The following is a 144179-nucleotide window of genomic DNA, read 5'->3' as shown; positions in this document are numbered from 1 at the left end:
CATAGCCTTCCTGGCATTTTCTTAGTTATTGTGTTAAGACATTTACATTCTACATTTACTAAGTTTCACATATACCCTTGTAAGATGCACCGCACTTGTAATCCCACCAATCACCCTCTCTCCACCCACCTCCCCCTCCCTCCCCTCTCTTTCCCCTTCCTCCTATTCTTAGGTTGTAACTGGGTTACAGCTTTCATGTGAAAGCCATAAATTAGTTTCATAGTAGGGCTGAGTACACTGGATACTTTTTCTTCCATTCTTGAGATACTTTACTGAGAAGAATATGTTCCAGCTCCATCCATATAAACATGAAAGAGATAAACGCCCCATTTCTGCATCAGTGATGCCTTTAAAATATTGTCCTTAGAAAGTTGCTCCTCACCCATTTCCTCCATCTTTCTTTAAGGCTGCATAAGGATATTTAACTTCCATGTTTTTGTATGAGTGCGCAGATTTCTGTTGTTACTGATCTCAACTTTTATTCCATGGTGGTCCGAGAAGATGCAAGGAATAATTTCTATTCCTTTAAATTTACTGAGGTTAGACTGTGACCTAAGATGGATCAATTTTGGAGTATGTTCCATGGGCTGATGAGAAGTATGTGTATTCAGTTTTGTTGGGATGAAATGTTCTGTAGATGTCTGCTAAATCCAAATGTTGGATGGTTGGGTTTAAATCTAAAATTTCTTTGCTTAGCTTCTTATTGGAGGATTGATCCAACACAGCCAAAGGAGTGTTGAAATCTCTGACTATTATGGAGCTGGAGGAAATCAAGTTGCTCATGTCTGTTAGAGTTTCTCCTATAAATTGAGGTGCATTCTGGTTGGGTGCATAGATATTAATAATTGAGATCTCATCATATTGAGTATTACCCTTAACAAATATGAAGTGACCATTCTTGTCCTTCCTTACCTTTGTTGGTTTAAAGCCTATTGTACCTGCAAATAAAATTGCAACACCTGCTTTTGTCTGATTACCATTTGCCTGAAATATGGATGACCATCCTTTCACCCTGAGTCTATATTTGTCTTTTAAGGGAAGATGTGACTCTTGTATGCAGCAAATATCTGGCCTGAGTTTTTGTATCCAGTCAGTTAACTTATGCCTCTTTAGAGGACAGTTTAAGCCATTCACATTAATGGAGAATATTGATAAGTCTAGTAAAATTTTGGGTATCGAGTTTTTCAAAAGTCCAGTGGACATTTTTAATCCTTTCGCCAGTGTGGAAGTTGGATTTTGATCAAAAGTTTCTGAGTGAGTTTACTTTTGTGGTAGAAGATTGGGTTGGTCGTTATGGAGGATAGGTCTGATAATTTCCTGAAGAGCTGGTTTGGTTATGGCAAATTTCTTCAACATATGAGAATTAAAGTATTTAAATTCTCCATCATAAATGAAACTCAGTTTAGGTGGATACAGGATCTGGGGTTGAAAGTTATTTTGCTTTGGGAGATCAAAAGTTGATGACCACCCTCTTCTGGCTTGAAAAATTTCAGCAGAGAGATCTGCAGTCATTCTAATATTCTTCCCTTTGTAGGTAATGGATTTCTTACATCTGGCTGCTTTCAGAATTTTCTCCTTCATATTAACTTTACTGAAGTTAATTATGATATGCCTGGGTGATGTCTTTTATGGATTGAGTCAAGCTGGGATTCTGACACTGTCTGCTATCTGAATTTCAGAATCTCTTGGCATGTCTGGAAAATTCTCTTTCATAATTTCATGGAGAAGGGCCTCTGTGCCCAGCAAGGTCACTTCATCACTTTCAGGGATTCCAATGAGGTGGATATTAGCCTTCTTTGAATTATCCCAGAGATCTCTGAGAGAATGATCTGTTTTTGCTCTCCATTTCTCTTCCTCTTTGAGAGTTTGGGAGCATTCAAAGGCTTTTTCTTCAATGTCAGAAATCCTTTCTTCTGCTTGCTCTACTCTGTTACTGAGGGATTCTACTGTAGTTTTCAGATCTTTGAGGGCTGCAAATTGTTGCTTCAGTGTGTCAAAATCTTTAGTGGTTTTGTCTTTAAATTTGTTAAATTCTTGAGACAACTTTTGAATTTCTCCTCGAATTTCTAATTCTGACTTTTGAATTGCTGTTCGAATTTCTAATTCCAAATTTTCCTCCATTCTATTAATCTTGTTTGCAATGCAAATTCTGAATTTGATTTCTGACACCTCGGCCGGCTGTTTATGAATAGGATCTTCAGTTACATCTGCCATATCTTTCCTTGGGAGGGTTGATCTATTCTTTATTCATGTTACCAGAGTTTTTCCACTGATTCCACCCCATGATTGTTTTACACCATTTGATTTTTTTCCCTGGAGCTTTGTTGAGGACCTGTACAGTGCTATGGCCTGAGAAACTGGGGCCTTATTTGGTGTGGTGGGACTAAGTGGTTCTGTCTTGCTTTCAGCTGATTTCTGTTCAACCCTAGTGAAACAGTTACTCTGGGTTGAAGTGTCAGCTGTGGAGAAATACCAGCAATTAAGTCACCCTGCCTCCCCGGACAAACAATTGGAAAAGGAAAATCAAACCTTCCTACAACCACACACCCAGGGCACTACTTGAATAGTCCTTGGGTGATTGGCTCAGTTCAAAAGTTCCAAATCAATTGTTTCAATCAGCACCTGTCTCAGGTGGGAGAGTTTAAAAGGTCTCTGGCAACTGGATCACAGTGGTCTGGTGACTACTCTGATATGGCTTGCTCCAGTGCTGCGTGGAGTCAGGAGGAGCCACCAGCAAATAGATCAGTCTGGGAAGGTTGGTGCCTCCGTCCCCACCTTGCACCTCTGTCACACCCAGTCACTGATAGTCCCACAGGGCTTTGACCCAGTTACCTGTAGTGAACAGATACTCCCAGGGGTTTGCACCTGCCTGAATCACAAGGACATCTATTTCTGCCTAGCCAGGCCTCTGCACTCTGCCTCGATCTTGCAGGGGGAGGTGAAGCCTGCCAACCTCGGGTGCTGGATGGAGGCTGGGGTATGTTCACTCAGTTCCAGCCCCGCCCCTGATTGATGTTACTGACAGAACAGAGCAGAACAACTTTGCAGGAATTTGTTTCTGTCCCTGCTAAATTCCCCCAGAGAAGAGAAGCTGTTTTGAGTTCCCAGAGCCTGCGCCTCAAGCCCTGTCTTTGCTCCTACAGGTTTGTTTTCGGTTACCTGTCTGTTCTAGCCTCCTGTCTTCCTTTGTCTATAGGCTGACGATCCCCTGAGGGCCAGGTGTGTCTTAGGCTCAGTAAAGCCGTCCTCTGGGTCAGCCCCACCCTGGGAACTTCCCGTGTCTGTGAGTGCGTTTCTAGTCCCTGCACTCCACCCAGTCCAGTACCGCTTCAGGCAAACCCTTTACTCATGGGGCCTGTGTTTTCATCCCAGATCTGTTTTGTGGTGGTTGGCCCCTGAGTAGATGCCCGGCCTCCTCTGGTTGTCCAGGGAGACAGGGGGTTTGGCTTAAGAATATCCGGGAGTGAGCCCTATTGTTGCTGAAAGATGGCTGCTGCTCTGCGCCTCAGGGCACCGCGTACCGGTGTGGTTCCCGCTCAGCCGACCATCCTCTCCTCACTCCTGTGCCCCAGAGTCAGCACTGACCAGCTGCAGTTTAGGCCCTGTCCACACCCCTTGAGAAATCACCCAAGAATCTGGACTCCTGGGGGACAGGCCTCCAGACCTCAGAGTGAGAGTGGAGGGGAGTGCTGGGAGCTCAGAGTTGCTGGTAGAGAATATATACAGTTTTATACAGTTTTATGCCTGGCAGGAGAACGCCGTGGCACCCTTGTGGGGGAGGTAAGTCCAGTTTTTAGAGGGTCTCTCCTGTGGAGTGTAGTGGGAGGACCTTTGAACACTGCTCATTTGTTTGTGGGGCACTCTGAGCCGTTCTCGTGGGGGAGGGGACTCCTGTCTGCTTGGTGATGGATTTTGTACCTTTTGTTTGTATCCTTGGGGTCGCAGCTCACCTCAGCGGGGTTGATGTGCATTCTTCAACCTTTTCTCTTGGTGCAGCTCAAACCCACCAGGTTACTTGCTAAATTTCTGTCCTTTAACTCTCCTTCTGGAAGGGAGCCTCTGTGGAAAGCTGGCTTCAGTTAGCCATCTTCAGTCAGCCCCCCTAAACACTCTTTTTATTTAAACACTTTCAGAGTCCTTCTTTTGGAACTGAATAGTTTAGATCATCTTGATGATTAATATCATTAGTGCACATTCTTTCCCCCTCAATGACCTTACTGGCAAAGGAGCAAAAAATAAAATTAGGTTTATTAGGCTCAGTATATTTTATTGATATTAATGTTACTAATTTAAATTAACATTGATGTCAATGGTACTAGAGCATTAAGCAAAAATATATATAAAAATGAAATTTATTTTGCCAAGATAATGGTATTCTATAATTTCAGTAGCATTTCTATGATTTGCAAAATTGACAGTGACTGGTGTATTTGAACATCCCTGGTCCAATTTTTGATGTCAAAGGTACCGTCTCTGCTTTCCAAAGTACTTTGCTAAAAACTCTATTAATTTATGTTACATTTGTACATAATTTCTAACACTCTATAGATGCATTTCCTGATAAATGTCACTTTTAGAGTAACTTTTAAAATAACTTGTCAAATACTGACCTCTTTTTTCTTAGGTTAGAATTTTTGTGTCTTTAAATAGCTGAATAATTATTAAGTCTATTTCCACTGTTTATGGGGGAAAAAACCCTAATGCTTAGAAGTTAAGAATGGTGGTAATATTGTTATTGATATCATTGTTAGAACAGAAGTATGGTGCATAATAATTTCAGAAGCACACTGACACTAATTCGTGATTTTTGTTTGTACTTTCAGAGTCTGAGAAATAGCATGGCATGAACCATGGCTCAGTTCTACTACAAAAGAAACGTCAACGTCCCCTACAGAGATCGCATCCCTCTGAGGATAGTCCGAGCAGAATCCGAACTCTCCCCGTCAGAAAAAGCCTACTTAAATGCCGTGGAGAAGGGAGACTATGCAAGTGTCAAGAAATCCCTGGAGGAAGCCGAGATTTATTTTAAAATCAGTATCAACTGCATTGACCCTCTCGGGAGAACTGCTCTCCTCATTGCCATTGAGAACGAGAACTTGGAGCTCATCGAGCTGCTGCTCAGCTTTAACGTGTACGTGGGGGACGCGCTGCTGCACGCCATCCGGAAAGAGGTGGTGGGCGCCGTGGAGCTGCTGCTGAACCACAAGAAGCCCAGCGGGGAAAAACAGGTACCTGCAAAACACGATTTTCAATTCGTTTGCCTGCAAAAGCTTTCTTTATATGTTCACATTCCCTGAAATTTTAGGAAATACAAGCATCAACATCAGAACTGTTATAACAAACTCTGTGGCGTGGCCTTTGATGCGCTCCAGCAGCCACCTGCTGAGCTCCCGAGCAGCGTGAGGACCGCGGAGCGCAGAGCCCGGTGCAGGCCCCGCAGGCCGGGAACGTGTCTGTGCGGGGCTCAGTGCACGCTGTTTGCTGCTCAGTGTGAATGTGAGGGTGTTTCCTCTCGTCTGTCGTTTTCTGACACTCTACACAACCACAGTGAATAGTTTTCTTGTTCTCCTACGACACCTGCTTGCACGTTCTGGTTTCTGCCTCTTATGCACCAGTGAGTTGCGTTGTCTATTTTGATGTTGCCCTTAAACTCCAGTAGAGTTTTTGTTTTTATTTGAAACAGAAGAAACAAACGTATAGGAAATACTAGGAAATAGCTGACCTCTGACTGTAGGCTTAACTATATCAAATTTACTAGCAGTAAAAATTTAGCTAGATCTTATTATCATCAGTAGAAAATAAAGTGAAGTGACACGCAATAATATTAAATAAATACAATGCATTTTTTTCTATCACCCCATCTTTCACCAGCAAGTGGAAACAGGAGTGACTGAGGAGTCTGGGTCTGTCTGTGGGCTCCTGCCCTCTGTTAGTGCTCTGGATCTGAATTCCCTTTGACCCTTTCCTTTTCCCACTGAACTCTTCACTTTCCCGCATCAGGACAGTTCACTAATTGTAAAGACACTGCAGATTCTGCAGAGGCTCTAAAATGTCTTTGAAAGTAAAAATCTTATAAAATGTGTGTTATCACAGCTCCAACAATTTCTGCCCTGTTTGATAAGACTCACCTCTCTCTACAAGGGACAGTCTGTTAGGAGGTGTGACATTCTTTTAAAGCAATCGGCTGTGTCTACCATTATCTTTGCTCTCCTGGAGGACTTTAATCTAAATCTTTGGGTGGCCGTCTCCCTGTCGCCTCAGAGGCCGGTGTTCCATGGTCCCTTCTCCCCCGTGTTCTCCTGTTCCCCTGACCTGAGCCAAAACTCTCCTAACCAGCTCTCCACAACAACACCCCCTCCCCCCGCCCGGCTCAGCTGGCTGCTTTCTCAGCGTTCTGCTGTTTCATGCACAGCTGTTTGCAGTTGGTCTATCACCTCATCAGACGTGGTATTGGTGAAATTTTGCCCATGAAGAAAATTTGCTTGTTTCATGAACACTTTGAAACTTGAACAAATCTTAATTAGGGTAGATGGGTAATAATAATGTTACGGGAATTTTTTTTTTTTTTTTTTATTGTTGGGGATTCATTGAGGGTACAATAAGCCAGTTACACTGATTACAATTGTTAGGTAAAGTCCCTCTTGCAATCATGTCTTGCCCCCATAAAGTGTGACACACACTAAGGCCCCACCCCCCTCCCTCCCTCCCTCTTTCTGCTTCCCCCCCATAACCTTAATTGTCAGTAGGTCCTTGGTCTTGGGGATTGGAAGAATAAACTCCCGGACCTCAGATCAGTGGTAATACAGGATTTTATTAGAGCGAAAGGAATAGAGAAAGGGTCGAAAGCCCCAGAGCTTCTGGCAGAGGAAAGATCCAAATGGGGAGACTCCACCCTGGGTCCTTTATCTAGGGGCGTAAGGACTGCAGAATTACACTTGGCTAGGACTTGGCAGAGAAAGACTTTTTCAATGTTAATGAGTGTTATTGACAGACAAATGAATGGAGTCCCTCCAGCTCCCGGAAAAAGGTCACAACATTCCCTTCATGAAATTGCCCAGGCCTGGGAAAACTGGGGTCCCCTGTCTACACTTGAATGGGGGAACCCTGTACCAATAATGCCTAAAGGTATATTTTCTCCTTGCTAGAGAGGTACAGCATGGAAACAGGGGTCAGTAAGAACGTTTTTATCTGTGTAAGTTTAAGTGCTGCAACCTTAGCTACTTCGTGATTTTGAAATTCCTTCCACAATCATATTCCTAAGACATTTACCTTTTTTAATACTAATAATATTATAATTTACACCCTCTTTTTTATGTCTTGTTTTATATAGGCAACCACAGACAGTTTTTGTGCCTGTGGTATAAATTGTTCTAGGTTGAAGCAAATCTATAGAATAAAACTGCCATTGCGTGTGTGTTTTCTGTTTATTACTAAAGAACCTTCTCACTTCTACTTTCTAGAGCACAGTGACCACATGTTTCAATGTCTCTTTAGTCAGTGACATTTGTACTGACTAGAATAATTTGGTGTCTGGAGACACTGGCTATTATGAGAGTGTTTGTTGGAAGATGTTCAACTTCTGAGCCAAACTCTAGCCTCACAAGTAGGTCCTGGCCCCTTAGCCGCACTTGATCTGGACCCTGGTTATTAATAAAAGGCAGTAACGGCTTGCGGTCTGCCAGGAGTCTGAAATATCCCAGGCCATGGTTTCTGGAAGATTTCTCTGGTATCAGTCTGCTGGCCAAGAATTCCGTTTCTACTTGTACATTCCAGAATTCCACTTCAGGGAAGGCAGCAGAATAAACAAAAACTGTATCTTTCTGTTTGAACTTTGTAATGTGAAAGACCAATCTAAGAGTTCTTTGTATCTTAGACAATGACAATGAGGTTTTAGCAACGTGGAGTGTCCCGCAGAAGTTGTCCTTAGGACTTGGGCCGTACCAAACCCCATTACAGCTTGGCTGTTTATCTGTGATTTTCTTTGGTAATTCATCTCCTATGCCTGGCCAATGTCTTTTGGGATGATAGTTTCCGTAAATCAATGTACTGCAGGTAGCAAATATGTTCATGACAAGATTTTTTTTCTTTCATGAAGTTGAATTCCTTTGGTTATTCTTGTGATCTTTGAAAGGCATTTTGTATATTTTATAATTCACTTAATTTTCAGTCTGATGGGTAACCCTGAAGACTCTGGAACACATTGTTATTCATTTTTGGGGGGGATCACTGAAAGCAAATGTTAAAACCTGAAGACAATAATAACCAACTGGACAAAATGAATGTCGTATCTTAGAATGAGCAAAGAAAGAGATTCTAACAAAAAAAATTATACAATATGGTTTTGAGGACACCTACTAAGATTCTAAAGTGTGATGAGTGTGTGTGAGAAATCCCTTCTCCTTTAATAAAGTGGTCACACACAGGTATTAATTTCTTTCTCTGAAAAAAGGTTTAGTGCTGCTTCCTCAAACCCCGGGGCAATGAGATTTCAGATGAACATGTGTTTTCTGCAAACACAGTCACCAGGGAACACTTTTTATTTATTTGTTTTATTTATTTATTTATTGGCATTACACTTATTGATTTATTTTTTCTCTTAACAATTTTTTTTATTAAATTATAGCTGTGTACATTAATGCATTTATGGGTACAATGTGTTGATTATATATCCAATTTGGAATGCTTATATCAAACTGGTTACCATAGCCTTCACCTCACTTACTTAATTGTTGTGTTAAAACATTTATACTCTACTCTTAATAGATTTGACGTGTACTCTTGCAATATGCACCACAGGTGAGGTCCCACCGATTACCCTCCCTCCCCGTCCTCCCCCTTCCCCTCCCCTCCCCCTCTTCTTTCCTCCTACACCCTGGGCTATACTTGTGTTTTATCTTTCGAATGACAGTGTGGGTGATTATATACTAGTTTCATAATAGATGAAATAGTATCCATACAATGGATACTTTCTCTTCCTTTCTTTTTTTTTTTTTTTTTTTTTTTTGTAGAGACAGAGTCTCACTTTATGGCCCTCGGTAGAGTGCCGTGGCCTCACACAGCTCACAGCAACCTCCAACTCCTGGGCTTCAGCGATTCTCTTGCCTCAGCCTCCCGAGTAGCTGGGACTACAGGCGCCCGCCACAACGCCCGGCTACTTTTTGGTTGCAGTTTGGCCGGGGCCGGGTTTGAACCCACCACCCTCGGTATATGGGGCCGGCGCCTTACCGACTGAGCCACACTTTACTAGGAAGAATGTGTTCCAGCTCCATCCATGTAAACATAAAAAAGGTAATGCTTCCATCTTTTTATGGCTGCATAATATTCCATGATATACATATAACGCAATTTGTAAATCCATTCATGGATTGATGGGCACTTGGGCTTCTTCCATGACTTGGCAATTATGAATTGGGCTGCAGTAAACATTCTGGTGCAGATACGTTTGTTGTAAAATGATTTTTGGTCTTCTGGATATATCCGTAGTAGAGGAATTGCAGGATCAAACGGCAGGTTTACTTTTAGTTCCCTAAGTGTTCTCCAAACTTCTTTCCAAAAGGAACATATTAGCTTGCATTCCCACCAGCAGTGCAGAAGTGTTCCCTTGTCTCCACATCCACACCAGCATCTGTAGTTTGGGGATGTTGTGATGTGCAGGCTACTCTTACTGGAGTTGGATGACATCTCAAAGTGGTTTTGATTTGCATTTCTCTGATGATTAACACTTTTTAGATGCTTACCCTGCCAGGCCAGTGCTGGGCTCTGAGGAGGAGGCCTTGCTCCTGTTCTCTTGAGTCGTAAGGTCTAGTTGTAAAGACAGAAAGGGAAAGGATCAGGGGAATATGAATAAAGGTTGTCACCACTGACCAGATGAAAAGAAAGATGAATTCTCAGATGATTATTAGGTTAAATTGACTGAATTTGGCATCTACAGAATGTTAGTTGGTGGAGGTCAGGGGAGCAGAAGAAAGGTGTGCAGGGAAAAGAGGCTGCATGTTGGAAAACTGGACCCCATCGGCGGAGGTAAGACTGTGACCAAAGGCTTATGGAATTAGATGGGTGCGCTGTTTGATTTATTGATCCTGATACCTAGTAGTTAATTAGAACTTTTAGATTTCTGAATGGGATCAGGGATTTGTGTATAGATGAGAGGAATTACCCTGAACAAATAAAATCATCTGTGTTCCTACAGTTCTAACATTGATTTTTCACTTCTTGCTTTTATACATTGTTTAAATGGTTATATTTTTGAGTATGTTAAATTATTTTAACAATGAAACATTTAATGTAAAGATGCATATTTGCCAGATAAAAAGATGGGCATAGATCATTAAGTGCCTCCTTCTATAATTACAGTAGACTTTTGTAAGTCTGGGTATGGAGTTGTTAGTGTTTAAAAATATTTTTTGATGTACAAAACTAAAAAAAGGAATACTTAGGATATTTCTCGCATATAACAAAAACCACAAGGAACCTGTAGTTCACTAAGCAAGAATCATTTCACTGATAGTCTCTGGTGATTTTGCTGCACTTCTCTTTAAACTTCTTAGTCCTTCATTTCTGTAGAAGGAACAATCCAGAAGGATTTCTTAGCCTTATTTTTCAGTCAATTGATTTGTTACTTGACTCTTAATTATTTCTAGCAGACCTTTGTCTTAGATGTCTCCTAAGGCCAGATTCAATTTTAGTTTCAGCTGACTCAGCAAGTGTTTATCAGAAGCAGAATCTGTGTTTCCTATTTTTCTTTCTTTCTTTATTATTTTTTACTTACTGTTTTAGGTTCATTGAGGGTACCTTGTATTTTTTTTTTTTTTTTTTTTGCTTATATCAGTGGTTGTCAATCTTCACATCATAACTGTGCCTCCCCTCCAGCCCCCACCCCCACCCCCACTGCAGAATTGCTAACAAATCAGGTCTGGATCAAGGACCTGCTATTGGTCCAGACACACTGGACTGCTGACTTTTGAGAACCACTGAGTTACTTGATGTTGAAAAATAAAGAAGACCACAGTTGTGTATTTTATGTTAAAGGCATGGGCTACACTGTGCTAATGTAGTTTTCAGAAAATTTCAATTAATTCCCTAAAATATTAACAAGTGGTATTTAATATATGAGCATTTCCCAATTTGTGTAACATTTTTATTGTTATTTCCCCTCTTTGGAAAAAAAGATTTTGATGTATATTATTTATTAGTTCAAAAGTTAACATCCCACTGTATTTAGTTGAAGAAATTCTGACTTTAAAATTCTACAATACAGAATCCAGGATTTTGTAATTGGGAGGGATCTTGGAGATCATCAAATCAATCACCTGATAAAATGGGTGGAAGGAAAGAAAAGAGGATCCCGCTGGTGTTGTCTGTGTGGGCCAGACTGAAAGGGCCTATGAATGAATAGCTGGCAACCAGCCTTGGTACAGTCTGGATGACGACAATCAGATTATGATAAAAAATGAGAACAACAAAAATTATACCACCTAATGTTCATGGAGACTGTCACTGTGCCCGTAACTGTTGATGTCACTCCCATTATCTCCTTAACATTTACATTACCCAGGAGGGTAAGGGCGATTGTCATCCCCAATCAGAGCAGGGGGAACAAGGCAGAAAAAGGCTTTAGTGCCGTTTCCCAGATCACAAAGAAAGGAGACAGCTGTGCCGAAAGTGAAGAGTCCCTAAAGATGATAGTCACTGTGCTGGGCTGGCTGTAGTCCCAGTGCCGATCTGAACTTGGGAGTCGTTTAAATCATTAGTCCATTATGCTAATTTAGGGTATGAGTTAGATCAATTTACATGTGTCTTTAGATCTACATATTTAGACTATGTCACTATATTGAATAAGGACATTTGTAATTATGTTGCTCAATAAATATTAATCAAGGCCCTACACGCTCCTGGCCCAGCACCTCACTAAGGAATAACAGGGAGATGGGTTAGAAATGCTAGCTTCTAGTGCTGTGGCCACCTGTTAATTGAACCAGTCTCTGAATCTCCTTGAGGCTTGGTTTTCTTGGCTGTTAATCAGAGTTGTTGTGTAATCTTATCTGCCTCTTAGAATCCAGTGATGTTCCAATTCTGCAGAAGTGTTATGGGAAGGTAACAGATAATAACAGATAATACTACCCAGTTATTAGCATTATTACTGGGTTATGCCAATACCTCTGTCTTCCTGTTGACAACTGTCTACGCTAATAACAAAATGTTCTGAAAAGATTAAGTTAAGCATCAGCAATTTACCCTCTTGAGTATAGGACTTCTTTTTTCAATTGAAAAATGCAGTCATTAGAACCAGAATCCTAGTTCGGGAGCACAAGAGAGAATTTAATTCAGTTTACTTTTTCGCTTCCCAACTCAGTGCATGTAGGAGATCTTTTTATAGTCTCAATGAATCTGTTACTATACTCTGTGGCTTTAGAAACATTGCCTGTTACATGGTCAGAAAATCAGTCTGAAATAGGAAATTTGTATTAGCATGTTAATGCAAACATCTATCTAACCAAAAATATATACTGCTAATAATATAGAACATTTTATGGTTAAATATGGAGGGTAATAAATACATCCCTGGATACTGGGGTAGAACTATGTCCTGTGAACAAATCTAAATTTTTCAAATTGAATCCATGTACTTTCTTCTTAAAGATCCAGATATTCAAAAAGGTGCACTTTTTGCCCTGAGATTCATTGGAGTTTTCCACATGGGGCTTTGGAACTAGTCTCCCCGCTAGTGAGTCTGTGCAGTGATTTTTAAATGCTGCTGAAGACCAACATGGTCTATAAGCTCCACCTTATAGACTCCCTGTGGAGTGAAATCGTTTTGACTTTTCTCAGTGGTCAACACATTTGAGGTTATTCCTTTCTATTTCTATTTGTTTTTATTATATCCTGTCTTAGGCCAAATCCTAAATGTTGAAAATAATTAACCTTCCATCTATGTGTAACCACAACTTATTTACCATCAAAATTCAGAGAGAGCAAGAACGAGAGAAAGAGAGAGAGGGCTGGCAAGAGAAAAGAGTTACAGTAAAACGTGAAAGAAGCTCATTTCTCCCCCTAAATACCAAGAGACATAGCAATATTATCAATTATATTTCTTTATGTTCTAATGTAAACTATCAATAGGAAAGCTGTTTACAACATTTTCTTAATGTACCATTAACATGGCAAAGATGAAAATTATTCCCCAATTTGATCTTCATAATGTTGTTAATATTAACAAGTACTTTGAAAGTCTAAAAAATAAATTGAATCTTTATTATTTCACAGCAGGGAGCTTAAAAGCTGTTACAAGATAAAGCATAGACTGTTTAGTCAGCTGGCAAAAGGCCCTCAGGAGAAAACTGAGTAATTGTGTCCTAAAAGAAAGAACTTTTAAAAGATGGACTGGGTTATGCTGTTAATATGATAAAGTGGTTTGGGCTATCTGGTTCTTCTAACTCATGAAATAATGCAACAGTTAAAGTCTTTAGTTATGTCAACATCTTTTTTTCCCCCAGTCCTGAAATCCAGCAAGTCATAGACAAATAAGCCCTGTGAACACAGCCTCTTGCTCTTTACTCTCAGCATAACACACTTACTGTCATAGCAGAAAAACATTAAACATGTTTGGAGCACACAGAGCCAAGGGCTTTTATCCCCTTTCTGAAAAGAATCAGATAAAACAAAACAAAGAAAACAGCCTCAAGCAATAAAACAAACCTCCAGGCATTTAAGGATTATTTCCCCCCACAATGTGAAATTACAAGACGGGCTCTTTTTCTTTGTTTCCAGGCAGAGAAACTGAGTCATGCAGCTCCCTTAGGTTGGAGGGAATAAGATAGAATGAAGAGAGTTTAGAGAGAGAAAGATTTGGCATCATCTTGTTTTATACTCTCAGCCTAACTATTTAGGCATTTGATCTTGACTTTCTCATGAATAGGGAGGGGACCGCGGCTCCTGCTGCCAGGTTGCTATGCCTGGCCTGGGAAGAACATGGCAAGTAAGTCCCTTCACCTTGACGCCATTTTAAATCTATTATGTTCTGACTCCCAAAGCACTCTATACTTTCACATTTAATTGATTATGAATGCATGTGTGCATTTGAGAAGGCTGCATATTTATTCCTCAAAGCAAACGCCCTGTGAAGTGTTAGTTCTGGCAGGAGGAGCGAATGTGTGTTCAAATATGAAAGGGCGAGGTGCATGGTTCAACTGTGGGCTTTGGGGAAAAGCTTTGTGAGGGCATTTTCATTAAATCCCTCTCCCTAATCCATTACAAATGTTGTGACTAAATATAAATACAATAGCATTATGTTTCAGTAGGAATATATTAACTGAATTTATTCATGAATCATAATACTCTAAACATCCATCAGAGTAATAGTAAGTTATTTAACAATTATAATTAATTGACTACATGACTTTTTAATGTAATTGGGAATTAAGAAAATACATATTATGATGAGAATACTCTGGAACTGTTTTCAACATGCCCTTTCTTTCATTCAGCTACATTTACTTACTCTCTGATTAGAGGCAACGTGAATACAGTTTTATGGCTTTGCTACCAGAAATGCAAGCAAAGGAGGATTGAGGTGTATGGAATTTTAAACTCTTTTTCAAGAATCAGTTCTTTAAGCTCTTAGAAAGAACACTCTTATTTCATCATCACAATTTATGTTTTATGCACTCACTTTCTTGGATCAATTAATTTCTGGGTAGGTCAACGTTCTAAGTCACTAGTGTTTGAATCATTTATTGGAAACAATTGATAAAAATTTCACACTGTGAGCTTTGAGCACGTGAGAGCTGACCTATAGAACACAGCCATGTGAGAAAAATGCTAAACCCAGCCAGAAGGAGTGGGTGGTTTGGGAGGGTTAGAGAAATTGAAAGTTACAAATGTATGAAATTGACTCACATGTTTTCTTCCCTTTTAGGCTATTATAGGTAAGAGGAGTGGGTTTAATTTTTCCCGATAGTTACCCCCTCTCATATGTACCCTAATTGTAACATCCTTTCTTGGTTTCTGGAATCTCTGAGGAAAAGTATATAGAGTTGTCAGACCTGAAGGTCTAAGTTTAATCATTAACCAATGCTGGTAACATCATGTATGAATGTGAATGTTTTTAGCATGTTACATGCAGGGTTTATTTATTTTTCTCAGATTAATTTGAGAGTCCAAATGATTAAGTTACATTTTTTGTATTACTGGGGTAAAGTTCAAGTTGTAGCCGAGCTCTGCAGCCAGCGGGGTCTGCTGTATGTACCCTTACATCGTTTGTCTACCTTAGGTGAGAGCTTACCAATCACCCTCCCTCCTCCCGTCTTCCCTTTCCCTGCTTCTCTCTCCCCCAACTTGAATTTATTGTGGTTTTCTTTTGTGTGAGTGCACCGTTACTCATCTGTTGATTCTGATTGACTTAGTGTTGAGTCCATTGGATACTTGATTTTCCATTCTTGTGATACTTTACTAAGAAGAATGTGCTTCAACTCCATCCAGGTTAATACAAAAAGACGTAAAGTCTCCATCTTTTATGGCTAAAAAATATTCCATGTATACACACACCACAGTTTGTTAATCCATTCATGGGTTGATGAGCTCTTGGGTTGGTTCCACGTCTTGGTGACTGTGAATTGACCTGCAATAAACATTCTAGTGCAAATGATCTTGTGGTAAAATACGTTTTTCTTCTGATTAGATGCCAAGTCATGGGATTGTGAGATCAAATGAAAAGTCTACTTTTAGCTCTTTGAAGATGCTCCACACTTTTCCCATGGAGACTATACTAGTTTGCAGCCCCAGCAGCAGTGTAGAAGTGTTCCCTTCTCTCCACATCCACTCCAGCATGTGCAGCTTTGGGACTTTGCGATGTGGGCTATTCTCACTGGGGTTACATGTTATCTCAAGATGGTTTTGATTTGCATTTCTCTGATGACTAGGGATGATGAGCATTTGTTCATGTGTTTGTTGGCTATTCATCTGTCTTCTTCAGAGAAGGTTCTGTTCAAGTCTCCTGCCCACTTACAAATGAGATCATTTGCTCTTTTCTTGTTGATTAGTTTGAGTCTCTGTAGATTGGTAGCAAATACCTTCTCCCATTCTGAAGGCTGACTGTTGGCTTTAGTTTTTGTACCCTTAGCTGTGCAGAAGCTTAAATTGCAACAACATCGAAAGTAAATAAATGGGATATGATCAAGCTAAAAGTGAATTTTGAGGCCATAGCATGATGAGTAAAGTATAAATTAGAAATAACTAAGCACCTATTTAGACTTTATATTCTGGTTATTTCCTATTCTCCAAAATATCAGACAATTCTCACTTAGCCATATATTGAATAATTTTTTCAAAAAGCAGTACATAATTTTAAAAAGGAAGCAATTTGAGGTGGATTATACTTTAATATTTTACCACAGTCATCATAGGTCAAGTGATAGTAATAAAAATTGTTAACAATAATTGAGCATTACACTATATCAAGCATTTTTAAGGCCATTGTAAATTGTTACCTCATTTACATTTCATAACATTTTTTGTTAAGTTATTTTATTATTAATATTTTAAAACTACTTAAAACTATTTAACTGCCATGGGAGTTGCATATAGTTTTGAGCTAGCACCTTGTGAACCACATATAACTCACATATCTCTCGACCTTTCTTGACCTTATAAAATACCATGACCCCAGGGAAATGTTTTTATTCTATTACAGCAGTAAGTGGGTTAAATGGAGAGGTTAACTTGCCTAAAATCACCTTTGGTAAACAAGGACTTTGTCATTCCTCCCTCCCCCACCCCCTGCATCTAGGAGACTCCACTAAGGAGCTGTAGAGTTTATTCTTGTTGACCCGAGCATAGGAGCCTTGGAATCGTTGTCTTTGTTGAACATTTGTGTAAACAGTCACTGCTAAATAATGGAGTTAAAAAAGTGAGGAATAAATGCACGGACGCAAGGAAGGAATACAGAAACTTTTGTTTCACTATTTGGTGTATAATTTCACACTTAGTTAATTGATTTCTTCTACCTATCCTGAACTGTTACAGATAAGGAAATTGAGGCTCAGAGAGATTGGGTAACTTGCCCAAGTGAGATTTAAGCACGTATATTTTTTGGTTTTCATTTGTTCTTCCTTAGCCAAATTACCTGGTTACTTTAGCCATCACATGTCCAGCAATCCAAGCCCGTCAGAAAGTACCTACAAATAAACCTTGTTCCTTGAGCAGCCTAGAAAGGTCCTCTCGATTCTGATGCAGCAGAAGCATCCTGAAATTCTTTCAGTCAGAGGCTCCTAATGGAATCCTAAGTGCATTTCACAAAACTGGTAATCTGATGTCTTCTGTTCCTCTTAGATAGTTGTAGAAAAGACTGGCAGTGATAAGGGAGTCACTGCTGGCACACTGAGAAACTGCTGGGAAGAGGGAGCTGAGAACAGCACATTCACAAGACTGAGGAGACTTCATGTCAAGCAAGGATACTTCAGTGTATTGGGGGTGGGGTGGGGCTGGTGCAGCAGGCTGGGGGACGCTGGGCGGGGCTCCTTTCGGAACTGGAACCTGAAGGCTGAGACTCTGCACAGACAGACCCCACCATGCAAGCTGGAGGCAGTTAGTGATCAGACCAAACAAGCCTGTCTTGATACATAAAACATCAAGCTTAATAAGTAATGATATAAACTGTGAAATACTGATGGAGTTTAACCTCCCTCTTCTTTACTACCATCAAGTCCTGTGTACCTCCCCAAACCTCTTAAAATACGATGTGGGAGGTATGTTTCACTTTGCTTCACTCTGTCAGCTTCACAACACCAGAAGGTGCACACACACGTGTGCACACACACATATACACACATATAAGCACATACATGTGAATGTGTATGCATCCTACTGATACATAAATCTGTGCTGGCAGAGACTGGACTTCCAGTTACACTTCAACCATGCCCTTCCTCTTCTTATCCTCTCTTTACAATCTATTTATTGGAGTTGTCTTATCTAAGCCCTGTTTGGACGTATTTTCCCCTCACTCTTAGACTCTTAGGTAATAAGCATAGCAGCCCCATTCCAAGTTTATGCTTTACTTCAGTGTACTACCACTCTCTCTCTCAAAGATTCCTTCCTGGAACCATCATCATTTATGGATACGAGGAAAGTGAAGCATTATAACATGTTTTAAAGCATTATAACATCACAAGTTTCTGTGAAATTTGTCCATTTTTCTATACTTTTATTAAGTGGTATAAATGCATCTTTTGCATGATAGTTCACCCAATTCCTACTAGAAAATTTTAAAAAGCAAAAAAGAATTATGACCACCATGATCATCTCTCAGAAAGAGAGAGAGAGAGAGAGATTTGGGAAGTAGAGCAAAGGGAGTGAGAGGATTGGGGAAGAGCACAGTCATATCAAGCATGGAGATACCAACTGCCCTGGAAGCTTTCTGGAAGGCAGTGGACCCCATGCTGGGTCTGAGGTGCCTGGGAGGACAGTGACCTCTGACTTCCCCTTGGGAACACAGGTGGCTTCTGGTCCAATTTCAGTTGTCTACCAAAAAAATCCCCCTCATGAATGAACCCCTACCTACTGTGTCCATCCTTTATACTCTTGATGTGGACGAGAGACCCTAAATCAGGAGTCCCAGGCCTGTGAACTCTGCAGTCTCAGAGCTACTGCACCTGGGAGCTGCGGAAATGGCGACTTTAATACCCTGTGACCTGTATAAGGAACCCTCACCTCTACACTTCCCTTTCCTTGTGTATAAACCTAACGGAGTTCCTGATATATGGCATGTATCAATAAATGTTGAATATAAGAATCATCTATAATTTAAAAAAAGTAGCTTCAGTTTTCATTACTTTTATCATGAAGGTGCGTGCATATGTGTCATTTAGAAACAAAGCTGATATAAAAAAGCCTAACATCAATAAAAGAAGGTAAAGACCAGTATGGTGGTGTTCTGTAAGGACTGCAAAAATACATAAAGGAAAACTATGCAGTGGTCAGAGGAAATGTAATATTTTAGCATGCATAGTGTATGGCTATTTGTTTGTGGAATAATGTGATATAATCTACATCCTGCATGAAATGAATATGAAATATTTTTGTTATGTACACATACAATTACTAGCTCTATCAATAAAATGCTTAAACTTTAAAAATTTGTGTTGGCTAAATTAAATGTATGTTAAATGTTGCTAATTTGTGTTTCTCTTGCATATCATTAACTGTTTACCAGCTAAGGAACTTTAGATTCTCCTGGACTGCCCTTAAATTACCAGCCTTAGTAAAGAACATACCAAGTGTATTCCATTTGGTTTTTTTAGCCTGAGTTTAATGTCTGACTTGGGGGTAGAGTGCATTAAATCATTGGTTCCAGAAGCACCTGTTTTAGTTGGAATTTCCTTTTACTGTGCCATGGGCTATTTCATCCCAGCCTAATCTGCCTGATTCTCTCAACCAAAAAGCAGAGTGTCCATGTCTATCCTTGAAGTCACAGAGAACTAACAAGCATTTTGATATGACCCTCACTTCCGCAGCCCTCGAACCACTTACCCCTTCCTGGAACCATCATTGTCTATAGATATGAGGAAAGTGAATCATTATAGCATTAGAAGTTTCTATGAAATTTGTGCATTTTTGTATACTTCTATTAAGTGGTATAAATGAATCTCTGGTGTAACAGTTCACCCAATTCCTATTAGAAAATTTAAAAAAGCAAAAAGAAAATTTATGAACACCATGATCATTGTTTTACAGTTTCTTTTTTCATAATTGTCCAGCAAAATGGCTAATGCTGAAATTTTCTATTTATTGTAAATCTTATACAAAAAACACAAAGCAGGCAAAGGTCAGTTCTGAATGGGCCAGTGCTTTAGAGTCTTTGCGTTTGATGAAGAAGGAAATAAACCCTCTTCTTCCCCTTTACATGTGTGTTTCTCCACATCAAGTCAAAACTCCCTGCTATATATTCTCCAGTTGTGGAAAAATGAATCCACCATTGTATAAGGAGGAGTAAGGGTGCCTCAGCTCCTGCTGATTCTTGCCTAGACAGCCCTGTGGCACGGTGACAAACTGTGTCTCTATTCATTAGCTTCACACGGTCAATTCCCAGAATTTTCAAGTGTTATTTCAATTATTTTTGTGCAGTCTCAGAAGCAGTTTTTAAAAAACAACTTATTTTGGTAGCACTTCTTAGTTTTACAGGTGTATTTTTAACCCTGAAGACTTATTTTGGGGGTCTCACTTTTCCTGAGTTGCTTACCAATCAATACGTCATGTGATATTGATAGATCATATTATTTTTTTTCTTTTTTTTTTTTTATTAAATCATAACTGTATACAATGATATGATTATGGGGCATCATACACTCACTTCATAAACCATTTGACACATTTTTATCACAGTGGTTAACATTGCCTTTCCGGCGTTATCTCAGTTACTGTGCCAAAACATTTACATTCTACATTTACCAAGTTTCGCAAATACCCCTGTAATATGCACCACAGGTGTGATCCCACCGATTCCCCTCCCTCTACCCACCCCCCCCTTTCCCACTTCCCCCTATTGTTAAGTTGTAGCTGGGTTATAGCTTTCATGTGAGAGTCCCAAATTAGTTTCATAGTAGGGCTGTGTACATTGGGTATTTTTTCTTCCATTCTTGGGATACTTTACTAAGAAGAATATGTTCCAGCTCCATCCATGTAAACATGAAAGAGGTAAAGTCTCCATCTTTCTTTAAGGCTGCATAGTATTCCATGGTATACATATACCACAATTTATTAATCCATTCGTGGATCGATGGGCACTTGGGCTTTTTCCATGACTTAGCTATTATGAATTGGGCTGCAATAAACATTCTGGTACAAATATCTTTGTTATGTTGTGATTTTTGGTCTTCTGGGTATATGCCCAGCAGAGGAATTACAGGATTGAATGGCAGATCTATTTTTAGATCTCTGAGTGTTCTCCATATATCTTTCCAAAAGGAATGTATTAATTTGCATTCCCACCAACAGTGCAGAAGTGTTCCCTTTTCTCCGCATCCACGCCAACATCTCTGGTCTTGAGATTTTGTGATATAGGCTAGTCTCATTGGAGTTAGATGATATCTCAAAGTAGTTTTGATTTGCATTTCTCTGATGATTAAAGATGATGAGCATTTTTTCATATGTCTGAAGGCCGTGCTCCTGTCTTCTTCAGAGAAGTTTCTCTTCAAATCCCTTGCCCAGCCTGTGATGGGATCCCTTGTTTTTTTCTTGCTGATGCGTTTGAGTTCTCTGTGGATTCTGGTTATTAAACCTTTGTCAGAGATATACCCTGCAAATATCTTCTCCCATTCTGAGGGCTGTCTGCTTGCTCTGCTTACTGTGTTCTTAGCTGTGCAGAAGCTTTTTAGTTTGATCAAGTCCCAGTAGTGTATTTTTGAAGCTGCTTCAATTGCCCGGGGGGTTCTCCTCATGAAATACTCACCCAGACCAATTTCTTCAAGGGTTTTCCCTGCATTCTCCTCTAGTATTTTTATAGTTTCATGTCTTAAGTTTAAATCTTTAATCCAATGAGAGTCTATCTTAGTTAATGGTGAAAGGTGTGGGTCCAATTTCAGTCTTCTGCAGGTTGCCAGCCAGTTCACCCAGCACCATTTGTTAAATAGGGAATCTTTTCCCCACTGAATGTTTTTAATTGGCTTGTCAAAAATCAAATAGCGGTAAGTAGCTGGATTCATCTCTTGGTTCTCTATTCTGTTCCAGACATCTACTTCTCTGTTTTTGTGCCAATACCATGCTGTTTTGATCACTATCGATTTGTAGTAAAGTCTGAGGTCTGGTAGTGTGATTCCTCCTGTTTTGTTTTTATTTCTGAGTAATGTCTTGGCTATTCGAGGTTTTTTCTGATTCCATATAAAACGAAGTAATGTTTTTTCAAGATCTTTAAAATATGACAGTGGAGCTTTAATAGGGAGTGCGTTGAAATTATATATTGCTTTGGGTAGTATGGACATTTTGATAATGTTGATTCTTCCTAGCCATGAGCATGGTATGTTTTTCCATTTGTTAACATTTTCAGCTATTTCTTTTCTTAGAGTTTCATAGTTCTCTTTATAGAGATCTTTCACGTCTTTTGTTAGGTAAATTCCCAAATATTTCATCTTCTTTGGCACTACTGTGAATGGGATAGAGTCCTTAACTGCTTTTTCAATTTGACTGTTGTTGGTGTATATAAAGGCTACCAATTTATGAATGTTGATTTTGTAACCTGAGACGCTGCTGTATTCCTTGATCACTTCTAGGAGTTTTGTAGTAGAGTCCCTAGTGTTTTCCAGATACACAATCATATCATCTGCGAAGAGCGAGAGTTTGATCTCTTCTGACCCTATATGGATACCCTTGATCGCCTTTTCTTCCCTAATTGCAGTGGCTAAAACTTCCATTACAATGTTGAAAAGCAATGGAGACAATGGGCAGCCTTGTCTGGTTCCTGATCTGAGTGGAAATGATTCCAATTTAACTCCATTGAATATGATATTGGCTGTGGGTTTGCTGTAGATAGCCTCTATCAGTTTAAGAAAAGTCCCTTCTAGACCAATTTTCTTGAGTGTTCTGATCATGAAGGGATGCTGGATATTATCAAAAGCTTTTTCTGCATCAATTGAGAGAATCATATGGTCTTTGTTTTTTAATTTGTTTATGTGCTGAATTACATTTATAGATTTACGTATATTGAACCAGCCTTGAGACCCTGGGATAAAACCAACTTGGTCATGATGTATAATTTGTTTGATGTGTTGCTGGATTCTGTTTGTTAGGATCTTGTTGAATATTTTTGCATCTATATTCATTAGTGATATTGGTCTATAATTTTCTTTTCTTGTTGGGTCTTTTCCTGGTTTGGGGATCAGGGTGATGTTTGCTTCATAGAACGTGTTGGGTAGTCTTCTTTCTTTTTCTACCTTTTGGAACAGGTTGAGTAATATAGGTACTAATTCCTCTTTACAGGTTTGGTAGAATTCTGACGTGAAACCATCTGGTCCCGGGCTTTTCTTTTTAGGGAGGTTTTGTATAGTTGATACTATTTCTGAACTTGATATGGGTCTGTTCAACATTTCCACTTGATTCTGGTTAAGTCTTGGAAGGTGGCGTGCTTCCAAGTATCGGTCTATTTCCTTCAGATTTTCATATTTCTGAGAATAAAGTTTCTTGTAATATTCATTAAGGATTTTTTGGATTTCTGATGAGTCTGTGGTTATTTTGTCTTTGTTGTTTCTGATTGATGATATTAGAGATTTCACTCTTTTTTTCCTGATTAGGTTGGCCAGAGGTTTATCTATTTTATTGACCTTTTCAAAAAACCAGCTTTTTGATTTATTGATCTGTTGTATTATTCTTTTGTTTTCAATTTCATTTAATTCTGCTCTAATTTTGGTTATTTCTTTTCTTCTACTGGGTTTGGGGTTGGAATGTTCTTCCTTTTCCAGTTGCGTGAGATGTCCCATTAAGTTGTTAACTTCCTCTCTTTCCGTTCTCTTGAGGAAGGCTTGCAGTGCTATAAATTTCCCTCTTAGAACTGCCTTTGCAGTGTCCCAGAGGTTCTGATAGTTTGTGTCTTCATTGTCGTTTTGTTCCAAAAAATTGGTGATTTCTTTCTTAATCTCATCTCTGACCCAGCTATCATTCAGGATAAGGTTATTTAACTTCCATGTTTTTGTATGGGTATGCAGATTCCTGTTGTTACTCAATTCAAGTTTTATTCCATGATGGTCCGAGAAGATGCATGGAATAATTTCTATTCCTTTAAATTTACTGAGGTTAGACTTGTGACCTAAAATGTGATCAATTTTGGAGTAAGTTCCGTGGGCTGATGAGAAGTATGTGTATTCAGTTTTGTTGGGATGAAATGTTCTGTAGATGTCTGCTAAATCTAAATATTGGATGGTTAGGTTTAAATCTAAGATTTCTTTGCTCAGCTTCTTTCTGGAGGATCGATCCAACACTGCCAAGGGAGTGTTGAAATCTCCAACGATTATGGAGCTGGAGGAAATCAAGTTACTCATGTCTGTTAGAGTTTCTCTTATAAATTGAGGTGCATTCTGGTTGGGTGCATAGATATTAATAATTGAGATCTCGTCATATTGAGTATTACCCTTAACAAATATGAAGTGACCATTCTTGTCCTTCCTTACTTTTGATGGTTTAAAGCCTACTGTATCTGCAAATAAAATTGCAACACCTGCTTTTTTCTGATTACCATTTGCCTGAAATATGGATGACCATCCTTTCACCCTGAGTCTGTATTTGTCTTTTAAGTTGAGATGTGACTCTTGTATGCAACAAATATCTGGCTTGAGTTTTTGTATCCAGTCAGCTAACCTATGCCTCTTTAGAGGACAGTTTAAGCCATTCACATTGATGGAGAGTATTGATAAGTCTGGTGGAATTTTGGGTATCGAATTTTTCAAAGGTCCAGTGGACATTTTTAATCCTTTCGCCAGTGTGGAAGTTGGAGTTTGATCCGAAGTTTCTGAGTGAGTTTACTTTTGTGGTATAGGATTGGGTTGGTCATTGTGGAGGATAGGTCTGAGAACATCCTGAAGAGCTGGTTTACTTAGGGCAAATTTTTTCAACATATGAATGTCATTGAAGTATTTAATTTCTCCATCATAGATGAAACTCAGTTTAGCTGGATACAAGATCCTGGGTTGAAAGTTTTTTTGCTTTAGGAGATTAAAAGTTGATGACCAGCCTCTTCTTGCTTGAAAAGTTTCAGCAGAGAGATCTGCAGTTATTCTAATATTCTTACCTTTGTACGTTATAGTTTTCTTTCGCCGGGCTGCTTTGAGAATCTTCTCTTTCATGTTAACTTTAGTGAAGCTAATTATGATATGTCTGGGAGATGGCTTATTGGGGTTGAATCGTGCTGGGCTTCTGAAGCTGTCTGCTATCTGAATTTCAGATTCTCTAGGCATGTCTGGAAAATTTTCTTTCATAATTTCATGTAGAAGGGCCTCTGTGCCCTTGGCAGCCACTTCATCGTTCTCCGAAATTCCTATAACGCTTATGTTGTTTTTTTTCGAATTATCTGAGAGTTCTCTGAGTGAGTGATCCGTTTTTGCTCTCCATTTCTCTTCCTCTTTGAGAGATTGGGAGCGTTCGAAGACTTTATCTTCAATGTCAGAAATCCTTTCTTCTGCTTGCTCCATTCTGTTACTGAGGGATTCTACTGTATTTTTCATATCTTTGAGGGCTGTAAGTTCTTGTTTCAGTGTGTCTAAGTCTTTGGTGGTTTTGTCTTTAAATTCGTTAAATTCTTGAGACAATTTTTGAATTTCTCCTCGAATTCCTAATTCCATTTTATTAATCTTGTCTGCAAACCAAATTCTGAATTCGACTTCTGACATCTCAGCCAGTTGTTTATGAATGGGATCTTCAATCACATCTGCTGTATCTTTTCTTGGGGGGGTTGATCTATTCTGGTTATTCATGTTACCAGAGTTTTTCCACTGATTCCGCCCCATGGTTTACTCCCTTTGGTTTTTCCCCTGGGGTTTTATCGAGGGCCCGTACATTGTTGTGGCCTGAGAAACTGGGGCCCTGTCTGGTGTGGTGGAGCAAAGTGGTTCTGTCTTGTTTTCAGCTGGTTTCTGTTCGATCCTATTGCAACTTCTACTCTGGCTTGAAGTCTCAGCTGTGTGGAAAAATCAGCAATTGAGTCACCCCGCCTGCCCACCTCTGGCCCTAGTTGGAAAAGGAGAATCAAACCTTCCTACAATCGCACACCCAGGGCACTGCCTGAAAAGTCCTCAGTCTATTAGCCCAGTTCAAAAGGTCCGAATCAACTGTCTCAATCGGCACTTGTCTCGGGTGGAAGGGTTCAAGAGGTCTCTGGGAACTGGATCACAGGGGCCTGGTGACTCCTCTGACACAGCTCACCCCAGTGCAGCGTGGAGTCAGGAGGAGCCACCCAGCAAACAGAGCAGTCTGGGAAGGTTGACGTCTCCTTCCCCACTTTGCCCCTCCGTCGGACCCAGTCACTGGTATCTCTGCAGATGGCTAACCCAGTTGCCTGCAGTGAACAGACACTCCAGGGGTTTGCACCTGCCTGAATCGCAAGGAAGTCTGCCAGGCCCCCGCAGACTGCCGCTATCTGGCAGGAGGAGATGGGGCCTGACATCTTTGAGTATTTGATGCAGGTGATGGGAAGGAGGTGTTCACTCAGGCTTAGCCCCGTCCCTGATGGATGCTGCTAACAGAACAGAACAGAACAGACAACTTTGTGAGGTTCTGTCTCTGTTCTTGTCGTCGCCTATAGAAGACGGGCTGTTTTGAGTTCAAACGTCTTTGCTGCTGGAGAATTGCGTCTGAACACCTCTCTGGGTCGGCCCCGCCCTGGAAGCTTCCGGGTTTGTGAGCCGTGTGACTGGTGGCCTCCTCTGGTTGCCCAGGGAGACAGGGGGTGTGGCCTCAGAATATCCAGAAGTGAGCGTTCTGCCGTTAAAGAAAAAAAACGGCTGGGCGGCGCCTGTGGCTCAGCGGGTAGGGCGCCGGTCCCATATGCCGGAGGTGGCGGGTTCAAACCCAGCCCCGGCCAAAAAAAAAAAAAAAAAAAAAAAAAAAAAAGAAAAAAACGGCTGTTGATCTACCTCCAGGGAACTGCTGCTCTGGTGTGGGCACTCAGGCGACTCTTTTCTCCTCTGTCCCGCGCCCCAGAGTCAGCACTGAGCGGCCGCAGTTTGTGCTGGGTCCACACCCCTTAAGAGATTCCCCCAAGAATCAGAACTCTTGGGGGATGGGCCCCCAGACCCCGATTGGGAGTGGGGGGGGGAAGCTAGAGTTTCATTCAGTTTTACGCAATACTATGGTCTGGGGAGGGCTCCTGCACTGCACCGCAGGGAAGTGCCGCCAAGGCTTGATTTCCCCTCAGCAGAGTGCCCTCTCCTCGCTCACATATCCCAGAGTCAGCGCTGCCCTGACGCAGCTCAGGCACTGTGCACTCCCCTCGAGAAATCACCCAAGGAGCCGAACTCCTGGGGGATAGGCCCTCAGACCCCGAGTGAGAGTAGGGGTTCTCAGCTCTCAGCGGGGAAGCCAGAGTCTTATTCAGTCTTGGGCCCCGTATGCCTGGGGAGGGTTGGTGCACTGCACTGCAGGGAAGTGCCGCGAGGCGTGACTCCCCCTCAGCCCGGTGCCCTCTCCTCACTCGGCGCGCCTCAGAGTCAATGCTGACCAGTCGCAACTCGGGGACTGTCCACTCCCCTTGAGAAATCACCCAAGGATCCGAAGTCCTGGGGGACAGGCCTCCAGACCTCAGTGGGCGGGAGGGGAGCGCCGGGACGGTTGCCGGCGAAGGATTCCCAAAGTTTTATTCAGCCCTATGTCCGGCAGGAGAACGCCACGGCACCCCAGTAGGGGAGGTAGGTCCAGTTTTTAGAAGGTCTCTCCCGTGGAGTGTAGTGGGAGGGCCTTTAATTTCTGCCCGCTTGTTAAATTGTGGGGCTCTTGAGCCGGTCTCATGGGGGAGGGGGACTCCCGTCCGCTTGGTGGTGGATTTTGTACCTTTTGTTTGCGTCCTTGTGATCACAACTTGCCTCAGCGGTGTTGATGTGCCTTCTTCAGCCTTCTCTCTTGGTGAGGCTCAAGTCCACCAGGATACTTACTAAATTCCTGTCCCTTAACTCTCCTTCTGGATGGGAGCCTTTGTTGAAAGCTGGCTTCAGTCCGCCATCTTGTCCCCCCCCCCCCATAGATCATATTATTAATCCTCATTTACTTGGTTATTTTTTCTTAATGTAGCTTTCCTCACTTTAATTTGTTCCCTCTTGTAATTACTTACATATAAATATAAATCTTTATTAGCTGTTGACTTTGTATTTGGATCTTTTAAAATGAAACCATTTTTCAGTCTGTTGTACTGGGAAGGTCTTTGTAGGTTCACTTTCTTCCCAAATTCATGAATGTCAATCTACTCACTAGACAGAAATTACACTCCTCACCAACTCTTAGTGTCTTCAGTGTTATTCTGTGTTTTATTCGGTGGACAGCCTGGGTGTTAAGTGCTGGTTTCACAGGTGGGTAGGTAGTGGACGGATGTGGCAGATTAAACCAACCTCATCATCATTCATGAAAATAAAATCAGGCCAAGGACACTCTGGCAACATAAAGTCAGACATCAGGGGTCTTTTGGTTTAGTTTAGGCTTTATGCTTTAGTTAAGGTAACAGTTCTGATTTAGGACATTTTCATAATAAAAACAAGATTAACACTTTCATTAAGAAATTATCTGGGAATATATTTTCTTTGCAACTTGGCCTCTGAGTTATGAGGCTGCCAGGGTTATAAGTGGACTGTAATATTCTGTGGTGGTTGTCACACCTTGAAAAGTCTCGGTCCCACATAAAACATGCAGTCTTCTTCACAGAAATTGCAATATTTCCATTCCCATGTATTTGATTGAAATATATAAGATACACCTCAAAAACCTATGTAAAATATATAATAGATATGTTTATATGTGCTGAATGTGTATCTCAAGGCAGTAGATTTTAGGGTGAATTTTATTTTTTTCTTTTTTGTTTTTGACATTTTAAAAAATCTTTGCCAAATTGGACATATAGCTTTTGTAATAGGATACTCAGTGGTGTCTTAAGGGCCCTAATGTTTCAGCACACCAGAAAAACGAAAGGCAATAGATGTGAAAGTAATTGCTAAATATATTGGTAGATTAGGCATAAAAAAAAGTTGTTTCTTCAAAAATCTTTAACCATACTATTGCTGTCATCAATGAAAGGAACATAACATATAGGAATTTTATACTCACTCAATAGGCCAATTCCTTTACTATTCATAAATCTAAAATGTTATTTGATGTTCTTAAATTTAATTTCTCATTACTAATAAAAATTTAAAACCATGGCTCGGTGCCCATAACTCAGTGGTTAGGACACCAGCCACATACACTGGGGCTGGCAGGTTCAAACCCGGCCTCGGCCTGCTAAACAACAATGACAACTATAACAACAACAACAAAAAAAAATAGCCAGCCGTTATGGTGGATACCTGGAGTCCCAGCTGCTTGGGAGGCTGAAGCAAGAGAATCGCTTAAGACCAAGAGTTTGAGGTTGCTTTGAGCTGTGACGCCACAGCCCTCTAAGAGAGTGACATAGTGAGACTGTCTTAAAAAAAATTAAAAACCAAAATTGCAATAGTTTTCTGTATCCTCATTTTTACTATGCTAAGAAGGAAGCTTACTTTCTCTTCCTTACACACTTATAAGTCACTCCAACACTGTTTAAGCAATTTCATCCTATTTAGGGTCTGGGCCCCGTGAGGAGACAGGCAGAAGCAGGGCTGGCCAGTGATGTGCTCAGGGCCACGTGGCCAGTCAGTGGATGAGCCAAGATCACCGGCCTCCTCGGCTGTCTCTCCTCAAGTCCGAGCACAGGTCCACCTGTAGCCAAGCACGGTAGCCAGGCCGCCAGCCCTCCTGCCCTGCGTGTGTCTCTGCTAACTCTGCTGCTTCTCATTCCTGGACCGTTCTGGTTCTCACCGTAAGCAGAGTGGAGCAGCAGGTTTCATCACCGGGATGTGTCGTCGACTTAATTCTGGGGAAGAGCTCTCTGCCCCCAAAGGAACATGTGAAGTTTTTTATTATCTTCTCTGCTTAGTGGATGCTGTGACCAAGAAAATCTGATCAAATTCTCTGCATTTAGCACAGATTTAAGAAGTTGAACTGTCAGGTACAGTGTGCACCAGTGTACTGCCCGTTAGATCTCCAACGCCACATTCTCTGTACCCCGCCTTCTCTATGTTTCGGGTGTTCTTCCATAAGTGTGGGCTAAGATCTGAAGATTAAAGCCATTTTCTCGAGCTTCCTGGTTTATCCAATTTAGAGGATAATCTTACCCTATGTTTACCACAATTCTAGGAGTCTCAAGTCACTTGAAAATTATAGGTAAGCTTGATAGTATTTATTTAAATTTTACTTCATGAAGCTTTCATTGGAACTTCCAATCGCAGGACTTGACATAAGTCTATCAACTTACATCATTAGTATAAATCTACATTAATTCATGTACAGCACATTTAAAAAAATCTAATGAAGAAAAATATAAAATGGAAAAATTGAAGATTAGCCCGGGTATGATTTTTAAATTCTAAAAGATTTGTTTTACTTCAATATAAACTATCTTTATAGTAATTTCATAGTCTCTCCCTCTGTGTATTTAAAATAAAATCATAAAATTAAAAATATTTGAAAAAGAGGAATTTATGAAACACAGGACAAAATTGATCAAAATCATTCTATTTAAAACTGGATGATAAATCTTTAGGAGATAAGGAGGCAATTAAGCATTTTTTATGTTTATTACACCATCAGTATAGGAGCATAAATACCCTCCTTTTATATCAGAATAGAAGGATCTTTTTGGAAAAGCTATTTAGCAATGTATAGTGAAAGCAAAACCAAAAAAAAGTATTCATATTTATATGCTCATTCCTTCATGTGTTCAGAATGGAAGTATATTAATGTATTAATATATACTCTAAAAATACAACTAGTGATTAAATTACTATGCATTTTAATTCACATGTTGTATAAACCATCACAATAATGTCAAAAAGACTTTAAATCAGTCAGGGATAAATACATTTTAAATAACAACTGATTCCACACGATTAAAAAGATAATATTGTAATCCATTTAAAACATCAGTGAACACTGAATCTCCTGCAAGGGCTGGGAGTTTGTTTTCACACGGACACTCTATAAAGCTTAGAGTAGGTAGATGTTTAGCCTACACTAAACCCCAAGGCTTGCCTTTAAAGCTGGCCTTCATTCTTATTTCCTGCGTCCAGATGCTCTCCCACCTTCCGACACTAGTAGTTTATTTTTTCTCTCTTTCCTCCAGCACCCATCAAGTCCACAAATCTCTCCTCCCCTTTCTCAGGTGATACCCTTGTTTTCTATTTTACTAAGAAAATAGAATCAATCATGAGAAAAATGATGCTTCCCCCACCATCCCTACCACCGACCTCAGCATGTGCCTAAGTGCTCCAGGATTTCACATTTTCCTTGTTTCCTTCCTATTTTCCTGTCTACTTTCTCAGTAGCTTTTACTGCTCCTTCCTCATTTTCTCTGCTTCTAAATTCTGACGTCCAAATCTCTAACTTCTTTTTCTATCTACATTCCCTTCTCACTTGCTAAGTGACATTCAGGCTGGACGTACTATTTTTATGCTGATGACAGTCAAATGTACGTATTCAGATTTTTAACACTGTGTAGAATTTAACATGCAAAAACTGATATTACTCTTCCCTGTGTCCCCAAACCTCTCCTCTCAGAGTGGTCTCAGGAAGCTGCTGCCCCATCTGTCCAGGCTGGGATGTGAAGTTGTCCTTGATCTCCCTTTCTGATCTTAATTTTCACATCCAATATTCAGTCCATGAGCAAATTCTATTGGCTTTACTGTCATAATACACCCAATGTGGGACCACTTCTCAAACTATCCACTGCAATTTCTCTCAATCACCCGGAAATCTCGCCTTTATTATTGCAATAATTCCCACTAGTTTGTCCTGCTTTCCAAGAATGGAAAAGCAAGCATCCAATGTCCTCAATACTAATACAAAAGCCAGCAGTGAAACTAATACACACCCACACAAGAGAAAAACAGAACTACATTCAAATGGGGGGGGGGATTTGGCGTGCCCTCACCTAACAAGCACAAAGTAGGGGTACAGGGCGCACCTCCACAACTTGGTCTTTATCTATCAAATGCAACGACATAACCTAATCATTTGTACCCTTAGATCAATCTCAAAAAAAAAAGTTCTCCTCTTCATACAATTTGGGAACTAACATATGTAAAATTGGGAGCCTCCTATAAACATAGGTCAAATGTCTAAAATGGTACATATGTCTCCAAGGTGGTGAGGCAGAAGAGAGTGTATATAATATGCTCAGCTCACCATCTGGTGCCGGGTAAGTGCTCAAAGAATTTCAGTTATTACTAGTCAGAACTAGTTTACGGGTTAATAAAGTATTAAGACAAGCATGGACTTGCACGTGTTTGTGTAAGTAGTTCTCAGCCTAAAATAAAGCAGAGTTGGCTCTTCCTCCTTCTGGCTCCTGCAACACTGGCTTTCTACTTCTTTGCACCATGTCACCTTCCGTTTCAATTACTCATTTGCGCAAGTCTCTTTCTCACCTCCAATGTCTTTGACAAAAGGAATTGTATCGTGTTATCTTTGTTCCTCAATATACAGGGCTGTACGCAGCACAAATTCGAGCTGGATACTTTTTATGCAAGAAAAAAACCTCATGACATGTTCAAAACGAATATGCAAAGGAAGAGCTCACAGGGTTAGTGGTTCCCAGGCCAGTGAGGTTTTTATACATCTATTATATGTAAAAAGCTGGAGAGAGAGTATAGAGAGAAACAATTAAACTTTTGAAATGGTTGAGAGGAAGAACTTTGTTGGGGAGGGAATAAAAGAATTATATTAGTTTTTAAAAAGGAAATCTAACATTATTTTTGTATTCTGCTTTACGCTTTATAGAACGTGTTCACAGGAATGCTGCTGCATGAGAATTAGTAATTTTTCCTATCTTGTGCATATAGGAAACTAAATCTTAATAACAAATGTTTGATTTAAGCTCATGTAACCAGAAATAGCAGAGCTGGGAATTAACTCCAGGCCTTATAATTTCAAGACCAATGGTCTTCAACAAGACGTGGAACACACCAGGCATTACGGAATGCTTGTTAGTTACTAAAGGGTGATCGTGGCTTGAAATAATTAGGGGTGGACTGTATCCAGAAAATTCTAAGACAACTTAGATGATCCTTACATGAGATGAAATTATGGTGGAGTTTCATGTGATGAAGGGTTGTGTGTGCTGTTTGTATCCTAGTGTGTTTTGTTTTAATATCCTACTGCTGAGATAAATCATGGATACAGTCACTCTGGAATTCCAAGTAGGAAGACAGAAAGGAGCTGCAGTTCCTTATTCCTTCAGGGGGAGTGTGGCGATTTTACTAACTGGCAAATAAAACACCAAGAAGTGGCTTTCAGCTTTAACTGACAGACCAGTTTGTATGTATGAAAGCTGTCAAGAGCTCATTTAAAAGAGCAAAGCTTTATTATTCAAGCACATACCCAAAGCTCAGATCTAGAAGAAAGTTTAATTATTTATCCCTAGATAATTCAAGTAAAATTAAATGTAAGTAAATGCTAACTGTTCTTTAATCTAAGTTGCATAGTTGCACTACACATTTAACAAAGGCAGAGCTGTCCTTAAACACCATCAGGGCTCCAGATTTCTCACCCACTCTCTCTAATTATGCTCAGTCTTTTAACACTGGGATTTCCACGGGTCTCCATTTCGTGTACTCAGTAGATTGTATCTTTGCAGACCATTTAAGAGTTTTCTGATTGACAAAATAAAGTAGGCTGGCAGTTTAAAAGAAAAGTCATGTCTGCCTTCTGACAGAATTTCAGCTTTAGAAGTCTCTACCAGGTTTGTATAAATGCCAGCCCTCAAAAAGCCATTCAACCTTTTTTTCTTTCTTTCCTTCAAGACAAGCCACGACTATATAAAGTATGGCAGGGGGAGGAAAAAGCTCAAATTACACACAAAAACATTAAGGGTCTACTTTTACCAACATCAGCCAAGGGTGTGTGTTGACATGAAAATGTAATCTAATAGAAATTACGAGCAAAAAAATCCAACAAACAAACAAGAAAAAAACAAACACACAAAACCCCAAAAACAAAAGTGATGGTACCAGTAGCTCCTCACAGCCAGCCTCCCTGACCTCATTTCTAACTTTCACAATCCCTGCACCATATAAATTAGAGGATTCTGCCTCATGGATGACAGTAGATATGCTCATTGCTAGATTTGCAAGGGCATCTTTTGATAGAACTCGTTAGGGTGCATTCATCGCTCTTCATCTGTCCTAAATTGTTCATTAAAGCACTTAAGCTACAGAGGAACTCTAAACATTGTCCCAATAACCGGCAGAGATGCTTAACCCTGAACAGGTTAGGAGCACTGTAAGGAAGAAATGTTGTCAGACGGGGAAATGACTGTCGTTGTAATTCAAATGCTAGTTTGCCTTATTTTAGTTCAATAGTTCACAATGTATATTTAGCTGTTTGCTCATAACAATTTCCAGCGCCTGCTCAACATGCATTTTTTCATGATCAATAGTTATCGGATAAACAGTAAAAGGTAATAATCAGAAAAATCTCAGTGCCCCCTGCATCTCCTCACAATCGTGTAAGAGTTCAGCCCTGGGTGCACACACTTAGGCTTTGGGAAATTTTCCACAGGTGTGCTGATTAAATGATTCCCACTGTCACATCCTCATAAAAACGCACCCCCAGCGCAAAGGATACATAATCATTTCCTCCCAGGACTGATGAACACGGCTGCTTCAGCTCTAGTAAGGGAATGAAAACAACTCTTCAAAAGGTTAAGAATCAACAAGTCCATTAACTATATCAAGGATTTAGCTATCTTTGAATCATCAATTTCCTCCTCCCACGTGAGGACCTAGCCCCGCCCTCCCGCGACTCCACCCCTCGCGCTACTAGAGCCTGAGCGGGGTCCCCGGGAGGAGGCAGCTAGGGTTGGGGCGCATGCGCGCTAGGATCCGCACGTGCGGGTTCAGGGGCGCAGGCGCACAAGATCAAGGGGCGCACGCGCACGAAGGCGGTTCGGCTGATCTGGCGGTCGCTGCGTTAAGACCCAGGGCTGCCGGGAATTGGTGTCAGTGTGGCCTCCGGGACGGCCAGCGGCCTCAGGAATGGGATAGGCGGGACTTCGACGCCATCCAACAACCCATTGTCCCACAGGCTGCATAAGATCCTGGCGACGAGGCGGGACAACCACAGGGTAACCGGGCCGCGCGGCTGCGTCCATCTGGCGGCGCTGTCAGCAGGGGCGGAGCGGGTGAGAAGCGGGAGCTCGGGAGCCCCCGGAAAGGCGAAGAGGTTTCTCAGGTGCTCTCCCTGCTTAGAAAGGTTCCTTGAAGACTCTTTGGATGGGGTCAGTGGACCGTGGCGCCGGTCCACCGCCGGAGGTTCCGGGGAGGGGGTCTGAGAGCACCGGGCAGGTTCCAAGATGAGGCAGCCGAGTGGGGAGTGGCAGGAACCTGAGAACAGTGGTCCGGGGTGAGAAAGCATTTCCATGACAAGTGACAGTAGCCACAGCCGGAAAGAACTTTTAACACTTCTGCCCATGGCTCACGTGAAGTCATAAGTACCAGTTTTGCTCATAGCTAAACGCAGTGCAGGGTTTATGGGGTCAGGGTGTATTTCTTTCCAAGATATGTTGTCCACGTGCTCTCCCAAGGACCTCCAGAAACTTGAGCTGAACTTTCCAGCCACCCAGTTATCTCTTCTGTGTCCCTGAGTGGCTAGGTTCATTGGCCATGCCAATGTCACATAAAAAAAAAAAAGGTATGTGGAAATGAGAGCGTTGCAGAGAATCTAGAGGTAACTGAAAATAAGATGTCAGTAAGACTTTGCTTCCCGTGTGTAAAGAAACAAAACAAAACATTACAGTGTAATGAATAAGAAAGAAGGGCCTTGGCCACTAACTACAAGATGTAGCCCCTAAATAAGTGCACTATGACTTGAATAAGTCTCTTAAGTTCTCTGAGCTTCTGTTTAGGAATTGAGAACACAGCTAGTAACTTCTCATGGTGGTTGTGAGGACTCTGAGAGAATCTCTTAGCACAGTGCCCAGCACTTACTGTTGCATAACAAATGTTAATTTTATCATGCATTTTATTTAATGTCTTATGTATTATCTCATTTAATGCAGCTACTATATGTAACATCATCTCTTTCTTAATCCTGAGCAAAATCAGGTATGGAGAGTGCAGCTGGGTTAAGTTCCAAAAGAACTTAACTGGTTCTTAAGTTAAGAACAACTTGGGCAGGAGTTCCGTGGGCAGGAGTGTTACAAGTTCTTTCCAGCTTTTAACTTTTGGTACTTGTTTAAGTACCAAAAAGCATTATGACTCTCTAGTTTATAACTCTGTTCCTGACATCCTATGTAACTCCAGGATTTGTAGAATCAGCTATTTATACCTCCACTAGATACTGGTTGACATCACAGACATATAACATGGGCAGAACTGGGGACTTTTCCCTAAACTGGTTTCACCCTCAGTTAGTAAAGAACATCATTTTTCTACAAGAAAAAACAAGAAGCATGTAAGTAATTTTGGTTCCTGTCATTTCTGACATTTCTAATCCATTAACACATCCTCTAGGTCTGACCTTGAAAAACATGTTTTTGGAATATCATTTTCTTTTCTTTTTTTTTTGCAGTTTTTGGCTGGGGCTGGGTTTGAACCTGCCACCTCCGGCATATGGGGCTGGTGTCCTACTCCTTTGAGCCACAGGCGCTGCCCGGAATATCTTTTTCATCTGCATTGCTGCCATCTTGGTCTAAGCCACTATCACATCTTGCTTGGATTTTAATTTTCTCCTACCTGCTTTCTTTCTTGGACCTCTTAACCATTCATTCTCCTTACAAAGCTGAAATAAACTTTTAAACATATAGTGTGTACTGCTGCTTAGCACCTTAATAGTTTCCCATGCCTTTAGTCACACTGGCCTTTCTACTGCTTTAGGGTCTTCGTACTCACTTCCTCTGTTTGGGGAAGGCTTGGTCCCCATGACTGGCTGTTGTCTACCACTCAGGCTTCAGTTCAGAAGTCCCTTCAGAGAGGCTTTTCTTTGTGAGTTCTGTTTCCAGTTTCTCAGGTCCTTGTCTAGAGGCTGCCAGTGGTGCTTATTCTTATGTAGATCCTTCCAAATATGCACGTGTGTGCTCCTTTTTATGTTGTAATAGCTAGTATTATAAATTTACCTTGGTGTTTCACTTACCATATCTCAAAACTCATACCATGTAACTACATAGAGAAATTTCTCTTTTTAGTAAATGGATATATCATTCCATGGACATTTATATGATTTGCAATCTGTGCAATTCCAAGTAATTTTGCAGTGAATGACCACACACATACGTATGTGTTATGCACAATAAGTATACCTTACTTACTGTCTTCTGGAGATAAACTTTACCATTCAGTAATTTGAAGGTTAGCCCATTTTTTTTGTATTGTTTTAATGGAAATACATTACTTGAAAATGACCTCAAAAAAAAAAAAAAAGAAAAGGAAATGATCTCATTACATTTTAGCTTAAGATTAGGAAACATTTAAAAGTCAGTTTCAATGATTTTTTTCCTGTTACCTGTTGTGTAGAAAATGTTGGAAGCTCTCAAGGCACTTTCGACCTTTTTTGTTGAAAATAGTTTGTGGACTCGAAGAAATTTACGTGGAGACACTGAACGTAGTTTAGCCATCAATGAAGAATTTGTAGGCATTTTTATGGAAGTAAAGGAGGTATGCAAACTGTTTTCACATAGCATTTGTTGAGAACGTACTGTATGCCTGGCTCTGTGCTAAATATTTATTAATCTGGTTGATATGTTTGCTGTTCATATACTATGTCCAGATAAAAGGCTTAGCTACTCATGCTATATCTTGGTCTCTATTTTTACCACACATTATTGTGATTCAGAATCAGATCTCCACTAATGCTGGTTGTCAGAAAGTTGTGTTATTGTTCTAGGAGATTATCTTAGGAATTTTATCTTCTTAAACAAAAAATAACATTTCTTTGAATGGTTTTCCAAAAGAACTGTCTCCTTGATAACACCTTCTCCATTGGAGATTAGTTAGAATTGAGTTACTTTTTATTTCATCTTAATTTATGAACTTTTCAGATTAAGATCAGTTATTTCAATATATAAATAATGATTTATCATACTTGAGAGTATAATCTCATTATAGAATGAAAATACATTTTATTATGTATTTTTCATTATGTAATATTTTATTATGCCAGTATATTGTAAGATTTTATGTGAGTTATGGAATTGTCACACATGATTTCAATGAGTGCTTAATAAAACTTTTTTTTTTAACAATTTGGTAGGATTTCATTGCCTGAGAACTAACAGTCTGAAAGGTTAGAGGAAGAAAGTGATATTAGATTTGCATATCTACATTGTGGTCTTTTAAACACCATTTGTTACTCAAAGGAACAATCTTGTAAATATTAGAAAGCAAGGATGTTGCCTAAGACCTGCTGGCTCAGTGTCAGAAGGACTCTGGAGCTAATTTGAAGAGTCTTCCACTGGCCACAGATAAAGTAATTTGACTGTCAATAAAAATAACTACAGTGGACTGAAACATATCAACACGAAGTCTGTGAAGTCACAGTGGTATTGAGACAGAATGTTCATTGGTTATCTGTGGTGGGTATAAAGGAATCAGCTTCTTATTTTGAAAAGTGCTAAGTAAAAGGGCGGAGGCACTTTCTGGTCTTTTATACCACCTTCATACAATTGTTCAGGAGAGGTGTCTCTTTATAGAAATAGTCCAGCTAATAAATGAAGAGGAAATGGTAGAATTAGAAGATCTGCAGCCACTGTTGAATTTATGGGTCTAGCTCAAGAACCCCTCAGCCTTGGCACTATTAACATTTGGGCCAGTTTCTTGTCGGGACTGTCTTTGTGCTGTAGGGTGTTAGCAACATCCCTGGCCTCTACCCACTAGATGTTGGTAGGACTGACTTTTGCAGTTGTGACAACCAAGAATGTGTCCAGACATTGTCAGATGCTTCCCAGGGGCAAAATCGCTGGGGTTGAGAACCCCTGATCTAGCCATTGATTACCACTAGGTGCTGACCTCACAGAAAGAGAAACAAGCAGGTATATGACTCCTGATGAAACATCACGCAAGAAGAATTCTTGCCAGAAAATTGAACTGGAATATAATCCAACTTCTAGATCTAACTGCCAGTTCATAGGCAACAGTGGAGACAGGGAGGTATGTTAACACCATGAAGATGTCAGGAAAACCCGGAGTGCTGGGAACTGCATAAGCAAATTAACAAGTGTTTTTGAGAGGGGATACCCGGGAAGGGTGAGTTCTAGGAGAACAGAGGTCTTCTCAAGGAGACCCCATGGATACACCTGCAAAGTCCTCCCCATGGTGACTCAGCTCTTCGCAATTTGTGGACTTAACTTTCTGGGACCTGGAAATTTCTGTTTCTGTGAAATCCTGTAGTTCTGTGGGGGGCTGGAGCAGGTTCTCTGGCTTGCTTCACACTGACCAATGAGAAAGGTACCCATGGGATAGAACTTTTTGGAGATAAAAAGGGAGAGACCAAGCCAGTCGGGGAGCGTGGCCATTTTGAGATTGTTAGATTTGCTGTAGCTCCACCGGCTGAGTAAAGCCTTTCTCCTCTTAAATACGGTAATTGGGTATTTATTTGTTCTCTCCATTGGGCCTCATCTTCCCACGACATTTCCTTCAACAAATAAATTGTAATAAAGGGAATAGGGAGAAGTAAGAATCTATAGAAATAAGAAAAATATCAGCAAATTGATTTTGAGTCTTATTTGGTTTCTGAGTTGAATAAATTATTTTAAAAAAAGGCTACTGAGGAAAATTGAACAATGAGTAGATATTTGATATTAAGAGATTATTGTTAAATGTTTAGATGTGAAAAGGTATTTTCTAATTCTAGAACATGCTGATAGGTTTATGAATAAAGTTATATATCTGGATTTTTTTTTTAAGGCGGAGTTTCACTGTCACCCTGTTGCATTGGATAGAGTGCAGTGGTGTCATGGCTCACAGCAACCTCAGACTCTTAGCTCAGTCTTCCAAGTAGCTAGGACAAGAGGTGCCTGTCACATCACCCAGCTAGCTTTTCTATTTTTAGTAGAAAAGGAGTCTTGCTTTTATCAGGCTGGTCTCAGGCTTTTTTCAGGCTTCCTGAACTCAAGCAGTCCACTCCCCTCAGACTCCCCAAATGCTAGGATTACAGGTGTCAGCCACCACACCCAGCTTGGAATTTCTTGTAAAAAATTTAGTTTTTAGGGGAGAGAGAAACTGGATGGGGAGAGAACTAGAAGGTGAATAAATGAGAGATGAAACAAGAGTATCCTGGAATTGATAACTCTTGAAGCTGGGTGATGGGTAGATAAGTCTTCATATTCTCTCAACTTTTAGATTTTATTTTTTATTTTATTTTATTTTTTTTGCAGTTTTGCCTGGGGCTGGATTTGAACCTGCCACCTCCGCGTATGGGGCAGCACCTCACTCCTTTGAGCCACAGGCGCCACCCAACTTTTAGATTTTTTTTTTGAATGTTTTATAATGTTTTTTAAAAAAATTATCTCACACTGATTGGGTTTTACAGCCTATAATTTTATTTAATTATGGGGGAAAATTCAATATAAATTCAGATAAAGATTTTTTGAGAAATGTAAGGGTTCTTGGATTATAATTTAGCCAAGCCCTGTGTTTAAGTCACATACTAAGAGGGGTAATCTGTTTTATAACTCAGATCCATTCAGTGTGTTACGGTAGCTACAGTGTTCTATGTAGAAGTAACTGTTCTTGATCTAACTGGCAGACAGTGCCATAGCCTGTTAGTTTGCTTGGATATCTGGCTGCTGCTATTAACTGATGTCTTGAAATCATGCACCTTTTACTGTTTATCTCAAAACAGTTTAGGACTTAATGTAATAATTTGATGTGTGTCTTATTTATAGTACGATGTAGAGTCATATTTGAAAATACTTAGTGGTATGCTTTTTATAGTTCAAAATTACTTTGCTGAGAAAAGGGAAACAAACTCTTAATTCTAGAACTAAGATTTGTGCTCATGTTCTCATAAATGACTTCCTAATCATACTTTGTCCTCACATTTTGTTTATAGCTCTCTTGAGTGCTTTTGTATCTATTGACCTGATTGGCCCTTTATAAAACTGCCATGTTTCTTGAAGGGCTGAGCTCTGCGTTGATAGGGACAGCAGAAAGACCCTGTCTACCCCTGAAACTTCCCTACCTTACAAATGTCTCTGCTATGTGGCATTAAATTGAAGTGGGTAAAAGTAGATAGTAGTGCAATGTGAAGCCAGTTGTCATTTTGTGATATGATCATATTTTTATATTAAAGCATTAATTTTAGTAAAGAGTAGAGGATGGTTTAGAGAGGCTGGAGGTAGAGGCTGGGAGACCTATTGGAAGACTTTTTTATTAATCCATGTAAGAGATAACAGTTGCCCTAAATGAAAGTAGTGGTTGGTTGGGTGGTGAAAAACGAAGTGGATAAGACGTATCCATTACATAATAGAATATAGGGACCAGTGAAATTCATGTGTTGGTGTAGGGAACTGGAGGTGGAAATGTGTAGGGAAAGAATGTTACTGAGAAAACTATCAGATTTTTGGCACGATGTAACGTACGAGTTACTTTTTCAACAAGGTATAACACTATTGTTTAGTTTTCACATTTGATTGTTTTTATTGATCAAAATTTACAAATAATTCATTATAGACAAGGTAGAAAATAATGTCAGAAATAAAAAGCATAATAATTTCTGATCTATCACCTGGAAATAAGTATTTTATTGTATGGCCTTATGTTTTTCTATACTTAAATATATTTTTGGGGGAAGTAGTATATATATTCTTATTATGACTTTTTAAACCTTATGTGGCCATATTTCCATAAACATGTAAAGGTGTCCTTAAAGTTCGCATGGGCACTCTGTATAATTATTGTATGCACAGATTTTCTTGCGTGATTAGAAACTTTTCACATTTTCTATTTGCTTTAGGTTGTTCTGTTGATCATCCTCATATATATTGTTGCACATTTACCTGATTTATTCCGTAGGGCAAATTTTTATTAGAATTACTGAAAAAATAAGTATTATTTTCAAAACATTTGCATTTATCTATTGTCGTACCCTCTAGAAGAAATGGTCTACTTTCTTTACATTTTTTTCTAAAGCTAGATGTTACTGTTTTTAATCATTTTTGATTTTCAGTGTGAGATCTCTTGTCATGCTTTGACAAAAATAATCATTGTACTAAAATAAGGATTTTCTGAAGTGAAAGTTCATCTTATGATGTCTATACTACTTGATGTTATTTTTTTCTTTTTAGGAACTTGAAAGCATAAATGAAGTTGATCTTAAAGCAATGACCAACCGTTGACAAGATATGACAACTTGGCTGCAGGTATAATGGCTAGATTTCAACATAGTTTCTACTATAGTTTGTAAATGCCAACTCTTAAACTTTTATCTCTATCTCAGGCATTTCTGTTGAGGTCAGACTGGCATTTTCAGTGCCCTAACGTACTACCCTTTCGAGTGTTTCAGTTCAGCACATTCATAACTGAAGTCACATTCATTGTCCTTAGCCTACTCTTTCGTTGCTTGTGTTGCACTAAAAGGCATCATGAGCTATTCAGTTCTTCAGTCAGCACCTGGATCCCTTTTCCTTTCTTGTAAGCCTTAGCATTATGTGGGTACTGAGAACTTTGAGCGGTTCCTACTAAGAAACCTGAGTGAGTTCCTCTTATTAAAGTAGTGTGTGAGCCTTGAAACATCTATCTATTGCATTTACTTGAGCCGTTTTAAAACTTTTGAGTTCTGCAGATTGAACTCATTTGCTTTGAACTTCAGCAAGTGCTACTGTTTGTTTTCTGAAATATAACAAAATTGGAATGTGCTGATGTTAGATAATTTTAGGCAGCAAAGGAACAGACTCAAGATTTTTTTTTTTTTTTTTTTTTTTTGAGACAGAGTCTTGTGATGTCGCCCTCGGTAGAGTGCCATGGAGTCACAACTCACAGCAACCTCAAACCCTTGGGCTTAAGCGGTTCTTTTGCCTCAGTCTACCAAGTAGCTGGGACTACAGGCACCCACCACAACGTCCGACTACTGTTTGGTTGTAGTTGTCATTGGTTAGCTGGCCCAGGCTGGGTTCGAACTCGCCAGCCTCGGTGTATGTCGCTGGCACCATAACCACTGTGCTACGGGCACTGAGCCCAGACTCAGGATTTAATTGTAAAAACACTAGGCTTCAATCTGAAAGGTAAGTTTTTCTTCATGGTCACCTCTTCAATAATTTGGAGATGAAGTAGAAAGAAAATTATAGATTGCTTAGAATAAGAAACATAGTTCAAAATTGCATTTGTCTATTGTCCTGCCCTCTAAAAGGTGTATGACACCTTTCCTTTGTGCTTAATATATTCATTCTAAAGACACATAAATTAAAAAAAATACATAAGACATAAGGTCCTAAGCTGCTGTCCAATAGTAACTTAAACATGAGACAGTAGTTCAGGGGTATTCAAGCTAACAGTGAGGTGGAGAGCGTATTCTTCCTTTGGAATAGAGGTGATGATGTGTTATTTACTGTTTGCTGTGGAGTTCAGAAACGATTACTTTTTAAAATGTAAATGTTTTCAGATTATTAGTAATTTTATTATTACAAATTTTTTCACAATTGCTGTCTTTCATTTTTGAACTATGATTAATCCCTTCTGGCATAAAACTATAAATTGTTCCTATAGTTTACATAAGTAGTTATCCTATCTATTGATTGAATGAATGAAGGTAAGTATAATATGGATGAGGGTAAGTACTGTGTTAAATATTGCAAAAAGTCATTAACCATAAAGTAAAACTTATTAACAGTGCATCTCTTATGTCCAGAGTAATGTAGGGAAGGATTGGCATTGTACAGTGAGGCAGTGTACCTGCATACTCTCAAGTAGTTGGGTACATCATGCAAATGTTTGAGTAGGTGTTATATCAATAATGTGCAGTTATTACTGCTGTAAGTGCTCATTGTAGAGTAGCTCAGTATACCGTAGGCCAGAGGTTAGTAATCCAGACTGCGGCGTCAGACCATCCAGCATACCACTTGTTTTGTAAATAAAGTTTTATAGGGATACAGTTATGCTTGTGTGTTTGTATAGTGTCCGTGGCTGCTTTTACCCCGCTGTTGTAGAATAGTGTGTTTACAACAGAGACCATATGTGGCCTACAAAAACTAAAGTATTTTACTACCAAGACTTTTATAGAAAATGATTGTCATTCCTGATAAAATTAGTGTTTTTCAAATTACAGATGAAGACCAGTGGGTCATAAAATTTTACTTAAGCAGATCATAACTAGCTTTAAAAAGGATTAGGATTTTGAATTAGGATAAATTAAAAAAAATAGTTTGGCTAAATATTATTATGTGAAACCGTTGTTTCAATTTCTAGAGACAGAAACTGAAAGTTCTTTTTTTTCTTTGAGACAGTCTCTTACTATGTTAGCCTAGGCTAATGCCAGGCTACAGTGCCGTGCCATTAGGCTAGCTCACTCTCCAGGCTCAAACTCCGGGGCTCAAGTGATCCCTTGCCTCACCCTCACAAGTAGCTAGAATGCAGGTGCTGGCCACGAAGCCTGGCTAATGTCTCTTCCTTTCTTTTCCCTTTCCCTCTCCCTCCCTGCCCCTCCTCCTTTCCCCTCTCTACGACCCCTCTCACCACCCCTTTACCCCTCCCTTATATGATGTTATTTTTCTACTTTTTAGGAACTCTAAAGCATAAGTGAAGTTGGACTTATAGGAACTCTCTCCCCTCCCCCTCTCCCTCTACCCCTCTTCCTTCACTACCCCCCTCCTCCCCCCTACTCCCCTCTGCTCTGATCCTTCCCCCTCCACTAACCTTCTCCTCCCCCTTCCCCACTTTCTCTCCCCTTTCCCTTTTTCCTTTCTTTTTAGTAGAGATGAGGTCTTACTTTTGCTCAGGGTGGTCTCAAATTCCTGACCTCAAGGGGTCCTCCTACCTTCGGCTCCCACAGTGCTGGGATCATAGGTCTGAGCCATAATACATGGCCTAAAAATGCTTTTATACCATCTTTTTTGTAAATATAGAACCTGTGGTTCAGTCTTTATCTTATGAATTCAGATCTAGGCAGTCCTATTATTTGGAATGAATTATAATGATTAAGGGCTTTGATCAAAGCGTATAATACTGTTTTGGCTAGAGCAAGATAAAATTCTAAACTAAAGAGACTTATTTTCCTTTGTGCTTAATAAATTCATTCTAAAGATACATACAAAAAAACAAACTCCATGAAAGGGAAGTGGTTAATTTGTATAATCTCCAGGAATTTTATGAAATTTAATAATTACTTTAAATCTTACACAACATTTGGAGCTTTATCTAAGAGTATAACTATAAAATACAACCTGTTAAGATAACTTTTAACTTTTTTGCATTAATTTTTTTATTTATAATGGACACGTAATAATTGTAACATTTATTGGGTACAACATGATGTTTCATTGCATGTGTACTATAATGATTTGGGGTAATTACCATATCTATCACTTTATTTTTTTTTATTTTGTATAGAGAAAAATTTAAGTTTTTTTAAGTGTGTTAGAAACAGGGAGCTATCTATAAGCAGAATCAGAAAGCAGAGTAAAATTCCCAAATTAACAGAAGAAAAGGGGAAGGAAATAGAATTGTGACCAATCCAGTGAAAATATGGAACATGCTAAAAAATAAAATAAAATTAAAATTTATATATGTACAATACGGTATTAGATGCTTATTTATTATAATGAAAATTTTTGACCACTAATGACCCACAGATTTTTGGGGAACAACCCTGTGGACCATAAACACACCCTGCTTCCCAATGGACTTTCCTTTCTTGCTTTAACATTTAATGAAGATTCCTGCCCAAACCTATTAATTGTAGAAAATGACAATTACAAATCTTCCAACTCTACCACTCCTTCCAGTGTGTTATTTTTTTGTATTTTCATAGGAGGGGAAAAAATTCCCTGCTCTTAATAATAATACAGTGTTGAAAGCAGACCCTCTGGTACTGCAGCAGCTGCAGCCATGGGCATTGGGCCTGCAGGGCACAGGGTGCAGGAGGAACCACTCCTGGGACTGGCCCTGGATGGAGTGCTGCAGTGGAGTCCCTGCTGGTACTGCCAGGGCACGTGAGCATGACCAGGTCAGCTGGGCAGCCACCGGCCACTCTAGGAGGGACTGCCTGGCTATCCAGTAGGTTGAGGGGATGTTGTAGGAATATCTGCCAGTGTGGTGACCCCACTTGGCACGTTTTGGAAATGGGCATGTTTGTTTCAGGGACTCTCAGCACTGCTTCTGTAGACCCCCAGCACACTCCTGAGTAGCTGAGCTGTCTTCTTCCTGGCTGCCGCAGTGGCTGAGCTCACTGGGATTGTTGGGCCACCTTCGCCAGCCCCTGCATACCTGGTGTCCAGGTTGAGGCCCACCTGGACACACTGGGCCCGCTGGTTCCCTACGTGCCACCACCGCTGCTGCCCACTTTGTTCTACATGGGCCTGTTTTCTTTTCTCTTCTTCCTTCCTCTTTCACCGCTTTATTTATTGGGTAAAAATGACTGCTGCCATGTTCTGATGGTTTTTAAAGAATCATGTCTGGCATTCATAAATGTTTGGATTTTCAATATTTTTATTTTATAAACAATAAAAGAAAATTAAGGCATCAAAAATACAAATGTGGCCTAACGGTTAACATAGGAACAATTATAAAATATTTTAAATACAACACATACTTTGTATCATAGTCAAGCATCAAGAGAATTAATATACTCTGCTCATTAATCATATTCAGCTAAATTCTCATTACTTTTAGTTCTCATTCTAGCTCTTATGAAGAGACAAGTTACATAGGTTTGTCTGTGCCAATGTGTCTACACCTCTACCTCTATAGACATACAGCTCATGATGAGACAAGTTATCTATACATGTATCTGCATATCTGCATTTACATCTGCATAAAGATATGGGGGGCTAAGAATCTAGCCCTCTGTGTATTTCATGCAATCAATAACTTTTTGATGAGCACAAAGAGATAATACTTCATATATACGTTTTGTTTTCTTTATGCTATAATTTTTACGTCTCACAGATAACCCTCGTGCCAGTTAAATCATCTCAAATTCAACGTTCACACAGAAAACCCAGCATTTAAAATTTTGTAAGTAGAAATTTATTAAATCATATTTCTTAAAAAATTTCAGGTTAATCTGAGGGTACCAGCAGCTAGGTTACATTGTGTCCCTTACCCAAGAGGTGGGTATTGTGCCTTCCTCATGGAGTACCTCGTGGAGTACATCATCCTCAACGTGGGACCCGTCTTTCTGCTGGAGAACAGGGACCAGGAGTTCATGGACCTTGACATGCTCTCCAGCCCCACTCAGGCCTCTACGTGCTGACTCAGAACTCGACATCTTCAGTGTGTATTTGGAGTAGGTTCTTAACTGTAATACCTAGCTCTCATCTACAAGCTGCAATCCTCAGGGCTCTTCCCTCTGATTTGGGGCACCTCTGGATGGGGATGGGACCCCAGGATGAAGCCTTCTCCTGCTTCTGAGGGTTGTAAGTGCTCCAGATGAAGGTGGCTTGAGTCATTGGCAAGGAGGAGGGAGGCACCCCCAGGCTGGACACACATTCTGCTCCTAGGTTTGGGATTTCCCTGTGCTACTACTCCGGGTCTACCTGGGTGTCAAGAAAGAATGGACCTTTCTTAGACCCTCAGTTGGGGCTGGAAAGCTTCCCTCTACCAAGGAGACCGTGGGTGAAGCGGGAGAAGATCCAGGGCCTAAGTTATGCTTGGGGCAGTCATGGGACTTACCCACAGGTTGTAGAAAAAGTCTTGGCACTGAAATCCGTTTGAAGCAGAGGCATCAGCTCCTCCCCTATCCTCATCCTGGCTTGGCGATGGCCTTGGCTTTTGGGGGATTCTCATTAGTCCTGGAAGTATAAAGACTCAGGGGTGTCAGAAGTGGTAGGGAGCCAGGCACTAAACACTCCAGCACCGTCTGTCCTTGGGGGATGAGCCAAGGAGTTCCTGCCTCTCCTGTGAACCTTCGCCAGCTTGATAGCTGCCAACAACTCTGTAGCCCCTTTGGGGACTGAGTGAGGATTGAGTGCAGGGGCCTCAGGCCAAGGCTGTGGAAGGAGACACCTTTTAGCAAAGACGTCTGTACTTTTGGCTTTGGGCTTATTGCTGTTTTGGAGTCAGGTTACAGGATGTCACAGCTCACCAGTTTTGCAGCTCAGATCTCAAGGGACTGCCAGTTTTGTAGTTTACTTCACAGAAGAGGCAAGCTGGGGTGTTGATGCTCAGGTTGGTTTTGTCTGCAGTGTTTGCAAGACCTCAAAACCTCCTCTGGGGTCAGAAGGAGAGAGGACCAAAGGATCATTGCACTGAGGTATTATTAAGTCCTGTCTCTGGGCTTTGACCAAGGAGCTTGCTTCCAGCCCACCTTGAGTGTTTGAGGTAGGGAAATGAAAGGCGTAAGACTTGGTCAAAGTCACCTAGCAAAGAAGAGAGGCAGCTGGACAAGAAGAGAGAGAGCATGCATGCCAGATGGGCTGTTGTCAGGGCAGGCAGGAACTCCTTGGCTCATCCTTCAAGGCTAGATGGTGCTGGATTATGGCTGGCTTGGGGCCTGCATGGCAAAGAAGGATGGATATGAGGAGGTGGATTGGGCCTCCTTTTAGAAAATGGACACCCATGTCTTTCACCCCAAACAGTCTTGAGTTTACACCTCTCCTGTGTTGCATGTTTTTGCCAAGATGACTGTAGTCAAAGGGTGTCCTTAGTTTTGGATGGTGTAACAGAATGCTATGGACTGGGTAGTTCAAACAGAAATAATTTCTTACAGTTCTTACAATCCTATTCATAAGGACTAAGCCACCCTGTTGGGTGGAGTCCTCCCTAAGGCCGCATCTCCTTATACCATCATGTTAGGATTAGAGTTTCAACATAGCAATTTTGAGGGGACACAGTCTGTTGCAGAGGATGATGCAGGGTGTGGGCAGGGCCAGTGCTAGGTCTGTCTTGCTCACTGTGTTCATTCACTACCTGTAATACTGAACAGATACTCATTTGTTCAATACAAGAATGAATAGAAAGCAGCAGGCTGGGTAGGTATGCAGAGCAGCTGGCATACACTCCCCCTGACACTAGGCTCTTGCTAAGATCTTACTGAGCTTGACAAAGTTTTCTTCAGAGGAATTTTTGTTGACCCCTTGGGGAGTTCTGTGCCCCAGCTTGGTGCAATGCTAATTACTGAAATCTCTTCATACGGAGTGCTTCCCTTGACAAGTATATAGTGTCCATCCTTGTCTTTCCTTATTTTTGTTGGTTTAAAACCAATTGTATATGAAAATAAGATTGCAACCCCAGCTTTTTCCTGCTTTCCATTTGCCTGGATTACTGTTTTCCATCCTTTCACTCTTGAGTTTTGTTTTCTCCTTTGAGGTAACGTGAGTATTTTGGCAGCGCATATCTGGCTAGAGTTTTTTGTATCCAGTCAGCCAGCCAGCCTGTGCCTCTTTAGAGGACAAGTCAAGCCATTAACATTAATTGAGAGAATTGATAGATATGATGGAGTTATGGTCATCTCGTTTTTTGGAGGTCCAGAGATCCAAGGCTTATTTTTATCCCTTTCACCATTGTGCAAGCTAGGCTTTGTTCTTAAATTTCTGGGTGAATTTACTTTGGTGGTGGACCATTGCGCTGGTCATTATGAAGAATGGGTCTGAGTACTTCCTATAGAGCTGGTCTAGTTACGGCAGATGTCCTCAACATATGGATGTCACTAAAGTATTTCATTTCTCCATCACAAATGAAACTCAATTTAGCAGAATATAGACTAAAATTGGTTTAAGAAAGTTGAAGATAGGTGACTATCCTCTTCTGGCTTGAAAAGTTTCAGCTGAAAGGTCTGCAGTCATCCTGACATTTTTCTTTTTGCAAGTAAAATTTTTCTTACACCTGGCTGCTTGCAGGATTTTCTTCATATTAACATTGTCAAAATTAACTACAGTATGTCTAGGAACTGCTTTGTTTGGATTGAGTCATGCTGGGGTTCTCAAACTCTCTACTATCTGAATTTCTGTGTCTCTTGCAATACTTGGGAAGTTCTTCACCATAATGTCTTGGAGTAGAGCATTTGTGCCCTTGCAACCATCCTCTTCTCATTCAGGAATCCCTGTGATTCAGGTGTTTGATTTTCTGGATGATCCCATACCTCTCTCAGGGAATATTCTGTTGTTCTCCTTTTTTCTCCCTCTTTGAATGCTTGGGATAGTTCAAAAGTCTTGTCTTCAGTTCCTGAGATGCTTTCTTCTCCCTATTCAACTCTGTTACTGAGGGTCTCAACTGCATTTCAAAGTCCACAAATGCCTTTTTTAGTTCTTTAAAAAAAAATTTTTTTTTTTTAATTTTGCCGTTTTTGGCCGGGACTGGGTTTGAACCAGCCACCTCCGGCATATGCGGCCAGCGCCCTACTCCTTTGAGCCACAGGCACCGCCCCCATTTTTAGTTCTTTAAGCTCTGCTATATCTTTACTCATTATGTCCATATCCTTGCTGACTTGTCTGTGAATTCGTTAATTTCTTGAGACAAGTTCCGAACTAATTTTTAGATTTCTATTTCCAGCTTTTCTTTCAATCCAATAATCTTATTTGCCGTCCAAATTCTGAATTCAGTTTCTGCCATTTCAGCAGTTTCTCTATGGATGGTATTTTCTGTTTTATCTCCTTTGAAATCCCTTGGGGGAGTTGATCTGCTCTAGTTTTTCATGTTTCAGAGTTCTGCTGATTCCTCCCTATGAATATTTTCAGCTTCTTTAATTTTAATATGTTAATTATACTTTTTTAGTTGAATTGTATGGTTGTCTCTGAATATTGATTGAGATATAATCTAATAGGGGAGCCTTAGGAAGCACATTACTAACCTGTTTGGTAATTAAATCTGGTGGTGTGAAACTGGCTCAGGAGACCCCAGAAACTGGAAGTAAACACCTTTCTCCACTGAGCTGGATCTTGTGGCTTCTCCCTTGCAACATCGCAGAGGTCACTTTCAGGGCTATAGTCAGAGATTCTGAGGGCCAGCTTGGTGAGATAGCACAACCTGACTCTGTCTTGATGTCAGCCTGTCTTCTATCCAGTTCTAAGGAGTTGTGGTGTTGTGGTGGAACCTCTGCTGGGAAAAAATATACAAACTTGAGTCCCCACCCACTGTTGTGCTCAGGAGTTCCACAAAGGCCACACTGCCAAAGAAGCCGAATGTAGAGCAGAGTCCTTTTATTGAAGAGCTGGCCGGCAGCTGCCTCAGTGTCCCAACATGGTATTTCTGAGAGCAGCCCTGAGTGCTTAAGGGGTTGGGTTTTTAAGGCTAGGTCTGCATTCTGGTTGGCACGCAGGCTGTCCAGGTGCAATTGGGTGGGGTAGCAAGCAAGCATTGTACAGAAGCGGAATTTTGCAGTTATTTAGCTACATGTCATACATCTTTGTTTTAGTATTTCTCTAGGCACCTTAGTTTCAGTTCTTTTCCTCCATACATCACGGTCTGACCTGGTATTGTCTAAAGGTCAGTGTAGGGACAGTTGGTTCATTTCCCAGGGAGTTAGCCCAGCAAGAAACTGGGAGTGAACTAGAAGCAAGAAATCAATTAGTACTTTTTCATTGGGGGTGAACTAGACTTATTTCATTTCTTTTTCTTAAAGCTTGCAGTCCAGAAATTTGCCAGGAGTTAACTGGTATTTTTCCATTATAGCCTAAGCCTGACCCTTTTCTGCTTTAGCTGCAGGGATAGCTAAAGGAGGGCAATCCCGCTGCAGACAGGTCTGCTGAATCCACCCCTCACTGTTGCAATGCCACCATCTCCCTAACAAAGGCGGAGAAGTGGCAGATCAGCAGCCCAAGACAGCAGCTCCAGGGGGACAAGAATCAGTGACAGCACTGGTCTAGAGTTCCCGTCAGTGCTGCTTTGCAGTGCAGGCCCTGCCCACCTGTGGACAGCACTGGTCTAGAGTTCCCGTCAGTGCTGCTTTGCAGTGCAGGCTCTGCCCACCTGTGGACAGCACTGGCCTAGAGTTCCCGTCAGTGCTGCTTTGCAGTGCAGGCCCTGCCCACCTGTGGACAGCACTGGCCTAGAGTTCCCGTCAGTGCTGCTTTGCAGTGCAGGCCCTGCCCACCTGTGGACAGCACTGGCCTAGAGTTCCCGTCAGTGCTGCTTTGCAGTGCAGGCTCTGCCCACCTGTGGACAGCGCTGGCCTAGAGTTCCCGTCAGTGCTGCTTTGCAGTGCAGGCCCTGCCCACCTGTGGACAGCACTGGCCTAGAGTTCCCGTCAGTGCTGCTTTGCAGTGCAGGCCCTGCCCACCTGTGGACAGCACTGGCCTAGAGTTCCCGTCAGTGCTGCTTTGCAGTGCAGGCCCTGCCCACCTGTGGACAGCACTGGCCTAGAGTTCCCGTCAGTGCTGCTTTGCAGTGCAGGCTCTGCCCACCTGTGGACAGCACTGGTCTAGAGTTCCCGTCAGTGCTGCTTTGCAGTGCAGGCTCTGCCCACCTGTGGACAGCACTGGTCTAGAGTTCCCGTCAGTGCTGCTTTGCAGTGCAGGCTCTGCCCACCTGTGGACAGCACTGGCCTAGAGTTCCCGTCAGTGCTGCTTTGCAGTGCAGGCTCTGCCCACCTGTGGACAGCACTGGCCTAGAGTTCCCGTCAGTGCTGCTTTGCAGTGCAGGCCCTGCCCACCTGTGGACAGCACTGGCCTAGAGTTCCCGTCAGTGCTGCTTTGCAGTGCAGGCTCTGCCCACCTGTGGACAGCACTGGTCTAGAGTTCCCGTCAGTGCTGCTTTGCAGTGCAGGCTCTGCCCACCTGTGGACAGCACTGGCCTAGAGTTCCCGTCAGTGCTGCTTTGCAGTGCAGGCTCTGCCCACCTGTGGACAGCACTGGCCTAGAGTTCCCGTCAGTGCTGCTTTGCAGTGCAGGCTCTGCCCACCTGTGGACAGCACTGGCCTAGAGTTCCCGTCAGTGCTGCTTTGCAGTGCAGGCTCTGCCCACCTGTGGACAGCACTGGCCTAGAGTTCCCGTCAGTGCTGCTTTGCAGTGCAGGCTCTGCCCACCTGTGGACAGCACTGGCCTAGAGTTCCCGTCAGTGCTGCTTTGCAGTGCAGGCTCTGCCCACCTGTGGACAGCACTGGTCTAGAGTTCCCGTCAGTGCTGCTTTGCAGTGCAGGCTCTGCCCACCTGTGGACAGCACTGGTCTAGAGTTCCCGTCAGTGCTGCTTTGCAGTGCAGGCTCTGCCCACCTGTGGACAGCACTGGTCTAGAGTTCCCGTCAGTGCTGCTTTGCAGTGCAGGCTCTGCCCACCTGTGGACAGCACTGGTCTAGAGTTCCCGTCAGTGCTGCTTTGCAGTGCAGGCTCTGCCCACCTGTGGACAGCGCTGGCCTAGAGTTCCCGTCAGTGCTGCTTTGCAGTGCAGGCTCTGCCCACCTGTGGACAGCACTGGCCTAGAGTTCCCGTCAGTGCTGCTTTGCAGTGCAGGCTCTGCCCACCTGTGGACAGCACTGGTCTAGAGTTCCCGTCAGTGCTGCTTTGCAGTGCAGGCTCTGCCCACCTGTGGACAGCACTGGTCTAGAGTTCCCGTCAGTGCTGCTTTGCAGTGCAGGCTCTGCCCACCTGTGGACAGCGCTGGCCTAGAGTTCCCGTCAGTGCTGCTTTGCAGTGCAGGCTCTGCCCACCTGTGGACAGCACTGGCCTAGAGTTCCCGTCAGTGCTGCTTTGCAGTGCAGGCTCTGCCCACCTGTGGACAGCACTGGCCTAGAGGTCCCGTCAGTGCTGCTTTGCAGTGCAGGCTCTGCCCACCTGTGGACAGCACTGGCCTAGAGTTCCCGTCAGTGCTGCTTTGCAGTGCAGGCTCTGCCCACCTGTGGACAGCACTGGCCTAGAGTTCCCGTCAGTGCTGCTTTGCAGTGCAGGCTCTGCCCACCTGTGGACAGCACTGGCCTAGAGTTCCCGTCAGTGCTGCTTTGCAGTGCAGGCTCTGCCCACCTGTGGACAGCACTGGTCTAGAGTTCCCGTCAGTGCTGCTTTGCAGTGCAGGCTCTGCCCACCTGTGGACAGCACTGGCCTAGAGTTCCCGTCAGTGCTGCTTTGCAGTGCAGGCTCTGCCCACCTGTGGACAGCACTGGTCTAGAGTTCCCGTCAGTGCTGCTTTGCAGTGCAGGCTCTGCCCACCTGTGGACAGCACTGGCCTAGAGTTCCCGTCAGTGTTGCTTTGCAGTGCAGGCTCTGCCCACCTGTGGACAGCACTGGTCTAGAGTTCCCGTCAGTGTTGCTTTGCAGTGCAGGCTCTGCCCACCTGTGGACAGCACTGGCCTAGAGTTCCCGTCAGTGCTGCTTTGCAGTGCAGGCTCTGCCCACCTGTGGACAGCACTGGCCTAGAGTTCCCGTCAGTGCTGCTTTGCAGTGCAGGCTCTGCCCACCTGTGGACAGCACTGGCCTAGAGTTCCCGTCAGTGCTGCTTTGCAGTGCAGGCTCTGCCCACCTGTGGACAGCACTGGTCTAGAGTTCCCGTCAGTGCTGCTTTGCAGTGCAGGCTCTGCCCACCTGTGGACAGCACTGGCCTAGAGTTCCCGTCAGTGTTGCTTTGCAGTGCAGGCTCTGCCCACCTGTGGACAGCACTGGTCTAGAGTTCCCGTCAGTGTTGCTTTGCAGTGCAGGCTCTGCCCACCTGTGGACAGCACTGGCCTAGAGTTCCCGTCAGTGCTGCTTTGCAGTGCAGGCTCTGCCCACCTGTGGACAGCACTGGCCTAGAGTTCCCGTCAGTGCTGCTTTGCAGTGCAGGCTCTGCCCACCTGTGGACAGCACTGGTCTAGAGTTCCCGTCAGTGCTGCTTTGCAGTGCAGGCTCTGCCCACCTGTGGACAGCACTGGCCTAGAGTTCCCGTCAGTGCTGCTTTGCAGTGCAGGCTCTGCCCACCTGTGGACAGCACTGGTCTAGAGTTCCCGTCAGTGCTGCTTTGCAGTGCAGGCTCTGCCCACCTGTGGACAGCACTGGCCTAGAGTTCCCGTCAGTGCTGCTTTGCAGTGCAGGCTCTGCCCACCTGTGGACAGCACTGGTCTAGAGTTCCCGTCAGTGCTGCTTTGCAGTGCAGGCTCTGCCCACCTGTGGACAGCACTGGCCTAGAGTTCCCGTCAGTGCTGCTTTGCAGTGCAGGCTCTGCCCACCTGTGGACAGCACTGGTCTAGAGTTCCCGTCAGTGTTGCTTTGCAGTGCAGGCTCTGCCCACCTGTGGACAGCACTGGTCTAGAGTTCCCGTCAGTGCTGCTTTGCAGTGCAGGCTCTGCCCACCTGTGGACAGCACTGGCCTAGAGTTCCCGTCAGTGCTGCTTTGCAGTGCAGGCTCTGCCCACCTGTGGACAGCACTGGTCTAGAGTTCCCGTCAGTGCTGCTTTGCAGTGCAGGCTCTGCCCACCTGTGGACAGCACTGGTCTAGAGTTCCCGTCAGTGCTGCTTTGCAGTGCAGGCTCTGCCCACCTGTGGACAGCACTGGTCTAGAGTTCCCGTCAGTGCTGCTTTGCAGTGCAGGCTCTGCCCACCTGTGGACAGCACTGGTCTAGAGTTCCCGTCAGTGCTGCTTTGCAGTGCAGGCTCTGCCCACCTGTGGACAGCACTGGTCTAGAGTTCCCGTCAGTGCTGCTTTGCAGTGCAGGCTCTGCCCACCTGTGGACAGCACTGGCCTAGAGTTCCCGTCAGTGTTGCTTTGCAGTGCAGGCTCTGCCCACCTGTGGACAGCACTGGTCTAGAGTTCCCGTCAGTGCTGCTTTGCAGTGCAGGCCCTGCCCACCTGTGGACAGCACTGGCCTAGAGTTCCCGTCAGTGCTGCTTTGCAGTGCAGGCTCTGCCCACCTGTGGACAGCACTGGCCTAGAGTTCCCGTCAGTGCTGCTTTGCAGTGCAGGCTCTGCCCACCTGTGGACAGCACTGGCCTAGAGTTCCCGTCAGTGCTGCTTTGCAGTGCAGGCTCTGCCCACCTGTGGACAGCACTGGCCTAGAGTTCCCGTCAGTGCTGCTTTGCAGTGCAGGCTCTGCCCACCTGTGGACAGCACTGGCCTAGAGTTCCCGTCAGTGCTGCTTTGCAGTGCAGGCTCTGCCCACCTGTGGACAGCACTGGCCTAGAGTTCCCGTCAGTGCTGCTTTGCAGTGCAGGCTCTGCCCACCTGTGGACAGCACTGGCCTAGAGTTCCCGTCAGTGCTGCTTTGCAGTGCAGGCTCTGCCCACCTGTGGACAGCACTGGCCTAGAGTTCCCGTCAGTGCTGCTTTGCAGTGCAGGCTCTGCCCACCTGTGGACAGCACTGGCCTAGAGTTCCCGTCAGTGCTGCTTTGCAGTGCAGGCTCTGCCCACCTGTGGACAGCACTGGCCTAGAGTTCCCGTCAGTGCTGCTTTGCAGTGCAGGCTCTGCCCACCTGTGGACAGCACTGGCCTAGAGTTCCCGTCAGTGCTGCTTTGCAGTGCAGGCTCTGCCCACCTGTGGACAGCACTGGCCTAGAGTTCCAGTTAAAGTCACTTAAACAGTGCAGGCACTGCCCACCCCATCAAGCTCAGATGTGCCTGAGAATTCCTGAGGAGCTGGAGAAGAGTCTTTTCTAGTGGGAAGAAGATGGGAAAGTTTACCCCTTTTCTTACCAAAATTAGGACTGTGGCACTGTTTTTTTGCACTTCAGGTCCGTGGCCCTTCTCAGTGAACTTGCTATCCACTCCTGTCTCTGCAGGGGGCAGTCCCTCAGGCAACTAGGATGGAGGAAGGATGAGCTGTGTGCTTAGTATTGTGGGAAAATATTTGGCTACTTTTGTGCTGGGCAAGATGGAGCCTAGAGTCAGTGGTCAGGACCTCTCTGGCAAGGAGGACTGGGAGATAGCATAACTCTCCCATTGGGTAAAATGAGAAGACTTTTGATCCCTGCTTCCTCATAGGAAAGCCCGCCGTGGAGGTCTCATTTGGGGAGGGAGTTTCCCATCCTCCTGGTGCTGGGCTGTGTACTTTATCTTACTGTCTTTCTTACGCTTTCTTATTCCTGCCGCTTGACTCAGCCTGGATGAGTCAAGGTCGCTTTCTTCTGTCTGTGCTCAGCTCTCTGCTTTCAGCTTCTCTGAGTCCACTTCAGTCCAATATCTCTCCCTCTGAACAGGAGCCTCTGGTGAAAGCTGCTTCTATTCAGCCATCTTGACCCCTCCCGCAAGTGCCATATTTGAAAAAATTCCATTTATATGCAAATAAATGTTCTTTTAGCTTTAAAATAAAGCAGAAGAAATCTTTATTATATTGAAGGCACTGCATGGCTGATTTTTACTTAATAGGGTAAGATGGAAGGTGAAAGAAGTTATCATTATAAGAGAAGCAGAACAGAAATACTGGAAACATTTGCAGCGTGCCCATGTAAACAGTGAAAAGACATGTTGAGGAAAGCAGACCAAGTGTACGGGCAAGAGACTGTTGGCTAAGATTAGCACAGATAGGTGGTAGGATAGGAATCAAGTGCTATTTATCAAGACAATAGGAGAATGGCCCCCCAAAACATTTCAGAGATCTTTGAGGCTGCCTCTCCCATCATAGGTCCAGAATTCTAAGAGGACTGAAGGGATTCATGGCACAGGCCTGGGGTTCTGTCTGTGGGCTGCCTCAGGTACACTCCAATACGGCGCTCTCACTGACCGAGTCATGGCTCAGCTTCCCTTACCTACTGTGGAGAAGTCAAATGGTGGGCTTTGGTGGCATCCACATGGTGCTGACTAGCAGATGTGCAGAATGGAAGCACTGGGTGCCAAGGCAACCACCACCTTAGTTTCATGGGATATTGTGGACATTCAGAGGCCCAGGCACAGACTTGTCATGAGATGGAGCCTAGACAGAGTTTCCACCAGTGGAGATGTGGAAGTGGGCAGCCCCAAGACAACAGATCATAGGGCTGCCAGTGTGCAACTGATGGGGTTCTAACTTGTGAGAGCTGCTGGGTTGGCTGAGCACAGAAAAACCATGGAGTGGAGCTGCCTGAGGCTTTGGCACCCTAATCTCTGACTTAGGGTGCCAGAATGGGAGATAGGGAGCTGAAGGAGATTACTCTCTAGCTTTAAGACTTAATGTGGGGTGGTACCTGTGGCTCAGTGGGTAGGGCACTGACCCCATATACCGAGGGTGGCGGGTTTGAACCCAGCCCTGGCCAGCTAAAACAGCAGTGGCAACTGCAGCACAAAAATAGCCGGGCATTGTGGCAGGCACCTGTAGTCCAAGTAACGGGAGGCTGAGGCGAGAGAATCACTTAAGCCCAAGAGTTGGAGGTGGTTGTGAGCTGTGATGCCATGGCTCTCTACAGAGGGTGACAGAGTGAGACTCTGTCTCCAAAAAAAAAAAAAAAAAAAAAAAGACTTAATGTGGATTTCTCTGTTAGGCTTTGGACTTGGAACAAGATACTTTTGTCTTACTATTTTTCCGTCTTGAAATGGGAATGTCTGTCTGATGCCCCTCCCATCATTGAATTTTAGACACATGTTATTTCATACACATGTCGTTAATTTCACATGCTTAGAGGTAGAGAGGAATTTGCCTCAGGATGCTTGGAGTCTTGCCCAAATCTGACTTGGATAAGACTGGACTTTGAAGTCGATGGTAGAATAAGTTAAGACTTTGGGGATACTGGGATGGAATGAATGCATTTTGCATGTATTTGGGAGAATGCCTGGGGAGAATGCTGGGGTTTGAATGTGTTTCCCAAATTTCATGAATGGGGAACTTAATACCCTCTGCAACAATATTAGGACATGAGGCCCTGCCATCATGAATAGATTAGTGCCATTTTTGTTGGAGTAGGTAATTTGTGTAGAAGGGTGTCCTTATAAGGGATCACTGTGGCTCCCTTCCCTCTTGGTGTTGTGGTCTCTTGCCCTTCTGCCTTCCATGGTAGGATGGGAGCATGAAGCGTTCTTGAGATGGAGGCCTCAGGCTATTGGACTTCCCAGCCTTTAGCACATGGACCAGACATTTCTTCTCCTTATGGATTACCCAGTCTGTGGTATTCTGTTAGGACAATGCAAAACTGACTAAGACCAAAACTAAACATGGAGGTGTGATAAGGAGTTAATGAGGGTCAGAAAGGTCTTTCTGTGGCCAAGGACATTTTAAATCATGTATTATAGTCAGGACAAAAACTGTTAGCTTGCTTGTTTACAATATTTCAACCATCTTTGCTTACTAACTTGTTTTCCTTTCTACTGCTGATGACCAGGAACTAGCCCTTAATAGTGATATATTGTTTGAGCATTTGCTTTCTTTTCTGTACCCTTTCAGAAGCTATGACCTGTATCCAACTTCCCATCCTTGTACTCCCAGGTCTTGTTTGCATTTTCTAATTGATTCTAGAGTGATCTGAATGGTAAATAAAATGAAGAAAAAGAAAAGAACTGTGATCATGAGTGTTATGCTTAACTTCCTCGCCACCTCTCCCCCTCCCCTCACCTGCTCCCTCCTTCCCTTTTGCCCTCCCCACTTGTCCTCCCCCTCCATCCCCCGCCCCTCCCCTTCCCTCCCCCTCCCCTTCTCCTGTCCTCCTCCTGTCCCCTCCCCCTCCCCTGCCCTCTCCCTTTCCCCATAATGCACATGCACTGCTCAGACAGCCCTCCCCCCTCCTCTCCTCTTCCCTCTCCCCTTCCTCTCTCTCCCCTTCTTACCTTTCCCCCTCCTCCTCCTTCCCCTCCTCCCTCTCCCCCTCCTCTCTCTCCCCTTCTCTCTCTCCCCCTCCTCCCTCTCCTCTTCCCTCTCCCCTCCTCTTCCTCCCTGTCCCCCTCTTTATCCTCTCTCCTCCCTGGCACACACACACATGCACTGCTCAGACTGCCTTGATGTCTCAATGCTGAAACTGTTTCTTTAATTCCCATCACAGTTTCTCATAATTTTTTTTGTGTCATCAAATGCTATCAAGAAGAAAATCCCAATTGCCTTCCAAAATATCTGACTTTATTTTCTCTGTATATTTTTTAATCTTTGGTAGTCTTACAGAAGTTGTCAAACCTCTCCAATGAGTCGTGGCAATAATGATAATAGGTGAGTTGACTGAAATGTGTGTTACAAGATATTAAGAGTATCCATGGCAATCCCAGGTTTTCTTCACAACTATAAGCGTATCTATGTACCTTTCTTTTTGGAGCAAAGGAGAAAAAATAAGATCAGGTCAGAAGAGGGACACATGTTACTCATAAACTATTTGTGACCATTATTCACTAGCAGCCCAAACCCTGAGAGGTCTATCACATGAATGCCTATGTAGGAGCCAAACCCCTTAGAAACCTATCAGAATGCCTATGTGGGAGCCAAGAGAGGAGAAAATGGTATTTGGAAGCAACGATGTGGTGGCAGAGGACAGGGAGTGGAGAAGCCCTGAGAGCACAGAAAGGACCTGACAGACTGTATTTGTCACACGCTAGAATTCTCTGCCACCATATGAGGCTGGTGCCCTGAACTCAAACCCACCATCATATTGGTGGGAGCTCCTGCCTCAAGCTTGGACTTGATCTTATTTGAGTAGTAGGAAAAATGTCTATTACTCATGAAGAGCTCAAGGGTGAGGGGAGGGACTTGAGAATTAGGAAATTAAATGGGAAAGAGAGATGGTTATCTACAAACTGAACTTGAATTTGAAGAACAGTTAAGTTCAAAATTCTCTTACACATGATGATTAGGTTCAAAATTTTTTTAATAGCTGGTTTGAACCAAAATCAAATCTAGGAGATTTCATAAGACACTTGTATACATTGTTCCTGCACTAGCACTGCCTTCCATGAAATGACAACAGTAACTCAGGAAGGCACCACCCACGAAATGTGAGACCTAAACAAACAAGTAGAGATAAATAGATGTAGCCATGTAAACACACGCACACTCACTAGCTTACACATTAATACAGAAAAGAGCAAGATTTGAAGAATTTATTGTCAGAGCATCCATGAGAATACAGAGTGTTTTAGGCACTGTTTTCTAAAGTCATCTTTTGTGTTAATAGTATCTGCGGGTACCTTTCTATCTTTTTTTGGATCTAGTTGGACAAAAAGGGGACAGGTCATAAAAAGAATCATTATTATTCATAAATTTGGTCATCCTCCATCATTAGCAGCCAATAACCTTGGGAAAGTATCAGAATATGTGTCTGACACCCTAAGAGAGGGGATCAAGATAGGAGAGAGTCATACGTGTTGCAAGGAGAAGAGAGCGGTGTACAGGGAGCAGAGGGGACCTCAGCAGACAAAAATGAAGCTAGTAGACGCTGGAACTGTCCCTCTGCTACCATGTGAGGCTGCTGCCCCAAAGGCAAACCCACCATCACATCAGGTGGAGCTCCTGTCTCAGGTCTGTGGTTACTGGGCCCTATCTGAGGGACAGAGAAGACACCCACCATGGGTGAGGGACTGATTAGTAGCAGGTAGTGTTGGGATGTGGGAAGGAAAACAGAGGGCAAGCAAGATGAGTTCCCACAAAGTGAAGATGAATTAAATGTAAATTTTATCATAAATGATGTTATATGTGGGGTTAGGGTCAAGAGTAAAGACATGTATGTCAACTTAAATCATTAAGTTTTCTTCAGAGGCCTGAGATTTCATCACAATTACATAAAGCTTCACTTCTAGGGAAAATTAAATATCAGGTTTCAAATAGCTAATCTTTAAGGCAACTAAATTATAAATTATAGGGTAGTTACAGCTACTTTTTATTAGAAAAATAAGTCTAGGAAGACATGTGGAGTCTATGTTCATTTTTAACCCTTTAATTATGACCCAAGTAGAGTCATCAGTGATGGGTGAGATACCCGTGTATATAGGGAAAGGAAGGGGAGATACTGAGGTTTGTAAAATTTATTCGCATATGACATGATAATTAACTGCAGTAAGAAAGAACTGTAATTCAATTCATTAGGCTTTTTTGTAAGGCCCAAGATAATCATTGTGTCATATGTATGAGGGTTAATTTTAGATAAAAATTATATGCCAGTTTCTCAATAATTAAGTGACACGTGTTTAGAGTTCAATCAGTTTGTAAATTATAGAGAAGTAGGTCCTTGAAGGTGCTTGGATCTGACCTGTACTTTTTCCCCCCTTTTATCTTTTTTTCTTTCATTCTTTTCTTGCTTTTCTCTTCTTTAATTTCTTTCTTTCTTTTCTTTTCTTTCTTTTTTGCAGAGTCTTGGCTCTGTTGCCTGGGCTAGACTGTCATGGTATCACCATACCTCACTGTAACTTCAAACTTCTGATTCAAGCATTCCTACTCCTCCAGCTTTATGAATAGGTGGGACTACATGCCTGGACCACCATAGTCAACCGATCTCCTCCTCCTCCTCTTTCCCCCGTATTTCCCCTTCCTCCCACCTCCTTTCCCTCCTCCTTCAAAATTTTTCTTGGATAATATACATAAATCAAGTACTTCAAAAGAATACAAAATCATTAAACTTGTAAATATAGCAATAAAATTATGTTTTAATATTTTGAAGCACAGGAAAATATAAAGAAATTAAACAGAATTTTCGTGATCTTTGGTCAGTCAGCAGTCAACCAGTCTAATATTTGTGCAGTTGGGAGTTATAATGTAAAAGCAATCTATGAAAGTAGACAGAAATGGATGAAATAAATGATGGCTGAAAATGTTCATCATCTGACTAAAAGTTATAAATGTAAATTAAAATAAGTTTGATAATCCCCAAGCTAGGTAAATCAAACAATAAACAGAAATACATTAGGAGATATCATAAATTACTTAAAACTACTCATAAAGAGAAACTCTTAAAGGCAAGCACAGTGAGGAAAAGGTATATGACATGCAGGTATAAGGAGACCTGAGATTTCCCATTAGGAACAGACAATAGCAAGACGATACCTTTAAGGTGCTGAAAGCAAAAAAATACGGTTAACTAGAAACCTTTTAAACATGAATCTAAAACTAAACATTGTTTTTCAGAAAAACAAGAGAAACCCTGCATTTTAAAAAATATAAAAGGAAGGTTCTTACCTTTTTTAGTTTCACGTTAATTCTAGGGTACATATTCCTGGGTTCAAGCAATCCTCCTTTTTGCATTGTTTGCATTTCTTACATAAAGTTCAAGTTGTAGTTGAACCCTTTACCCAGGGGGTGTGCTAAGATACCCTTACAATGTGCACCTTAGGTGAAAGTATACCAAAGCCCCACTCTTCTCTTCTCTCCTCTTTCTTTCCTCTCTCTACCCCACCATTTGAAGTCAGTGGTGTTTTTCTCTTGTGTGGGAATGTAGTTGTTTACCTTTTGGTTTCACATTAGTATTGAGTACATTGGAAAATTGCTTTTCCATTCTTATGATACCTTGCTAAGAAGAATGTGCTTCAACTCCAGGTAAATTCAAAAGATGTAAAGTCTGCATGACTGAATAGTATTCCATGCTGTACATACCCTACAGTTGATTAATCCATTCATGGGTTGATGGGTACTTGGTTTGATTCGATGCCTTGGTGATTATGAATTGAGCTGAAATTAACATTATAGTGCAAATGTCCTTATGATAAAATGATTTTTTTTTTCTTCTGGGAGGATACCTGGTAATGGGATTGCAGGGTCAAATGGAAGGTGTACTTTTAGCTCTTTGAGGATTCTCCATACTTCTTTCCATAGAAGCTATAGTTTCAATCCCACCAGCACTGTTAAAGTGTTCCCTTTTCTCCACATCCATGCCAGCATCTTCAGTTTTTATTATAATTAATAATACAAGTAAAATAACATGTAAATAAAGTGTTTGAAAATCACCCAAATTTAGTGTTTGAGTCACATATATTCTAGATAGTGAAGTAAAAGAACCTCATGAAGCAGGTGAAAATTTTAGTTATCAGTAAAAAGCATTTTAAATACATTTTTGGAGAATTTTATTTTAAAATTATATTTGTAAAGGCCTTTGTGTTCTAGTTAAATTCATAACGTGTGTTAAAGGAAATCTGTGATTAACTTTATTTTTTACTTCTTACAGTGGGAAGATGAAAATTGTTTGATTTTCTCATCCTTTGCATTTGGGTATATGACATTCTATGAAAGGGCATGTATTAGACATATATGACATTTAAAATCAATATATTTAGTGAGAAAGGGTTTGAAAAAAAATAAAGCAAAAAGTATTTCCACTGTCAATATGTTACCAAATGGCCCATGTGCTCCATTTAAGGTAATCTCATTTATCTTGGAATTTTGGTTTAAGTGGAACGTTAAGACTTGCAAAGAAATAGCATTGGCCTAGACTAATGTTCACATATTAATATGTTTTTTCACCTGTTAAAGTAAAATTAATGAAGGATGCATGTAAAAATTCTGTTTTATTAAATACTTTATACATCTGGAATCACTCCTTAATCCTAGAAACATTTTACTTAAGCTTCTTCTTTACATAAGAGTAAGATTTCATACTATGGTATATATTTACACGATATAATTCCTTTCATTTGAGTTAATAGTATGTTAATTTCCATTGCAATTGTAAAAGTACTTTGAAGACTCACCTTTATAGATTATGCAAATAATATAGATTATGCAAATAATTTATGAGTAATATGTTTAGATTGTATAAGAGAAATGCTTAGGGAGAACTTTAGAGTTTAATAATGTAAATAGTTAAGTTATTGAATTCTTATGTGCCCATGACTGTGCTAGAAGCACCCATGAATTTGGTCATATACTTGTTGAAAATCTCACTGATGGAAAGATCTTTCTGGTAAAAGTGGTCTTTGAAGGGATTATGTTAGTCGTGCATTTATTTGTTTCTTGTTACTAAATTCTTAAGAATTATCTATATTGGCATACAGCAAAAGCATTCCTGAGAGGAAAATTTATCATTTTAGATGCCTATATCCAAAAACAGAGTGCAACAACCAACTCAAACTATCATATGGAATTGGAAAAAGAAGAACAATCTAAACCTAAAACCCAGTAGAAGAAAAGAAATAAATCACAGATTAATGAAATTGAAAACAAAAGAATCATTCAGAAAATGAATGAAACAGGGAGTTGGTTTTCTGAAAAAATAAATAAAACAGATAAACCTTTGGCTAGACCATCTAGAAATAGAAAATTAAAACATTTAGTAACCTCAATCAGAAATGATAAAGGGGAAATAATAACAGATGCCACAGAGATACGAGAGATTATCTCTGAATACTACAAGAAACTTAATGCCCAGAAATTTGACAATGGATCAATTGGAAGGAAATGGATCAATATTTGGAATCACACCCTCCCTAGACTTAGCCAGGAAGAAATAGATCACCTAAAACAGACCAATTTCAAACACTGAGATCAAAGAAACAATAAAAAAACTCCCAACGATAAAAATGCCCCAGTCCAGTTGGTTTCACACCAGAATTCTATCAAACCTTCAAAGAAGGGCTTATTCCCATACTGCAGAAGTTATTCCAAAAAATTGAGGAGGAAAGAATCTTTCCAAACATGTTCTATGAAGTAGATATCACCCTGATACCAAAACCAGGAAAAGATCCAACTAAAAAGAATTTCAGACCAATTTCACTAATAAATATAGATGCAAAAACTCTCAACAAAATCCCAGCCAATAGAATACAGCTTCTCATCAAAAAAAAAAAAACCATATACCATGATCAAATATGTTTCATCCCAGGGATGCAAGGATGTTTTAACATACGCAAGTTCATAATTGTAATCCACCATATCAACAGAAGCAAAAACAAAGACCATATGATCTTCTCAATAGATGCAGAAAAAGCATTCGATAAAATCTATCATCCATTTCTAATTAGAACATTGAAGAGTACAGGCATAGGTGGCACATTTCTTAAAATGATTGATGCCACCTATGACAAACCCACAGCTAATATTTTACCTGAATGGAGTAAAACTGAAAGCTTTTCCACTTAGAACTGGAACAAGACAAGGTTGTCCTCCATCACTACTACTATTCAACATAGTGCTGGAAGTTCTAGCCAAGACAATCAGCCAAGACAAGGAAATAAAGGGTATCCAAATAGGAGCAGAAGAGCTCAAACTCTCCCTCTTTGCTGATGATATGATCTTATAGTTAGAGAACCCCAAAGACTCAACCACAGGACTCCTGGAAGAGATCCAAAAACCCCCCAGTAATGTCTCAGGATATAAAATCAACGTCCACAAATCAATACCCTTTGTATACACCAATAACAACGAAGACAAGAAGCTAATCAAGGACACAATTTCCTTCACAGTAGCCTCAAAGAAAATGAAATACCTAGGGAAATACTGAACAAAAAAAGTGAAGGACCTCTATAAAGAAAATTATGAAGCCCTAAGAAAACAAATAACAGAGCACATTAACAAATGGAAGAACATACCATGCTCATGGCCAGGAATAATCAACATTGTTAAAACGTCTATACTTTCCAAAGAAATCTATAGATTCAGTGCCATCCCTATTAAAATACCAACATCATACTTTCAAGACTTGGAAAAAGTAATTCTTCATTTTGTATGGAATCAGACAAAACCCCGTATAGCTAAGGTAGTTCTTAGCAATAAAAACAAAGCTGATCATCAGCCTACCAGACTTTTAGGCTGTACTACATGGCCATAGTGATCAAAACATCATGGTATTGGCACAAAAATTGAGACATAGACATCTGGAAATGAAAAGAAAACCAGGAGATGAAACTAACCTCATATAGCCACCTGAACTTTGATAAACCAAACAAGAATGTGCACTGGAGGAAAGAATCCCTATTCAATAAATGGTGCTGGGAGAATTGGATATCCACATGTAAATGACTGAAACTGGACCTGCACCTTTCTTTACTCAAAAAAATTGATTCAAGATGGATAAAAGACCTAAATTTAAGGCACAAAACAATAAAAAATCCTCAAGGAAAGCATGGGAAAAACACTTGAAGATATCAGCCTGGGGAAAGACTTTATGAAGAAGACTTCTGCGGCAATTGCAACAATAAAAAAATAAACAAATGGGACTTAATTAGAGTAAAAAGCTTCTCTACAGCTAAAGAGACAACAACCAAATCTAGCAAACAACCTACACAATGGAAAAGGATATTGGCATATTTTGAATCAGACAAAAGCTTCATAACTAGGATCTACAAAGAACTCAAATTAATCCACATGAAAAAAGGCAAAAATCCCTTATATCACTGGGCAAGTGAGATGAATAGAACCTTCTCTAAAGAATACAGATGACTGGCTAACATATGAAAAAATGCACACTGTCCCTAAATATTAGAGAAATGGAAATCAAAACTACCCTAAGATATCATTAACCCCTGTGAGAATGGCCCACATCACAAAAATCTCAAAACTGCAGATGCTGGGATGGATGTGGAGAGAAGAGACACTTTTACAATGATGATGGGACTGCAAACTAACACAACCTTTTGGAAGAAAGTATAGAGAACCCTCAAAGAGCTCAAACTTGCCCTCCCATTTGATCCTGCAATCCCATTACTGGGCATCTACCCAGAAGAAAAAAAAATCCTTTTACCATAAGGACACTTGCACTAAACTATTTATGGAAGCTCAATTACAATTGGCAAAATGTGGAAACAGCCTAAATGCCCACCAACCCAGAGATGGATTAAGAAGCTGTGGTATATGTACACCATGGAATACTATTCAGCCATTAAAAAAGATGAAGACTTTACATCTTTTGTAATAATCTGAATTGAAGTGAAACACATTAATAAAGCATCACAAGAATGGAGAAACAAGAATCATATGTACTTATTTCTAATATTAGGACAATGAATGACCTAGTACCGGATGGAGGGTGGGAGAAGGAGAGCACAGAGAGAGGAAGGAGGGAGGGGGCTGGGGGATCATGTTGTGTGACATACCTTTTTGGGGCAAGACACAATTATAAGAGGGACTGTACCTAACAAATGCAGTCAATGTAACCTAGTTCAAAAAGCAAAACAAAACAAAAAGCAAAAATAATAGGTTACCCTATCAAATACTGTATCACAGGACTCCTGACATTTTAAGAAATTTACCAGGGACTCTGAGAGAACTGGAAGAAACAAAATTTACTAAGTTACTCAACAACTAATGTCACTAGGAAAAATAATGTAAAAAGGATTTTAGAATGGGTGAATGATAGATACCCTGTTAATCACCCTCAGTCCATCCCCACTCTCCAGGTAACCAGGTGTGGATTAAAGATTAGAGCCTGAACCCCCTGAAACCATGGTGTAAAGAACTCTACTTGGTGATCCTGTCCACACCAACAGCAGCGAAGGTGAATGGCATCCCTGCCTGGATACATCAATCACGTGTGTAACCAGCCAGCATTAGGGAGTAGGCAGTCCAGTGACACCCAGAGCATCCCCACTGCTATTGTGTGACCGGAGACGCGAACAAACAGCAGCTTTGCCGTGGGTGTAAACTCGCTCCTGTAATTATTAAATCAAGAAACGGTCTACACAAGATGGGATGTTGTGTAGCAAAAATCTTTATTCCAGGTTTTGACTTTATACTTTCCTAGTCACGTACACACTTAATCTGTTACCTATTAGTTTCATCATTATCTTATTTTACCTATCTGAAATTAACTTGAAAGGAAATATTTTGTTATCATATCAATACAATCACCTTTGTAGTAAACCTCTTCTTCTAAACATTGACTAATTTCTGAGCCGGTATCTAAAGAAAGATCACAAAGAAGAAAGTAGCCACAGGGGAACAGAGTCAAGCATTCACTCAGTTTACTCAGTATAAAGTAATGACTGTGTCTTTCCCTCAGGGCAGAGTACCTATAGACCTCTGACAATATGTTGTTAACATACGTCAACCCTCTGGCCCGTATCTCTGAGGAAGGGTGGCGTGCCCTTTGATCTCAGGCTTCACGGGGTGCACAGCTTCAGAGAAATGGCTTAAGGAATTTACAACTCCAAGGAAGCCAACTCTGTGTGTAACACAGGGGGGTCCAAGTCCCTTAAGCCTCTGGAAGAAAAGTCATTTTAACTCACACTGAATTTACTTTGTGTCTTGATGTAGGATTTATTTATTTCTAAATATTATCCTACAACTGTCTTACCATGAAAAAAACAGATTACAGCCCTGCTCCAGTCACATAGCAGGAGCTGACTTGTCTACGCATGGCAGAAGCTTGAGGATGAGCAGCAGCGGCGTGGGACTGATCACTGATTCTTTGCTTTGGACTTTTTCACCTCCCTTCTTTAATCTTAGGTGTGAGACATAATGGAGGTTGTGAAAAATGTATCCAAAAGGTAACCCAAACTAGACAAACTGTCAAAATTGTGTTATTGGTTTACTCTTATTATGAATATATAGAAAAGCCTGAAGGTACTTGCATATATAATACAACCAGTATCAGATATGTGTGCGCCCCCCCCCAGTGGGCCAGCTGTTTGCTACAATCCTTCTGAACCCCAAGAGTAAACTGAATTTGCTAGGTAGTATGCTGATACCCCTAGAAATACAATAACTCAAGTTATAACAGAAAGAATACCTAAACAAATTTTAAAAAATCATTAATAACAATTTTGCAATATTTACAGGCATGTGTCATTTTATATTTTCAATAATAATCAGAAGGTTTCCATGTGGAAATGCTATATATTTCTCTTTTTTATTATTTATTTATTTATTGTTGAGGATTCATTGAGATTACAAGAAACCAGGTTACACTGATTGCATTTGTTAGGTAAAGTCCCTCTTACAATCATTTCTGAAGAATTATTTCTATGTGTTTCATAGCTTGTGTTGTCATGTTAACTTTAATTTTCTAATTATTAATGGTATACAATGGATATTTGTGCATTGAACTTAAAAAAATAACAAAATAATGGCAAACATTATAAAAAAGAATTATCTAGATTAATGTGGTTTTCTTTATTATGAGAAATTGGTATATATTTCTATAATTCTCATATTTTAAAAAGGATTTACAAATAGGAATATGTTATTTTAATTCAAATTTCCTATTCTATCTTGAAGGTTAGTTTGATGTCTACTATAAAAGAGTATGGTAACATTTTTTGAAGTGGTTTGGTGGGAATTTTATTTTCTAACAACTGCTTCTGTTGGGTGAAAACTGAATAATTTTTCTCTGATTCTAAGGCAATGGAGTTTTTCCTACCACTGGACAGTTTAAAGCTAAATGACATATTGGTGTCTGATCATTAGCCTAAATATAGTCTAACTATATGGGCAAAAGCTCTTCTACTTCTATTCTTGTTCTTTATTTCGTTATCATAGAATATTTGGAGTTTTGCTCATCTTCCTGGATGTGTCCCTGGTCATTACAGACTTAATTTTCACTGATAAAACTTCTGTTTCCTTGGAATATCATTCAGTTTCTGTAGCTATTGCTTTATTTTTTTCATGAATCTTTCTCTTTGTGTATTTATAGAAAGGCAAATTTGAATTACTTTTTACATATAGAGATATCTTGTTCTATTAGAAAAAGCATCTCAACACTCAATTAGCAGGTTCACCCAACAAAATGTGTCCCTCTTTATCAAAATAGTTTTTCCCCGATGCATGGTTCATAGTAAGCAATAATGCAAATCCCAGTTTTCATAGATTGGGTTTTAATAGTATAGTTGTTGCAAATGGCACTCCAGTCTCTAACAATGTACATGTATTCTGAATTGTTCCTTTGATACATGAAGTTTAAAGGGATTTCCAGAAAAGGCCAGGCTTCTGATGTGTCTACATGCACATTATGATGAGGATGCCTGTGAAGTCATTAATTGATGAATTAATACATTCTTTAAGAGTTCAATCCTAGATAATGGTGTATAGCATAGTAAATGCTGGGTAATAGTTCATGGGCAACCCCATCCGTCAGTTAAAATGAAAAATTTCATTAAAGAGCAGGGATCTGAGGCACGTTCATCCCATGAGCTAGACTTGACAGTGAGGCAGCAGTTGATTTCCTCTGCTTGCTGACTCCCTGAGAAGGTGGGTGGGGTGAGTCAAACCTTGTGGTTGGACTGCTGTGGGGGTCAGTAATTGTGTTCCCTAGCCTCATTTCATTCAGAGCACCTTGGCAGGCAGTCTCCTTTCCTCCTGATTTTCTATCCTCATGCCATTGAAGTAAGGACAGTTGCCCACTGTCAGGTAATTCAGAGCCTGAAAGGGGATGTCCTAGATTTGGAAGCAGCATTTCCTGGAGGACTAGGGCCTGCATCTAAAGGAACCAGTGTTGGGAGGAAGGTGTGGTGGATAAAAGTCAACCTTTGCCCAGGGAAGGCCACATCAACCAATCAGAATTCCAGTGTGGGTACAAAGTCAGACCAACATAGTGGACCTTTCTCATCCTCATAAGCTCCCTTGAACAATGCTCAGCTCCAGCTGTTGTAAGGATGTGACATATTCTGCTTCCATTACCCAGTAGTACTGACCAACATCCCATCTCCATGAAGGCAAGGCTTGCCTCTTGCTCAGCGCTTTGGTTATATCTCTACTGTACTTAAATTTTTAGCTGTATGCTTTTGTCATATACTATATATATCAAAGGATGAATACAAATTTACTGTTAAAAATTTTCCATTAATGTTATTTCTTTTAGTATAGTCTAGAAAATATATTTTGAATTATCTATTGAAGTAGAATTTTTAATGGGGATGAGTCAAAGAAATCGTGGTCTTAAATTATTTCTAATTCTTGGAGGGGGATGAACTCACATTTCTTGTTTTATGTTATAGGAAAGAGCATTATTTTTCTGATTTACTTGATGTTTTACATGCTTACATAACTGTAGCAATTCTGCTAGCAGGCATCATTTACGTTTTTCATAACATTAAGTTTCTTAGATATATTCCCAGGTATGAAATGTATGCCTTACATCTCAAAGTTTTTCTATTTCTTTTTTTTTTTTTTTGCATTTTCCATGGTTTTTATTCATTATAATGTTTTTAATGTTGAATGTTCTGATTCTATACCAAATAGACGACTTAAAAATGAAAGTTGAGATCAATTACTACGTACTTTGAAACTAAAAGGACCCCACTAAACTGTGGGGTCTAAGGAACAGTGGAGGGTTTATATAGTACTTGTGATTAGTTAACAGAAGAAATGAAGTACGTAAAGAAGGAACTGGGCACTTCACCTCTTGTACTAACTTTAACTTTTCCACATTTTGAAATTCTCACTAAATTTCCATTTGTGCTTCAATCACAAATTCCTAACATATGAAATTCTGTCTATCCAAGTTTTTCCTGTAGCCAAGAGAGTATTGATGTGACCACACACCATATTTGAGTGATACAATCATGATTTTCTAAAACATACCACACAGAAACCTAGGAAGGGACATGGGCAGCAACATAGCAGTAGAGCTTTTCAATCTACTCGTGGTAAAATTGAAGAAAGTTGAGGCAAAGTTAGAACTGCTCGGGATCAGGAAACTAAAAGATGTATGAGAGACTGATGTCATGCCCTCTCTTTAGCTTTCTCTTTTTTTCATTGTTTTACACTGTCGCAATGATAAAAAAATGATTTATTTATTTAGACAGAGTCTCACTTTGTCACCCTCAGTAGAGTGCAGTGGTGTCAAAGCTCACAGCAACCTCAAACTCTTGGGTTCAAGCGATTCTCTTGCCTCATCATCCCAGGTAGCTGAGACTACAGGCACCCGCCACAGTGCCTGGCTATTTTTAAAGATGGGGTCTCACTCTGGCTTAGGCTGGTCTCCTACCTGTGAGCTCAGGCAGTCCACCTGCCTCAGCCTCCCAGAGTGCTAGAATTACAGGTGTGAGCCATCGCACCTGGCTGCAATGATGAAAATTGAAGACAAAATATATACTGGTAAATAAATGTTGGGTGCCTCACTAAACTTATTCATGAACACACATGACTCTTTCTGACCTTAGCTTCCTAGGACCACAATTCAGGCCCCCAACTAAACATGCTTGGTACTAGGCTTTTGGAGTTGTTTGAAAATAACGTGAGCCAATGTGGTCCTTTGACCAGAGACCTCAGCATTTCTTGAAATTTGCTAAAAATGTAAGAAGAAAAATTATCTCAGACTTGACCCTAGACCTACTGAATCAGTATCTCTGGAACCTAGAAATCTAAAGCATCCCAAGCTTTTCCAGATGAGTCCAATTTATGCATGCTCAAGTTAGAGAAGCACGAGTCCAGTCCATCAGTTCTCTGCTGTGGGATTTCTGATGGTAGGACAGACACCAGCTAGCACGCTTGGAAAGTAGCTCAATCTGCTGCCTGTCTGATATGCATTAGTAGCTGTACTGACCCTGTTACTAATGGTAACAATGGTGGACAAGAACCCTCCGTTTATTTTGATGGGACAAACTAAAATGCTAAGTTTACACCACAAAAGTCAAATTCATAAATTTTAAGAGCCCATTGTATTACTATTTCTCTAGATGAGAATTTCTCAATGTCAGCCTTATTGATATTTTAGGCTAGATAATTCTTTGTTATGGCAATTGTAAATTGAGCTGCAATGAATAATCTAGTGCAAATGTCTTTATGATAAAAATGATTTTCTTTTCTTCTGGATAGATGCCTAGTAATGGGATTGCAGGATCAAATGAGAGGTCTAATTTGAGTTCTTTGAGGATTCTCCATACTTACTTCCAAAGAGGCTGCATTAGTTTGCAGTCCCACCAAAGTATAAAAGTGTTTCTCTCTCTCCATATCCAGGCCAGCATCCGCGACTTTGTGATGTGGGCTAATTTTACTGGCATTAAATGGGATCTTTGGGTGGTTTTGATTTGCATTTCTCTAATGTCTGGGACAATAAGCATTTTCTCAACTGTTTGCTAGCCATTTGTCTGTCTGCCTCAGAGAATGTTCTGTTCGTGTCTCTTGCCCAGTAGTAGGTGGGATTGTTTGCTTTCTTTTTGATTAATTTGAGTCCTCTATAGATCCTAGTTATCAAGTCTTTGTTAGACTCATAGTATGCAAATATCTTTTCCCATTCTGAAGATTGACAATTTGTTTAATTATTGTGTCCTTAGCTGTAAAGAATCTTTTCAGTTTAATTAAGTCTCATTTGCTTGTTTCTGTGATTGCCACTGAAGTCTTCATAAAGTCTTTCCCCAGTATGACATCCTCAAGAGTTTTCCCCACACTTTATTCTAGAATTTTTATCATTTCATGTCTTAGATTTAAATCTTTTATCCATCTGAGTCAATGTTTGTAAATGGTGAAAGGTGTAGGTCCAGTTTCAGTCTTTTACATGTTGTTATTCAGTTCTCCCAACACTATTTATTGAATAGGGCTTCTTTTCCCCAGTGTGTGCTTTTGTTTGGTTTATTGAAGATCAGATGGCAATAAGGACTGGTTTTTCTGTTCTGTTTAATATGTCAGTATCTCTATTTTTATGACAATAACATGCTGTTTTGATCACTGTGGGCTGGTAATACAATCTAAAGTCTGGTAGAGTAATACCTCTGGCTCTGTTTTAAATACTAAGTATTGCTATATAAGTTTTTTTGTTGTTGTTTTGTTTTTTTTTTCTGATTCCATATAAAATGAAGAACTATTTATTCCAGTTCTTCAAATATGATGTTGGTGCTTTGATGGGAATTACATTGAATTTGTAGATTACTTTGGGTAGAATAGACATTTTAACAATCTTGATTATTCCCAGCCAAAAGCATGGTATGTTCTTCCATTTGTTAATGTCTTCTGCTATTTTTTTTAATAGGGATTCATAATTCTCTTTGTAGAGATTTTTCGCCTCTTTTATTATGTATTTCATTTTCATTCAAGCAACTGTGAAGGGAATTATATCCTTGATTTGCTTCTCAACTTGGCTGTTACTGGCAAATACAAAGGCTACTGATTTGTGGACATTGATTTTATACCATGAGATGATAGTGTATTTCTCGATCACTTCCAGGGCTCTTATGGTTGAGTCTCAGGGGTGTTCTAAGATCATATCATTGACAGTGAGTGAGAGTTTGAGCTCCTCTGCCCCCATTTGGGTGCCCTTTATATCATTCTCTTGACTGAGTACATTTGCTAGAACATCTAGAAGTATGTTGAATAGTAGTGGCAGTAGACGATATCCTTGTCTGGTTCTAGGTCTAAATGGAAAAGACCTAGATATGATAGACATAGACCCTCAGTATGATAATAGCTGTGGGTTTGTTGTAGATGGCTTCATTCAATTTAAGAAATGTGCCAACTATGTCTATATTCTGAAGTGTTATTGGAAAAGGATGCTGAATTTTGTCAAATGCTTTTTTCTGCATCTATTAAAAGGATCATATGGTCTTTGTTTTTGCTTCTGTTGATATGGTAAATTACATTTATGGATTGGCATATGTTAAACCAGCCTTGTATCCCTGGGATGAAGCCTTCTTGATGGTGATGTATAATTTTTTAAATGTGTAGCTGCAATCTATTAGTGAAATTGGTCTGTAGTTCTCCTTTTTAGTTGGGTCCTTTCCTGGTTTTGGTATTAGAGGGATTTTGCATCATAGGATGTTCTTGGGAAGTTTCCTTCCTTCTCAATGTTTTGGAATAGTTTCTTCAGTATAGGTACAAGCTATTCTTAGGTTTGATAGAATTCTATTGTGAAGCCATCTAGCCCAGGGCTTCTCACCTCTCCCCCTCCTCCCCCCATTGGAAGCTTTTTTATTGTTTCTTCAACTTCAGGGCTTGATATTGGTTTGTTGAAGAGCTCTGTTTCTTCCTGGTTAAGTCTAGGGAGATAATGTGATTCCAATATTGGTCCTTCTTCTCCACGTTGTCAAATTTCTGGCATACGGTTTCCTTAGGAGTCAGACATAATCCATTATATCTCTGTGATTATCAGTTGCTATTTCCCCCTTTTCATTTCTGATTGAGGTAATTAGAGATTTTACTTTTCTGTTTCTAGTCAAAGTGACCAATAGTTTGTTGATATTTTTATCTTTTCAAAAAAACAACTTTTTAAAATTAATTTTCTGAATTTTTTTTTTTCAATTTCATTTGTTTATGATTTGATTTGGTTATTTCTTTTCTTCTGCTTGGTTTGGGATTGCATTGAACTTCCTTTCCCATTTCCTCAGGATAATTCATTAGGTCCTTGATGTGCTCTCTTTCTGTTTTTTGAATGTAGGCATCTAATGCTATAAACTTCACTCTTAGGATGGCTTTTGCAGTATCTCACAGGTTTTGGTAGCTTGCGGTTTCATTATTATGGTTGAAGAATTTAATAATTTTCTCCTTTATCTCTTCCTTGCCTCAACTGCAATTCAGCATAAGGTTATTTAGTTTTCATGCCTTTGTGTGGGGATGAAAAATTTTGTTGGAGTTGAGTTCTACCTTTATTGCCTTGTGGTCTGAAAAGGTACAAGGTATAATTTTAATTCTTTTAATTTTTTTGAGGCTTGATTTTTATCTTAGGATGTGATATATTTTGGAGTATATTCCATGGGCTGATGAGAAGAACATATATTCCTTAGCTTTGGGATGGCTTGTTCTGTCTATGTCTTTTTTTTTTTTTTATTGTTGGGGATTCATTGAGGGTACAATAAGCCAGGTTACACTGATTGCAATTGTTAGGTAAAGTCCCTCTTGCAATCATGTCTTGCCCCCATAAAGTGTGACACACACCAAGTCCATTTGTTCTAGGGTAGTGGTTCTCAACCTTCCTAATGCCATGACCCTTTAATACAGTTCCTCATGCTGTGGTGACCCCCAACCATAAAGTTATTTTTGATGCTACTTCATAACTGTAATTTTGCCACTGTTATGATTCATAATGTAAATATCTGATATGCAGGAGGCCCCCAAAGGGGTCATAACCCACAGGTTGAGAACCACTGTTCTAAGGTCACATTGAAGTACTTTGTGTCTTTGTTTAGTTTCTTTTGGGGATCTGTTCAGTTGTGTCAGAGGAATGTGAAAGTTCCCTGCTATTATGGTATTATTGGATACTACCTTGCTCAGGACAGTTAATATTTGTTTCATAAATCTGGGAGCATTTATGGTGGGTGCATAAATATTTAGAATTGAAGTGTCCTCTTGTTGTATTGTTCCCTTGACCAGTACGAAGTGACCATTTTTGTCTTTATTAACTTTGGTGGCTTTAAATCCCTTTGTATCTGGAAATAGGATTTTGATCCTTCTTCTCTTCTGATTTCCATTTGCCAGAAATATTTTTTTCCAACTCTTCACCCTGAGTCTTGTTTTGTCCTCCAAAGTGAAGTGGGTTTCCTGGATACAGCACATAAATGGCTTGTGCTTTTTTTTATCCAATGAGTCAGTCTGTACCTCTTCAGTGGAGAATTCAAGGGATTTATATTTATTGAGAGAATTGGTAAGTGTGGTGGAGTTCTATTCATCTTATCGTGTGAAAGTCTGTTGCTTAGTTTTATTTTTTGTGTCATCAGGTTTTGTTCTTCAGTTTCTAGACGTTTACTTTGCTGGTGGTCCATTGTGATGGCCAGTGCAGAGAATAGGTCTAAGTATTTCCTGTAGAGCTGGTCTTGTTGTAGTGAATTTCCACAGTGTTTGCATAGAAGTAAAAGATTTAATTTCTCTATTGATAGTGAAGCTTAGTTTAGCAGGACATAGAATTCTGGGCTGAAAATTGTTTTGATTAAGAAGATTAAAGGTAGATGATCATTTTCTTCTGCTTGAAAAATTTCCACTGAAAAATCTCTTGTCACCCTAATGAATCTGCCCCTGTAAGTCAGTTGGTGCTTACTTTTGTCTGCTTGCAAAATTTTCTCTTTTGTCTTGACTTTGGACATGTTCATTATACAATGTCTTCGAGATGCTCTGTTTGTGTTGAGATGACCTGGGTTTTATATCCCTCTAAAAGGAGTATGTCAGAACCTTTAGTGATGTTTGGGATATTTTTATTTATGATATCCTCCTGTGGGATCTCCATTCCTTTGGGTCATTCTTCTTCACCTTCTATCCCATAGAGATACCTATAATTCATATGTTTAGTTGCTTTATGAAGTGCCATAATTCTCTAAGTAATTGTTCTGCTGTTACTCTCTTCTTTTTCATCTCTTTAAACACCTGGGTTAGCTCAAGAGCCTTATCCTTTAGCTCTGAGATTCTTTCTTATCCATGGTCTAATCTGTTATTGATACTTTCTATTGCATCTTTAAGTTCCCTGATTGTTTCCTTCAGTTTCTTAAGCTCAGCTATATTCTTTCTAAATTCTTCATATCTTTCATTCCTTTTGGGGGGGGGTCTGTTTTTGGATTTCCTTTTGATTAGTTTCCATGTTCTCTTCAATTCCCTTCATTTTTTTTTTTGCCACCCATGTTTTTAATTCCTTTTCTATCATATTGATTATTTATAGGTGGAATACTCTGTAGTAGCTACCTTCTGATCCCTCTGGGGTGTTGCTCTGTTCTGTTTTTTCATGTTGCCAGAATTTTTTTTGTTGGCTCTTCCTCTTCCTTTTTTTTGTTGGCTCTTTTTGTTCACTTTCTTCCCTTACCTTTTCATCTCACTTCCTTCATCTCTTTAAATTACCTTGTCTCTGTGCTTAGGTGTTGAATTGGCATTTTGGTATAGGGCCAAAAGGAAGAGAAAGGTTAAGAGCAAGAAGGGGAAAAGGAAAGAAAAAGATAAAGATTTAAAAGAAGATGGGCATGAAATGAAAAAAATTGAAGAAAAGGAGAGAAGTATAGAAAGAGGGAAAGCAAGAGACAGGAGAAACAGTGCAGGTGTTTGGCAGGGTCCTTTGACCCACTCCCACCATTCCAGGACTCTGGGGGACTGGGATGGGTGGGTCCCTTGAGGTCAGGAGCTCCTTAACAGCCTGTGCCATAGCGAGACCCAACCTCCATGAAATTTAGAAAAAAATCAGCACTATGTCACAGTGGAGACGTACCTATACTGTCTAAACAAAGGCCAAAACTAAATGGACACCCTAGAAAAAGGTCTGAAGGCCTCCTTGAGCCAAACCAATGCTGTGACACCCCAGCCCAGGCCTGAGAGTGAGGCTCTATTCATAAATAGAATACAAAATGATAGAATAAAGTAGATCAGAAAAAAGAAAAGATAATAATAGTAAAAATGAATAAAGAAAATTGAAATTAGAAGTATATAAGATAAAAACATATTTAAGTTGGTGTATGAGAAATTTATGTGGGAAAGATGAGTAAAGTAAAAAATCTCTACCAAAAGAGAGAAAAATGGAGAGAAATAAAAAAGAAAGAATAAAGGGGGCTGAAAAATCATAGCATAAATGGAGCTCTTGCTATTGAAGAAAATAAAAATGAAATAATAGAAATACAACCAAACCGAACTAAACAAAATAAAACAACAAAAACTAAGGGAAGAAAACAGGAGAAGAAGAAAAAAATATATATGTATAATATATTGTCTGAACACCAGGTGTGTTTTGGTGTTAGGAGACACAAACACACATGGTGGTTTTCTGTATAAGATGGGGGGGTGGAAGCCTTGGAGGAGACCTGGTTCCACCTTACTGATTTATTTGCCCTGAATCAGGGTTTGATTGTTTCACTAGGATTCATTCCCCACAGGATTGGGATCCTGAAGCTCTCACCAGATTTCTTAGAAGGCATGCTTTGACCTTCAAAATGGTGCCTCCTTACCACAAAGTATCTTTACTGGTGGTATGAAAGCTATTCAACTCACCCCAAGGATGGCTGCCCAAGCTTGGCAGGTGCACCACAGCAAGCCATGCCCTAAGACCCTGTGGACTATTCCTCCTAGATGGCCCTCCTACATTGGTGGTATCCTGAAAATAGCCAAGTCTTGGGCGTTCCATCCCATGTGGTGAATCAATCTCAGCCACCAGATGCTGTTCATGTTCACTTGCTCGTTTAAGCCCTTCCAAGGAAGCTCCAGTCCAAAACCAATAATACCACAGGACAGGCCTTTCCTGTCTCTACCGCTCTGCCCAAGGTTGCCAGCCTTTGCCTGTGCGCAGGCATTTGCTTCTTCTGCCAGTCTTCCACAGTTCCTGACCTCTTTGTTTGTTTCTGGAGTCCTCTGTTGCTTCACTGTGCCCCCAGAGTGATTTTTCTAGGCACGGTCCTCTAGACAGAAGTGGCTGGAGTCTTCTCTCCCCAGGAGATGTCTTTAGTCCTCTGTCTTGCTCCACACTTCAATAGAATATTAAAAAAAAAAAAATTAGTGAATATTTAAAGTTAAATAGACAGAATTGAAAGGAAAGCAATAAAAATTAATTGGAGACTTGAGAAACCACTTGAGGAAATGCTAATGGAAGGGGGTAATTTGAATCGAAAAAAGGGACAACAGACCATTTGTTTGGAAATATATATTGAACACCAGAGAAATATATGGAGATAACTATTCTATATTTTCAAATAGATTGAATTAGGACCTGAACATAAGGCAGGGAAAGAACAATTTATACTATAGCATTTGTTATTAAAAATCATGATTATGCCAGGTGCAGTGGCTCACTACTATAATCTAAGCGCTCTGGGAATCCAAGGTGGGAGGATCGCTTGAACTCAGTAGTTGGAGACGAGCTTCATGAAAAGTACAAAAACAATAATAAAACAAATTAGTTGGGCTTGGTTATGCACACCTGTAGTCCCACCTACTCAGAAGGCTGAGTCAGGATATTTGCTTCAGCCCAGGAGTTTCAGGATATGGGAAGAGCTAAGATGATGCCACTGCACTCTTGCATGGGTGACAGAGTGAGACTCTGTCTCAAAAACAAAACAAAGGAAAACAAAACTTACAAAACCAAGAATCATTATGTTACAAGTCTGAAGAAAGTGACATATTAGCAAATGCAAGTCACCTTCACTAAATATTTTTTTCTAGAAAGGTAAAGTGAGGGAATTCTTTTTCTTCTTTCTCTACTCTTTTTTTTTAAATTTTTACATATACATGTGTTTATTCGGTTTCCATTTTTTTGCCTTCACAAAATTAAAAAGGCTCAAAATTTAATAACGATAACAATGTTTAAGATAAGGACTAGACACAGAAACCTCATAAAGAACGAATGAACATAAATACATTCAGAAAAGGAATCGAACGATTGCTACATTGAAATATTAAGCAGTAATAATAATAATGCAAAGAAAGTAACATTTACATTGTCAAATAAGAGTATGTCTATTATAGAATGCTTTGACTCTGAGATTCAGTATGGAGTCATCAGTTAACTTCTTATTATTTTTTTAGTCTCAAAAAATAGACAACTAATATTAAAAATAAAAGTAAAAGATAATTTTGAAAAATAGATCATGCCAAATCTTATAGACAATAGAAAAAGAAGAAATACTTCAAAATTATTCTACTTATCTGGGTACACCTGATATTGAAATTGGAGAAAATATATTATTATAAAGGGGAAATTACAAACATATGTTACTTATAAATGAGGATGCAATATCCTAAGCAACATATTAACAAGTTGAATTAAAAATTAATGTTTAAGTAATGTATTTTGGTCAAAATTAAAACCAATTTATGTGAGAATTAGTCACTATTTTCTTTTTTTTTTTTTCTTTTCTTTTCCATGACCCCTTCCCTCCTTTTCTGTCTGGTCTCCCCTTCCCCCATGCCCCACCATGTCATTAATTGTCATTAATTGTCTTCATATCAAAATTGAATACATAGGATTCATACCTCTCCATTCCTGTGATGCTTCACTAAGAATAATATGTTCCACCTCCATCCAGGTTAGTACAAATGCTGCAAAATCTCCATTTTTTAATGGCTGAATAATATTCCATGGTATACATATACCACAGCTTACCAATCCATTCCTGGGTTGAAGGACATTTAGGTTGTTTCCACATTTTGGCAATTGTAAATTGGGCTGCAATAAACAGCCTAGTACAAGTGTCTTTATAATCCCTTAAATTTAAGGCATGAAACAATAAAAGTTCTCAAAGAACGAATAGGAAAAACACTGGAAGATATTAGCCTGGGGAAAGACTTTATGAGGAAGACTGCCATGGCAATAGCAACAACAGCAATAATAAACAAATGGGATTTAATTAAACCAAAAAGCTTCTGTACAGCTAAGGAGACAACAACCAAAGCAAATAGACAACCTACCCAATGGGAGAGGATATTTTAATATTTTGAATCAGACAAACACTTAATAACCAGGATCTATACAGAACTTCAATTAATCCACAAGAAAAAAGCCAACAATCCCATACATCAGTGGGGAAGAGAGATGAATAGAATCTTCTCTAAAGACTACAGACGAATGGCCAGCAAACATGCAAAAATGCTCATCATTCCTAATTATTAGGGAAATGCAAATTAAAACCACCCTGAGATATCATCTAACCCCAGTGAGAATGGCCTATCACAAAATCTCAAAACTACAGATGCTGGCGTGGATGTGGAGAGAAAGGAACACGTTTACACTGCTGGTGGGACTGCAAACCAATACAACCTTTTTGGAGGGAAGTATGGAGAAACCTCAAAGCACTCAAGCTAGACCTCCCATTTGATCCTGCAATCCCATTACTGAGCATCTATCCAGAAGGAAAAAAATTCTTTCTCTATTCTTATCAATTCTCCTCTAGGAGACAGGATTGATTTTTTTAAATAGTCTTAAAGACAAAAATCTACATAAGACCAAATGATTAAATATTGACATATTGATAGCTGGGATAACTTTTTCTCTTTTTAATTCATAATGTTAACTGATGAGACATTCTGATGTTTTCTCCAATCAGCCTAACTTTTTAATTTTATTTAGGTGTTGGACAAGGAAATGGATATGACTTAAAACTGAAAATATTCATGCAGCAGAATATTGTGTTTCATGGCTCTTCCTCAAAAAACTGTAATGTCAGAGAAAACACAAACTGAAAGTCTGGTATTTTTTTTTAAAAGCTCTATGTCAAGTCAGCATTTGACCTCCGCAGTCCATCACTCATCATAACAAGATGCCATGTCACTTTCTGGTTACCATCTAACTTGGTGTCACTGGGGTTTGCGTGCAAACCAGAGATACATTAACCTCCTTGTTCACAATAGTTCTGTCAGGGCACTTTCCAAATATGTTTTAGGTCAGAGTGTTGCCTTGCCCTTTCATTTTCTCACAAATGCTGAATGTGCTCCCAGGAATCTATCAAGGCTTTCACATATCTAATTGTTTGTAGGCAATGATTCTTCTGGATCATTTTATCTTTTATTGTATAGCACTGATTCTAAAATTTGTATGCATGATAACCACCTAGGAGCTTGTAAAGAAGCACGTCCCTAGGTTGTACCACCAAAGTGTGATTCATGAAACTAGAATGAGGCCCAGGAACTTGTAGACTGAGAAATATCCCAAGAAGAGGCCCAGGAACTTGTAGACTGAGAAATATCCCAAGAAGAGGTTATCTGGGATAGTACTATGAGAAATGAAGCAAACAGTGGGGAGAATCTCTTTATTCAAAGCTAAAATGAAATGCCTAAATCTACAGACCTTTTCCAAAATAAAAAGCAAGCTTCCTTTCTGAGTCTAAGAACCATAAATATAATTCCCTAGTAGGTTTTTGCCTCAAACTCTCCTATGACCAACCCTATTCTCTTCCCCTACCTTTCGTAGCCTCTCCTAATTGAAAGCATTCACCCAGGTCTGATTGTTGGCTTTCTTTTCTCACTGCAGCAAATACTCTATTCTTGGTTATGCTCATCCCTTTCACTCGAAATTATTTGTTCTCTCATTACTGAGCAGAATTTATGAACATGCACTGAATTGTAGATGCAGAAGTTACACGGACAGTGTCCATTCCAACAATTCAAACATATTGCTGAATCCGTTTATCAACTGAGCTTTCTCTCTGCTTCTGCAAATGGCACCAGCATTCTCCCGCTCAGACCTTTGATTCTCTCTTTGCTTTGCCCCTAATATGCAATTAATCACCAATATCTGTCGATTATGTCTTTGTAATTTTTTTCTTCACTGTCCCCACCTTTCTGTTGTACACCTTGAGAGCTTGAAAGTCAGGGAAGTAAGAGTGAAGTTGATGAAGAATATACTCAGGCATTTTCTATGTGACAAAGTGGCCTGAGTATTACCACATATAACTTTTATTTAGAAATTGATAGTTCACAACACCAACTTTCAATAAATATATATTACTTAATTCTTGTAACACTTGAGATATGCTATTTATTTTATAGATCAGATATGGAGCCAAAGATGTCAATTGACTTTAACCATGGCACACAGGGTGTCTTCCTCTCTACTTACAGCTTTTCACAACAAAAGCAACATTTCAGGATGCAGATTTCAGGACTCTGTGTACTGCATTGTACAAGGAAAAAAAAAGATGAGGAGACTGTTTTAGAAAACTAGATACCTGTGATACCTCAGCCTATTTCCATTAGTAACTTGACCTGTAGACTCCATTTCAAGTGGACTGGGTCATCCTCTCTGCTTTTGGAATACAACTCTCTAATTTCTTTTTCTTTTTTTTTTTTTTTTAGAAACAAATGCAAATCACAACAGTATAAACAATGTGATTCTATTTATATAATTATTAAAACAGAAACGCTTAGCTAATGTGTCATTTGTAAGGACATACACGAGTGAGGAATTTAACATGCGAGTCAGAATAAATATCACATCTCTGGAGAAAGATATAGAGAGGGTTATAAAATTGGATTCAAAAGTCCTGGTGCTAGCCCACTTTGCACCTCAGTGGTGAGTACATTGATGTTTATTTTATTCTTTTTTAAACTCTGCCTGTATTTTACATACTTTCTTTTACATGGAAGAAACTATTTCACTTAGAAAAAAGTCACCAAATTCTAAAAAGTTAATATCTTGTCTTCCAAGATTATACATTGAGTAATAAGTTCATCAAATGGAAGGAATTATGTAAGGCTCTCTGAGTGTATTTAAATACAGTACGAGCTATGGTTGTTGCATCTCGTGCTAATTAGTGATGGCAGTTGAGGCAGATTAGCAAAGTGAGCCGGGAGACGAGTGACCCCAGTGGTGTCATCCTTCTTCTTCCGCACTGTGTGTTTTGCACGTTCAATCTGTGCTCATCAAAGTCATTCTTACTCTGAATTGGGACTCCAAGGGGTGTCCTGACATCTTAGGCCACAGTTACAAAGGAAGGGAAGAAGACCTTCCCTGTCATGAGGGGCCTCAGGTACTATCCCTGAGTCAGCTGCCTCCGTGGAGCACAGTTTCACTTTTCCTGATGAGGCTTCATCCCTCTGTCCTCCAGTACATGTGATCGTACAGCTGAGTCCCATGGCTGGGCTACAGGAGGAAAACCTGGGCTGGAGTGTCACCCTGGGAATGGGAGGCGGATACAGGTCAGTCGCTTTGGCCTGTCTTCAGGATCTGGACCTGCAATTCTGAGCAGGTCCACTCCACTCTCACTCTGAGGTCTGGAGGCCTGTCCCCTAGGAGTCCAGATTCTTGGGTGATTTATTGACGGGTGTGGACAGTGCCTGGACTGCAGCTGGTCAGTGCTGATTATTGTGGTTCTGAGGTCACCTGGGAAGCAGAGCCTTACAGCACATGCAGACCTCCAGCAACCCTTTCTAGGAACATTGCAGGGTGTGTGGCCTGCAACATAATTATACAACTCTCTAATTTCTATTTCATGGGTTGATTTTCGAAATATTTTATTTCCTATTTTTTGGTCTTTTTGCTCTGTCTTGACTAGATTTTATTTTTCACTCCTCTTTTATGCCCAACTCAATTTCTAGCTCCTTGATGAAGCTGTCTCATTCTACACCTCCTATGAACCTCATCCCACACATACTGCCCAATAGCACGCTCAGTCTTGATCAGACAGCTTGGCAATTAGACACCATTATACTATTGCTCCTTACATGTACAGCTCCCTGCAGGGACCAACTAAGAAAGTCTGCACCTACTTTTGTATTTCTCACAGGGCCTAGCATACACCTTCCTTTCTGTGGGTGCCATTAACATGCAAGGGTGTATTGATAACAAGAAACAGGAGAGCTTTGAAGTCTTTCAGTCCAAAACATGACCTGTCTTTGGTCACTCCATCCAGCAACCTGCAGTCAACATGACCTATGGTCCCATCAACAAATTTAATATGCTTGATAAAACTTGATGAGTTATGCATTGCCTTTTGAATGTCAACACCAACTTTAAAATCGAGTGTCTTAGTATATTCCCCAAAGAGTCCTTAACATATAAAAATCAGATGACCTTTACAATAATAACATTAAGCACTAATATCTAATTGGCTAAAATCTAGTAGAAAACTAAATACTTAACTTTCCAAAAGAGCCCCACTATCATCCTTAAACATGTTGGCCTTTAAAAATTATAAATGATAGTATTTCAATGTTATAGAAAATATTATGAATATTTATTCATACACGTAGTGATTCATCTGTGAGACAAAAGTACTTGATAAATGCAGGCAGCCTTGACAGGTGAAAATGGGCTTCACTGTTATCATCAGTAGCTTTATGCTTCCCTATTCCATGTTTTCGTTCACAGATACTTTATGACAGGGAATCAGAGCAGTAATGCACATCTTCAACTGTCCACCTCTATTTGATGATGTGAAAGTGCAAGTTTTCTCTTCTTCTGTGAGTAATCAGGAAAACAGTCTCTGCCTTTCTCCTTGTCTGGTGCTTTGAATGATTTGGGTTTGGGATTTCCTTTGCTACAGTTTCTAACAAGAGAATTAATGGATGTCAACCCCTTGCCATGGAAGGTAGGAAAACAATAAATCAGATCTAGAATAAACTTTTTTAAAAGAAGAACAAATGTAATTTGAAAAATATTTGCTCATTTCTTCTAAAATCTCTATAATTTACAGGTGTTCATTTCCAAATAAGAAAAGATACAAAATTCATCTTTAAAACACATTGCTCCCCATAATTCACAAACTACTTTAAATTAAGGGAGATTTAACTATTCTCTTAGTTGATACTATAACGTTATAAGTAGTATTAATTCTATATTTACTTCATGAAAAATTAGAATGTTTCTATTGTCTGACTCTGAATATGATAATTAGACATTTATATTGACCAATCATAAAATGTATCCCTGAATATTATTCTGTGTCTAACAAATTTCTAAGCTTTAATAGTTTTAATTCATTTGCTACATATATTAAATTATCACCCAGAACTGCCAACAAGTAACTCTGTTTTATCAATTTAAAATGAATTTCCTGTACTCTCCTTCACCCTCTGCATGGTAACTGTTACAGGAGATTCCATTAAGTATGAAATGGTCAGTGTAGTGAAGCAAGTGACCTGGATAGATTCCGTATCAGATGTTCCCCTTGAAGAATGGAGTCACTGAATTCTGGCTCAAACAGTGGCCTCTAACCAAAAGCAGTGGTATAAAAGTCACTGGCCCAGGGGACCTTGGTAATAATATTCAGCCTTTGTGATTATCAAGGGCCTTGAGATAAAAGCACTTTAAAATTTTAGGTATTTTTATCATCACCAGTAATGATGGTTAATTAGTCAGTGTAACACCTCCTTGTAGGAGTGAATGATGAGTATTGTGTTTTCTTCTGATTTGGTCTTGACATCTCTCTCTGGAGAGTGACTCTAAACTCTAGCTCCACTCTGACGGGGCTCCAGGTGTGGCGGTCATGGGTGTTCACAGTGTGTTTTTCAGAGGCTACTTTTCAGCCTGGTGGGTAGCTCACTCCCTAAGTGTCTCACCCACAACCACGTGTCCCTCTTGCAGAAATTTGTTTATGGAAGACATCCTATGGCCCTCGTCTGCCTTGTATTCAGTTTATTCCTCCCAAGACAGCCACTGACTAGGAGGAAAGTTGGATGTAGATGTGTCGGTCAGGTGCAACAAAGAAGGCAAATACATGAATAGCAGAAGCAGGTTTTTTGTTTGTTTGTTTTTAGACAGGGTCTTACACTGTTGCCTTGGGTACAGTACTGTGGCATCATAGTTCACAGTAACCTCAAAGCCATGGGCTTATGCAATCCTCTTGCCTCAGGCTCATGCAATCCTTTTGCCTCAGCGCGGACTATAGGCACCCACCACAATGTCCAGGCAATGTTTCTATTTTTAGTAGAGATCGGGTCTTTCTTTTCCTCAGGCTAGTCTTGAACTCCTGAGCTCAAGGGATCCTCCCACCTTGGTCTCCCAGAGTGCTAGGATTACAGGTATAGCTAATACATCTGGCATGATTTCAACATATATCCTAACTTAGCTTTTTTGCTAATATTTTTCTTTACTTATTTAGTGATTTCCCTCAAGGTTGTCTAACCTTTGGCCTCACATGTAGACTATGTGATGACTGTTTTGCTTATCTGTGGTGTCATATGTTGTAAAAATTATGCAAGGACCTTTTTTATTGGCTCCTCAGCTTTCATTAGTGTTTGTATAATTAATGTGTAGCCCAAGACAGCTCTTCTTCTTCCAACGTGCAGCAAAGGAGATAAAAGATTGGACACTCCTGGCTAGAGTTTATAATTGGCTTATTTAAAATAGTTAAAACTGAATTAATACAATACTTTTAAACATATACTTACTTCCCAGCCAGGTTCATCAGCCCCCTGCTTGAGAGAAATCCAATATCCAGAGACAGCAGTGTTTACAGCAGACAAAGAGTTTATTCTGCCAAGTCCTTCTGAATGGGGGGATGGGAGAAATTTATGAAATCCACCTTCTAGAGAATTGGAGAGAGAGGTTTTAAAGACAGGTTAGTGGGCAAAGGATTAGGCAGTTGGGGTGTACTAATTGGCTAATTCAGGGCAGAATCATCAGCCTGTTGGTATGGGCCACTAGGTGGGTCAGGTACTGGAATGTAGTTCACTGGGTGCAGGGTCCGACTTAGGTACCTGAGCTGGGTGGGTTAGTCAATCCACCGAATGTAGGACCTGGAATGTATCTCAGAAACTACTCCTGGGTTCTGAACAGGTGATGTTATTTACGGAGAAGAGTTAAAAATCTTTCTAGCTACTACCTGTGCCTTCTAGAGTAGTAATTATAGAGACGGAAACAAGGGGCAAGGCTGATTATTATCATTATTTTAGCTGAGCCTATTTTTTCACAGTTTTAATTATCATCATTATTTTATCTAAACCTCTTCCTTCACAGCATTTTGTGGCCGTTACTGTAGTTCTAGCCTTGTACCCCTTCATCAGTCTGTAAGGATATTTTTATTAGAATTTTAACAATACTATGCTTTTATTATCCTATAACAATACTATATTTTATTATCCTTCATCCTTTGTGATATTGTTGTTTTAAATTTTTCTTTTGTATATGTCAGAATTTAAAAATGTTGTTCTTAATGGTGCTTTAATAATTTTTAAATTGATAAAGGAAATAGGTAATAACTTATCAATATTTATTTACTATTTGCCATTTTTTCAGTTTTCTTTTTCAGGTAGATGTAAGTTTCCTATTGCCATTTTGCTCAGCCTGAGAGCTTCTAATTTAGCAGGCCTTGTAATGAAAGTTGCTAAAGATACATTCTCTCAGCTATTATTTGTTTTTTTCCTGTAATTTTTTGAAGAATGCTTTCTAGTTGTAGAAAATGCTAGGTTGATTTTTCTTTCTCCTGTCAGCAGTTATGATTTTTCCATTGTTTTCCACCTTGCAATGTTTCTGATGAGAAGTTAACTCTCTTATCATTTTTTTCTGAATACAGTGTATCTTTTTTCTATGGCCTGTTTTCCCTCTATCTTTGATTTAAGGCAATGTATCTTTTATGTGCTGAGATTTGGAACTCTGTATTTACTTTAATTGGGGTTTATGAAGTTTCTTAGAACTATAAATTGATGTCATAAAAATTACAATATATATTCCCCCAGCTTCCAACTTGGGTGCTTCTGGTCTGTATAATTTTTCAAAGAAAAAAAAACAGTGATATTGTAACAGTACTTAGCCTTTTTAATGCCCTGATGAAGGAAATGAGAATATTTTACCCCAACATCTATTTCTTTGACATATTTAGAGATGGCTGCTCCAGGTTTAGCAAACAGAACATTGCAGAGATGTTTTTTGTGGGGACAAATTTACATCTGTAGAGATCTGCATTGATGCACCCAGGCCTTTCCTTGTCCCAATCTCTTATCTATGAAAGATTAGCTGAGAATCTGACATATTTAAAGGTCTGAAAAGAAACACATGCCCATCTATTCTCTCTGAGGGGCTGCTACCTGTGAGGTTTTATTTATAAGAGAGACTCAGTAGCCACGTCTCTTCCTTTCTTCCTCAAATTCTTGAGCTTAAGCAATCCTCTTGCCTCAGCCTCTAGAGTAGAGTAGTTGACACTATAGGTACGCACCACCACACCTGGTTAGTTTTTCTATTTTTAATAGAGATGGGGTCCTGCTCTTGCTCAGGCTCATCTTGAACTCCTGAGCTGAGGCAATCTAGCTGCCTCAGCCTCCCAGAGTGATAGAATTATAGGTGTGAGCCACCATGCCTGGCCAAAGTCCCCATTCTTTATAAACTTCTATAGCACATTGGGAGGTGGAATCTTCATTCTGAAGGCTCCTGTGTAGACACATAAGTGAATTTGTATACCTTTTATTGTTCAATTTTTTGCATGTCCGTAACTTTTCAGTGAAGCTTTACGGGGTCCATGAGTCTTGGTCCCTCCAGTAACATGGTGGCGTACTAGCCAAAGGATGTTTGGAGATGTGACTTGCTATGGTATGACACAGGTGTCATGATGAAGGAGGTCTCTGAAAAGCAAAAATCAGCCCCTATTATTTGGAAGGAACTCTGTAAAGCAGAGAGCAACCCTAAGGGAAATAGTTAAAATTTAACAAAATAAAGCATAGGGTCAGAGAAGATTAACATAGGAATAAATTTATTCAAAGGCAGACAGAACAAAGGGCAGCGGGGGCACTGGTGGTGTAGATCAAGAGATGGGCTTGTGAGAAGGTGGGGGAGTCATTTTTTTTTTTAGCAGATTGAATGATGCTGTGTCCAAGACTGATTCCACAGCAGATGTTGATCTCGCACCAGGGTTTTATCTCAAGTGCCAGCTAGGACCGGAGTAGGAGACTCAGATGCTTCCCAGGAACACCGGCTTTGAAGAATTTACAGGAGAGTGGAGAGGGGGTTGCTGGGACTATGCAAATTAGGAAAGAATACCACACTAAAAAGGTAGCATTAGGTATCTATGAAGTAAAGATTTGAGCAGAAGGTGGTAAGCCATTTCTGACACCCTTCTACTGTTAAGTTTTGTCTTAATTTCTGTAGAGCTTTTTTATGTCTTTCAATAAAGTCTGAATAGTCTAACATGGTGTGTACTCTTTACTTCATCCTGGTTGTCCTGTCTACTCAGATGGAGTATGTCAACCGAAAGCCTCTGGCCAGGATACTCCCTGGTGTGACTTGAAGGGCCTCCCTGGAAGATACGTGAACAGATTGACTATGAAGGTGGCGAGCAGGTTTTCTTTTTTTACTGGCTCTCTTTTCACAAGGGATAGTCACCTGTCATAGTCTGTTTTTGTGGTTCTGTGTTTGTTAGTGGTGTGTCTTTCTTTTCTTTGACTACCCAAGAACCTACTGTTCGAAGCTCCAGCATACTTTCAATGTGAAAGTTCCCAGAACTTGGTTTTTAAACTCCAGTTCATTTGAAAACAAAGCCAGCTGTGAGATAATTTTTAAGGACGAAACCAAGAGTAGTCTCTCAAACTACACCTGAATATCAACCATATTAAAAAAGACATGGGGACCAAAATGTCACTCCAGTGTCAATTAAAAATTCCAGTTTCCTGATCTTCTACTTTGACTTTAATGGTGGGGACTGGGGTGCAACCAAGGATTGGCTGTCCCTGTCAATCAACTGGATATTGTCCTATAGGAGAAAAATTAACTTTCTGACTTGGGGAGGTTTATCTTTGAGTTTTTGTTTTTCTTAAGGGCTGGACAGTTAATGTTCCAATTCCAGGTTTTCTGCAGTATCTGTAGATATCTGGAGGTAAAAGAGGATACCCAGGAAGGGTGAAGTTTGGGAGAACAGAGTCTCCTCTTCTCCAGGAGACCCTAAGGATACACCTGTGGGGTCTCTGCACATGGTGACTCAGCTCTTAGGAATTTGTAGAAATTTATGCTTCTGTGAAATCCTGTAGTTCTGTGGGGGCTGGAACAGCTTCTCCCCCTTGATTCAAACTAACCAATGAGAAAGGTACCCATGGGCTAGAAATTTTTGACTGCAGATAAAAAGGGAAAGACCAAGCCAGTTGGGGAGCATAGCCATTTTGAATTTTTCTATGCCATTTGCTCTGCCAACTGAATAAAAGCTCTTTTCCTCTGAAATGTGGTGTCTGGGTGTTTGTTCTCTCCATTATGCCTTGTCTTCCTGTAACACAAGAACTAAACAAGATGATTTTAATTTATTTTCAGAGAACTGTTCTCGCTTCTGCAATGATTCAATTTGCAAAGTAAGGACTGCAGATTTTAGATCTTTCTTTTTCTTGTTCTCTCGTAAGTTATTTTCAAAAAACTGTATAGCTGCTTCTATTATAACTCTTAAAGGTTGACCAGTCCAGCTGACCATGTTGTTTTGAATATATATATGTATAATATGTATTTGGAAGTAAATTTCCAACCAGGGCAGAAATTAAAAGATTTCTATGCTCTGGCACTTCAGGATTTAACAATGTATGTCTTTGGAAAACTTGGATAAATCTTTCAATGAAGACTTTAGGATGCTCTCCCTCTTTCTGAGTACATAATTCAACTTTAGAACAATTTACTTTATGAGGAAAAGCCTCTAATATTGTCATTAATAGACCCTAAACTTCAGCATTTAGCTCAGCAATTTCTTGGTCATTTGTAGGGGGTCCAGGAAAAAGATCTAGCCACCTATTCCTTCTATGGATAGGATCTTCTCCTAGAGACCTTAGGGCTTGTCTGATGACTGCAGTTTTAATAATGTATAGGAAGAATACCCCTTAGCAGCCAGTCAAGATCCCTGTGAGTGGAATTATGAATGGCTACAAGCCTCTCTAATTTGTCTCTAAATTTTGTGGGATCTTCTGAAAGTGCAGGCAAAAGGGTTTTGTAATCCATAAGATCTTCTGCAGTCCAGGGGACATGACCCTGTGTGTGGCCTTGATTCATTCATAAAGGGCACTGTTGCTGTCACCAGCCCAATCAACGACACGGAGACACAGAGATATCACTGTGGACGGAATGATTTATTAAGGGAAGACTGAGGCTCGCTCAGGCCTACAGCCCCTGTTCATCTTTATTCACTGTATTATATATCCAAACTCATCAGATAAGAATAAGCAAGTATAAAGAACAAAAGCATTAATGGAGACTGCTATAAAAAAGTTCTCTTCAGCATAAATGTTGCAAAGCACATCTATGTCATTTCTAAGTCTGGAGCATATAACTTGAAGATAAACTACAAGGACACCAGGTTGTCTGTTTCTGTTTGCCCACCTCCCTAACAGGTTAAATGAAACTTTTGTGTAATTTGAAGTTAGGGAATGAAGAGTAACAGTTCAGCTCCAGACAGGTGCTAAATCTCCAAACTTGGCGGGGACCTCAGGGAATCATATCTCAAGGCCTTTTCAGCTAGCAGGGAAGAATTAACCCCTGAGTCTCTGCTGTTTTAGCAAGCAGGGAGGAATTAACCCCTGAGTCTCACTTATAGCTGAGAATGGAACTTTCCCATTAGGTTCTCATACTTCAAGGAGCACATATGAGACAAAGCCACCTTTCTGGGGTGCTGAGAACTGTGCCCCTTCAGGGCACTGTATAGGGAGGTCTGGGGCTGATGGAGTTAGATTACAAAGACCTGGGAAATAAGAGGCATTATATGGCAGAAAAAACTGAGCTTTACTTTGGCTCTGTAACAGGTTACTTCTTGAATATCAGCTTTTATGCAATCAACCTGTATGTTTTGGGATTATAAAGCAGGTCTGAGTGCCTTCTGTAAACTTTGGAGAGATACAGAGATTAAGGTAGGTGACTGGTTCTCAAAAAGATTTTCTGAAAAAGTTGGAGTTGGGATAGTTTTAATATCTTTTAAGGATGATTGTTGAGGAATTGAGGTTGGATTTTGAAGTTGATTTTGACCAGGAATCCAGTGATCCAAAAGATCTTCTGGGGGATTAGGTACAGGTAATTGAGGGTAGAGAAGATTGACTCAATCTAATAAGCCTCTTTATAGAAATCCCTGGTGGTAGTCTTCCAGGTTTGGAGTAAGTTTTTACCATATAAGCTAGAGGTATTGCTGAAGAGAGCATAGAGGAGACAGTTTCCATGATTTCCAAACTTCGCTCTCAGAAATAGATTTATGATAGAATAGACGATGACAAAAGGCTTATACCTCGGAGCTTGACACATTAAGGACACACAGTGTGCTGCTTAGAATCTTACAAGTCTTGGACTCCCAGCCTAAACAAACTGGCCACCTGACATGTTCCCAAGAAAACACACCTTCCAGATGTGGCAGAGACTGAAGAGAATTCCCACTCAGTCATAAAGTCAATCTCAGAGACATAAAACAGGATGAGAGAGAAACCTCATATGTTTATTATTTAAGGGACCCACAACAAAGTTTGTCTTAAAAGACACTGGACTAGCCAGAACTGTGTAACTGGCTAGTACACAGGGTCAGTTTGAATGTCAGACTGATGGGGAGCTAGACCCACGTTGTGCCCTCTGGTAACCCTCTTTAGACAAATGACACAGAAAGACAAGCAACAAAACAAAAACAAGCAATAGCAAGGACAGTAATTAGACGCTATTTCTGAGAGAAGATGGAATCAAACAATATGAATATTCACACACCACAAAGTACCTAAAAATATACCAATAACAGAGTCACTTACCTAAAAATATAACAATACCAGAATATGAATATTCACACACCACAAAGTACCTAAAAATATGCCAATACCAGAGTCACTTAAAAATATACCAAGACTAGTCACCAACAAAACCGTTTCTCTGAGTAATCTTAAATACGGAAAGGACAAAGATCTTTTACCATCTGCTCAACCAGAGACCCCAGAGAAAGGAAGACCATGAGACCAACTGGTAAGTAAAGTATCTTACCATGTGGTGGCTGGTGTCAAGAGTTCCAACCTTTTTGCTGTAGCTTTCAGGAGAGCAGAGTGGCTTTAAGATCCTGCCAACTACATAAACTGAAGGGATCACAGTGAAACCTGCCCTTTTCCCTTTGGTTGATTCTCTGAAAGCAGCTTACAATTATGGTAGATCAATAAGAGAAAGGTTTATTTCCAAAAAACATGTGCATGGGAGGAATCACAAGAATGATTATGCAATGTCTCAGTGATGGTCAGAGACTTTTATAGATGCCTTTTGAAAGGGAGGGGGGAGAATGTGTAAAGTGTTGGTACAGCAAGTGGTTGCTAGAGGGGGATGTGTGTGGAAGGATGAAAACAGATTGATTTGTGGATTTCCCTGAGAGACAGGTTTCAAACTTCAAATGACTTTGGGGCCAGGTCTATTAGTGTGTAATAATGAAGTTAGCAGCCCTTTCTGATTCTAAATCAGGTTACTCAGGTTTTATGTAGACAGAGAAAGGCTTCTTCCAATGCTTTCTGATCATGAATGGCCTTTAATTCAAAATATTCTTTATACCAAGGAATCATATTTTGGGGTGAAATTTCCTTAGCTCCTTCAATACCTTCTTACAGTTTCTTTCTTTAGGCATGTTCTCTAAGTCAAGAGATTTCTCGGCAAATATTCCAGTTGCCTTATTTTTTTCCTTCTTTTTTCTCTGAGAAAATTTATTTAACTTAATAGTTTGTTATTATACTGAATAATATTGTTTTTTTTATTGTTTCAGGTTAATTTGAGGGTGCAAAGAATTAGGTAACAATGTTTGGAATTATTAGGTAGAGTCCCTTTTACAATTGTGTCCAACCCTCAAGAATTGTGCCATACATATACCCTAACATTGTGCCCATTAAGTGGGAGCACACCCCTCCCGTCCCTCTTATCATCACCCTACTCCCTTGTTCACCTTCCCTGCACCTTGAATTGATTTGAGATTTTCTCTTATGTGGTGTGTATTAGATTGGCTGCTGGCTTCTGCTGTGTGAGTACATTGCATTCTTGCTTCTCCATTCTTGTGATACTTTACTAAGAAGGATGTGTTTCAGTTATATCCAGGTTAATACAAAACATGTCAAGTCACCATCTTCTCTAAAGATTGAATAGTACTCCATGGTATACATATATCACAGCTTGTTAATCCATTCCTAGATTGGTGGGCAATTAGGTTGTTTCAACATCTTGGCAATTTTAAATTGAGCTGCAGTAAACAATCTAGTGCAAATGTCTTTATGATAAAATGATTTTTTCCCCCTTTGGGCAGAACCCCAGTAGTGGGAATGTGGGATCAAATGGAGGTCTAATTTGAGTCCTTTGAGGACTCTCCATACTTCTTTCAAAAGAAGCTGTAGTAGTTTGCAGTCCCACTAACAGTATAATAGTGTTCCTCTCTCTCCACATCTACATCAGCATCTGCAGCTTTGAGACTTTGTGATGTGGGCTCTTCTAACTGGGTCAGGTAATATTTCAGGGTGGTTTTGATTTGCATTTCCCTGAACATCAGGGATGATGAACATTTTTTAAAAAATGTTTGTTAGCCATTCATCTATCTTCCTTAGAGAAGGTTCTGTTCATGTCTCTTGCCCAGTGTTACATGGGATTGTTTGCTCTTTTTTTTCTTTTCGTTGTTGTTGTTGGTTAATTTGAGTTCTGTGTAGATTCTAGTAATCAACCTTTTGTCATATTTGTACCATGCAAATGTATTTTCCCATTCTGAAGGTTGTCTTTTTGCTTTAATTGTTGTGGTTTTAGCTGTGCAAAATTTTTTCAGCTCAATTAAACCATTTATTTATTTTGTTGTTGTGATTACCACTGAAGACTTTGTAATAAAATCTTTCCTTATCCAACATAATCAAGAGTTTTTCCAACACTTTCTTCTAATATTTAAATCATTTCATGTCTTAGATTTAAACCTTGTATTCATCTTGAGTCAATTTTTGTAAGTGGTGAAAGGTGTATGTCCAGTTTCAGTCTTTTACTTGTGGTTATCCAGTTGCTCCAACATCATTTGTTGAATAGGGATTCTTTTACCCAGTGTATGCTCCTGTTTGGTTCAATCAAAAATGAGATGGCAAGTAGAGACTGGTTTCATCTCTAGGTTTTCTATTATGTTCCATATATCTATGTCCATTTCTGTGCCAATAACGTGCTGTTTTGATCACTGTGGACTTGTAATATAACCTGAAGCCTGGCAGAGTGATGCTGCCAGCTTTGTTTTTATTACTAAGAATAGCCTTGGCTATATGGGTTTTTTCCTAAAATGAACTATTTTTTCCAGTTCTTCAAAGTATGATGTTGGTGCTTTGATGTGAATTGCATTGAATCTGTAGATTGCTTTGGGTAGAATAGACATTTTAGCAATGATCATTCGTCCCAGCCAAGAGCATGCTATGTTCTTCCATTTGTTAGTGTCTTCTGCTATTTCTTTTTAGGGTTTTATAATTCTCCTTGTAGGGGTCCTTCACCACTTTTGTTAGATATATTCCTAAGTATTTCATTCTCTTTAAAGCTACTGTGAATGATATTATGTCTTTGATTTGCTTCTCCACTTGGCTTTTGTTGGCATATGCAAAGATTACTGATATATGGACATTGATTTTATACCCTGAGATGTTATTGTATTTCTTGATCACTTCCAGGAATTTTGCACTTGAGACTCTGGGGTGTTCTAAGAATAACATTATATGGACAAAGAGTGAGAGTTTGACCTCCTCTGTCCCCATTTAGATGCCCTTTATGTCCTCTTCCCTGATTGCATTGGCTAGAACTTCCAGAACTATGATGATTCATAGTGGTGATAGTGAACATCCTTGTCTGGTTCCATTATAAGTTTACTCCATTCAGTACGATATGAGCTGTGGGTTTGTGATAGATGGCTTCAATCACCTTAAGAAATGTGCACCTATAGCTACATTCCTACATGTTCTTGTTAGGAAAGGATGCTGAATTTTATCAAATGCTTTTTCTGCATCTATTAAGAAGATCATATGGTCTTTGTTTTTGCTTCCATTGCTATAGTGAATTACATTTATGGATTTGCATATGTTAAACCAGCCTTACATCCCTGGGATGAAGCCTACTTGATTGTGTTGCATATATTTTTTGTGTAGCTGCAGTATATTAGCTCTGATTGTATTGAGTATTTTTGCATCAACAATCATTAGTGAAATTGGTCTGTAGTTCTCCTTTTTAGTTGGATCCTTTCCTCATTTTGGTATCAAGATAATGTTTGTTTCATAGAACACGTTAGGAAATATTTCTTCCTACTCAATATTTTGGAATAGGTTCTGTGGTATAGGTACAAGGTCACATTTTAAGGTTTGACAGAATTCTGGTGTGAAAACTTCTGGTCCAGGGCATTATTATTGTTGGAATTTTTTTATTGTTTCTTCAATTTTAGGGCTTGATATTGGTCTATTCAGATTTATTTCATCCTGGTTAGGTCTAGAGAGATAATGTGATTCCAGATGTTGGGCCATTTCCTCCACATTGTAAAATTTCTAGACATAGGTTTTTTTGTAGTCAGAAATAATCTCTTATATCTCTGTTGTTACTTTGCCTTTTTTGTTTCTGATTGAGGTTATTAAAGACTTTACTTTGCTGTTTATAGTTAATCTGGCCAATGGTTTATTGATTTTATTTATATTTTTGAAGAACCAACTTTTTGTTTCATTACTTTTCTGAATAATTTTTTTTTCAAGTTCATTTATTTTTGATTTAATTTTAGTGCTTTCTTCTGCTGGGTTTGGGATTGGATTGTCCTTCCTTTTCCATTTCTTTAAAATGATTCATTAGGTTGTTGATGTACTCTCTTTCTTTTTTCTGGATGTAGGCATCTAATGCAATAAATTTCCATCTTAGGAGTGCTTTTGCTGTCTCCCACATGTTTTGGTAGCTTGTGGTTTCATTGTTGTTATGTTTGGTGAAGTTAGTGATTTCTTCCTTTATCTCTTCCTTCACTCAATTGTCATTCAGAATAAGGTTGTTTAGTTTCCATACATTTCTGTGGGGATGAAAGTTTTTGTTTGAGTTGAGTTCCACCTTCATAGGCTTGTGGTCTAAAAAGATAGGAGGTATAACTACTATTATTTTAATTTTGCATCTTAGGATATTATCTATTTTGGAGAATGTTCCATCAGCTGATAAGAAAATGGTATGTTTCTTAGCTTTGGTGTGGTATGTTCTGTATTTATCTTCCATGCCCAGTTGTTCTAAGGTCACTTTTAAGTCCCTTGTATCTTAGTTTAGTTTCTTTTTAGAGGATCTGTCCAGTTCTGTAAGAGGGGTGTGGCAGTCACCAGCTATTATGGTGTTATTGGATCTCATATTGCTCAGACCAATTAAGGTATGTTTCATAAATCTGGGAGCATTTAATTTGGGTGCATTCATAAATATTTATAATTGAAATGTCCTCTTATTATACTGTTCCCTTGGCCAGTATGAAGTATTCATTTTTTTCTTTCTTATCATTAGTTGCTTTAAATCCCCTTGTATCTGGAAATACGATTTTGACCCTTCCTTTCTTCTGATTTCCATTTGCCAGAATATTTTTTTCCAACCCTTATCCTGAGTCCTGTTATGTTCTTTGAGGCTAGGTGTGTTTCCTGCATGCAGCCTATGGATGACTTGGGCCTATATAACCAATGAGCCAGCCTGTGCCCCTTCAGTGGGGAATTCAAGCCATTAACTTTTTTTTTTTTTGAGATTCACATCCACATTTACACATTTATTTCAAAACTCTACATAATTCTTTCAAGAGCCAGCACAAAAGTCAGAATTAGAAAACTGTTAATATTTAGAAACATTTAATGAGAATCTGTAAGGATAAAGCAGTCAGGAATATCAGTGGTAGAAGTAAGATATCTGCATTAGCTGTAAAACAGCCATATTCATGAGTACTTCTTTATGGTCCATTTAAATCTCTTTGGAAATTACATTTTGTTGGAGAAAATGATCTCCTCACTGCCACTTATGCATTTTCACATGAACCAAGCTCTATCTGTCACAGGATATTCCTTGTTAAATAAAAAATAATTAGCTCCTTTTCTAAAATGGATTCAATAATTCAAAAGAGTAGCCATCATCTTTGGGGGTGGGGGGAATGAATTAGGAAAAGTAAAGTCTCTCAGAACTTTCTTTTTTTTTTTTATTGTTGGGGATTCATTAAGGGTACAATAAGCCAGGTTACACTGATTGCAATTGTTAGGTAAAGTCCCTCTTGCAATAACCTTTATTGAGAAAATTGATAAGTGTGGTGGAATTCTATTCATATTATTTTGTGAAAGTATATTGTTTAGTTTTATCCTTTGTGCCATTGCAGAAACTTTGTCCTTAATTTCTGGGCATACTGTGCTGGTGGTCCACTGTGATGGCTGGTGTGCAGAATAGGTCCAAGTATTTCCTGTAGAGCTGGTCTTATTGTGGCAAATTTCCTCAATATTTGCATATCACTAGCAGATTTGATTTCTCCATCAATTTGAAGTCTTGGCTTAGCAGGATATAGAATCCTGAGCTGAAAATTGTTTTGTTTAAGAAGGTTAAAGGTAGATGACCGTTCTCTTCTGACTTGAAAATTTCAGTTGAGAAGTCAGCTGTCACCGTGATGAGTCCACCCCTGTAGGTGAATTGCTGTTCACTTCTGGGTGCCAAATTTTCTCTTTTGTCTTAGCTTTGGACAGGTTCATTACAATGTGTCTTGGAGATACTCTGTTTGAGTTGAGATGACCTGGAGTTTGATATTTCTCTGAAAGGAGTGTGCGGGAATTATTGATGATACTTGGGAAGAAAAAAATTTTTTGAGACGGAGTCTGACTTTACTGCACTCAGTAGAGTGCCATGGTGTCATAGCTCACAGCCACCTCAAAAAGCCCAAGACCTGGGCTTAATCCTTTCTCTTGCCTCAGCCTTCTGAGTAGCTGGGACTACAGGCAACAGCCACAATACCTGGCTATTTTTAGAGATGGGGTGTCACTCTGGCTCAGGTTGGTTTCAAGCCTGTGAACTCAGGCAGTCCACCTGCCTCAGCCTCCCAGAGTGCTAGGATTACAGGTGTGAGCCACTGCTCCTGGCCTATGGGAAAATTTTATTTATTCAATCCTCCAGTAGGGCTTCCTTTTCTCTGGTACATTCTTCTTCCCCTCTGCAATACCTACAATTTATATTTTTGAATGCTTTGTGAAATCCCAAAATTATCTCGGTTAATTTTCAGCCTTTTCTCTCTTTTTTTTTTTTTTTCTTTTTTTTTATTGTTGGGGATTCATTGAGGGTACAATAAGCCAGTTACACTGATTGCAATTGTTAGGTAAAGTCCCTCTTGCAATCATGTCTTGCCCCCATAAAGTGTGACACGCACTAAGGCCCCACCCCCCTCCCTCCCTCTCTCTTTCTGCTTCCCCCCCCATAACCTTAATTGTCATTAATTGTCCTCATATCAAGATTGAGTACATAGGATTCATGCTTCTCCATTCTTGTGATGCTTTACTAAGAATAATGTCTTCCACTTCCATCCAGGTTAATACGAAGGATGTAAAGTCTCCATTTTTTTTAATGGCTGAATAGTATTCCATGGTATACATATACCACAGCTTGTTAATCCATTCCTGGGTTGGTGGGCATTTAGGCTGTTTCCACATTTTGGCGATTGTAAATTGAGCTGCAATAAACAGTCTAGTACAAGTGTCCTTATGATAAAAGGATTTTTTTCCTTCTGGGTAGATGCCCAGTAATGGGATTGCAGGATCAAATGGGAGGTCTAGGTTGAGTGCTTTGAGGTTTCTCCATACTTCCTTCCAGAAAGGTTGTACTAGTTTGCAGTCCCACCAGCAGTGTAAAAGTGTTCCCTTCTCTCCACATCCACGCCAGCATCTGCAGTTTTGAGATTTTGTGATGTGGGCCATTCTCTCTGGGGTTAGATGATATCTCAGGGATGTTTTGATTTGCATTTCTCTAATATATAGAGATGATGAACATTTTTTCATGTGTTTGTTAGCCATTCGTCTGTCGTCTTTAGAGAAAGTTCTATTCATGTCACTTGCCCATTGATATAAGGGATTGTTGGCTTTTTTCATGTGGATTAATTTGAGTTCTCTATAGATCCTAGTTATCAAGCTTTTGTCTGATTGAAAATATGCAAATATCCTTTCCCATTGTGTGGGTTGTCTCTTTGCTTTGGTTATCGTCACCTTAGCTGTACAGAAGCTTTTCAGTTTAATGAAGTCCCATTTGTTTATTTTTGTTGTTGTTGCAATTGCCATGGCAGTCTTCTTCATGAAGTCTTCCCCCAGGCCAATATCTTCCAGTGTTTTTCCTATGCTTTCTTTGAGGATTTTTATTGTTTCGTGCCTTAAATTTAAGTCCTTTATCCATCTTGAGTCAATTTTTGTGAGTGGGGAAAGGTGTGGGTCCAGTTTCAGTCTTTTACACGCAGACATCCAATTCTCCCAACACCATTTATTGAATAGGGAGTCTTTCCCCCAAGGTAAGTTCTTGTTTGGTTTATCGAAGATTAGGTGGTTGTAAGATGTTAGTTTCATTTCTTGGTGTTCAATTCGATTCCAAGTGTCTATGTCTCTGTTTTTGTGCCAGTACCATGCTGTCTTGAGCACTATGGCTTTGTAGTACAGACTAAAATCTGGTATGCTGATGCCCCCAGCTTTATTTTTGTTACTAAGAACTGCCTTAGCTATACGGGGTTTTTTCCGGTTCCATACAAAACGCAGAATCATTTTTTCCAAATCTTGAAAGTACGATGCAGGTACTTTGATAGGAATGGCATTGAATAGGTAGATTGCTTTGGGAAGTATAGACATTTTAACAATGTTGATTCTTCCCATCCATGAGCATGGTATGTTCTTCCATTTGTTAATATCCTCTGCTATTTCCTTTCTGAGGACTTCATAGTTTTCTTTATAGAGGTCCTTCACCTCCTTCGTTAGGTATATTCCTAGGTATTTCATTTTCTTTGAAACTATGGTGAAGGGAGTTGTGTCCTTAATTAGCTTCTCATCTTGACTGTTATTGGTGTATACAAAGGCTACTGACTTGTGGACATTGATTTTATATCCTGAAACATTACTGTATTTTTTGATGACTTCTAGGAGTCTTGTGGTTGAGTCTTTGGGGTTCTCTAAGTATAAGATCATGTCGTCAGCAAAGAGGGAGAGTTTGACCTCCTCTGCTCCCATTTGGATTCCCTTTATTTCCTTGTCTTGCCTAACTGTATTGGCTAGAACTTCCAGCACTATGTTGAATAGTAAAGGTGACAGAGGACAACCTTGTCTGGTTCCAGTTCTAAGAGGAAAAGCTTTGAGTTTTACTCCATTCAGTAAAATATTGGCTGTGGGTTTGTCATAGATAGCTTCAATCAGTTTTAGAAATGTGCCACCTATGCCTATACTCTTCAGTGTTCTAATTAGAAAAGGATGCTGGATTTTATCAAATGCTTTTTCTGCATCTATTGAGAGGATCATGTGATCTTTATTTTTGCCTCTGTTAATATGGTGGATAACGTTTATGGACTTGCGTATGTTGAACCAGCCTTGCATCCCTGGGATGAAGCCTGCTTGATCATGATGAATGACTTTTTTGATGATAAGCTGTAATCTATTGGCTAGGATTTTGTTGAGAATTTTTCCATCTATATTCATGAGTGAGATTGGTCTGAAATTCTCCTTTTTGTTTGGGTCTTTTCCTGGTTTTGGTATCAGGGTGATGTTTGCTTCATAGAATGTGTTGGGGAAGATTCCTTCTTCCTCAATTTTTTGGAATAATTTCTGCAGTACAGGAATAAGCTCTTCCTTGAAGGTTTGATAGAATTCTGGAGTGAAGCCATCTGGACCAGGGCATTTTTTAGTTGGAAGCTTTTTTATTGTTTCTTTGATCTCAGTGCTTGAAATTGGTCTGTTGAGGAGGTCTGTTTCTTCCTGGCCAAGTCTAGGGAGAGGGTGTGATTCCAAATATTGATCCATTTCCTTCACATTGTCAAATTTCTGGGCATACAGTTTCTGGTAGTATTCAGAGATGATCTCTTGTATCTCTGTGGGATCAGTTGTTATTTCCCCTTTATCGTTTCTGATTGAGGTTATTAGAGATTTTACTTTTCTATTTCTAGTTAGTCTGGCCAATGGTTTATCTATTTTATTTATTTTTTCAAAAAACCAACTCCTTGTTTCATTAATATTCTGAATGATTCTTTTGTTTTCAATTTCATTGATCTCTGATTTGATTTTGGAGATTTCTTTTCTTCTACTGAGTTTAGGCTTAGATTGTTCTTCTTTTTCCAATTCCATAAGGTCTCTTGTGAGATTGTTGATGTGCTCTCTGTCTGTTTTTCGAATGTAGGCATCTAAAGCGATGAATTTTCCTCTCAAAACTGCTTTTGCAGTATCCCACAGGTTTTGGTAGCTTGTGTCTTCATTGTTGTTATGCTTAAGGAAGTTAGTGATTTCCTGTTTGATTTCTTCCTGCACCCATCTGTTATTCAACAGAAGATTGTTTAATTTCCATGCCTTTGGATGGGGTCGAGCATTTTTGTTAGAGTTGAGTTCCACCTTTAGTGCCTTATGGTCTGAAAAGATACAAGGTAAAATTTCAATTCTTTTGATTCTGTTGATATTTGTTTTGTGTCCCAGGATATGATCAATTTTGGAGAATGTTCCATGGGGTGATGAGAAGAATGTATATTCTTTATCTTTGGGGTGGAGTGTTCTATATGTGTCTATCAAGCATAATTGTTCTAGGGTCTCATTTAAATCTCTTATATCTTTGTTTAATTTCTGTTTAGAGGATCTGTCCAGCTCTGTAAGAGGTGTGTTAAAGTCCCCTGTTATGATGGTATTATCAGATATCATATTGCTCAGACTGAGTAAGGTCTGTTTCAAGAATCTGGGAGCATTTAAATTTGGTGCATAGATATTTAGAATTGAAATGTCTTCTTGTTGTAGTTTTCCCTTGACCAATATAAAGTGACCATCTTTGTCTTTTTTGACTTTAGTTGCTTTAAATCCACATGTATCTGAAAATAAGATTGCAACTCCTCTTTTCTTCTGAATTCCATTTGCCTGAAAAATTGTCTTCCAACCCTTGACTCGGAGCTTTAATTTGTCTTTTGAAGCCAGGTGTGTTTCTTGCAGACAGCAAATGGATGGCTTGTGTTTTTTAATTCAGTCAGCCAATCTATGTCTCTTCAGTGGGGAATTCAAGCCATTAACATTTATGGAGATAATTGATAAGTGTGGTAGTATTCTATTCGTCTTATTTGGTGAGAGTCCATTGCTTAGTTTTATCTTTTGCATCAGTGTGGAGGTTAGGTTCTGTCCTTTGATTTCTGAGTTCTTACTTTGCTGCTGATCCATTGTGGTGGTCAGTGTGCAGAACAGGTTGAAGTATTCCCTGTAGAGCTGGTCTTGTTGTGGTGAATTTCCTCAATGTTTGTATATCCGTAAATGATTTGATTTCTCCATCAATTTTGAAGCTTAGCTTAGCAGGGTACAGAATTCTGGGCTGAAAATTGTTCTGTTTAAGTAGATTAAAGGTAGATGACCATTGTCTTCTTGCTTGGAAAGTTTCATTAGAGAAGTCTGAGGTCACTCTGATGGATTTGCCCCTGTAGGTCAACTGGCACTTACTCCTGGCAGCTTGCAGAATCTTTTCTTTTGTCTTGACTTTGGACAGGTTCATCACAATGTGTCTTGGAGAAGCTCGGTTAGAGTTGAGGCGACCTGGGGTCCGATAGCCCTCTGAAAGCAGTGTGTCAGAATCTTTGGTGATGTTTGGGAAATTTTCTTTTATAATATTCTCTAGTATGGCTTCCATTCCTCTGGGGCATTCTTCTTCCCCTTCTGGAATTCCTATAACTCGTATGTTGGAACGTTTCATAAAGTCCCATAATTCTGACAGTGAACGTTCTGCTTTCTCTCTCTTCTTTTCTGCCTCTTTTACTATCTGAGTTATCTCAAAAACTTTGTCTTCTACCTCTGAAATTCTTTCTTCTGCATGGTCTAACCTGTTGCTGATACTTTCCATTGCATCTTTAAGTTCCCTGATTGACTGTTTCATTTCCTTCAGCTCTGCTATATCCTTTTTATATTCTTCATATCGTTCATCTCTGATTTGATTCTGTTTTTGGATTTCCTTTTGGTTATTTTCCACTTTATTAGCAGTTTCCTTCATTGTTTCCATCATTTCTTTCATTGTTTTCAACATGTGTATTCTAAATTCCCTTTCTGTCATTCCTAACATTTCTGTATAGGTGGAATCCTCTGCAGTAGCTACCTCATGGTCCCTTGGCGGGGTTGTTCTGGACTGGTTCTTCATGTTGCCTGGAGTTTTCTGCAGATTCTTCCTCATGAGTGATTTCTTTTATCTGTTTCCTTGCCCTAATTTTCCTTTCACTTCCTCTTGCTCTTTAAGTTCTTGTGCCTGTGGACTAAGGGTTACAGGACCAGAAAGGTGAGAAGGTTAAAGAGCAAAAAAGGGATGAAAGAAAGGAGGACCGAGTGATAAGAAAAAAAAGAAAGATAGAGATAGGAGAGGGGGTAGGGATAAGGAATATTGACAAAAAGAAGAGAGGCACAGAAAGAGGGAGACAGGGCAATATAGGTGTACAGTAGGGTACTTTGACACAACCTTAAAAAACCCCACCTTCTGGGGGTTGGGTGCCCAGTTGGGTGGTTCCCTTGAGGTCAGCAGCTCTTTGCTAACCTGGTCAGACACAGTACCCCACCTCCACCAAGTAGAGAGGAAAGACAAAAATGCTATAAATCAAACCAAAACAAGCAAACAGAAAACTTTATGGCGATAAAATTGGGTGAAAAACCAAGTGATAGCGGTAGAAACACTAGCAAAAATGAAGTTGTAGTTATTAAACAAGGCAGCAATGGGAAATTATAATTAAACTAGAAAAATTGAGAAAGGAAAAGGGATCTGTATGGAAAAGATTGAAATTAAGAAACAAAAGAACATCAACAACGTCAAAATAAACAAACAAAAAAACCCAACCAAACAAAAAAAAAAAAGAAAAAAAAAATACACAACCAAAAACAAAGCAGTTTGTATATGTTGTTGAATATTGTCTGGGCAACACGTGGTCTTTTGGGGTATGAGATGTTAGTCACAGTTCTGATACGACTGGAGGCTGCTGATTTCTCAAACCCCAGCAGGTAGACACCCTAAATCTCTCTTCAGCCCACTTAAAAGGCACTTTGAACTTGTAAACTTGCTGAGCAGAAGCTTTCCCAGCTTTCTTGCTGGAATCACTGCTGAAGTGGCTATCCACTTACTCAGTGTGCCAAAACCGGTCTCACTCTGCCCCTGAGGGTTAGGGCTGCAAGGCGGCTCAGACCCCACCCTTAGGCTACTTGGTTGCTGGGTTACCAGCTCCCACCCGTTTCTAGCTCTGCGACCCTGAGGGCGGAGCTTGCCGGGGCAGATCACTGACAATGGATCCGTGTGACCCACCGCCAAACACTATTAGCTCCGTCTGGCTCAGCGGCTCAGACTGGGGCCCTAGACAACGGCCAAAGTTCTCCGCACTCCCACTCAGGCCTTCCCCAAGGCAGTTCAACTCAGTGCCAAGTCCAAGGACATCAAAAGAGTTCACAGGTAAGGCCTTTCTGGTTTGCAGTCTCGCTGCTACTGAACTTACAGTTGTGGGCGGGTTTAGACGGGTTGAACACACGCGACCACTTGCCGGTTTTCCACTGTTTTAGTCCTCCTCTTGGGGTCCAGAAGTCTCTCGCTGACTCCCTGTATCCTCATAGGAGTGATGATAGGCAGTTCCCACCAGCCAGAGATGCCTGGAGTCCTATCTCCCCAGACTCATGGTGCCCAGATGCAAGGAAGCTGTTACTCGGCTGCTATCTTGCTCCGCCCCCCTCCTTTTCTGTCTTTTTTTTATGCCCCTTTAACTGCCTAGGTTAGCTCAAGAGCTTTATCCCGTCCCTCTGAGAGTCTTTCTTCTCTATGGTCTAATCTGTTATTAATACTTTCTACTATATCTTTAAATTCCCTGAGTGACTCCTTCAATTCCTTAAGTTCTGCTATATTCCTTCTGTATTATTCAGATGTTTCCTTCCTTATTTGTTCTGGTTTTGGATTTCCTTTTGGTTATTTTCCATGTCCTCAGCAATTTCCTTCCTTGTTTTTATCATCCACATTTTAAATTCCCTTCCTGTCATTTCTATAATTTCTTTATAGGTACAATCTTCTGTGATAGCTACCTCATGATCTCATGAGGGAGTTAATCTGTTCTGCTTTTCCCTGTTTTGAGAATTTTTTCATTGGTTTTTTTCCTCATGAGTGTTTTCTTCTTGTCTGCTTCTTTTCCTTACTTTTTCCTTTAACTTCCTGCTTCTTTTTAAATTACCTTGTCTCTGTGCTTAGGTGTTGAAGTGTCCTTTTTGGTATAGGACCAAAGGGAAGTGAAGAGTGTAGAGTGTGAAAGGAGCAAAGAATTAAAAAGAGGAAAAAAAAGGAAGGACAAAAGGAAAGATTGACTAAAAGAAGAGAAGAAAGAATGAGAAAGACAGGAGAAATAGTGATGTTCAGCCAGGTGCTTTGACCCGCATTCACAATTCTCAGCCTCTCAGGTGCTGGGGTGGGTGGGTCCCTTAAAGTCAGGAGCTCCTTACCAGCCTGAGCAAAAACAAGACAGTAGCTCCAACAAATTGGGGGGGAAAAGTGTAGTATGTTGCAGTAGGAACTTTCCAATAGTATTCTTCCAAAGGCCAAAGTAAGAAGGACCCCCATAAATGAGGAGATCAAGGCTTCCTTGAGCCAGGCCATTGCTATGACACCCCAGCCCAGGCCTCAGAGTGAGGCTCTGCCCTGTAAATTAAATACAGATTGACATAGAATAAAATAGAACAGGTAAAAGGAAAATAATAATAAAAGAAGTATTTAATGAAAATTGAAAATAAAATTATACTTGATGTAAAAAAGGACTATATATTTTAGTTATTATTTGACAGATTAATGTGGGAAAGATAAGAAAAGAAGAAAATATTCCAAGAAGAAAAAAGGAGAGACATGTAAAGGAAAGAAAGAAGAATAAAAGGGGTAGAAAAACAGTAGCAAAAATTGACCTCTCATCTTTGAAGAAAATGATAATGGAAAAATAAAAATACAAGAAAACAAAACAAAACATAACAAAAAAAAATCCTGGGCGGCTCCTGTGGCTCAGCGGGTAGGGCGCCGGTCCCATATGCCGGAGGTGGCGGGTTCAAACCCAGCCCCGGCCAAAAAAAAAAAAAAAAAAAAAAAAAAAAAAATCCTTAAGTAGATAAATTGGGGAAAAAAACAGGAGCAGAAAAACTGTAGCAAAAATGGAGCCCTTGCTATTGAAGAAACAATGAAAAATTATAAATACAAAAAATAAATCTAGGGGAAAATTTTTTTTACAGAGGGAAAATAAATATAGTAATAGAAAGCAATATATTGCCAAGACAACAGGTGACATTCTAAGATTAAGAGATGGTAATCATGATGCTGATACAGCTATATAAGATAGGTGCTGGAAGGCTCTATCTAGTTGCTCAGGAGACCTGGTTCCATCTTCCTGACTTCCTTTTCCTCAATCCCCACAGTTTTGGGAGCCCGAAACTCTCATCTGCTTACTTAATAGACATGCCTTGGCCTCCAAACAGTGTCATTTGGCCATGAAGTAGCTTTCCCAGGAACATGAGTTTCACTCAGGTCTACCCAAGGGTGGCTGTTCAGCTCAAGAGGAGCACCAGACTGGCCTTGAACCAGGACCTTGCAGGATGTTCCGACAAGTCAGGTCTCCCACCATGGCAGCACCCCACCAGCAACTGAATAATGAGATCTCTGCCCCAACTGTTGTCTCAGTCCTCTCCCCTGGGTGCTGTTCAAGATCACTTGCTTTCTCAAGCTCTCAAGAGGAAACTCCAGGGAATTTCCAGATAAAAACAAAACAAAACAAAACAACAACAACAACAAAAACAAAACTGCAGGATAGGCCTTCTATGTTTGAAACATGCCACCAAACTGTCCAAAGTCTGCCAGCACATAAGCACTTGCCTTCTGTACTGGTTCTCCAGTGTTTCCAGCCTCTTTGTTGGCTTCTGGAGTCTCCTGCTCCCTGTGCCCTCATAGTGATGTTTCTGGGCAGGGTACTCTAGAATGGGCTGACATCCTCCCACTCTGATCTCACCAAGACTGGCTGCAAAGGAGACTTGCTTGAGCCCAAGAGCTGGGGGCTGCTGTGAGCTGTGACAGCACAGCACTCTACCCAGGGCGACATAGTGAGACTGTGCCTCAAAAAAAAAAAAAAAAAAAGCAAAAAGGTTTAAGTAAACGTGTAAATGATAAATGGTATAAATTCCATACATTATCTTGTTTAAATTTATGGAAGTGAATGTCGGTCTCCAAACTACCAACTTTACATTTATGTCCAATGAGATCTTAAAAGTCAGTAGAAAATAGCTACTTTTCATCCTTGACAGGTACTATGTCCGACTACAAGAAACTATCATGTAATAACCCCCCAAATAACAGTAGAAAGACCCAGAGTTGTTTTTTTGCTGAAGATGGGGTGGGCTGTGTGTGAAAAAGGTACATTTTAAACTATAAAGCTGTTGAAGGAAGTTTTTGAGTTGTGGGATTAGGACACCTCTGCGGGGAGGAAACCATGAAGAGGTGCGCGGTCGAAGTATTCAGGAGCTTGATTCTGGGGAAGCAATTGATCGGTGTGTGCGTGCGCACGCGCAAAGAGAGGGCACCAGGGCGCAGAGACTGAGCCGCAGAGGAAAAGGGGGCAAGTCCAATGAGCAGAAGGCCAAGTGGTTGCTCTGAGGTTTGTGTGTGTCCGGACTGCAGGCAAATAAATAACACCTACTCCGTCCCTTTTGCCTTGAACTGAGAGACCCGGGAGGCCCAACACCAGCAAGCCCTCCCCACACAGGAGATAAGGCCCCTTCTAACATTCCTCACTGCCTTTTATTGAAATTGTAGAATGAGAAAATACAGCACAATAGAAAGCTTCCAAGAGAGAGTCAGATTAAAAAGGAGTTAAACTGCCTGATTGAACTCTTAACACATTCTGTTTGCTGCACGACTTATGTCTTGCTTTTTTCTTATCGCTGCTAATATATGACTTAGGGTTGCAACAGGTGTTATGCTGTGAGTACTTTTTTAGCTCTCAGGGTCAGCTATGATTTTTGGCTTTTGCCCAGATTATTCTGTTCTCATTTCCTAACTCTTTTACTCTTATCCTGACTCTTCTAACCTTATCCTCTATCCTACATGTATGATTACAGATTTAAGGACATGGAGATGCTTAACTGACAACAGTCTTTTTTTTTTTTTTTTTTTTGAGACAGAGCCTCAAGCTGTCGCCCTGGTTAGAGTGCTATGGCATCATAGCTCACAGCAACCTCAAACTCCTGGCTCAAGCGACTCTCCTGTCTCCACCTCCCAAGTAGCTGGGACTACAGGCACCCACCACAACGCCCGGCTATTTTGGGGTTGCAGCCATCATTGTTGTTTGGCGGGCCAGGGCTGGATTCGAACCGGCCAGCTCAGGTGTATGTGGCTGGCGCCTTAGCTGCTTGAGCCACAGGCGCCGAGCTGACAACAGTCTTCATATCTAAATTAAATGAAAGAAAAAGGCATATATACATCTAGGGATATTATTCAAATGTATCAGAATGATATACAGCTTGCCATATTTAATTACGAATACATGTAAATTGAGTTTTTTTTTTTTTTTTTTTTGTAGAGACAGAGTCTCACTTTATGGCCCTCTGTAGAGTGCTATGGCCTCACACAGCTCACAGCAACCTCCAACTCCTGGGCTTAAGCGATTCTCCTGCCTCAGCCTCCCGAGCAGCTGGGACTACAGGCGCCCGCCACAACGCCCGGCTATTTTTTTTTTTTTTTTTTGGTTGCAGTTTGGCCGGGGCCGGGTTTGAACTCTCCACCCTCGGTATATGGGGCCGGCGCCCTACCGACTGAGCCACAGGAGTTTTTAAAATCCCTCCTTAGTATTTTCTCTAGAGAGGTGTGAGATATTTATTTTGCTGTTGCTGTTTTTTTTTTTAATGTTTGGCTGCCGGGAGACACAGAGAGTTGGTACTATCTTGAAAGTAAACAGTACCTGGGAGGAATTGGTGTGCCCCGAAAAGGCAAGTGTACTTTGTATCCCTTATCAATATGTAAAATGTCCAGTCCAAATGGGAGTTTCTGGGCATTTTGCACGGCAACTTTAAGGGTAAAACTTTATGTGACCTCAGGATGAGGTTGTATTAAATTGTAGCTTAGGTTTTCTGCTCCAGGTCTTTGCACATCATATCTATATGCTACTGTGGCTTATCAAGAGGAAACTAATCCTGTGAATATGTCAAGATCAGTGTTGCTATTTTTATTGGGGATCATGTTACCATAGTAATATATTCCCCGTGGCTTAGAAAAGATTTATTTTCCTTAAGTGCTATTTTTACTTTATTGAAAATGAAGTAGAGATAAAAATCAGAAAAATGGTTTTCCCGTTGCCTTCAGATTTATGGCAGTTTTAGGCAGAAGGATAAAGGTAATCATGTCTCATCTTAACAACTTTCATTTATATACTGTGCGCTGCCCCCTCCAGCCAGCAGCATCACGAGAATGACCATGATAATAGAAATGGGTTCGTGTGTATATTTTATGTTCCCTTTTGATTCATGTTTTTTTCTGCAGGGGGCAGGGTCAACTCCATTCCTCAAAATTTGATCCAAATGTCAAGACTGATGATGTCACACATCAAAAGGGTCTAGAAATTTAAAAATAAGGATTTCTCTGGAGAACAGGGTAGGCTCCCAGGAAGGTTGGAAAGTGGGTTGAGAAATCAGGACAACAAAAGCCCGCCTTAGGATTTGGTTGTTAGAGTTCTGAGTGGTCTTCCACAAGGATCTGAGTGTCCTACCAGTGCCGCGGGACGGAGGGCTTGCCAGCTCTCCTGTTGGATTGTCTAGATGTGATGTAAGTCAGGGCAAAAAGGAGTGGGCCTTGAAAACTGTTAGTGGCAATGTCAAGAAAAGAGTCCTAGACTTTATTTTACCTAAGCAGATTACAAAGGCATGGATGGAAAATACATGTGTGTATATGTGTATGTGTGTATATGTATAACATGAGTACAGATATCTGTGAAAGCAAATGAAAATTTGTACTTGCTGAAGATTACATGCAGTATATTGGAATAGCCCCAGTGGAACTGTCGTGGGATATTGTTCTGTAGCAACAGAGACGACAGGTGAGGTGTGACCTAATTTTTAGCAACACTTTCTCCTTTCTTTCTTTTTTTCTTTTTTTTTTTTTTTTTGCAGTTTTGGCTGGGGCTGGGTTTGAACCAGTCACGTCCGGCGTATGGGGCTAGCGCCCTACTCCTTTGAGCCACAGGTGCCGCCCAACTTTCTCCTTTCTACTCTTCTTTTTTTCCTGCTTCGCCTTTCTTTTTCTTGGTGGAATTTTTGAACCAGAGGTAATGAGACTTCTTCGTTCATCGAACATTATGGGCAAATGAAAGGTTTCAGGTTTTTCCCTCGGTCTATTTAATTATTATTTTTTAAATTGACTACACACAGCATTCTTTTTCTTTCCGTAGAAACTCAGCTGATTGTAAATATAACTATATGTGTAGTAGAAAACATGTATAATGTTTTATTTTTGTGTGTGTACATTATGAATTTATAGAAATAATATTTTGCTATAGATATGTATTTTTACTTAATATCACATTTTAAAATCTATCTTGGTAGGTTGCTGCAATTTAGTTCATTACTTCTGACTGGTGCATGATATTCAGTCTTACACTTATAAAACATTGTAGACTTCCAATCTCTTAGTGCTAGATGACTGGAAATCTCTTCTCTAGCCTTTTCTCTTTCTATGATGTCCTGGGTTACCATTCTGTCTCCAGACCCCCACTTGAAAGTAAACATATGTTTTTCCTCCAAGGATCATGTGTGTGTACATTGTACATGTGCAACATCTGGCATCTTTCTACCTCTCTCTTTGGCCTCAGTGACATCTGTAAGATGAGCTCCCCTAAAAGAGATATTGGCTCATTTTTGCTTTTTTGTATACATTTTTTGCATTCAAAGCACTATGAAACAATTTTGTTTCTCATAATTCAGTAAGTCAAGTACTATGATTAACTATATTTTATTGCTAAGGCAACTAAGCTCTTGATGAAGCTAAGTTAAAGTAAGTCCTAGATGGGTGGAGTCTGGAGTAAAACTAAAGTCTTATGATTTTTTTTTCCTTTTTTTGGTAGAGACAGAGTCTCACTTTATCTCCCTGAAGAGTGACGTGGTGTCACACAGCTCACAGCAACCTCTAACTCCTTGGCTTAGGCAATTCTCTTGCCTCAGCCTCCCGAGTAGCTGAGACTACAAGTGCCCACCATAATGCCCCGCTGTTTTTTGTTTTTGTTGTTGCAATTTGGCCGGGGTCAGTTTTGAACCCACCACCCTTGGTATACGGAGCTGACACCCTACCCACTGAGCCCCAGGCACCACCCAAGTCTTACAATTTTTTAACACTGCCTTTAATTAGTCAAAATAAGCCTGTAGCAACCAATTATAACAAATGGGCCCCAGATTGGGGCAAACTTTTTAGATGGTCAGTGGTGCTTAGTAGCATCCAGGACAAGTTCTGCTAGGAGATAGAATGTGTGATAAATTTCTGTAGTATAGAAATTCATTTTTAAACTTCTTGAATTTGACTTGGCATAAATGTCAGGCCTATCATACCACGACAAAGTGTCTACGTATGATTTACTGATAGCTACAAGATATTATCCTACCACAGGGTAACATCAGGTTCCAAGGAACCTCAACTAAATTTTCTTTAGTGATTTCCTATGTCTTCTATATCTATCCAGGATTCTCTAGACAGCATTTAATCAGAATTAGGTGTCATTCAGTATGACAGTTCCTCAATGCTGGTCATATTGATGGAACTTGTGATTGATCTTGGCTCAGGGATCCAGAAACTTGGATTCCAGTGTTGTTTCAATCTCTCACTTACCATGTAACCTTATAAACCTAATTTTATTTCACTAAACCTCATTTGAAATTAGAGTACTAGAATAGATGATTTTCCAGATTCCTTCCAACTTGAAATTCTATAGCTATACTACACTGTTAATTTAAATGTGATAACAACTCTCAAATATTCCTCTTAGGAAGGAACTGAAACAAATTATTTATATCTTCATGCATGTTGGTATAAGGTAGAAGTATCGATGATTTATTATTATTTTGACAAATTTTTATAAATACGCCTTTCAGATGTCTATCAATATGTATTACTGCAAACAATGTATTAGATAAGTAATTATGATGATAGGATTTTTTGAGATGATAGATTACTTCTCTACAGGTTAAAGCAACACTTTTTTTTTTTAATTTTAAATTCAGTCCCCATAGAGATTTTCAAAAATTGCCAATGCCGAGCATATTTCAAATTGTTATGGCAGGTATTGGGAAAAGTTTTCTTTTTTTTTTTTTTTTTTTTTTTTTTTTTTGTAGAGACAGAGTCTCACTTTATGGCCTTCGGTAGAGTGCCGTGGCCTCACACAGCTCACAGCAACCTCCAACTCCTGGGCTTAAGCGATTCTCTTGCCTCAGCCTCCCGAGTAGCTGGGACTACAGGCGCCCGCCACAACGCCCAGCTATTTTTTGGTTTGCAGTTCAGCCGGGGCTGGGTTTGAACCCGCCACCCTCGGTATATGGGGCCAGCGCCTTACCGACTGAGCCACAGGCGCCGCCCGGGAAAAGTTTTCAATTAGCAATAATCGTGCCTCGGATAAACCTCATTGGCTGTGATACTACCACTGCAAAGCTAAAGCAACACTTTCTGACATTGGGAGAAAGGAATAAAAACTGCACATCCACGGATGGTTTTATAATAATAGGAAACAAACAAAAGCCAATAGGGAAGAAGTTTCACCAAAGTCTCCAGGCTGGAGTGGAAGAAGCAACATTGGTATTGATTTGCCTTCTGTGAGGCGAGACTCTCTCAGCTGGTTGTGTGACTGAGAATGGTGTCTCCCCTGGAGCCGCCAAGGACAAAAGACCTGCCCTTATACATTGAGCGGGTCCTTTCACCAAGGCCACTCTCGGTTTTAAACCCTGGATTCCCACAGACAATCATGGACAACAGAGACCAGGACTGAGAAACTCAAAGCATATAATATATTTTTTAAAAGGCAGAGAGTTTGTTTTTCATGGTGTGGAGCATGGATGCACTTCTTCCGCAACACTGGAGCTAATCTGTAGTGTGAAGCAAAGGATTTGAATCCTGCTGGCTCGACTGGCTTTGTGATGCTGGAAACTTTTTAACCTTTTTAAACCTAGTTTTGGCATCTGAATCATCGGGGTAATGATCCATGTTATTTGGAAAGAATTAGAGTCAGTATTTGTAAAAGATCTGCTTTTGTAGCTTTTCGTAATATATTTAGTGTTCATATCTGCTACAGGGAAGTTCATGTACAGATGAAGGAGAGTGGAAAGTTCTTTCAGCCCTCTGCAGTAAGTTTAGCTCTACCTGAGTGGGTTGTCATTGCCACATTTTTCCCTACAGGGCAGAATTGCCTTTGATCACATCCTCTGAACATGGAGCCAGGCTGAGGTTTCTCCCTCCCTATGATATACTCGTATGCACCAGTGCACAAATTCACACGTAACTATATTTTCAAAGGGCACAACCAGTCTTAAGTCATCCTTGTACCCCTCCATTCCTGATTGAAGTTCACAAGTCTTCTCCTCATAATCGTGAGCAAAGAGAGGCTTGGACGCATCACAGTTTTTCAAGGCTCCTGGTCTCTTCTTCAATTCCCTATGAATGTCACCTGCTTCTGAACCAAGGGTGAAAGGTTAAAAAAAAAAAATGGATTACTAGTGCAATAGCTTGCTCTAGAAGTGTTATAACTGTGAGAATTGCCATTATTTTTCTATGTCGGTCAGGTCAAAAGAGCATTCTGATACAAAGAAAAAGTCATCATTGCTTCTGACAACTAGTGACCCAAGTGGGTGAGAAGATGAAGGATAATAGCAGAGAAAATAGACCCAGAGCAACTAGTCCCCTGTGTTCTCTTCCCACCAGCCAATAGCCAATTTTGTTCCATAGCTGAAATCACCTTACCCAGGATGTGGCAAGGATAAAATGTTCATTTTAGAGTCAGGCAAAGAACTATGTATCAACAATTTCATAACAGAAATCTTAAAAATGTAGTTCCTAATAAAACCTCCCAAAGTAGCATTTAAATTTACTCTTGGCTCAAATTTATGCGATAAACCTTCATGACACACCACATGGTAACAATAGAGTCTCCCTTGACGCTATGGTGCTGCAATTACTTCTCTCTCTCTTTTTTTCTGCACACAAAGCTAAATTTGGCTTCTGTAGCTCTTAAAATTTCATTCTGTGCAATTATATGCATCATTGACAGAAACCTGCAATGGTTATTGTTGGTGGCAGGAATCAATGGAACACAGCATGAATGTTCAGGAAAGAGACAGATGTGGAAAGGTAGAATAGGCTTAGCCTGTTAAAATTGTGCTGCTTTTTGTAACTGAAAATGCAATATTCAAATGCATCTTTAATGAAAAATCTGCTTAATATCACCTCATGTTCCATTCCCTAGGATAGATCATTCCCTAGGATAATGTCAGGGTGGGGTTCTTTAGATTTTCATGGTGACTGTACATGTGAACATTCTGTAGAGGCAAAAAGCAATGAAAAAAGGCTTCTTTTGTGTTTATAGAATGGTTCCCTTTAAGTTCCCAAATGTGAGAAGAAATAATTAACTGAAATTGTAATTTTTATGTTTAAGGGACAATAGCTTAGTATTCATAATTTCCTCATACTTTATTTTAGTATAAGACTCAATACATAAATGCAAATAATATAACTCCAGCTAACTGAAACACGGGGACTTATGAAAAAGAAGGAACACCATATTTCTCAATTTACTTTGTAAGAACTAGCCCAAATATAGTGTTCACAAAGTCATTTTTGCTTCTAAATGGAACTGAATATATTCTGCCTGTCTTTTCTTTTTTATTGTCAAAGACTATGATATAATCACAATAGAGCAGTCTTTGGAATTAAAAACCCCAAGTTTAACTCTACCTCCATTACTTTTTAGCTCTGAGTCACTTGCTAAAGTCACAAAAGCTGTATAATAATCAATTTTGAGTGAAATGGGAATGAATTTTGTCACATCTAATTCTTATGAAAATTATAAGGAGAGCAAGATGGCGGCCAAGTAACAGCTTCCTTGTTATCTGGACACCATGAGTCTGGGGAGATAGGACTCCAGGCATCTCTTGCTGGTGGGATCTGCCTATCATCACCCCTGTGAGGATACAGGGAGTCAGCGAGAGACTTCTGGACCCCAAGAGGAGGACTAAAACAGTGGAAAAACAGCAAGTGGTCGCGTGTGTTCAATCCGTCTAAACATGCCAGCAACTGTAAGTAAGTACAGTAGTCCCCTTTCTGCAAACCGGAAAGGCCTTACCTGTGAACTGTTTTGGTGTCTTTGGACTTGGCACTCAATTGAACTGCCTTGGGGAGGCCTGAGCGGGAGTGCGGAGAACTTTGGCCATTGTCTAGGGCCCCAGTCTGAGCTGCTGAGCCAGACAGAGCTAATAATGTTTGGCTGTGGGCCACAGGGAGCCATTGTGAGTGATCTACCCCAGCAAGCTCTGCCCTCAGGGTCGCAGAGCTAGAATCGGGTGGGAGCTGGTAACCTAGTGATTGAGTAGCTTAAGGGTGGGGTCTGAGCCACCTTGCAGCCCTAACCCTCAGGGGCAGAGTGAGACTGGTTTTGGCACACTGGGTAAGTGGATAGCCACTTCAGCAATGATTCCAGCGATAAGCACTTTCCTGGGAAAACTTCTGCTCAGCAAGTTTACAAGTTCAAAGTGCCTCTTAAGTGGGCTGAAGAGAGATTTAGAGTGTCTACCTGCTGGGGTTTGAGAAATCAGCAGCCTCCAGTCGTATCAGAACTGTGATTAACATCTCATACCCCAGAAGACCATGTGTTGCCCAGACAATATTCAACAACATACACATACTGCTTTGTTTTTGGTTGTGTTTTTTTTTTTTGTTTGTTTGTTTTTTTTTTTGGTTTGGTTGTTTTTCTGTTTATTTAGATGTTGTTGATGTTGTTTTGTTTTTTAATTTCAACCTTTTCCGTACAGATCTTTTTTCTTTCTCAATTTTTGTAGTTAAATTATAATTTCCCATTGCTGCCTTTTTCAATAATTAGAACTTCATTTTTGCTAGTGTTTCTACCACTATTATTTGTTTTTTCACCCAATTTTATCCTGTAAAGTTTTCTGTTTGCCTGTTTTGGTTTGATTGATAGCATTTTTGTCTTTCCTCTCTACTTGGTGGAGGTGGAGTACTGTGTCTGATCAGGTTAGCAAAGAGCTGCTGACTTCAAGGGAACCACCCAACTGGGTACTCCCAGAAGGTGGTTTTTTTTTTTAAGGTTGTGTCAAAGAACCCTGCTGTACACTTATATTGTTCTGTCTACCTCTTTCTGTGCCTCTCTTCTTTTTGTCAATATTCCTTTTACCCACCCCCTCTCCTTCCTCTATTTTTTCTTCTTTTCACTTGGTCCTCCTTTCTTTCATCCCTTTCTTGCTCTTCAACCTTCTCACCCTTCTGGTCCTGTACCAAAAGGACGCATTGACTCTTAGTCCACAAGCACAAGAACTTAAAAGATCAAGAGGAAGTGAATGGAAAATTAGGGCAAGGAAACAGATAGAAGAAATCACTCATGAGGAAGAATCAGCAGAAAACTCCAGGCAACATGAAGAACCAGTCCAGAACAACCCCGCCAAGGGTCCATGAGGTAGCTACTGCAGATGATTCCACCTATAAAGAAATGTTAGGAATGACAGAAAGGGAATTTAGAATACACATGATAAAAACAATGAAAGAAATGATGGAAACAATGAAGGAAACTTCTAATAAAGTGGAAAATAACCAAAAGGAAATCCAAAAACAGAATCAAATAAGAGATGAACGATATGAAGAATATGAAAAGGATATAGCAGAGCTGAAGGAACTGAAACAGTCAATTAGAGAACTTAAAGATGCAATGGAAAGTATCAGCAATAGGTTAGACCATGCAGAAGAAGGAATTTCAGAGGTAGAAGACAAAGTTCTTGAGATAACTCAGATAGTAAAAGAGGCAGAAAAGAAGAGAGAGAAAGCAGAACGTTCACTGTCAGAATTATGGGACTTTATGAAGCATTCCAACATATGAGTTATAGGAATCCCAGAAGGGGAAGAAGAATGCCCCAGAGGAATGGAAGCCATACTAGAGAATATTATAAAAGAAAATTTCCCAAATATCACCAAAGATTCTGACACACTGCTTTCAGAGGGATATCGGACCCCAGGTCGCCTCAACTCTAACTGAGCTTCTCCAAGACACATTGTGATGAACCTGTCCAAAGTCAAGACAAAAGAAAAGATTCTGCAAGCTGCTAGGAGTAAGTGCCAGTTGACCTACAGCGGCAAATCCATCAGAGTGACCGCAGACTTCTCTAATGAAACTTTCCAAGCAAGAAGACAATGTTCATCTACCTTTAATGTACTTAAACAGAACAATTTCCAGCCCAGAATTCTGTACCCTGCTAAGCTAAGCTTCAAAATTGACGGAGAAATCAAATCATTTACGGATATACAAACATTGAGGAAATTCACCACAACAAGACCAGCTCTACAGGAAATACTTCAACCTGTTCTGCACACTGACCACCACAATGGATCAGCAGCAAAGTAAGAACTCAGAAATTAAAGGACAGAACCTAACCTCCACAGTGATGCAAAAGATAAAACTAAGCAATGGACTCTCACAAAATAAGACAAATAGAATACTACCACACTTATCAATTATCTCAATAAATGTTAATGGCTTGAATTCCCCACTGAAGAGACATAGATTGGCTGACTGGATTAAAAAACACAAGCCATCCATTTGCTGTCTGCAAGAAACACACCTGGCTTCAAAAGACAAATTAAAGCTCCGAGTCAAGGGTTGGAAGACAATTTTTCAGGCAAATGGAATTCAAAAGAAAAGAGGAGTTGCAATCTTATTTTCAGATTCATGTGGATTTAAAGCAACTAAAGTCAAAAAAGACAAAGATGGTCACTTTAGGTTGGTCAAGGGAAAAATACAACACGAAGACATTTCAATTCTAAATATTTATGCACCCAATTTAAATGCTCCCAGATTCTTGAAACAGACCTTACTCAGTCTGAGCAATATGATATCAGATAATACCATCATAACAGGACTTTAACACTCCTCTTACAGAGCTGGACAGATCCTCTAAACAGAAATTAAACTAAGATATAAGAGATTTAAATGAGACCCTAGAACAACTGTGCTTGATAGATGCATATAGAACACTCCATCCCAAAGATAAAGAATATACATTCTTCTCATCACCCCATGGAACATTCTCCAAAATTGATCATATCCTGGGACACAAAACAAATATCAACAGAATCAAAAGAATTGAAATTTTACCTTGTATCTTCTCAGACCATAAGGCACTAAAGGTGGAACTCAACTCTAACAAAAACACTTGACCCCACATGAAGGCATGGAAATTAAATAATCTTCTGTTGAATAACAGATGGGTACAGGAAGAAATAAAACAGGAAATCATTAACTTCCTTGAGCATAACAACAATGAAGACACAAGCTACCAAAACCTGTGGGATATTGCAAAAGCAGTTTTGAGAGGAAAATTCATCGCTTTAGATGCCTACATTCGAAAAACAGACAGAGAGCACATCAACAATCTCACAAGAGATCTTATGGAATTGGAAAAAGAAGAACAATCTAAGCCTAAACTCAGTAGAAGAAAAGAAATATCCAAAATCAAATCAGAGATCAATGAAATTGAAAACAAAAGAATCATTCAGAAAATTAATGAAACAAGGAGTTGGTTTTTTGAAAAAATAAATAAAATAGATAAACCATTGGCCAGACTAATGAGAAATAGAAAAGTAAAATCTCTAGTAACCTCAATCAGAAATGATAAAGGGGAAATAACAACTGATCCCACAGAGATACAAGAGATCATCTCTGAATACTACCAGAAACTCTATGCCCAGAAATTTGACAATGTGAAGGAAATGGATCAATATTTGGAATCATACCCTCTCCCTAGACTCAGCCAGGAAGAAATAGAGCTCCTGAACAGACCAATTTCAAGCACTGAGATCAAAGAAACAATAAAAAATCTTCCAACCAAAAAATGCCCTGGTCCAGATGGCTTCACTCCAGAATTCTATCAAACCTTCAAGTAAGAGCTTATTCCTGTACTGAAGAAATTATTCCAAAAAATTGAGGAAGAAGGAATCTTCCCCAACACATTCTATGAAGCAAACGTCACCCTGATACCAAAACCAGGAAAAGACCCAACCAAAAAGGAGAATTTCAGACCAATCTCACTCATGAATTTAGATGGAAAAATTCTCAACAAAATCCTAGCCAATAGATTACAGCTTATCATCAAAAAAGTCCTTCATCATGATCAAGTAGGCTTTATCCCAGGGATGCAAGGCTGGTTTAACATACGCAAGTCCATAAACGTTATCCACCATATTAACAGAGGCAAATATAAAGATCATATGATCCTCTCAATAGATGCAGAAAAAGCATTTGATAAAATCCAGCATCCTTTTCTAATTAGAACACTGAAGAGTATAGGCATAGATGGCACATTTCTAAAACTGATTGAAGCTATCTATGACAAACCCACAGCTAATATTTTACTGAATGGAGTAAAACTGAAAGCTTTTCCTCTTAGAACTGGAACCAGACAAGGTTGTCCTCTATTACCTTTACTATTCAACATAGTGCTGGAAGTTCCAGCCAATACAATTAGGCAAGACAAGGAAATAAAGGGAATCCAAATGGGAACAGAGGAGGTCAAACTCTCCCTCTTTGCTGACGACATGATCTTATACTTAGAGAACCCCAAAGACTCAACCACAAGACTCCTAGAAGTCATCAAAAAATACAGTAATATTTCAGGATATAAAATCAATGTCCACGAGTCAGTAGCCTTTGTATATGCCAATAACAGTCAAGATGAGAAGCTAATTAAGGACACAACTCCCTTCACCATAGTTTCAAAGAAAATGAAATACCTAGGAATATACATAACGAAGGAGGTGAAGGACCTCTATAAAGAAAATTATGAAATCATCAGAAAGGAAATAGCAGAGGATATTAACAAATGGAAGAACATACCATGCTCATGGGTGGGAAGAATCAACATTGTTAAAATGTCTATACTTCCCAAAGCAATCTACCTATTCAATGCCATTCCTATCAAAATACCAACATCGTACTTTCAAGATTTGGAGAAAATGATTCTGCATTTTGTATGGAACCGGAAAAAAACCCGTATAGGTAAGGCAGTTGTTAGTAATAAAAATAAAGCTGGGGGAATCAGCATACCAGATTTTAGTCTGTACTACAAAGCCATAGTGGTCAATACAGCATGGCCCTGGCACAAAAACAGAGACATAGACACTTGGAATCGAATTGAAAACCAAGAAATTAAACTAACATCTTACAACCACCTAATCTTCAATAAGCCAAACAAGAACATACCTTGGGGGAAAGACTCCCTATTCAATAAATGGTGTTGGGAGAACTGGATGTCTACATGTAAAAGACTGAAACTGGACCCACACCTTTCCCCACTCACAAAAATTGATTCAAGATGGATAAAGGACTTAAATTTAAGGCATGAAACAATAAAAATCCTCCAAGAAAGCATAGGAAAAACACTGGAAGATATTGGCCTGGGGAAAGACTTCATGAAGAAGACTGCCATGGCAATTGCAACAACAACAAAAATAAACAAATGGGACTTCATTAAACTGAAAAGCTTCTGTACAGCTAAGGAGACAATAACCAAAGCAAAGAGACAACCTACACAATGGGAAAGGATATTTGCATATTTTTAATCAGACAAAAGGTTGATAACTAGGATCTATAGAGAACTCAAATTAATCCACATGAAAAAAGCCAACAATCCCTTATATCAATGGGCAAGAGACATGAATAGAACCTTCTGTAAAGATGACAGACAGATAGCTAACAAACATATGAAAAAATGTTCATTATCCCTATCTATTAGAGAAATGCAAATCAAAACCACCCTGAGATACCATTTAACCCCAGCGAGAATGGCCCACATCACAAAATCTCAAAACTGCAGATGCTGGTGTGGATGTAGAGAGAAGGGAACACTTTTACACTGCTGGTGGGACGGCAAACTAATACAATCTTTCTGGAAGGAAGTATGGAGAAACTTCAAAGCACTCAAGCTAGACCTCCCGTTTGATTCTGCAATTACTGGGCATCTACCCAGAAGGAAAAAAATCCTTTTATCATAAGGATACTTGTACTAGACTGTTTATTGCAGCTCAATTTACAATCGCCAAAATGTGGAAACAGCCTAAATGCCCACCAACCAAGCTGTGGTATATGTATACCATGGAATACCATTCAGCTATTAAAAAAATGGAGACTTTACATCCTTCGTATTAACCTGGATGGAAGAGGAAGACATTATTCTTAGTAAAGCATCACAAGAATGGAGAAGCATGAATCCTATGTACTCAATTTTGATATGAGGACAATTAATGACAATTATGGTCACGGGGGGGGGGCGGGAAGGAAAAGCATAGAGAGGGGAGGAGGGCGTGGGGTGGGGCCTTAGTGTGTGCCACACCTTCTGGGGGGCAAGACATGATTGCAAGAGGGACTTTACCTAACAAATGCAATCAGTGTAACCTGGCTTATTGTACCCTCAATGAATTCCCAACAATTAAAAAAAAAAGCAAAAGAAAAGAAAATTACTGGCTTGGACCAACACCTTGAAGTATTCTATGTTTTTTTTTTTTTTTTCTAGTAGTTTTCTAGTGTCAAATATTAGATTGAAGTCTTAATTCAACTTGAGATGATTTTTGTATATGGAGAGAGACAGAGGTGCTCTTTCTTTCTTCTGCATATTGATATTCAATATTCCTGGTACCATTAATTGAAGATGCTGTTTTTTCTCTAGGGTATGTTCTTGGAGCCTTTATTGAGAATCTGTTAGCTATAAATACTTGGATTTATTTCTGGAGTCTCTATTCTATTTTATGGGTTGATATGCCTGTTTTTTATAACAGTACTTGTTTTTTAGTTACTATAGTCTTGTAATGTATTTTGAAGTCAAAAGCCTTCAGCTTTGTTCTTTTGGCTCAGGATTACCTGGGCTACCTGGGCTCTTTTATGCTTACATATGAATTTTAGATATTTTTTCCCCAATTCTGTGAAAACTGACATTGGTGTATTGAATCTATAGATTGCTTTGGGTAGCATGGTCATATTAACGATATTAATTATTCTAACCCATGAGCATGGATGTCTTTCCATTTATTTGTGTCTTCTTTAATTTCTTTTATCATCAGTATTTTGTTATTTTCTTTGTAGAGGTCCTTTTATATTCATTCTAGTTATTATAAGAATAAATTCCCATCAGAATTGCAGCTTATTTCTCTGTAGAAACTGAAAAGCTACTCTGAAATGGAATTTGAAGAGGCCCAGATTAGCCAAAACAATCCTGGAAAGAACAAAATAAGGGAACTCACATTTATATATTTCAAAATTACTACAAAGCAACAGTAACGTGGTAAGAGAACAAGAGCAGACACAGAGATCAATCAAGTAGAATTGAGAGTCCAGAAATACATACACATATCGATGGTCACCTGAGTTTTTGTCCCTATTATTATTATTTATTTAAATTGAGAAAAATTTGTGTACAACATGATGTTTTGAAATATATATATATGTATATGTATACGGTCAAATAACACAATCAAGCTAAATACCATATGCATTACCTCACATATTTACCATTTTTTGTGGTGAGAACAATTTAAGTCTTCTCTCTCAGTAATTTTAAAATATACAATGCATAGTTGTATGATAGAACTCTTGAAATTATTCTGCACATCTAACTGAAATTTTCTATCATTTGACAGGGCCAACGAATTTTTTGACAAGGGTGCCGAGATCATTCATCAATAAAAGAATAGTGCTGAGGCAGCCGGGTAGCCACATGGGAAGGAACAACGTTGGACCCTTCCCCTACAGCATATTCAAAAACTAGCCCCAAAGGGATCAAAGACTTAAATGTAAGAGCTAACCCTATAAAACTTTTGGAGGAAAATACATTGGAGGTAAATTGGCAAATTATTCTTAGATACAACATCAAAAGCTTAAGTTCACCATATAAATCAGAACTGAAAACTTTTTTGCCTGATAGGACAACATCAAGAAAACAAAAAGACAATCTTCCAAAAGAAAGACAGTATTTGCAAAGTATATATCTTATGAGGAACTTCTGTCTACAATGTCTAAAAACTCTAAAAGTTCAATAATGGAAGACAACCCAGTTAAGACTGGCGGAAGCACATGGAAGATTTTTCTACAAGGAAGCTACACAAACAGCTAAGAAACATAAGAAGTGATGCTTGCCGTTAGGACTTGTCAGGGAAATGCAAGTCGATAGAATATATGGTACCATTTCATACCCATTAGGGATGACCAGAATCAAAAATTTAGAGAATACGTGTTGGTGTATGAAGAAATAAGAATTCTCAGGTATTGCCAGAAGGAGTATAAAGTGGTGCAGCCTCCACAGAAGAGTCGGGCATTGCCTCACATCATCAAACCCAGAGTGTCCCATGACCCAGTAAAACCATCTTAGGTATTTTCCAAAAATAGGGAGGATGGGCGGAGGGAGGGTAATTGGTGGGACCACAACTATGGTGCATTTTACAAGGGTACATGTTAAATCTACTATGTGTAGAATATAAATGCCTTAACACAATAAAAAAAAAAAGTCTGTGCAAAGCTTTGCATATGGGTATGTACAACAGCATTATTCATAATAGCCAAGAGGTAGAAGCAATTCCAATGTGAATAGATGAATGGATAAACAAATGTGATATGTCTGTATTATGGCGTGTTACTCAGCCATGAAAAGGAAGGAAAGACTGATGTGTGCTGCCACATGGGTGAACTTGCAAATATTATGCTCAATGAAATAAACCAGTCATAGCACACCACATATGTGTTTCCATTCATAGGAAAGTCCAAAACAGGAAATCTATAGAGACAGAAAGAAAATTACATGGTTGCTTAGGGCTGCCAGGGACTAGAATGGGAGACTAGGGTGGTGATAACTAAAGCGTACAAGGTTTCCTTTTGAGGGGATGAAAATGTAAATTTGACTGGTATGATGATTGCATGTACCTATAAATATACTAAAAACCATTGGATTATAAACTTTGTAAGAGGATGAATTATATGGTATGTGGATTATACTATTTCAATAAATCTATTAGGCTAATTATTCTTGAAATGATTAAGAATGTCCATAAACCTCATTACTATTGGATACAAAGCATATTAAGTTTTTATTTTTGTTTTTTTGGCCAGGGTTAGGTTTGAACCCACCACCTCTGGCATATGGGACCGGCGCCCTACTCCTTGAGCCACAGGCGCCGCCCGCATATTAAGTTTTTTAAAGCATAGAATATAAAACTTATGGGAATTGTATTGACATGCTTTACTTTAGAAAAATTTATTTCCCATTTAACACCTGCAGATTAAAGATTAGGTTATTCAAAACCATTGAGTGAAATCCCCCAGAAGAACTTTTTCAGAATTGACAGGACTCACTTCTCTTTAATTCTGTAGTGCAAATGTGATTATTTCCACATTTCCTTCCATCTGTACCTCAAGAGAATTTTGTAATGACAAACTCCTACCTAAAATTCTTTAATGACTCTCAATTATGACCAGGATAAAGATCAATTTCTGAATGACTATTACTCATCTGTAGGAAATTGACAGACATCTTTTGTTCTCTGTACCTAATTCTGGGTTAGATGCCTTTCTGAGTTCTCCCTAGGAACACCGTGATTATCGTACTTAATTACTGTTTCCAGAGAACAAACCAGTTTTTCATTCAATAATTTTTTATTATGATTTTATTTGCAGCTTGTATTACAACGCCTGTCAGAAAATGTATGCTTATTCAGTGTTTCTAAATGGAGTAATTGTTGCAAAGGACAATTTACCAGGTGGCCAGGGAAAAATACGAAGGTACTGAATGATCAATGTATCACTGATTAAATGTTTTTATTCTAGGCATATGAAATGCCATGCCTTTCTGTAGTTCTTATTATACTTCTATCTCAAAGAAAGTGAAAATACATAATTCCTCTAACAAAATTGTCCCTTTTCATGTTTTATAGTTGATGAAGAAAAAGAAGTATATTCTGCAAACCTGGGTGTTAAGCACAGCTGTAGGGAAAGGAACATGATGTTTCTGACCTGTGTGATGCAAAACACAAGTTTTCTTTCAGACAGCATCATGAGATGCTCTAGAAAACATTCTTCATCTTTTTATTCCCAGTGTTTATTATAGAGTCTGATCTCTAACTGAGCGGCAGACTGGACTGAAAGGGGAAGCAGTCAAAAGTGAAAGCCGAATGAGAGATCCAGACCGTCTTAGAAACTGAGTTACAACAACTTACAACTGTGAGATTTGTAAAAAGTGTCAACTTGAAATTTTATAAGAGAAGAATTAAAATTGTTTCCATTGATTAAGTAGTTCAGTTAATTGTCATGCTATCATTAGACAATAAAAATATTATGATATATCATAATGACTTAGTCAAAATTTTAGTCCACATCATTATATTTATCAGTGATAATCTGATGCAAGTGACAGAGATTATTTTAATCAACATAGGAATTTTATGTTGGTACTCTTTATCATTAAATGTTTGTGCCATGATCGGAGTCGCATGAAGAAGACCAGGACACAGATGAGAGGTACAAGCTGTAAGAGGTGGGCTCGGCCCTTCGTCTTGCAGTGTTTTATTTAATTAGGGAATAAAGGGTTGAACTAGTGCTAACTAGACCTTACGGTATATGTGAATTATTAGGGGCCACATGATTTACTCCTTGACCCTTGCAAGGAAGTGTTGTAAAGATGGTAATCCATCAACATCCGCCTATGATAACACATTTACACTCTCTCTCATCCGGGAACACAGAGTCACTTGGTGGTTTGCCTCCAAGTCACAAGGGATCTGGAGGTTTGCCAGGTGTGTCTTGCTCTTAGAAGTTCCTTGAATGAGATCAAGAAGCAGCAAATGTTTATGACGGCCGTATGTTGGACTAGGGTCCCACATGTTTGTATTTTTTGTGCACTAAATTGTTTTGTTTAATGCCTCATATATATTCTTATATGATTATCATTTTATTAGTCTAGTTTGATGAAGTTGACACCTACACCAATGAATTTTTTTTTACCCAAATTGCTATTTTCTTTTTTTGTTGTTACGCACTATCAAAATTAAAGAGAGGAATTTTATTTATTTCATTTTTATTTTATTTTTTTGATTAATTTATTTTTGTTGTTAAATCATAGCTGTGTACATTAGTGCAATCAAGGGGTACAATGTGTGGGTTTCATATACAATCTGAAATATTCTCATCAAACTGTTCAACGTAGCCTTCATGGCATTTTCTTAGTTATTGTATGTAGACATTTGTATTCTGCATTTAGTAAGTTTTGCCTGTACCCATTCTAAGATGCACCGTAGGTGTGGCCCCACCCATTACCCTCCCTCCAACAAAACCTCCCACCTCCCTTCCCCTTCCTTGGCCCTTTCCCCATAGTATTGTGCTATAGTTGGGTTATAGCCTTCATGTGAAAGCTGTAATTTAGCTTCATAGTAGAGCTGAGTACATTGGATACAATTGGCGGTTTCAACAATACTTAACATACCAATTCAAATTCAGTGATTATTCTTCGAAACACAGAGGATCATACCATATTTCTGCAATTTCAGCTTTTTCCAATAGCAATTGCATGTTATGGAGAGGCTTGCATTCGGAAGTTATTTCTTTCTGGATTTCAGTCTTAGAGCAGGTTTGCTCATCTTTATCACTGCTGCGTCTGGTTTAGGGAGTTGGGAGAAATGTAATGGAATTAAAAAATTGTTTAAGCTTTAGTGTTTTTTCAAACTTCAGGAAGGTCTGGCTGTTATTTCTGGGTAACTAGGTCACTTTTTGTCTCATAAAAATGACTTCACTTTCCTCTTGACACCCCGTTTCACCATTCCTAACGTTGGCTTATCATCATTCCTCTAAGGTTATGTGTGTGGTTCTGTTCCTCAAGACGACCTTTCTTCTGTAAGTCTTTATGAATGCTGCTCAATGTACTTGGAAGAAACAAATAGGAAAATGATACGATTAAATATAAAACACAAAAGTATGAAACTATAAGAAAAAACACATAGGAGAAAATCTTTACAAACTAAGCCTAGCCAAAGAGTTTCTATAAAAGGTAAGTTGAAAAATCGAACTCAATCAAAATGGTGAAATTTTTCTTTGTGGAAAGCCTTATTAAAAGGATGAAAAGACAAATTGCAGAGTGGGAGAAAATATGTGCAAAACACGTAACTTACCAATGACTAGTATCTAGAATATAAAAAAAAAAAACTCTCCAAAGTTAACATTAAAAACAAACACTTAATCTAATTTAAAAAGTTTCAAAAGACATGAACAAATACTTCACCATGATAGCATACAGATGGCAAATTAAGTACAAGAAATGATGTTTCAAATCATTATCCATCAGGAAAAATGCAAATTAAAACCACATTGAGATTAGGTACTAATTACACTGGGCAAAATAGAAATTGGTACCAACATCAAAGGCTAGCCAAAAAAAAAAAAAAAAAAAAAAGTAGAGAAATGGAATCACTGATCCTTGTTGGTGAGCGTGTGAAGATACAGCTGACCATGACACAGGCTTGTGTTTCTATGAAAGACTAAGTACATGGCTATTAAACTATCAGCAATTGTACTCCTGGAAATTTATCCCAGGTACATAACATTTAGGTTCACAAAATGACCTGTACACAGAAGTTTTATTCATCATAGAGCAAAAAATGGAAATAGCCCAGATATCTTTCAATGGGTGAAATGGGTGAAAAGCTAAACTGCATTATATCCACCCCATGAGAAGGCTCAGCAATTAGCAAGGGACAAACTGCATCTATATGGCAATAGAAACAACTTGGATAAATGTGCAGAGATTTATGTCGAGGAAAAACATGAATGCCCCATGGTTACATACTTTATGATTCCACTTCTACAACACTGATCAATGCCTTGTCTCGAATGGACAAAATTGTCCATCAAAATGGACAACAAAATGGACAATCGAAATGGACAACAAATTGTCTGTCAGGGGTAAAGGCTGAGCGGAGGGTAGGCAATGGAAGTGATCGGAAAGGCACATTGCACTTCACTGTGCTTGAGTTTACCGTGCTTCCCAGACGCGCATCTTTTACAACTCGAACCTTATATCTGTTGTAGTGATCTGTGACCAGTGATCTTTTATGCTACTTTTGTCATTATAGGGGCGGCGCCTGTGGCTCCAAGGAGTGGGGCGCCAGCCCCATATGCCAGAGGTGGCAGGTTCAAACCCAGCCCCGGCCAAAAACTGCAAAAAAATAAAATAAAATAAAAAATAAAAAATAATGAAGTACTTTTGTCATTATATTGGTGCAACATAAACCTCACCTGTAAAAGATGCTGAACTTAACCTGATAAACGTTGGGAGTTTTCTGTGCTGTTCCCCCATCTCTTTTCCTTTCTTCAGGCCTCTCTATTTTCTGAGAAATTGAAAGTAGGCCAGTTATTATAATAACCCTATAAAGGTTTCTAAGTCTTCTAGGGAAAGGGAAGGTCACACATCTCTCACTTTAAATCAAAAGCTAGAAATGATTGAATTTAGTGATTTAGGGAGGAAAGCATGTGATAGGCCTCATGCACCAAACAGCACAGAAAAGTTCTTGAAAGAAATTAAAAATGCTACTCCAGTAATCACCAGAATAATGAGGAAGCAAAAAACAGCCTTATAGCTGATGTGGAGAAAGTGTGACTGGTCTGGATAGATCAAGCCAGCCTCCACAGTCCTTTCAGCCAAAGCCTGATAATACAGAGGCCATAACTCTCTTCAATTCCATGTAGGCTAAGAGGGGTGAGGAAGCCGTAGAAGGAAAGTTTAAAGCCAGCAGACTTTGGTTTACAAGGTTTAAGGAAAGAAGCCATCTTCCTAACCGAGAAGGCCAAGGCAAAGCTGCAGGTGCTTATGTAGAAGACACAGCAAGTTATCTAGAAGGTTTGGCTGAGATTGCTGATGAAGGTGGCTTCACCGCACATCATATTGTCAATGTAAATGAAATAGTCTTCTACTCGAAGAAGAGATGGAGTCAGTGCCTGGCTTCAAATATTAAAAGGAAAGGTGAATTCTTTTGTTAGGGATTAAGTGACTAGGTGAATGAATGATTAAGAGACTAGGAATGAAGAGGTCAGAGTCTATGTGAGGGGACTGAGAAGCTCTCAGGGAGCCCTCTCAAGCAACTCTGGGTCTGTATTTATTATCATAAAACAGGAAAAAGGACTTAAATATACTTTTCAGACATCAGCACTAAAAGGGGGATGTGGAAAACATCAGACAGAACGTCTCCAACTTGTTTTTGCAAAACTGCAGACCTTAAGCACGACGTCTACCTCCAGGGTTGAGAGGCCTTTGGAATCTAGAGAATCTTTACCTTGACCTTTGGGCCTGGTATTGCCACACCTCTCATATACATTCTCTCCTGGAGGCCAGTTTTCTGATCTCTGCACATAGACAACTCCCAGGTCATTTTCCTGACTGTTTAGGTCTCTCAAGCAGAAAGAGAGCTTATGATAAAAATCAGGGCACCATTTTCCCTACACACTGATCATTACAAAAATCCTAGCACTCTTAAGAATTATGCTATTTTGTCTGCATTCTAGAAATGGAAAAACAAAGCCTGAATGAGAGCACAAATGTTTATAGCATGATTTATTGAACATTTTAAGCCCATTGCTGAGAACTACTGTTTAGAAAAAAAGACTCCTTTCAGAATACGGCTGCTCCTTGGCAATGCACTTACTCACACGAGATCTGAGGTTGTACAAAAAGATTAACGTTTTCGCGCCTGTTGACACAATACCCGTTCTCCAGCCATGGATCAAGGACTAATTTTGACTTTCAAAATCTTATTGTTTAAGAAACACATGTTGTAAATCTATACTGATTTCCTCTGATGGATCTGGGCAAGGTAAATTGAAAATATTCTGTAAAGGATTTACCATTGTATATTCCACTAAGAACACTGGTGATTCATGGGAAGAGATCAAAATAGTACAATCAACAGTTTAGAAGAAGTTGATTCCAAAATCCACGATGGCTTCATGACTTCAGTGGAGGAAGTCACTGCAAATGTGGTAGAAACAGCAGATGTGACTGGAGATGTGACTGAATTGCTGCATCCCCTGAGAAAACGTGAATGCCTGAGGAGTGGCTTCTTACTGCTGGCCATACAAAGCGATTTTCTCAGATGGCATCTACTCTTGGTGAAGCTGCTGTGACCACTGTTAAAACAACAGCAAAGAATTTAGAATAAATATGACAAACCTAGTTGATAAAAGCAGCAGTAGTATTTGACAATCCTGACTCCGATTTTTAAAGAAGTTCTGTGGATAAAATATTATTAAACAGAGAAATATTTTGTGAAAGGAAGAGTCGATTAATGCAGCAAATGTCATTGTTGTTTTATTTTCAGATATTGTCACAGCCTCCCTAAACTTCAGCAACCACCACCCTGATCAGTCAGCAGGCCTCCACATCAAGGCAAGACCTCCATCAACAACAGATTTCAACCTGCTGAAGGCCCAGATAATCATTTACAATTTTTAGCAATAAAATATTTTAAATTAAGATGGAGATTTTTAAATAAATAATGTTACTGTGCACTTAGACTACAGCGTAGTGTAAACATAACTTTCATATATGCCCTGGGAGACCAGTCTGTGTGACTTGCTCTGTTTTGATAGTCATTTTCTTGCAGTGCTCTGGAAGTGAACTCACAGTATTTCTGAGGTATGGGGCATCTCATGGTGATGGAAATTTTCTATGTCTCGTGTGTGATTGTGAATACAAAGCCCTTTACATGTGGCAAAATTATGTAGAGCTAAATAAACACACAATCCCACACATGTAGGTACTACTTTGGAAACATGAGTAAGATCAGTGAAGTAAACTCATGTCAAAACCCTGTGTTACTGTACTACAGTTTGAAAGATGTTTCCATTGGTGGAAAATGGATAAGCGATGCCTGAGATGTGCCTGTATTATTTTTTATAATTGAATATGAATCTGCAGTGATCTCAAAATTCTTTTAAGCTTAATTTAAATAAAAGGAAGGAATAACCAGGCACTGAATATTTTATGGTGCTTTTGTTTTTGCTACATTCCCACTTTTCTGTTTGGTACTTTGACCTTCGGAAGGATGATTTAACACAGTCTCATATTTTAGAGATAGGTGGGACATTTTCATCCAGAAACTTTAAACACCAGCAATTAAGGGCTAAGGAGATGAAGGGCCAAGTCACCCCGGGCGGTCGTGAGGACACCAGCTTCCTGCCTTCCTCCAACCCACAGGCATTTGCAGTCTGAATGCAGACACAGCACAGTGAGTTGTGTCCTGGGACTAAATGAACCTCTCAAAGTACACTGGAGCCCTGAGAGCATGGCAGTGTGGATCGCCTCTCATTCCCAGGGGAAAAACCCAGCTCATTATCTGCAGGCTCAGCAAGAAAAGATCATCTATAAGAAAAAAGAAATCTAGTGAAGAGAGTAAACATCAAGGAAACCACAGATTCTATCGGAATTGATTAAAATCTTGGTTTAAAAATTCTTGTCTCAAATGGGGGAAAGAGCAATATTAAGTCTTCGATGCCTAAAAATTCAGAATGGCTAACATTTAGTATGAGTGGGAATGACCTTAAGAAATGATGCTAGGACTAAATGGGGCCTCTGTGTCCAGGTCATGCTACAGAATCAGCACTTCATGGCAGGGACAGGGAAAGCCTGACAAAATTGTAAACAGAGGCGAGAAATGAGGATACTTGCCTTTCAGAACCACCTTGCTTTCTGTCAGGGATTCTGCATCACCCAAGAACTGTGTGCTTTCTTCAGTAAGTAGATTTTCCATAGTGGTTTGAAAAATAGCATGTGATGACATTTCATCAGGTAAAATAACTAGTGAAGGAATTTCATTGAATAGATTCCAGTGGCTCTGCTGTATTAAATTAATTTTAAAAAGGTTTCCATGATACACCGTTAGAGGAAGAAAAAAGTTACTGAGTTTTAGTTACAGTATGATCCAATTCTTGATAAAAATTAATATCATATACCAACATATTTATAAAAGCAGAGGGAAATCATGGAAAACCAGCAAATTATGAGCAGGGATTCTATCAGGAGATTCAAAATCAAGCAGGGACTGTTTAGCAGAGTCACATACATTCTTTTGAGTACTTCAGTGCCTAAGTTCTACCTATGTAGTTCCAATAACAGAAACACATGAATTGAGTGAAACAAATACAAGTGTCCCAGGGCAGCACTGTCCAAGGAAAAGGTATTAAAAGTTGTAATACACATACAAATCACATATTTTTTTTCATTTTCTGAGTAGCCACATGGAGAAAGTAAAAAGAAACATAAAACTCGTGTAATCAGTATATTTTAACTCAATACACCCAAAATAGCATCATTTCAATGTGTAACCAACATGAAGTATTCATGAGCTAATTTATTTTATTTTCACACTAAATCTTGGGAATCTGGGGTGTGTTTCCTAGCACACCTTTACCCCATGCACATAATAGCCACCTAACTGGACAGTGCAACTTTAGAGGATTCTGGTGGTTTTGCTGCTGGTGAATTTCACTTACCCAGATGTACTGGCTGCTTGATACCTCAGTGCTGGTATGGCTGGTCCTGCAGTTTAAATTTTAGTTCAGCTCTATGTGGTCCGGTTGTATTACTTTTCAATGGAGAAGGTTTAATATCATTTACTACATTAGCAGCATACATAATGAATTATCCCCAAATCCACACTTTCTGCGGAAACAAACAGTGTCTTTTCCAAAAACAGTGAGAAACCAGCTATGAAAAGAATTTGTTGACACACTCTATAGGGAAACAAAATGCAGTATCATATGAATCCTCGATTTTAACCACAGAAAGTTTGGACAACTGTAACTGTCCTTCTGCTTCAGGAGAGGGCCAAGCAGACACAATTTTCCCTAAATCAGAAGTCAAGGCCTCTATGATATGATGTCTCATTCAAATATCTAGATGAAGAGTTATTTGTTCAAGCTCCAAATCAGCGACCAGCCAGCCAGGTAAACTGGGATAATTTTCAGAAATCGCTTGAGCTTCAGTTTCCTTAGTTATCTATAGTGAGGTTATTGAATACAGTCCTAAAATTTAAATAAAATAAGTCATTGACTGCATTATATAAACAACATGCATCATAATAATTTGCAAAATCATTAGGATAACATTTTAAAGTTGAACCTAAGGAAATTACTAGAGATGTTAAATTTTTAAATCCTGTGGTAACTGGTAGGTCTGAATTTTGGAGACAATAAGAAAAGAAAAAAAAATAGAATAAAGCTAAACTGAAGAACTAATTTCAGAATGGTAATATATGTTATAAATTTAAGTCATGGTAAATATATTTACAGAATCACAGTGGATGGTTTTTGCTAGGCTGAGTTTTAAGGGCACAGCGTGGAAGGCAGGTGTCCAGACTACAGAAGACTTCTAGAAGGTCAATTTGTAAGAACGGAGAGATCGGGTGGTGCCTGTGGCTCAAAGGAGTAGGGCGCCGGCCCCATATGCTGGAGGTGGCGGGTTCAAACTCGGCCCCGGCCAAAAACTGCAAAAAAAGAAAAGAAGGAAGAGATCTGAGCACTTCATGGCTGCTCTGCTCTGCAGAGCCTGGCACTGGACATTGACTCAGCTAAATCCTAGCATTGTTAAGGATTATTGAATGTTAGAGATACATATGTTGATATACCATTGTTGCTTAGTTTTGTTCCCTGCTTGCTGGAAAGTTGGTTTTGCTTCGAGAGTAGCATGATAAATTTACTACCCTTGACTTTTTATCAGTTTGGTTGCTCTTTAGAGCATTTCGGAGCAAGAAAGTGAGTGTGTTTGTGCATTTTTGCACTATTTTAATGGCCAGCCAGTAAATAAAATATTGAATTTAAGAAAATTTGTTATATAAATGTTCAACTTCTGAAAACAGATATGTTTGGAGGAGAATTAGCACTTTGGAAAATTACTCATCATCTTACAAAATAATTTACTACCTTTCTATTTTACCATACAGAAGTTAGTATGGATAAATGTACACAGAAGTTTTAAGGAAAACATTTACCACACACAGTGCATCTTCATATCGTAATTTCTTGTCAATAGGACTTCCTGATATACTTGTGATAAATGAAGTATTGTGAATTTTACCTCTTGTCTATGGAAGTGAAACTGAATTTTCAAGACGCTCCTCCTCTCAAGTCAGACAAAAAATTAAATCAAAAAAGGAAAAAAAAATAGATTTTAAGAAGGCATAAAACCCAAGAAACATTATTTATGTATAAAGAAGGTGATTCCAAACCTTTCTTTGGTATTTTCTAGACATTTCTGTGGATAGACATATGGCTAGAAATGGAAAGAAATGCCAGATTATTTGAAGACCTTAAAAAAATTATCCCTTAGTTTACAATTCTGCTGTTGTTTGATGTTTTCTTATTATATCCCTACTGTTCATCTTCATTAATGCTACATAATATCACCACTTATTTACAATAATATTCAAGTCTAGCATGGACCATATCCAATATTTTGTTCATACTCATAAATACATTTGTCATTTCAATTTCAAATTCCCTCTGCTTCTTCAAACACGTTAAGGTGGTTGACATCTGAGGGTTGCTAGAATTATCATTTCTAGGACCCCCAAAAGGAGGGTGTTGCCTGTACCAAATAAATCCATTTATTGTCACTATGTTCCTGTAAAATGTCAGTACTGTAACCCCAATATGAATAAGCTGCTGGGGGGAAAAAGTTTTTGTTGTTTTAATTGTTGTTGGTGTTATTTTAAGGAACACAGGGAATTTGAAATTGAATTCTAGTAAAGTATATAAAATGGTGATGTACAGGGTCATTACTTTGGGGAAAAATAACACAATGTGCGGAAGAGGCAAAAAAAAATCAATGGAAAATATCCCAAATATTAATTATAGACACATAGTTCCTTTACAACTATGTGTCTGATTACGAAAAATTGGGCATTTCAGCAGCCCCAGGGTTTAGTCTGAGTCCTTATATACTTGAGATAAAGGTGTTCTTGAAGCAATAAGTACATTCATTAGGCTTGTGTTTCTCCAAACCTATACGGCCAGGTTATCCTAAATCCCCAGGACGAAACAAGATTTAGGAGTGAGCAAAGTCTCAGTGCCTCTTGCTTTCCTGATAACTAAAATTTAATATTTCAAGTTGGATCCTGAGCCCTCATACTGAATATATTTTAAAATCTAGTAACGTCTATGATGTAAATTTAGTCAAAACTACAGTAAACCCTCCATAGTGGACCACCTCCCTACATTAACCCCCTCCTTAAGTTGACCTAATTTTCACAAACCACACATACACCACATGCCTAGTTCCTTACGGTGACCCCCTCTGTATGTTGACCAGTACAGTCCCGTGGGTGGTCAACTCAAAGAGGTTCTACCACATAGTATATTTTTTAAATTTTACATGTTTCTCTTGCTTTACAAAAAAGAGACACATAGGGAGCTTACCAGAACTCAAGCTCTCTCAAAGGATAGGATTTCAGAAGTGACCAGCAGCTCTATCCATGCACATTCCTTAGCCGCCTCTGTTTATTTTCTGACAGGGCTCCAGTGCAGTGGTCAAGGGCGTGGCCCTCAAGTGCAGAGCACAGCTCCATCAACAGCTGCGTTACCTTAGCCAGATCCATGCCCGTCTCCATTTGCTCATCTGTATGATGGGGCTAAGGATGGCAGGTACGTCACAAGTTTGCTGGAGAAGTGTCTTTATGTCTTTATGTGATGACGTGGATGGAGCAAGAAAAGTGGCTGGTGTCGCTGTTGCCATTACTCTTTGTGATGTGTGGGAATCAGACACTGAGGTTAGTAGCATTATTCTGGTTTGGGGGCAATGCAAAACCACATATAATTTCTCTATTCCACAGAGGTAACTTCTGAAATAAAACAAACTCGGCATTTTTCTATTCATTTGAGCTAAGTGCTAATGGCACGAGGTGACCACGTTCCATGGTGGTTTAAATAGACACAATATAACTTAAATAATATTATGTAATATAAATTAAACTTTAGTAAGTTTCCAGTACTTTTTTTTTACAGCAGTTGTAAACACTTTCCTTTTAATAGTTCAGTGAGTGATTATATATAAGCTAAATTACCTTGCAAGCAATAGAAGAAGAATTAAGAATGTTGTCCCTATAGGGGAAAGTATCTATCTCTACCTACTAAAAAAAAAAAAACAGTAATAATTTTTGAATGATTTTAATTTTCAAGAAATGTATACCAGTCACCTGTGACAAGAACAGGAAATTACTAGGTCTTTATATGTCTTTTGAGTTGACAATATTGTGCTGATTGAAAATATTGGAATTGAACTTTGCTTAGATTTAGGTTGTTAGAATGAATTCAGTTTCATCTGGGTATTATCGAGTATGCAATCATCTTGCTTGTTTAAGGTGCTTAAATTATTATAATTTATTGTCATTCTTTTCTGTATCTGAGAACTTGGCTGCAGTTTTTTTAAATTCAGTTATTTATAAAGACTCATATTTATACCGATAGGCAGCTGAACCTGGTAAATAGATAATTTATTTTTTTTAGAAAAATTGGAGATACAAGTTCTTCTGACAAAATGTCATTAAAATCAGTAATCATCATAATTTATTGAGAGAAACAATTTCTTTTACTTACTGAAACAGTGGGACAACCCAACGTCTACAAAGTACACCCAACTTTCATCTGAAAGGCGGGTTTGATTATGACTCCACGAGAAGAAGGCTTGCTTGCTTTAGTTGTGTTCTGTAATTATTTACATGTTCTTCGGAAATAATTTGGTAATTTCGTGTCTTACAGTCAAACCGTACAACTGGGTGAAAAGTCCTGGTGAACAGCCGTCCCTAGAGACCCTAAAAAATAGGAAAAGCTCTACTATTTCAGCTACATTGCTTTTTGCGTATAAAAATATCTATTACAGGAGTCAACTACCACATGTAACAAATTGCATCGGTTTTAATTGAAAAAGATAGCTAAAAATTTTCTGTGGGTTATTGCAACAGTACAAGAATACAAGGTGCGTGTATTGATTAACAAAAACAATTGTAAAACAAATTTGGCAGCAAAAGCAGGGTACAAAACACCAGGGTTTCCCACTGCCTTTGCCTTATTTCAACATCGTACAGGGGAACACGCCACAGGTGACAAATGCTATAAAGTGTACGGTAGCGTTGGCTAATTTAATTTTAAACGTTTTCCCCCAACCTGTATTGCACAATGGGAAATACAGACGTGTGCGCTAAACGCTTCCTCTTTGCAGTGTCACAACCTGGTTGTCACGTAGTCGCCGTGCGTGACCGTGTCCGGGAGGCTCCCGTCGTAGTCTGTGCTGGAGTCCTCCTCCTTGGGGTGCTTCTCCTTGGGGATGATGGGGACAGTGTCCTCCACCACCACCTTCTCCGAGTCGAAGGAGCAGGCCCTGCGGGCCCCGGGCGCGTCCGCACAGCGCCCCCTGTGGTCGACCAGCACGCACTGCTCGCGCAGGCCGGGGAGGCCAGGGTCGCCCCGGGAGGCCAGCGCTCGCGACTCCAGGGGGCCCGCCGCCTGCTGACGGGCCACTTCCTCCGAAACAGAGAAGATCTGGTTTGCGTTCTGCTCGGCAGCGCTTTGTTTCGACCGTCTGTGAAATAATCCGAAGTTTTTGATCTCGGTCACGAAGTTGCCTTTCCTCGGCCGCTCCCTGGGCGGCTCCTGCGCCACCAGGGCGGAGCCGTTGCTTATGGTGTGTCTTTCGGCGGCAATGGCTGCAGACCGCGGGTGGATCAGAGTGGTCAGATCGAAGAGGCTGAAGTTCTTCTTCTTGTCCTTGCTGGGACCTTCGTCGTCGCTCCTTGCGTCCGGGTCTGCCGAGCTGGGGGGCTCCTCGGCGGCGTTTGCAGACTGGATGGTAGAAAGCTTGCTCCCTCTCAGCAGGCCCAGGACTTCAAAGCGGAAACTGGAAATGTCTTGCTTTAGCTCCTGAATGGAATTTGAAATGGCAAATTAAGTAGTGACTTAAACTAAGGGGACAACATTTTCTCATTTCGTAACAGCTGAGTGATTTTTTTTTTTTTTTTTTGCGGTATTTGGCTGGGGCCGGATTTGAACCCACCACCTCCGGTATGTGGGGCCGGTGCCCTACTCCTTAGCTACAGGCGCCACCCCATTTTCTCATTTCATATGTGGGTTAGAATTCTACTCCGCTGGGATTCTACTTAGAATTCCCATTTTAAACATTTGCCACTTGGCTTTACTTTGATGTCTGCTGATTTCCCTATTGGAATTTTACAGCCACAAGGATATTTCCGAAGGTTAATGGGAAAAGAAATAGGAAGCATTATCTTTTCCACCAGTGTGTGTAGTTGGGTACGTTGGGTTTCTTTGGGAATATAGTTTTAAGTACTTGCTGTAAGTATTCATCTCCCGGCTTCTCAGGAAGGTATTTTATAAGATTCTTTTGTCCAAAGGGATATCTAAAACAAAATACTTAAAGTGGAGTCTACTTAAGAGTGGTCAGTTAACTTTCAATTTCAATTTTAATTACCAGTTTATGTTCAATAAAGGTAACCCTTACCCCCACATCTGGGTCATCCTATGACTTGGTTCAGGTGAGATATTTCCTAGGTTCATCCTTTTCCTTGTTTTGTTGGGTAACTGAATCCCCACTCTTAACCTGACAGTGGCCTTCTTTGCGGCCTCCGTCCTGCAATGTTTTTGTCTCCTAAATGAATCATTTAACTTCCAAATTTAAATTTTGTGGCTGAATATCTTGACTCCCAATTTTTAATTTGTCCTTTTAGTTTTGCAATTTAACTGTCTTGTTACCTAACTGACGTCTACTTCATTCTTTTGCTCAAACTTGCTGCTTTTTATATCTATTAAAGGCCTCCTATACATTTTTAAAGAAATGTGTGGGGTTTTTTTTTCTATAAGATCTTAATGATTTGAATCATTATTTCAAAGTCTCTAAGTACTCATGCTAAATACCAAAAGCATTTTAAACACTTGATTCAAGCATATTGTATTTCATTGTACCTATTTCCTCTTACAGAATTTTAAAAAATCTCAAGGAAAAAGTTCCTAAGTATGGGGTGGCACCTGTGGCTCAAAGGGGTAGGTCGCTAGCCCCATATGGCGGAGGTGGTGGGTTCAAACCAAGCTCTAGCCAAAAATGGCAAAAAAAAAAAAAGTTCCTAAGTATGAGTTACAATTAAACTAAAACTTTAAATTCCCTGCTACCAAAGTGTAGGAGAATACACAGATGATTTTTGTAGTGTGATGGGTACTAAATGTCTTTGATTTAGAAATTAAGCTAAACGTTCCAAAATTAAAGCTCACTCTGTATTGTGTTCCTGGGATCCGTGAGTCAGAAGGTCATGAGGCACCAGGATTTTCTCTGTATGTTTGAAAATGATCTTGAGAAGAAATTTCACCACTTGCTATTTCTTGTTTGTTTTTATAATTCAACAGGTCTTAATTTTAAAATTACAAGGTGCAGGCTTCCTAGAACACTTGGCTGAGTTTCCATCGCTGATTTTTGTTTAAAAGGCTTATATGACATGAACTAGTGTTAATTTTGCAAACATCTCAAATTCGCATTAAGGATAAACTCTATAGGTAAAATGTTCAAGCAGAAATACAGCACACTGGAAGTCAGAAATGCACAAAATCATCCATTTCTGACTTTTAATGTGCTGTATTTGGTTCCACATTCTGTAGAATCTGCCTGTCATTACGATGACGAAGAAAAAAGTTACCTTAAAGTTCTCTTCGGTCAGGCCTTCTTCAGTTTTAGCATCTCTAATCATAGCAGCCACGTAGCGTTTCACCAGGTTCCTCATAACTTCCTGGGGCATTTTAGAACACAGTATTGATATTCAGTGCATCCACATGACTTATCTGCTGCGTCAGTCAGTTTTGAAGGGGGTCTTTATTTTATTTTAATGTACATATAAAGATAGAATATAAGGAGAACTTACTTGATATTGGTGATGTCTCCTCAAATTATCAGCAGCTCGCCTCTGAAAAGCAAGGGGACATTTTCTTTCTGGTTACATTGCTATATAGTCACTGTGAAAAATGTTTTAAATTAAGAATGTTTTTATTTTTTTTTCCCCAAAGTGAGAGTTTTACTAGTCGAGGAATAATGGCTGTAGAGTGATGCACATGAATCAAAAGAATGAGTGAAAAACATATAATAAGGTGTAAATATACAATCTATGTGATATTTAAAACATAGAATCAATTAACAATGATGGAGATGTTCTCATATGGGACAGACAGTGATGGAGAATTAATCATAGTTGATACACACCCCAAATCTCTTGAACTGATGCTAAGACATATCAAATATAAGCTATATTAAGCAAAAATGAGAAGTCTTTATAATGTCAACACAGCAACAGAAACCTCATTTGAACTCTTCAACATTAACTTCAATCACATGTACAGTGAGACGGGATTCTGGTTCTAGTTAGATGGCTGGATTGAGCAAAATAAACAATTAAATAAATAAGTAAAGGATTATTTTTTTTTTCTTTTTGCAGTTTTTGGCCGGGGCTAGGTTTGAACCCACCACCTCCAGTATATGGGGCTGACACCCTACTCCTTTGAGCCACAGGCATTGCTCAAGTAAAGGATTCTGTTCAAACATAGCATTTATTAACTTATCACTTAAAATAATAAATGTGAATCCCAGCTCACATTTTGAAGAAATCAGATGGTTTGGGAGCAGAGATGGGGCTAGCACAGAGCAGTGATTTTGGAGTGTAAAATGGAGAGAGAAGTTGTTTAATGATTTAAAGAAAGTCCATCATGAATTGAGTTAATAAATGACACAAAAATTATATAGTTGCAGATTTCACGAGTATTCTAAAAATATTAGGAAAAAGTATATAATCCCAATTTATCTATGTTGAATAAACATCAATCAGTATTGATTGGTAAAAAAGAAAATTGGCCAAAATAACCTAACATAAAGAATATGTCTATAATAAAGAAGTTAATTTGGTAAATTGTGAGAAATAAAAAGGGATAACTTATCTTTGGTTTAAGTAAGCTTTTGATCTCGTTCCTT

At 39.8% G+C, this 144179-nt stretch overlaps 1 protein-coding gene, 1 long non-coding RNA gene and 1 pseudogene across 3 annotated transcripts in view; 1 reads left to right on the top strand and 2 right to left on the bottom strand.

Annotated features, from left to right (window-relative positions):
• Positions 1-34706: 34706 nt before the first annotated feature.
• Positions 34707-128534, top strand: LOC128566876 (uncharacterized). The gene is made up of 4 exons (XR_008374659.1): positions 34707-34924; positions 42023-42097; positions 125785-125937; positions 128068-128534. It is a non-coding gene; the product is annotated as an uncharacterized LOC128566876 (long non-coding RNA).
• On the bottom strand, positions 115466-115541 carry LOC128567165 (uncharacterized; annotated as a pseudogene).
• An 11603-nt stretch (positions 128535-140137) lies between the features above and the next one.
• TRPC4 (transient receptor potential cation channel subfamily C member 4) overlaps positions 140138-144179 on the bottom strand; it is a 250889-nt gene continuing 246847 nt past the window's right edge. For both annotated transcript variants that reach the window (XM_053563930.1, XM_053563931.1), the window contains 3 exons: positions 143083-143124; positions 142861-142950; positions 140138-141082 (listed from right to left, as the gene is read on the bottom strand). In XM_053563930.1, the coding sequence (XP_053419905.1) occupies positions 140387-141082; positions 142861-142950; positions 143083-143124 (828 nt within the window). In that variant the 3' untranslated portion in view covers positions 140138-140386. The remainder of the gene's footprint in view (positions 141083-142860; positions 142951-143082; positions 143125-144179) is intronic.

Source organism: Nycticebus coucang, chromosome 15, assembly GCF_027406575.1.
Source record: "Nycticebus coucang isolate mNycCou1 chromosome 15, mNycCou1.pri, whole genome shotgun sequence".
Classification (NCBI taxonomy): domain Eukaryota; kingdom Metazoa; phylum Chordata; class Mammalia; order Primates; family Lorisidae; genus Nycticebus; species Nycticebus coucang.
This window is presented reverse-complemented; position numbering and strand designations above follow the sequence as displayed.